Consider the following 122,220-nt stretch of genomic DNA (forward strand, 5'->3'; position numbering starts at 1 on the left):
ACTTGTATTGAGAGAACAAAACTTGTATAAGCTGTTTTACTATCTGGTTTCATACATGGTCTGTACATCACTTTCGATCACTCTTCTCCAATCACTTTTTTGTCCTTGAAACCTTCTTTGCTACAAACACACGTGTATCGAACAATTTCACCCTACATGTTTTTTTATCTTCTTTCCTTGTCTTGTTGCAAAATCCTTCACTGGCTATAGTCATTATAGAACAATTGTGCTTCCTCGGGACTCTTGAATTCCATCTGAAGCACTTTTTGGCATCAATTGTTTCGTACCTACTCCATGATTCTTCATACAAGTCAATACTGTCAGCGGAGCTACCATCAGATCCTTGGGCTCTATTCCCAGGTCCAAAACATTCTCCTGTGCAATGATAAAACAACAAATGACTTACATTTTTGCACACTCAACAATAAATATTCCAATATTAATTTACATGAGCATTTAAAACAACACTCTAAATTTGCTAGGAGATCATACATTCTCTTAATCTCATAATATGCAATGATTAAACAATAACAATTCCTTGCTCACACAATCCTACATTACATTACCCCAAAACCAACACAACCCACAACACATGCCTTGCCTTTGCAAAAAATATTGATACTACCAACCTACCAGTCACAAATTAAACAACCAAATAACAATTAATCCCTCAACAAAGATGCTTCACTAAACCTAACTATTAAAATTTCAATCAAACCCCAATGACCTCTTCTACCAATATTTTGGCATCTCATTCCATGGAGTAATCCTTCCCCAATTGATTTCCCTTTGCTTGGTCCATAACGAACTTGCTGCAAAATTCCATCCTTGTCTATCTGGATATTACCTGCGAGGAACTAAATCTGTAAGTTAGAGCAAAAACAATTAACTCGAAACCCTTCAACTGCTTCAACATTTACAACTCATCTTTTTTTTTTGTTGTCCCCGACCTTGCTATTACACCATTATTCTTAATAACCCACAAAACATCTCTTCTATGCACGCACTACCACCATCGTTCCTCTAAAGTGAATCCAAACAAAATAACTGCAGCTCAATGCTTCCTTATTTTTATTGCACTGCATCAATCGACCCATTGCAATTCCTAAATATTTTGTCTTATCCACCAAATCTTTGTCACTTTGAGAATACCCTAAACCCTAACATTACAATGTAGGAACCGTCCCTGCAAAACATTCACCACCCTCAAACACCATTCAATGCTTCTCTCAACCGCACACTTATCTGATGTCAGATGCAGACTGAAAACTCCACCATTAACACACTCCCATAACTTAAAATTTTTTTTTCGAAAATAACTTCAAAATAATTATGACCACAATTTCACCATACCTGGACTGCTGGACAGAAGCTTCAACATGTAATAGGCCCCCACTATTCCTGCTTCGCTATCCCGTTAAGCCACCCTAACGACTATGGCGATTATCACTTCCAGTCGTTCCACTAAAGCCAATATTAGGATAGTCACATAAGCTACCCTTTAATGTCTTTTAGCGGCTATTACCATAGGCTTTTTAATCCTTTACCCTGCGTTTAACGACAAGATCAAAACCAACGATTGAACCATATATGAAACTCTGCTATTCAAAAAAGTCATTACAAAAAAGCCGCTAAATTACGACAATTTTTTACTCAATCCAAAAAATGTTGCGTCGGTTTTCCAATTACGTGTCCTGCTATTTAATTGTGGCAATTTTTTAAAAACCCCTATTACTTGGAATATATTGCAGCGATTTTCGACCCCTGTAATTAGTGGCAATTTTTTCGACTTTATGGCAGTTTAAAACCCCCGCAATTTGGATAACCAAAATGAAAAAAAATTGCAAGAGTTAGAAACCCTAAAAAATTAGCAACCAAATATTAAAAATAAAAGTCACAACAACAAATTCAAACATAAATTATATCAAACAAGCTAATCAAATATATCCATTCAAAATAATCAATTCTGTTGCAGACTTAACACCCTATCAACAGATGGCTCTTGTGTTGCACAATTACAAAAGTAGTATGTCCAGTAGTAGCAACAGACAAGCATACTTTGAGGAACAATACTCATAATCTATACAAGAAAGTATGAGCTTTCCAACGCATTTTAGCTAACAAAAGGCTGAAACTTACATGCTGCTTGATCACTTTTGGGCCACCATGACACCCTTGGTTGTCTAGAATGATCTCATATGGTTCTTCTCTAACAAGATTCATATCTTTCATGCATGCTTTTACCCCTAAAATACAAAATAGATAGTATTAACATAAAACAAATATATGAATAAGCAGAAATAATAGAGTGCATAACCAGATCATAAAAGAAAAAGTGTTGTTTGCTCCCAATGATCATAATGAATAATCACAAATAAATTTACCTAGTTCATTGAGATGAATACTATAAAAATTCCTATAATAAAGTTTATTGTTAAAGTATGCCTAGAGAATGTCGTAGCAGAGGCTATAATAATAATAATACAAATAAATAAATTAGAAGCCATTGACAATAATACTTACAATAATTCCAGCATAGGCACACATGTAAAAGTCATTGTACTTGGATGAAAAATTTGGTTATCAATAACTTTTCCTACACAAAAATATTGGAATAGAAAGTCATCCATTTTCACAATTGATTTTGCATATATATGCTGGTGTACAAGTGACTGACCTTGTGGAACATTATCTAGAATTAAGCATACATGTGAATGAAAATACATGTAATGAAGATGTAGAATAACTTTTTTTCTGTTAGAATAGAACTGAAAATGGTGATATGTCAGTGCTTCCAAAGTACATATTCATTAAGATTTCCATTTTTTTGTTCAAAAACTGTTTTAATAAGATTTAGTTATAAGCTATTTTAAACTTGAAATAAGTTGATTAACACAAAAGCAGGCATGCTATATAAATTTCAAGTATGGTGATTTTCAAGCATGCCCAATCAAATGGAAGTTCCTATTCACATCCATTTCCATTTTTTAGTGACTCTAATTTCAATAAATTGCTATGAAGTTATAATGTCCCCTATATCAATAGAGTATCCAATCAGTTAAACACTTAAAATGCAATGATACTTAGGCCACTACCATTAGTAATAGACATTTATTCATCGAATGAGGTAAAATACAACACCAGCAAGTAATTACCAGAAGCAGAATGGAACAGAGCATAACGCAACAACGAGCTTCAATCGGCACAACGCAGGGGCGGAGCCACATATAACAAAAGGGGGGCAATGGCCCCTCCCAAATTTTAATTTTTCCTTATAAATTGTGTACAAATTTTATTTTAGCCCCCCCTTAAAAATTTTATTTTACTCTTTTTTTATTACAAGATTAATTTTTGGCCCCTCCCTCAACTTCAACCTAGCTTCGCCCCTGGCACAACGATCATCGATAAAGTTGAACTTCGATGGGCAAAGAGCCAAAAAGTGATAGTCCTAGGCAGCTAGGGTTTGGCTTATACAAATCCAGAATAAACCTTAAAATCCAAATAAGAACAAACTCAAAAATAGAACAAAATCAGAATAAACCAGGAACTGAAAGCCATAAACCAAAATCATAAACTAAGAACTCAAAATAAATGTTATTACCTGAGACATCTCCATTTGAAACTAAGACTTGTTGATCAGAGATGAAGACCAACAAGGAGAAGATGAGAATGCAACGAACCAACAATGAAGAGATTAGAGGATGCAGTATACCAGTAAGGAGGAGATGATGAGACTGGAGTTGGGGATGTTGAGGCTAGAGGTGGTTGGAGATTGAGGGTAGAGGTTAGAGAAATTAACTAAGAGTTGTGACAACGCAGTTAATGAGGGTGAGGTTTAGGATCAATGATGGTGTGTGGAGAAGAAGAAAGGGAGAGTAGGGCTGCGAAAAGTGATGAACTAAATGAGAAAGATTTTGCGGGAATGAGAATTCAATTTGGCAGGATGTGGATAAGAAAAGGTGTGAAATAGGAGAAGAGTTTTAGAGTAATAAGATTTTAATTTGGGAGAGTTTTGTAACTCCTGTTATTTGAGATTAAAATTGCCATAAAATAAGAAGTAAAAACACTAGAGAGAAAATCTGACTTTCTTAACTAATTTGCGAGAGTTTTTTAAAACATCTATTATAAAACTCCTACAAATTTGTATTTTTTGTAGTGAATATACTGGAGTTAATATTCAAAATGTCTCCTGAAATTTGATCCCCGACTCAATTTAGCCCTCAAGGTTTCAATTGACTTTAATTGTACTCTAAAATTTTGACTCGTGCCTCAATTTGGCCCTTCTGTCATTTTTCGTCACCAAAAAGCTGACCTGAAAATTTTAAATGACACTGGGCACTGTAACGGTTAGATGACGTGGACAAAATTTTCAAGGCATTAAATTAACCCCTCACAATGTATGAAAATAAAACCAAGCCCAGCCCCAATTCCCCCAAATCGTAGTAGTCATTCCAAGAGTTGGGAAGGATGTTAGGGAGCAACAGCCAAGGCTCAGGTAGTTCTAGCAGAGCTCATTCGCATGGTGGCTGGGTGAAGAATGCACACCGTGATAGAAGTGGGAACGTTCCATATTGGTGCGGTTGTGGGTCGCGTCCTATTCTTTGGTGGTCTAGGATGGATTCCAATCCAGAGAAACCGTTTTATGGATGCCCTAACTATAATGTGAGTTGGTTGAATTCTTACAAGTTGATTGTGTGTCTTATTTCTCAAATTCTTGTTGGTTTTGTAGTTTTTCTTCCTCTCAATTTTTTGTGTGGATTTTTGGTGTTGTAGACTGCTGGTAAGAGATGGTGTATCTTTTTTAAATAGGCAGATGTTGAAAAAGAAGAAGAAGCCATAGTTGGCAGAAATGAAATTTTAGTTAATGAAGACCATCATAAACTTTCTTTGGGATGGAAAATTAGTGCAGTTGAAGCTGAAATTAGAATCTTAAAAATGTGGAATATTATGTTGTTTGTGTTTGTTATTATTTGTGGATTTGTGATTGTAGCTTATAGATTAGGTGGGATGAAATATATGTAACTGTGATATCAGTTATGTGAATGAAACATTGTTATGTATGTAATGACAAAATAGAAATAGGGTTTTATGTTCTCTTAGGTAATGATGTATCCTGTGAAAGTTCTTTAAAACTAAGATTATATGAAAGAGGAGGTATAAAATTTGACCAAATAAGTTATTAAAAAACAAAAGATAGTCATTCATTTAGTAATGCATAGTCATTAATCATTGTCAATATCACAACATTAGCAATAGCAGTATCTGTAACATACTTTAAATATCCTAGATAACACAGTTTCAAAAAACCCTAAGCCAAAACAGATTACCCTAAGCAAAAGAGCATAGTTTGATAAAAAAAAGTTTTTACAAAATATGTCCTACACAATTGAGAGGTAACATTGCAAATCATTTTCTATTTTGTTGTTGGTGGTTTGAATCTAGGGGTCAGGATGAATTTCATGAACTCTGCCAAGCGTGAAGCTGTCCCAGAACTTGCTTCTTGCATTTGGTCCATCTTGGAAGTTGTTTTCTCTTTGTTTGCAGCTTGTCATGCCTTGTCACCTATTGTGGAGGTGGAGGTGGGTCTGATGGAGGGACCTAGTGAAATTATTAACAGAATTAGTGACGAATACAACTCAATAAAAATCAATTAATATATAATCAAATAGTATCAATCAATTGGATCTAACCAACATTTAATCATGTATGATTAACCAATACAAACCAGTCAATAGTTAATCAAATATTAGAAACCAATCACTACCTGTTCTTGATTTTCTGTCCGTGAGTAAGTGGGTTGGGTGAGTACAATCTCTAAAGCTTGTGCATCATTAACAGCTTGAAGTGGTGCTAATGGAGATCTAACCATATCCTCATCTTCTTCGGTTGTCCACTTGCAAATAGCTCTGACTCTGTAGCTCTGATTCCTTCTAAATTTAATCTCCCTATCCTCCTGAATGGTGAATTCCCTGACAGCATCCATAAAGTCATTCTTGTTATTGAACTTCATTCCAACTTGGAGCTTTAGTTCACCAAATCGGCCACCCTCAGAGAAGATTGGGTGCACATCATCAGCATCATCATCACTCCACTCCTCATCTGAGTTTGGGGGGTGTTTTTAATTCTTCAAACTTCCAAGAGTCATTTCCATCAGAGTCATCGTGAATTGGATCATATGCATCATAAGATTCTTGGTTGTTTCCTCTATTGCCCAACACTTGCAACCAATCCACTTCTGCATCTGAATTTTCCACAACAAGACCGTCATCTTCCTCCACTATTTTCTCCTTTCTCTTCTTCCAGGCAGCACCTGGAGAATGCTTCAGCTTAAATTCCCTCAACCTTGCTGTACAAAGACCACCTTCAATATCTGATTCAGTAGAATTGTCTTGTGGTCCAGGCTTATATAGGCTGTCTTCTGCAGATTCGTAGGAGTCATGTGAGTCACTGTCACTTAGGGGTGTTCATGGTTTGGTTAATCCAAAAACCAAATCAGTTTTTTGGTTAACCGAAAATATAGTCTTGGTTAATTAAGCAAATTGGTTTTTCATGATAAAACTGGTTATTAACCGGTTAGTAAAATTCAAAAGTGGTTTTTAACCAGTTATTAAAACAAAAATCGATTTAAAAAAAATAACCGATTTTTATATAGAAAAACCAGTTTTTACATCAAAAAATTGGTTTTTACACTAAAAAATCGATTTTTATGCTAAAAAACCAGTTTTTACACCAAAAAATAGATTTTTATACCAAAAAATTGGTTTTTACACCTAAAAACTGTTTTTTACACAAAAATTAATTATTTTACATACAAAAATCTAAATTTTTACCTTTTTTTAAATTGATTTTTTTAATCTAAAAAATAATTTTTTCTTTCTAAATAATACAAGTAAAATTTGTAAATAATGAAATCTCTGTCATTGTAAATAATAATTACTTTTCTAAACTTTTGGTGGCAACACTTATCAGATACACCAAAAGCAAAGAAGGTATAAGGCATGTTAGGATCAAAGCTTTCATTCCCAATGGCACTTCAAAAGACCTCTTCAATGATGGAAATTTTTTCCTAAGCCAAAGAAACGATGCAAATTCCAACAGCATCCCCAAACTATACAAGAAATTCACTATTGATATAATCTCATTGAAGCTAAAAAATGACATTGCAACTGCTATAATTATTGACACCAATATCCCCATCCAAAGAGTATTGAATTTCTTTGATCTATCACCAAATATTTTTTGTATGAATCCCAAATTAGTCCATACCAAGAGCACTACTAAGTTGTGCCTCAAACAAACTAACATAAATATAAGCATAAATATAAACATACACATAAACATAAACATAAACAAGTCTAATCATATATGAAAAAGCAAGTCTAATATCTTTACCACCTAAATGTTTAGAACATAACTAAAGAAAACGTAAACAATCAAGACTTTCTAGTCATGTTCAAGCGCAATTGAACCTAGACCCACTGAACAAGTAATGTCCTCTAATAAAATCAAATCTATAAAAAAAACTATAATTATAAATTAAAAAAATTATAAAGACTAACGCAATAATTTAATAAAACATATAGAAAAATCTTAACATGTATCTAAATATACTAATTCCTGTTGGTCACCCTCATTAGGCATGTTGTAAATTAAATTGACATGTTATATTTCCTCACGAGTCACTCCACTCCAGAAGCAAATGTCAAATTGAACAGCAGAGTTACAACAACAATGAAATAATTATAAAACATAGAAAGATGACTTTGGCTTGAAAACTATGAAAAGTAATTTAGTTTCATGACAAATCCAACACATTGAAGTAATGAAATGCAAAAGCTCGGGCTGAGACCCTTGCATAAATTGTTGGGAATAAGACACCATTCCCCCTTGAGAAAACACCTTTGACAGAGAAATAAAATAGACACAATCACAACACAAGAATTTAACGTGGAAACTCCAATTACCGGAGAAAAAACCACGGCCGTTGTCAAATGACAACCAGAGAATATCACTATGTGAAAATTGTTACAACACATAGACTTCTTTCTCTCACCGGCACCCCAGTACACCCACACTCTCTCAAAGCAAATATCTAACTACACCTCACAACACTCTCTAATCAAAGAGTACAGAGGAAAAGAAAAATCAGATACAAGCTTAAAGTGTTTCTGACTGGTGCAAAAACAAATGGAGAACTTAGCCTCATATTTATAGCCTAGGCCACCCACTCCATTTGCCATCCTAAGCAATGTGGGACTAATTCAACCAAATCCTAACAATCTCCACCTTGATTGAAATAGTCACACATCTTCAGCTTCCATTGTCAACACCGACAATTCTTTGCTGCCATTGTCTATACCGACAATCATAGTTCAGAGAACTATCATACTCCACCATGAAAGTATACTCACTTGGAATTAGACCACTCCAAGCATTTCGCCTTGGTACAGATCAAAACCTTGCTGAAAATTCATGGTGCAACTTCCAAATTGGCTTTTCCTGGAAGTTCTTCAGCCATCGACCTAACTCCGACACACACCTTGCATCTCAACGCCAACCAATGCCCGTGTGCAATTGTGGACCCGATTGCCACAACTCATCCTTATCCATGGTAGTGCGGTAATACCATGAGGATACTTCTTGTCTTCTAGAGAACATCATCTTCTCTCATAGAGAGAGCAACCAGAGATCTTCTCCTTCAACGCCTTGTGCAAACCTGATTGTATCAACACATCCTTGACTTGTATTTGCCACAAGTCAAAATTGATTCTTCCATCAAATTTCTCTATTTCAAGCTTCACAGCACTTGAATATCCTGACATTGTTGCAACCGTATACTGGAATAGTATAACTCAACTGTAGACCGTACACTATGAAGGGTCCCCAGGAAAGAGAGGTGGGTCACAATGGACACACTTAAATACCAGGTCTTTCCTTAGCCAGAACCTTTCCAAACTGCACTCTCACAGTGTCACACTGCCTTCCAGCAACAACAACAGCAACCAAAGATCAACCTCAAGCTACAGGACAAAATTCTTTTCTGATGTGGAAGGTCAGACTAGGCTGCAACCACAGAGCATACTAAGAATAAATCCCACCGAACCGAAGCTCTGATACCACTTGTTGGTAATAAGACACCATTCCCCCTTGAGAAAACACCTTTGACAGAGAAATAAAATAGACACAATCACAACACAAGAATTTAACGTGGAAACTCCAATTACCGGAGAAAAAACCACGGCCGTTGTCAAATGACAACCAGAGAATATCACTATGTGAAAATTGTTACAACACATAGACTTCTTTCTCTCACCGGCACCCCAGTACACCCACACTCTCTCAAAGCAAATATCTAACTACACCTCACAACACTCTCTAATCAAAGAGTACAGAGGAAAAGAAAAATCAGATACAAGCTTAAAGTGTTTCTGACTGGTGCAAAAACAAATGGAGAACTTAGCCTCATATTTATAGCCTAGGCCACCCACTCCATTTGCCATCCTAAGCAATGTGGGACTAATTCAACCAAATCCTAACATAAATCATATAATACACAAAATTGTATATATTCCTGAGAGATCATATTATATCGCAATAAAGAAGAGACAAATCAAATACAGTTTGTTGTTGTTTTTGTTGTTCTAGAAGACAATTAAGACTATATTCAGCATATAAAAGCACATAAGAACACTAATTACCAGTAAAGGGTAACTCAGGACTAAGAACAGAGAGCTGTTAGTGCATAAATCAGATGAGTATCTCTTTTGGATCATATCATGATTTCTGAGGCACAAAAGCAAGTTGAAAAAAATGCAAGTAACTAAATGAAAAATCACTTTGTGACATTGAATGTATTCCTCAAGCAATTGTCTAATTCAACAATTTTAATAAAAAATTTCATGTGCAGTAAGACAAAAACTTGCTTTAATCCATCATCATAACAAAATTCAGTTCAGGAATCAGGCACACAAGTAACACAAAAGGGCTAAAAAAAGTAAAAATCTCTGCATATTGAAAAATAGGTCATTTCTAATAAAATTATTTTTTTAAATCCATCACCGAAGATAAGCAAGGCAGTAACAAAGTTCTTGCACAAATCCCAATTTACTCTCACATAAATAGCATTCACGATTCAGTAATAACATCAAATTCAGTCACATCATAGAGAAAGCATCACACATACAAAGGCACAAAATACTGAAAATTGAAGAGTAAGCAGAAAATCTCAGCTCAAATCAAACTGTTGTTATGATCAAAGCACTAATTTTTAATTCAATTGGGTTTCCAAGTAATCAATACACTTCAATTCCACGGAACCAAATTACTGACTGATAAAGAAACTTACAGCAGGATTCATTGAAATGAAAAAAGTCAGAAGTATACTAATGAAGGAAAAAAAGAGCAAATCCTTCATCCTCTTTCCAGCAATTCTTGCAGCGGCAACAATGTTTTCCAAGTCAAATTCACTGTAAATGTTGATAAACACACCTTCCTGTGTAGCCAATGTAAAATCCTCCAAAATCTTCCCATTCCCATTAAAGATACACTTAAGTTATCAACAAATACAAAAAACAATCACATTCAACAAAAAAAAAAGCTCAAACCACAAAGAAACCAATGCAACAAGTTCGAATCAAATCCAAACCTTATGGGGTCAAATCCAACACGAAGAGCAAGCATAAGCTCGTTACCACTAACAAAAACAAAACCACAACCCAAATGCCTCAAATGCTCGAAAATCTTCAAGTTATTATTTACCTTAATGGCATAACCAATAACAAAGTTCAAACCTTGCAACGAATCCTTATAAGCCTCAACATTTCTTGTAATCTAGGGCTTACTATACAAGAATGGGAGGTCGAGGCAGAGAGACAGAGTCACAAATCAAAGTGAAGACTCAAAGAGGCAGAGGTCTCTCGAACCACCAGCGAGCTCTGGTGAGAAGCAGAAGAGAAAAATTGTTGACGGCGGCCGGCAGCGTACAGAGGAGAAGCAGCGAAGAGTGAGGTTCAAAGAGATGAAGAGTGATTTTTTAAATTAGGTTTTAAAATTAGGTTTTTCTTTTAATTTGGTTTTAGTTTTAGTTAACTGGTTAATAATTGTTTTTTTTATTTGGTTTTGTTTGACCAATTTTAAAATTTATGGATATAATTTTTAAAATTATTTTATTGAATTGGTTAACCAAAATGTGGTTATGATTTTTTAACCGATTAACTATATTTTGGTTAATTTTTGTACATCCCTACTGTCACTCTGTCACTGCCATTGTTTTCATCGAGGCTTACATAAGCTGTCTTATTGCCAGTATCCTATTTTTGTCCCACCACTTTTTCTTTTAGCCTAACAGAGAATCTGTTTGCAGTATGAATTGATTTGGATGAAATGGCTTTAGATTTGGGTACTGAGTTTGGTGTTGAATTGGGTTTGGGTCTGGACTTCGGTGTGGACTTGGTTGTATTCGATGTGGACTTGGGCTAAGTTGTTGGTTTGGATGTAAACTTGGGCTTAGGTGCTGGTTTGGGTGTGGGCTTATGTGTCTCTTTAGGTGCTGGTTTGGGCTTAGGTGTAGGCTTAGATTTTTCCTTAGGTGCTGGCCTGGGCTTAGGTGTGGATTTAGGTGCTGGTTTTGGTTGGGGTATCTCCTTCAATTGGGGGGGTTGGGGTGGGAAGCATATTCAGGTGGGGGCTTGGATGCTGCATTGGAAGGGCCTTCAGTTGTGTTGTTGATGGGTGATTTGATATGGGAAGGAATGGTTGGTGTATCATTCTTTGGGTTAGGTGTGGTCCTTTTGACATCATTCTCTACACCAGTGGCATTGGGTGTTAGCGCTATCAATTCAGGTGCTTCTTCCCCTACCATGGGTTGGGAAACTCCATGCTCATAGTATATGTGTACTCTTCCCTTGTTGTTCTTTGCATAGAAGCACATCTCTACAGCTCTTTGTCATGACTTAGTGCTCGTATTCCACTCTTCATAGGTCTACCAGGAACAAGCCACCAACACCTAACCATCTTATCATAACCTAGGACCTCGTAGTAGTCTCTCAGTGAAAATACATCTAATACATCCTCATCCAGCCCAGTCAACTCATCAGTGTGATCATTGTCATAAACCAAACTGCCATTTAGTTTAGTGACAAAACTACATCCATGATGATACACAATCGTTATACCTTCATCCATTTACAAATAAGATTCAAAAAGACATAATGATTAAAAATAACACTAACTTCAATAAATTGAAAATAGTAATTTAGATTACAGACAATTCAATTGGGACTTAATTCCAATATATTGAATAAGTTAATCAATTTTAAGTGTTTTGGCAACCATTAAAAAAAAAGAGGTGTTAAAACTTGAATTTTAGAACAGACTATTTTATTAAAGGTGTCTAATTTAAATTCAATATGTCTCATGCAATCCTTAATCATTCCAACACAAATTAATTCTACCAACACAATTTATAACTTGCTGCCAATAGAGCTTAAAATGCAGAGTTGAACATTAATACAAATTTATCTTATACAAATTCCAACTCATCAATTGGCAAGAACAGATCCATTTACCAAGGTAAGTATATTGAAATGAATAAAATAAGAGGGGTAAGTTATGAAAACAAACTCAATTTCAGCATAACAAAATAATACGATTCTCATCAAAGAAATATTAATGAAAAGTATATTGCAAAACATGAAATTTTTATTATTTTAACAAAAGAAAAAGAAACAAGTTGTAAGAAAGTAGCACCCTATAAAAGCATAAAGGAGAAATATATCAACACAAGCAGAAACTAAATCAACAAATCTAAATATCCAAAAGAAAAAAAAATCAATGAATCTGATATAATTATGTGCAATCAACACACAGAAAGAAAGCAGTGTAAAATTAACAGCAAAATCATTCTGATCCCACTACACCAAATTAGAATATTAAAATAGAAATTAAAATCATGCTTTGACATAAACACAAGCAAAATCAAGATCTTAGCTAAATCATGAGTTTCTTCTAAAATGAACCCATAACAACAAAAAAAAACCAAAATCAATCATAATCATCAAAAAAAAGAAAAAGAAGAACATCAATTACATAGAAAGAATACCAACCTTCAGAAAATTATTCTCCATTTTTTCCCATTCACCTTACCAATAATATTTTCATGACTACTAAATGCATCAATTAGAAATCTATAACGAACAATCCACATATTTTTCCACCTTGAATTATTAGAAAATTCAACAATGACACTGTATATCGAGTAGCATAAAAAAATAGCTTTAAAGAATAACAGGCTTTCTTGTTTTGTTATTACCAATTATTAGAAAACTCATAAGTACTAAACTAATCAGGGAGATAAAATTATCTCAACAAGCGCAACTATGATTACACCACAAGCAACCCAACAAAAGAGGGTTGATCCCAGAAGCACCTCCAAGTACTGCATAAAACATATTCAAAATCAAAGAAACCATTGAGCATTCATGACATTTCTTAATCCTAAATGCATAACGATACAATTTATAATCAGACCTTAAATTGTCCAGTTATACTATTAGAGAAATATGAAAGAATAAGATTGTCCTTTTAAATTGATCAAGGAGTAATATAATTGTTCTAACAATAGTTGCTCCAGTAAATAAATATATGTAATTTTAACCGAAAAATACTGGACAGATAATTAAATTAAAATAGGATATGAAGGAGTAAGATTATCATTTTAAAATGGAATATGAAGAATCAATGATTGCTCAAACGGACAAAGAATTGAAAGATTCAGTTGATCACAGCCACATACATGCAAAAAAAATTAAATCTTAGCATACAAGAACTCTACCATCATCAACAGCCATAATCAAACACAATCCCTCAAAGTTCCACTGATGAAGTAGAGTGAAAAAAAAAATGAAAAACAAACCACAACCAACATTTTGCAAAAAATAGAACATCGTATGTTGAGAGCAACAATTTTGTTACTAACCTGTTTTTGAAGAGATGGTGATTCCCACGTAATTAGTCTTCAAAATGTGGGGTCGAAACAAGTAAGAAAAGCTTCAAACCTCAGTTATAGCGACAACCATGGTTCTTCTCTGAAGGTACGTATACGAGGGGAGAAAGAGGAAGAAGAAGGGTCAATTAAGGTTTCACTTTTCAAGTGGTTAACATTTGGGTTTTGGTTTAATCCGTTTCTCATGTCATACAACGTCGTTTCTAAAATTTTGGCACCAAGAGTTAAACGACGTCGTTTTGACAGTGCCAAGTATCATTTAAAATTTTCAGGCCAGCTTTTTGGTGATGAAAAATGACGGAAGGGCCAAATTGAGGCACGGGTCAAAATTTCATGGTACAATTAGAGTCAATTGAAACGTTGAGGGCTAAATTGAATGGGGGTTAAATTTCAGAGGCTATTTTAAGTATTAATTCAGATATAATGTCATACCAGAAAGTCTTCCTACTTTATATAATGATAATAATTAAAATGGTAGTAGATAAGAAATAGTAATATTAATACTAGAAATTGACATAGATATACTTTAACAAAAGCTTGCAAAGAGTAATAAGAGCTAAAAGAGAAAAAACAAAGAAAAAATATAGCTTGCAAGGAGCGAGAAAAGAGAAAAAAGAGTGTAACCTGCATCCTGCGAGAAGTTTTACACCACCATATCTATGTATTTCATTTACACTCTGCATATGAGTGTAGTTTACTATTTTACTTTTCATAACTAAATTTTTTGGTCACATCTTACACCTACTTGATTTCTTTCCTTTTTTTTTGATAAGGCAAAATGTAAAAACCTTAATAGTGGTCTAGATAAAATTAATAAGCAACACTTTTTTTTCACTTCTGTTGTTTCAACACAAGCACGCAACACTTAATAAGCAACTCTCATAATTAGCAACTGAAGTATTTTATTGTTTTCGCTAATATATATCATGACATATTGTAATTTATAAACCTATTTTTATCATTTTTTATGTATTTATGATTTGCAATCTATTTATTTTATTTACATATTTTCTCCCAATTATTTTTTATATACCTTGATGATTTGCATTTTGAAACTTATAATGAATAGCATAGTTGCTAGTTATTTTTTGTTATAGTATTTTGTTGTTATTGTGTTTGTCATGAGCTGATAGCTTATTTATGTAATTCCTTTGTGGGTAAAAACCTAAAAATAGTTGTTTATTTTTTGAATGATGGAAATTTTGAATAAAATGTAGATTTTTTAATTTTGAGTTGTGCTTTGAGTCTTAGAGGTAACTTTAGATTATTTAACATTAAGCAAATACACAAAGAAATATTATCTTCATGATTTTTTTTAGGTATAGAAAAACTATTTTGAAATTTCAATTGTAACATTATGGGTTGATTTACCAAATCACTTTAAAGAGATTGAAAAACTTTTAAAGTTATGTCAGAGATTGACTAGTGAAACTGAAAAGTCAAAATTTTCTCATTTGATTGATAGATTAATATATATTATTTTAACTTTTCCTATATTTATGGAACAATTAAAAAAATAGCTATGAAAATTGTTAAAATAAGATTTTAAAATTGAAATGGATGATAACACCAGTTTTTTTTAAATAAATAAAAAATACTCATATATAATCCTTAAATGTTTTTGGAATTTTTACCATTTTAACACTCTCTCATAAAGAATGCAAAATAGACTAATAATGTTATTACGTATACACTGCCTGTGTGAACGTTAACAATTACGCAGCTGCTGACAGCGAAATCATGAGAGAAAACTATAGCGCACATGCTGCATATGAAATTGTCACGAATAATTTGATATATATCAAATCCTTTCAATAACTTTCACCTCCTAATAACTTTCACCTTTCATATATTCTTTCTTCTTTCCCACAAAGACAAATTCACCAAATAGCTAGTGAGAATATAATTGTTGTTATTTATCCGAATGCGATAATAGCACGTAAAGAAGATGGTGTATATTTTGAATGTAGTGATTCTATTGTTATACATACTTAGCATTTACATTCATTGACAGAGTTTAAAATTTTGATTTTGATCAACATGAACATTCTTGGAATTAAGCATGTTCAAAAAATTGGACATCAATGCATTTCATTGGACACCATATGGAATTTTTAGTATAAGGTACTCTGGCTAAAGGATGATGATCACGTGCGAGCTATGTTTGATTGCCATGGAAAGATTGTGATTGAACAAGTGATGGATCTTTGCATTGAATTGGTGGACATTGGCGTTAGTTCTTCTTTCTCACGTTCGGTCCTAATAGGTTGTGTGACAAGACCTAGTCTGGCGGGAAGAACTAAATCCCCCACAAGAATTCAGTTTTCTCTCTCAATGGCTGAACCCGTTGTTGATTTGTTTTCAAAGAGTCCGATTCAAACGAGGAGTAGGTCAACTTTGGTTTTGATAGTGATAGCGATGACGATACAGAATTTGTCCCATAAACTCAACTATCGTCTTTTACTTCCTCATAGCATATATTGCCACCACCGTTATCACTTCCTACTTGAGCCCAAGTTCCAAGTCATTATTCGACATTAGACCTAGATAGTATGCAAGTGGAGATGATGCCTCTTGGTCTGGGAGTACTAACGACTATAACACAAATGGGAGCATGGAGCTAAGAGTTTGCCATCGATTCTATAGTAGAGAGTTTGTTCACCTTGCCATAAAAAACTACAACATTCATCGGAGTATAGAGTATCAGATGGTCGAATCTGATAATCTAAAGTATCATTATCGGTGCAGATATTATGTTGTAGGCTATTAGTGGAGCATTAGGTTGGATATCGACAGAATCTTGGTTATTAGGAGGTTCATAAATATGGGTTATGCACAAATGCTTGACACCAACAATGTCCCAAGATCAGTTAAATCTTGATAGCAACTTGATCTACAAAATTATTTTTTCTATAATAGAAGGTAAATAAACTTTTGCATATGTTTTTAGAAAAATTAGTTACAAGTTTATCATGTTATTATTGTAAAATTCTAAAAATGGTTGACATATTAATCAATTTAAGTAATTCTTTCATTCCGATTAGAGTATTACAAGGGACAACGGAGCAGAGCTACAGGTTTAAGCCGTCGTACAGGAAGATTGGTAGTAAAGGAAAAAGCAATTACTCAAATTCATGTTGGGAAGAGCCGAACGACTAGCATCCGAGGTTTCTAAATGTGATTGAGCAATGTTTGTCTTCTACGGTTCATGATCAAGTTTGTGCCACGTTATGAAGCCATTCTTCGAGACTTTAGTCCTATACAGATTTGATAAGGTATTTTGGACATTTTCTCCCTATATTAAAGCCTTCAAGTATTGCAAATCTCTAGTATCTATTGATGACACATATTTGTATGAGCAATACGGAGTGGTTCTATTAATGGTCACTACACAAGATGAAAACTCAAAACATTATTCTCATTGCTTTTGTATTGGTCGAGTTGGAGTCAACAAAGTCTTGGTCATTCTTTATAAGGAATTTGCGACACCATGTGACTCCTCAACAAGGTATTCTTGTCATATCTGCTATAGTTGGATTTATACACGCCACAATGAAAGAGGAGGGTAGTGAATGATATCTTTTAGGGACGTACCATTCTTATCGTATCCGTCATATGGCAACTAATTTCATGAGTCGATTCAAGTGTGAAGAAGGAAAACGAGCCCTAATCAATGCATTATTTTCCTCAAACTAGGAGCAATACTTGGCTTACATGAGAGTAGGAGTGTTTGCGGTGCGGTTTGGATCGGTTTTGAGTCAAAAACTCATCCGATCCGAACACTAATTTTACTTGCAGTGCGGTTTAGATTGGATAATTTTTTTAAAAATATCTGATCCAATCCGATCCAATTTCAAGCGGTTTGGATTGGCTTAGATTTACAGTTTTGTAAATAAAAAAAATTAAATACATATAACAAGTCTCAACATCAACTTTTAAATAATCAATAATGACATAACAAGTCTCAACAATATCTTAAAAAACCAATGATAACATAACAATAGAAATAAAATTATGGGTTAGTTAAATAAATAACATTTTGAATATAAAATATTTATTAAATAATAATAATACATGAATAATATAAAAATGTATAACAAATTGAATATGTTATAAGTATAATTGTAAATATAATAAAAAATAATAATATTATAACATATTGTGCGGTTTGGATTAGATTTGATCGATTATGAAAAGTAGATCAAAAATTCGATTCGATCCAGCAGTTTGTAAAAGCAGAATCCAATTAAATTCAAATAAATATGATTTTAATTAATTTTTTATTTGAATTAGATTAAAAGAACAATTTAATTTGAATTGGTTTGGATTTGAACATCTTACATACACTATGTTTGTTTGAAGAGAAAATAGAAAAAAAAGGGAGGAAAGAAAAGAGGAAGGAAAATGATCATTTTTTATTGTTTGGTTATTAAGAGAAATTTTAGAGGAAAGAAAAGGGGTGGAAAAAAACTGGTGAGACCCACCAATTTTTTTTCTCCAATATTAGAAAGAAAATGGAGGAAAAACTTATTTTCTCTCACAACTTTCAATATTACCCTTCATTTTTTTCAATATATTTTATAATACAAGAATAAAATTGCCTTTTTATAACATTTATTTTTTACTTATTTTCCTTTCATCTAAATACATTTAAAAAAAATAAAAATTCACTCAATTTTTTTCTTTTTTATTTTTTTTTCTATTTCTTTTTTTCAACTAAGCATAGTCTAAGAGATCTCAAATCAGAATTTGCAATGTGGGTAATTACATTTCGCAAAGAAGTATGGCTATGACATTGTAGTTCTGCGTTAAATTTAAAAGTCTTCCTAATTTATATATTTAAAAAAAAAATCAAACTTCAACAGTGTGAAATACAACTATGTCTCCAATAGCCCACAGCCTTCTCCGAAACCAGCAGCTTTGTGCCTCGGGTTTCCCCGAATCTCCGGCTATTTCCATAACATATAAGGAACCATCCCATTACTCTAATTCTCACTACATCACACCGTTCTTGAACAATAACAATCTTCACCATACAAACCACAACAATTAATCTCAAAACATGAGTTCTTCGATCAGAGCAAGAGCATGGAGCGTCGCAGCTAGTGTTGGAGTTGTGGAGGCCATGAAGGATCAATTAGGTATATGCAGGTGGAACTACGCATTCAGATCTGCACAACAGCACGTCAAGAATCATGTTGGTTCTTTCTCTCAGACAATGAAACTCTCTTCTTCTTCTTCTTCCTCGGCTATGGTGGCCACCGCAAAGTTGAGAGAAGAAAAGGCGAAACGATCAGAGGAGTCTCTTAGGACAGTCATGTACTTAAGTTCTTGGGGTCCTAACTAAAGAACCTTCTAGATCTTCTTTCAATTTCATCGTTAGGGTTTACAATTTTGGAGCCATATAATATTCTATAGTATTGAACCGTTTTGGTTTGTCACAGATAGATATATTGATGTAAATTTTAATAAATGAAAAAAGGATTAAGCATTTTCCACAATATTGTGTGTTAATGTGATGTGAACTCTGAAGGGTCAGTATTAGTGTTGCACACAAGGTGTTCGACTAAATGGCTCTATCTATTATTAGCAATTAGAACATTTTATTTCTCTTTTATACCACATCTGGGTTCAATTCTGTTTGTTCATTCCATGACTTTTATTCCAAATAAAGCAGTCACATAAAATACACAACAAAAGATAAAGATTCTTAGATCTTGAATGTCTTGTTCAATCATTTAATCTCAAACCACCAAGTCATCATTAACACCCAGAATCCCAGATTAGCAACTAGCAAGCCTTCGGGCTCCAATTAGATGTGAAGGTAAAATCTTTACTCAACTTCTAGTTGACAGATTTGGAACTTTAAAGAAAAAGAAGACTCAAAATTTCCAATCCCATTTTGTTTGTAATTCTTAATTACGGATACAGGTAACAAGGTGATAGAGTGCCATAAAGGAGTGGGTCGTATAAAGGACAGTTCACTGCCGGGAGGATGCATAGCGTTGGAATTTTCACAGATGCCAATGACACTGACACCGCTTATTATTTTTCATGTGTGAGAGAGAGGTGTATAACAAGAAGCTATGAGGAGAGGTATGTTTTACAGGTATGGGATATATAAATTGGGGGCACCTATTTGTTTGTATTATTTTTTTTGAAAAAAAAAATTTAACGTGTTCGATTTTTATTTTAAAAATTAAAAAAATAAAAAATATAAATTAAACCTTTCGATTTGTAGTTTATTTTTTTTCAAATAAATCGGACTTTTCGATTTATAGTTTATTTTTTTCTTTAAACAAATCGGATCGTCCAATAAAACACCATATAAAAAAATACCTAATCTTCTAATAACAATATATTACATATATTTGATCAATATAAAAAAAATTAGCCACGATGACAACAGCTAAAAAGATTATGGAGAAATTTATAAAAGATTTAATGGAAAAGAGGATAGAAAAAAAGTAAACAAAAATATCTTACAAAATTATTTTATATTTTTAATTTTTTCTATAAAAACCATTAAGATCTAATATTTTAATTGGTCTATTGAAGTCATTTCCTTGGCCCAAAGTTGGATCTAGTTAACGGATTTGAATCTTTTAAAGTTTGAATTTTATTTTAGGGAGTAAAGTGTGATTTTTTACTTTTAAATAATTTTTCTTTTATATTTATTTTTGGTCTCACCTATAAAATCAATGATAATAAAAAATCACACTTTACTCTCTAAAATAAAATTCAAATTTTAGAGGATCTATCTGATCATTTGCTCGGGTGGGGATTGCCCTACCTTTGGTGTCTCATTAGAAAAAAGGAAAAAGAGCGCTAGAAATCAAATTTTACTTTAGCATTTTTTTATACATTTTTTAAATAGTTAAATAGTTAGAAAAAATCATTAGAAATTAATTTTTAATTAATTAATATTATTCAAATTTTAATTTTTAAGTTTTTTATTTAGAATTTAATATTAAAGATATATTTTTAGAGTTTAAAATTTAAAATAAGTAAAATAATTTAAAAAAGTTAGTTAATGATGGTTGAAAAAAATTAATCATCTATTTACCTATTGTTACTCAAATAATTATTCAACTCTTTTTTAAACAATTTATATCAAATGTATAAGGTTTTTCTCTCTCTATGTTTTTGCAAAATATAATATTTGATTATTTTTGTTATTTTTCAAAATTATCTAGAGATTTCTTTGTTATTTGTATTTTTTGAATTATTTTTGTGAACAGCACGAACTTTTTCATATTATTTTAGTCGTTTATGTTGTAGAATAAATAAAAGATATACTAAATATAAAATAAAGATATATAAATAGAAGATTCTAATAGTAATATAATTAGCTCAATAACAATTCATATATACAACAACAACAACAACAACAACAAAGTCTTGTCCCACTAATTGGGGTCGGCTACATGAATCAAACGACGTCATTGTGCTCTGTCATGTATCATGCTTACAGAGAGACCGTTTACATGTAGATCTCGTTTGACCACCTCATGGATGGTCTTCTTAAGTCTTCCTCTGCCTTTCGCCCTTTGTCCATCTTCCATCTCATCCACCCTCCTGACTGGATGTTCTATCGGTCTTCTTCTCACATGTCCAAACCACCTGAGACGCGATTCAACCATCTTTTTCACAATGGGTGCTACTCCAACTCTCTCTCTTATATCTTCATTCCTTATTTTATCCAATCGCGTATGACCACTCATCCATCTCAACATCTTCATCTCTGCCACACTCAACTTATGTTCGTGTTCCCCTTTAGCCGCCCAACACTCCGTACCATACAACATAGCCGGTCTTATAGCGGTGCGATAGAATTTACCTTTAAGTTTTAGAGGCACTTTTTTGTCGCATATAAAATCAGATGCACTCCGCCATTTTGACCAACCTGCTTGGATTCTATGATTTACATCCTGTTCAATCTCTCCATTATCCTGTATGATGCACCCAAGATACTTAAAACTTTTAACTTTTCGTAGGATATTTTCTCCAATCTTCACCTCTATATTGGGGTTTTCCCTTCTCAGACTGAACTTACATTCCATATATTCCGTCTTGCTACGGCTTATGCGCAGACCATACACTTCTAAAGCTTCTCTCCATAACTCCAACTTCTTATTTAGGTCTTCCCTTGACTCTCCCATAAGGACGATATCATCGGCAAAAAGTATACACCATGGCACAGGCTCTTGGATGTGCTCTGTGAGTACTTCTAAAACCAATGTGAAAAGGTATGGACTTAAGGATGATCCCTGGTGCAATCCTATACCAATAGGAAATTCCTCTGTCACACCACCTTGAGTCTTCACACTAGTTGTGGCCCCATCATACATGTCTTTAATTGCCCGAATATATGCAATCATTGCTCTCCTCTTTTCTAAAACCTTCCATAAAACCTCCATTGGTACCCTATCATACGCTTTTTCTAAATCAATAAACACCATATGTAGATTCCTTTTATTACTACGATACCTCTCCATCATTCTTCTTAATAGGTATATCGCTTCAGTGGTAGATTTGCCTGGTATAAATTCAAATTGGTTCTCTGTTACTTGTGTCTCTTTTCTCAACCTCCGTTCTATCACCCTTTTCCATAACTTCATAGTATGACTCATAAGCTTAATCCCTCTATAATTTTCGCAACTTTGTATATCCCTCTTATTCTTGTAGATAGGTACCAAGGTGCTCTTTCTCCACTCATCAGGCATCTTCTTTGACCTTAAAATCTCATTAAAAAGCTTGGTTAACCACTTAATGCCTTTTTCTCCAAGACCCTTCCAAACCTCAATCGGGATATTATCAGGTCCTACTGCCCTGCCATTTTTTATCAGTTTTAAACCCTGATTCATATATGTATTTACTAATATTATATGTTGTAATATATATATATATATATATATATATATATATATATATATATATATATATATATATATAAAGAGAGAAAGAAGTATTCAGTAAATTGGAAAGTAAAGAAAGAGAAAATTATTTTTTTTATTACTTGTGTCTCATGCCTCGTATATGAACCCCAATTTATACATGTATGAGATTCTTATTTTCAACTTTCATTTATTTGATTCTATCTTGAAAACTGATTCTTTCAATCTTGAGAAAGTTGGCTGCCCAGGTCATGGTCATCCACATTGTTATCACAACATTCTCCCTTGGATGACCATTTAGGATTATTGCTCGTTAAAATCTTACTAAAGAAAAATCTAGTGAAAAAAAACCTTAGTGAAGGAAAAAGAGTACAATATCCTTTAGTGATGGGGACTGCCTCATTAAAAACCTTGTCAAGAAAAACTCAATGGAAAAAAAACTGACCAAGGAAAAAAGAGTACAGTCTCCCCCTCTTGTCAACATCAGTTAATGTCTCGAATTAGCGCATCCCAATCTCATGTACCAATCTTTTAAAGGGGGATTTTGGGAGTGACTTTGTAAATAAATCTGCCAGATTATCATTTCATCGGATCTGTTGAACATCAATTGTCTCTTGATTTTGAAGATCATGAGTAAAGAAGAATTTGGGTGAAATATGCTTTGTTCTATCACCTTTGATGTATCCACCCTTAAGTTGAGCAATGCATATTGTATTATCTTCAAACAGGATAGTTCGAGCTATCTTCTAATCAATCAGTCCACATGATGACAAGATATATTGGATCAAACTCCTGAGCCAAAAACACTCGCGACTTGCTTCATGTATCGCTAGTATTTTAGCATGATTAGAGGAGGTTGCTGCTATCGTCTGTTTCGTGGACCTCCATGATATAGCTGTTCCACCATATGTGAACATGTATCCTATTTGAGATCTCCCTTTATATGGATCAGACAAGTATTCAACATCTGCATAGCCAACTAGTTGTGTCTTGGATCTGTAGGGATAAAACAATCCCATATCAACCGTTCCATGAAGATATCGAAAGATTTGCTTGATTCCACTCTAATATCTTCTGGTTGGAGAGGAACTATACATTGCTAGTAAATTCACCGCAAATGATATGTCAGGTAATGTATTATTAACAAGATACATTAGCGCTCCAATGGCACTAAGATATGGTACTTCAGGACCAAGGATATCTTCATTCTCTTCTTTAGGATGGAATTGATCCTTTTCCACATCCAAAGACCTTATGATCATTGGAGTATTTAATAGATGTGACTTATCCATATAAAATCTCTTCAAGATCTTCTCTGTGTATGTTGTTTGATGAATAAAGATCCCTTTTTTATATGCTAGATCTGTAGGCCGAGATAAAATTTAGTCTTTCCAAGATTTTTCATCTCAAACTCTTCTTTTAGAGTTTTTATAATTGTTGGAATATATTCAGGAGTCCCAATGATATTTAAATCATCAACGTTCACAGCAATTATAATGAATCCAGATGCAGATTTCTTTATGAAAACAGATGGACAGATATCATCATTCTTGAATCCATTTTTGGCCAGATACTCAGTAAGACGATTATACCACATTCGTCCAGATTGCTTCAGACCATATAAAGATCTTTGTAATTTGACTGAGTATAACCCTTGCGAATATTCATTGGATGGTTTAGATATCTTTAGTTCTTTAGGAACTTTCATATAAATATCACGATCTAATGAGCCGTATAAATAGGCTGTTACCACATCCATTAAATGCATATGCAGTTTATGATATGCAGATAAACTGACCAAATAACGCAATGTTATCGCATCCACTACAGGGGAATACGTTTCTTCATAATCTATACCGGGCCTTTGTGAAAAACCTTGTGCCACAAGTCCGACTTTGTAGCGCACAACTTCATTTTTCTCATTTCGTTTTCTCACAAATACCCATCGGTATCCAACATGTTTTACATCTTCTGGTGTACGGACTACAAGTCCAAAGACTTCACATTTTGCAATTGAGTCTAACTCAACCTTCATGGCTTCTTCCCATTTTGGCCGATCATTTCTTTGTCGACATTCTTCGACTGATCTTGGCTCAAGATCCTTACTTTCATGCATGATATTTAATACCACATTATATGCAAATATTTCATTGATAATTGTCTTATTTCAGTCCCATTTCTCTCCTGTAAAGACATAATTTATCGAGATCTCGTCATTTTCACAATTTTTAGGTATCTGAACGTCTTCTGGCGTTATATCAGAATTTTGGACAACTGCAGGTATCTTTACTATGTCTTTTTCAACCGGAATATTATTTACCTCTTTTCTCTTTCGAGAATTTTTGTCTTTAGAACCGACAGGCCTGCCACGCTTCTGGCATGAATTTGCTTTAGTGGCTACTTGTCCTACAGAGACATCAATTCAAATTGAGGTATTTTCCGCTGGTACATAAGATTTGGTTATCCTCTTTGTATCGGAAAATGCATCAAACAATTCATTTGCTATTCTTTACAAATGTATAATCTTTTGAACTTCTAGTTCACATTGCCCTAGTTGAGAATCTAAATGCATCAAGGATAATGCATTTCAATTAAATTCCTTTCCAGAAAGCTTATTCTTTCCCTCTAATGTTGGAAATTTTGATTCATCAAAATGACAATCCGCAAATCGGGCTTTAAATACATCTCCAGTTTGTATCTCAAGATACCTTACTATAGAGGGGGAATCATATCCAACATATATCCCCAATTTTCTTTGGGGTCCCATTTTGGTGTGATTAGGTGGTGCAATGGGAACATATATCGCACACCCAAATATTCTTAAATGGGAGACATTTGGCCGTTGGCCAAAAGCTAACTGCATAGGAGAGAAATGATGGTAACTCGTTAGCCTCAAACGAATAAGTGCTGCGGCATGTAAAATAGCATACCCCCAAACTGAGGTTGGGAGATTTGTTCTCATAAGTAAGGATCTAGCAATTAATTAGAGGCGTTTAATAAGTGATTCTGCTAACCCATTTTATGTGTGAACATGAGCTACTGGATGTTCAACACTTATTCCATTAGCCATACAATAAGCATCAGAGGATTGGGAAGTAAATTCACCAGCATTATCAAGACGAATTACTATGATTGGATTTTCTGGAAATTGTTCTTTTAATCGAATAATTTGAGCCAGTAATCTCGCAAACGCCAGGTTGCGAGAAGACAATAAGCACACATGTGACCATTTCGAAGATGCGTCTATCAGGACCATAAAATATCTAAAAGATCCACATGTTGGATAAATAGGTCCACATATATCACCTTGAATCCTTTCTAGGAATTCAGGGGACTCAAATCCAATATTTACTGGCGATGGCCTTAAAATTAACTTCACTTAAGAACATGCAGCACAACAAAATTCACTAGATTTAAGAATCTTCTGGTTCTTTAGTGAATTTCCATGGGAGTTTTCAATAATTCTTCGCATCATGGTTGTTCCCGGATGACCTAATCGGTTGTGCCAAGTTATGAATTCATTTGGGCTAGTAAATTTTTGGTTTACAGTGGCATGTGATTCAATTGCACTAATCTTGGTATAATATAACTCAGATGAAAGTGAGGACAAATTTTCTAATATAACCTTTTTATTTGAATAATGAGTTGTGATACATAAATACTCATGATTTCCCTCATTCATTGTTTCAATATGATATCCATTTCGGCGAATATCTTTAAAGCTTAACAAGTTTCTTAGTGACTTGGTAGATAATAGTGCATTATTTATTATAAATTTTGTTCCTCCAGGAAACAAAATTATAGCTCTTCCGAAATATTCTATCACATTGACTGAGCCAATAATAGTATTAACACATTCTTCTTTTGGCACTAAATGGGTAAAACATATATCACTTTTGAGAATAGTGTGCGAACTTGCACTATCCACAAGGCATGCATCTTCATCATATATCATTGCCATTTTCTTCAAAGACAAATAATAATAAAATGAGTAGTATGCACAGTTAAATTGAATACTTGATTGGAATTATTTTTCTAAGAAACACTGTACATAAAAATAATGTCATATACTAAAATTTTATTTTAAAACATGACACATTTAATGATTTCAAAATTCTTAAACATAAACATTAATATTTCATTATTTATACATATCATATTTGAAACTTTAAATACAAAGAAAATAAAACTTTATAATAAGTTTCTTACATTATTTATTTACATGAATACTTAATAATCTCACATATTAAACTATTCCATCATTGATCAAATGACCAATATTTCCTTCAGGATCCTCAAAGAAATCTGACACATCATAATGAGTGGTGGAATTTTCAGCATCATTTGAAACAAAATTTGTTTCCTTTCCTTTGCGTCTTTTTTCAAAGATGCTTGATAAAGATCGACTAGGTGCCTTGGGGTACGACAGGTACATGACCAATAGCCCTTTCCACCACAACGGAAACACTTATCTTTTGTTGATTTATTCTGCCCAATATTTCTTTCTTTATCCCACTTCTGGTGAGATTCTCTCTTTTGAACATAATTCATTTTCCTTCCATAATTTTTCTTGTTATTAAAACCTTGCCATTTACCTCTTCTGGGGTAATTTGACGCATTTACTTCAGGAAATAGGGTGGCGCCAGCTGGGCGTGCTTCATGATTTTTCAAGAGCAACTCATTGTTGCGTTCAGCAACAAGAAGGCAAGAAATTAACTCAAAATATTTTTTAAACCATTTTTCTCGATACTGCTGTTGCAAGAGCACATTCGAGGCATGGAAGGTTGAGAAAGTTTTCTTCAACATATCATGATTAGTTATCTTTTTCCCACATAATTTTATTTGTGAGCTGATTCGAAACATTGCAGAATTATATTCATTTATGAATTTAAAATCCTGTAGACGCAAGTGCATCCATTCATATCGAGCTTGAGGAAGTATCACTGTTTTTTATGATTGTACCTTTCTTCAAGGTCTTTCCAAAGATCTGCATGATCTTTTAATGTGAGATATTCATTTTTCAATCCTTCGTCAAGATGATGACGAAAAAAAATTATGACTTTGACTTTATCTTTCTGGGATGCATTATTTTCAGCCTTAATGGTATCTCCAAGATCCATTAAATCAAGATGGATTTCAGCATCTAATATTCATGATAAATAATTGTTTCTAGATATATCAAGAGCATTGAATTCAAGATGAGAGAGTTTCGACATAATGAAAATTTGTTACCTGAGTCTTCTTAAAAATTTGATCAGAGTCTCGTGCTGATAATGCATTATAAAATAAATAAAAGATATACTAAATATAAAATAAAGATGTATAAATAGAAGGCTCTAATATTAATATAATTAGCTCAATAATAATTCATATATGTATTTACTAATATTATATGTTGTAATGTATATATGTATAAAGAGAGCAAGAAGTATTCAATAAATTGGAAAGTAAAAAAAGAGAGAGAATTGATTTTTGTTTATTGCTTGTGTCTCGTGCCTCGTATATGAACCCCTATTTATATATGTATGAGATTTTTATTTTCAACTTTCATTTATTTAATTCTATCTTAAAAATTGATTCTTTCAATCTTGAGAAAGTTGGCCGCCCAAATCAAGGTCATCCACATTGTTATCACAATAGTTTAAAAGAAAACGTAATTATTAAGCACTTTAAAGTCTCAATTCTTCAATGTAACTTAAGTAGAAAAATAAAGCATAAAATATCAAAATATTCTTGAAAGTTTATGTAAAATATTCTTGAAAGTTTATGTTGCTCACAAAAATAATTTGAAAGCTACAATAATTAATAAATAAATTTTTAAAAAATTTAAAAACACAATAAAAATAATAAAATATATATTTTTTATAAGTGACAAACACTTTATATTTAGAAAATAATTTATAAATTTGATTTGATTTTTTAAAAAATATTTAGATAATTATTAAAAAGGTAAATACAAAAATTAAATTTGATATTTTACAAAAAAAATTAGAAAAAAATAATAATAGACATAAAATTACCAAATTTTAAATTCCTATTTAAATATATTCGTATGCGTATGCCACGTTTTTAAATATTTTGTAATTTATTTTTCATTCAATTTTTTAAATTATTTTTGTTAGCATTATGATCTTTTACATAGTATTTTTAATAGTTTACCCAAAAATATAATAAGTATATTTATTGCCGAAACAACTTTAAACTTTATTTTTTTATCTAGATAAGATTGAGTTATTAGAAAGGTTTCTAAAGTCGAATCAGTCGATAAACCACTCTAACTCCTTATTTACTGGTTTATAAGTTTATTTATGGTTTAATTAAATTATAATAAATTAATCTATAAAATTATAAATAAACACAAAAAGACATAATTATGTTATACTCTAATGTAAATCTTAAAAATACATAATTAAGAGTACAACATCAACCAAAATTTTATAAAATCATATAAGTACAACATAAGAGTCAAATAAAAAAAAAACAAATAAGATATTTAATTATACATATTAGATTATAACAAAGATAATTAATTATACATATATTAAATTATAACACAATAGTCAAATAATAAAAAAAATTAAAATAAGATATTTTATTATATAACAAAAGATATTGACCGATATTAATCAAATTCAATTGTATTAACTGACAGATTATAATAAAATAAAATATTTATATATTTAATTTTATAGATTAAATTATAAAAATAAAAAATCTAAGATAACAAGTTATAAAATAATTAAAATCCTTTATGTAATTCTAATAATGTAACACCCTACCATACAGAGTCTTATGCTTAAGTCATAATTCGGAGATGGCAAGGTATTACGACTTCTAAAATAAAAATCTAGTACGTATAGTAGTATGAATGATTGATTATAACTAGGAGCCTTTGTAGAAAAAGGGGTAAACAAAAAACCGCAACTCAAAAACGCAACACTCCGATCGATAACGTAACGAGTAAGGATAAACCAACGCGAGATTATATATATACAAAGGAGTGTCAAAAACAGGAATATCAAGACTCAAAATCAGGCTGCGAAGATAACCGGTCCGAGCATAGCAATATATACATATAAAAAAATAAGGAAAACCCCAAAGGAAACCCAAAGGGACACAAATACATAAAACCTATTCTCCAAAATCTCCCATAAGAGGAGACATCACAGTTTGTATTATTTAATGGAGATAAAAATATCTAAGCAAAACATATAAACCAAAACATAGCCCCGAGAACAAAGGATCTTCGCAATTATAGAAGTCTCCAACATGCCTCAGCGGAAAACCTCACGTCCTGTATCTGAAAACCACCGCATGGGTGAGAACCAGAGGTCCCCAGCATGGTAACAGCTTCCACATATATAATACATAATAATAGAGGAAAGCCGAAGGCAATCCTAAAACTTCCTCCAGATAATATCAAAGCTTATAAACAAGCTAAACCATAAAAGGGCATCTGGCTAAAGATACTTCAGTCTAACTAATACTTCCCTTTCCAATTCCTTCAAACCTCCCAACCACCAGCAGGAGTATAATATAGCAAACACAGTTATATCAGACAAGAAATATACAATTAGAAACAAGTAAGGCATTTAGACAATTAGCAAGTAATATGCAGTCAAATAGGCAATCTCAAACAATTCATATAGTATGCATATGATGAATGTCTGTCCCTAGTGGCTGATGATATCATCTTGTCGGTTATAAAGCCAACCCGACAAGTCCTGGTCGCTAACCATTGGACTGTCCCTCTGTCACGCATCCCCAACTCGAGTTATACTCGTTATAAACTTGATCATAATCATGATCTATATCCATCACCCTCACTGGTGAATATTTACGGGGGCGAGCTCATCCCGGTCTTTCACATTGCCCGGCCACACTTATGACATAGGGTCAACAGAGTATCAAGTCTCAACCTGGAGCACGTGGTGGCTAGCCACTGCTACAACCCAGGGAAACTCGTATCTCAGATAGTGGAAGTGCAAATCACAATTATCAATAATTCAACATAAACATGCATGAATTCTCATCCATGGATCAACATCCATATCAGCCATCCGGCTCACGGTTCAGTCCAGAACCAGCCAATATTCATATCATACACAGCCATTCCGGCTCATGGTTAAATCCATAACTAGCCAATTCATAAACAATTACGGCCCTTCGGCCAATGACATAACAAGCACTTCCACCACCATCCTCCACATCTCACATAATCATCAATGATCCTCATTGATTATTCATTTTCCCTTGCTTAACTCGCAAGTTACCACATCCACTAGCTCCTTCTCTCATAGCTAGGCATATCATAATGATTTAAGATATAAGTGGTGAGATCGGAGGCTTAGAAGTATGAAATTTGGCTTTTAAAACTCAAAAATCAACTTTGGGATGAAAACAGGTCCACGCGTACACGCACTCCACGCGCACGCGTGGATGGCCTCAAAAACTCATCGACGCGCAAGCGTCATGCACGCTAACGCGTGGATTAAAAATTTGCCAATCGACGCGTACGCGTCAACCACGCGTACGCGTGGGTGTTCTCGTGCCCCAGGCACAACACTAGCACAGTTCTGGCATAACTCTCTGGAAAATGGATGGGCATTGGGTGCAGCACCATCGGCGCGCCCGCGCACATCACGCGCACGCGTGGATGGCATTTTCGGGAAGAACGGCGCACACGCACCAAGTGCGCCCACGCGCAAGGGGTCATTCTGCTAAAAATTTTCTAAGTTAAAAGCTGCAGAATTTACCAATTTGAACCCCAATCTTCCAACGGACATAACTTTCTCATTTTAAATCGTTTTTCACCCGTTCTTCGAACTGCATGGACATCCCGGATCCAATTTCATTTCTAAATAGATTTGGCACAAAACAGAGATCCGTAGTCCAAGTTATGTCCCACCAAAGTATGCCCAAAAACCATGTTTTTCATAAAAACCACAAAGTGCCATTTGCAAACAAGCCATTTCCAACGCTTTTCAAAATCAATCAAAACATGCCATTTTCATCCCTTTTCTTTGAAATCAATCAAAATATATCAATTTCAACATCAAGCCTCCTCAACTCACACATTGACACTTTACCACAATTTACAAAATCACTATCTCATCATTTTAACCCACTTCACCCAAGTGGCTCAAACTCAAACATATTGACATATCATATACTCTTCCTCATGCCAATTCTCAACAACACCAAATCCAATAAATCATCATCGTACACAATCAATATCACACTCACCATCAACATGGTTCAACCCACAATTCAACCATAACCAATCATCAAGCATATATCACAACATGCATATTTCTCATACATCATACCATCAAGGCATCATTAATCATCATCACATATATGACCACATCATATATCTCAATCATTCAACAACATCAACATTTCAATGCCTATCTTAGGGCCTCTAGCCTAAGTATTTCCTACCACATTACATATTAGATACGGGAAACCGAAACCATACCTTAGCCGATTTTCCCAAGCTCCACCGGAGCACTTCCAAATCACTTATCCACAAGCTCTCAAGGCCTCAACACCTCCAAGAACAGATTTTTCACCACCAAACCCTCTCCAAACTTTTCAAAATCACCAATCAAGCTCCAATATTCACATATACACAACCTAAGCCACAATCATCATACCCATACACAACATCTCAAAACCCAAACATCATAAAACAACAAAATACACTAGGGTTGAGAATCTTACCACACCCAAGGTCCAAGGAGACAAGATTAACCTTCTCCTTCAAGAGAGTTGGGTCCTATAACATCAAAGAACCCAAAATCTCAACATTTCACCCATGAAACTCGAAAATAAGGGCTTGGATTTCGAACAGAAACACGTGGCTTACCTCAAGATTGATTGTATGGGTTTTGTAGAGCTCTCCGCGGTGAACGCGTGGCCGCAAACGGAGCGGCAATCGGAGCTCTAGATCAAAAGTTATGGTGGTTTGAAGATCAAGTGAGAGAAAGAAGTTGAGAGAGTGTTCTTCCCTTCCTCTCCACCATTTCAGCGTGTTTGAGTGTGTTGTGAGGAGAGAGAGTGCTGAAAACTAGGGTTTTGGTTTAGTTATGTTGGGCCAAGGGCCCACTTTGGATCCGGTTGGCCCGGTTTGGCCCGTTCGGTCCAATCTTGGTCCGATTTCTATAAAATTGGTACCGAAATTCTCGTCTCAATCTCCTCTATCACATTTAGCCATAAAAATCACATTTTAGGCTTTCTAGAATAAATTCTCATTTATGGGTTAATTAGCTGTTAATTAACCGAGTTTTACATTCTACCCACCTAATTGGGAATTTTGCCCACAAAATTCAAATGCAATTACCTGAGAATAAATGCGGATAATCCGTTCGCATCTCCGATTCGAGTTCCCAAGTGTGTTCCTCAACACCGCCTCGACTCCATGCCACTTTGACTAATGAAACCTCTTTTCCACGCAACCGTTTGATACTAGTATCATCAATTCTGACTGGAGCCACTGGAAGCGTCACATCTTCCCTTAACTGAACCGACTCAGGTTCTAACACATGGCTAGCATCAGGGGTGTACTTCCGAAGCTGCGACACGTGAAACACGTCGTGCAGGTTCGAAAGATGAGGTGGTAGAGCCATCCGATACGCCACCGGTCCAACCCTCTCCAGGATTTGAAATGGACCAATGTATCGAGGATTCAACTTCTTTGCTTTAATCGCCCTACCTACTCCCGTGGTCGGAGTAACCTTAAGGAAGACATGGTCTCCTTCCTCAAATTCTAAGGGCTTTCGCCTCTGATCGGTGTAACTCTTTTGACGACTTTGCGCCGTAAGCATCCTATCTCGGATTTTCTTGACTTGTTCAGTAGTCTCAGCTATCATTTCCGGCCCTAACAAGCTTTTCTCTCCAGCTTCATACCAACATAGCGGAGATTGACATTTCCTCCCATACAAGGCCTCATACGGAGCCATTCCGATGCTCGCATGATAACTATTATTGTATGCAAACTCCACCAATGGCATATACCGATCCCAACTCGCCGGTTGGTCCAAAACACAAGCTCTCAACATATCCTCTAGTGTTTGGATCGTCCTCTCAGATTGACCATCTGTTTGAGGATGGTAAGCCGTGCTCAAGCTTAATCAATATGTTTCTATCAGACTTTTTTTAATAAATACATAACTATTTGTATACATGTATCATTCTGTGTGCCTAAACATAAAGCGAGTTATTATAACTCAATGCACTCAACTATATATCCATTAATATTAAACTTGTTTTGATAATTCAAATTTATATTCCTAAACACAATTTAACACTTTCATGTCGTATATAATTTTTGTAGTATTGATCACAATTATATATTTAGTTGTTACTTCAAAGTATTGGATTAGTTTCAGTGAATTCTCATTCATTTTTACACATAAAATAGCTCAATTAATGTTTTGGCACTTATTTTATACTAATTTGTTTTAATGAATTTGTACTCCACTTGATAGTTTAACCTTTCTCTAAATCATACATTTGTGTTCTTTTTTTGCTATTCTATAGTTCTTTATCTACTTTACTATTGACATCATTATTTTGTTTTCATATTTAGTTACATGTGTCACTTATATTAGTACATTCTACTTGTTTTTTTTTTGTGTGTGTACAATATCATTGCTTATAATTTCAATCATCTATCATAATTTTTTTTCAACTAATATACCATGATTATCTTTATGTTCTTCCTAATTATTATTGATTTTTTTGTGAAAGTCATGATAGTTGTTCACATTATAAATATTGCCCTCCTTTAATTTATTTTACCACACTAAAACAACTTTGTCAGTACCATCACCAAATTAGTTTGATTATATATATATTTTATTATCTTTTTATTTTAAACAATAGCTTCCTCTTTCGACTTATTTAAAGATATTAAAACTGCCAACAAAAGTCAAAACTATAAGATAAAATCAGAATCTTAAAATTGTGGTCAATCTCACTAAACAATCTAATTTAATATAGAACATTCATACATATATTGTTAACATAAAAACACTTTCATAATGAATAATTTTCATTAAACTTACTATACCCGTACATCGCACGGAATAATTCACTAATATAGTTTAAATTACGTCTAATATATATTTTGGTACATATGTCTAAATAGAGACGTCATGTATATATATTGAAACAAATAGTTCCAAAAAAATTGAAACAAACCAAAAAATATAGTTTTCTATTGATTTTTCTTGGTAGTTCATAACATTAGGGTTATTTTTTTAGTCGGTTCGAATCCGTTTTTAGCATTATTATTACTATACAATACTTAGGGGTGATAATGGGTAGGGTAGAATTTGGATTCAACCATAACTCTATTCTCGCGTTGAAATTTTTATATAAACACCTTATTCTACTTGTGGGTTGAAAATATCTCAACCCTACTTCTATCTGTTCTTAACTCGCGGGTATCGAATTCTACTTGCAGGTTACAAAAAAGATGCAACATTATTATATAGTTTGATGATAAATTAATATAAAATTGATTTTTTATGTAAAAAAAATTAAATTATCAATTAATGATCTTCTCTTAGTGGCTAATGATCTTTTACATTTAGTAAGATGTCTTTGGTTCAACATCTACTTGAAACATATTTTTATATAATTATATAACATATACATATATAGAGTGCAAGTTGGTCGGGTAGGATTGAGGCTCAATCCTCACCCTACCATACTCTCTACAGATTGGGTTGACAACCCTACCAGATCCAACCGTATTTGCGGGTAGGGTACATGTTGCCACCCCTAATAACATTCACACATATATATTACGAGTTTAATTTTCATTGACGATGATTAATTCATATGTTTACATATTTTTTAAGTTGTGGATTCTAAAATTAATTATTCTTGTTGATATGGATAAATTGTAGCCTGTTACGGGATAATTTTATTCACATTGACGCGTTCATTGCAAGAGACATGCCGAATAACGTCATTTTTTTGGGAAAAACTGTCACAAAATGGCATACCAGTAGTTCGATAAATATTGTGGTTTAGGTACGGGTATTTGATTTTGCGGCAATATTTACCAACGGTCATGAACCCCGCTATTTGAGACTGTTATTTTTTTCAAATTTATTTGTAGCCGGTTAGTAACAGGCGCTATTTGATACCGCAGAATTTTAAATTTATTTTCTGACGTTATTACATTTTGCATCGCAAATCGCCACTGTTTTTAATTTTAATGTACTAGGTATATTTTTTATTTGTCAATTTTTGGAATTTTTCTTAATATTACAAATCTTATTATTTTGTATCTAAAAATCTAAATTGATGGCAAAATGGTATTAAAAAACTAAGAAAATTCATATATTTATATAGATATCAATAAAGTGTATCCTTACTAAGAGTTGCATAATCAACTTTAAAGTAGTGTATATTTTTTTTAAAAAAATAGTTAATCCTAAGATTTATTTTCTACTCTGTCCCTCAAAGAAATTCATCCATGCAGCGATACCTGGTGGTAGCTCCCCACCTTGCTTTTGAATTAGACATCTCAGAGTACTCTCCATTACCTGCATCTTTATCTTCTCGACTGCTACTTCATCCTCTACTGCCAGCTTTTTTGTCTTCTCGTCTGCTCCTTCATCCTCCACTGCCTTCTGGTGTGGATTTTATCCACAACTTACCGACAAGTGCATCAGATCGTACCAAGTAATAAACTCAGGTGAGCGAGTATCGATCTCACGAGGATTAATGGATTGAGCAACAATAGTTAAGTGATTAGACTAGTCAGATAAACTAAATTGATTTGTTTCAAATTTAAGTAGCATAAAACAGTAATTTAGAGAGTGCAAGAAAGCAAATAGTGAATGGTTGGTGAAGTTAATATGAGAAAACAATTAAAGCTTTGGAAATGTTTAAATTTTCGAATTAACAATTCTTATCAACTACTTTAGTCAAGCAAATATTTAATTCATGGTGAACCTTAAGTGATTAAATTCTAATCCCTTAGTAATTTAATCTCATCTAACTCAATCAACCACAAATTTCTTGGTCACTTAATTTAAATTAGAAGATTAAGTCAATTCTAGTTTATGAACCACACAAACCCTAAATACCCAAAAATAAGGGGATTATATATCACGTATCCCGTTAAATCCAAATAAATTAGAGAATTATGAGAAATTGATTTCAAGATGTTATTCAAGTGATTTAACTTTTTCAAGATTCAACAAGAATTCAATTAGAAAAAGAATTATCTTCTAATATACTCAAATTCCTAGGATAAAGAATGAAATTAATCCTTAAATTTAAATAAGTGCATTGATTAAGAGTAGAATGACAATAGTATTAATCCATTAAAATAAATAGAGCTCCTAACCATAACAGTAGAGGTTTAGTTGCTCATGACTCAGAGAAAAACCTCAAGTGAAAAGTGTAAAAGTACAGAATGAGAAAAAAGAGAAAAGAGAGAGCCCGTAGGACTGAATCTTGTCTCCTTTTATATTTAATTCTAATTTTTCTAATTTTTTAAATCTAAAACCCTAAAAACTATATAAGAAAATTAATTAAAAACTAAATTAAGCCTTTCGTGGAGAGTTGAGGACACGCTACTAGCGGTAAATGCCGAGTAGTGGCATTTAGCGCCGCTGGATAGAGACCTTTTCCAATGTTTCTGGGTACCTGGCGCTAAACGCCAGGTAGTGGCGTTTAGCGCCACTAGCGCATGATATTGGCACACTTTACGAAGCATCTGGCGCTAAACGTCGCGTCGTGCATTTAGCGCCACCAAACAGAGAGCTTGCATGAACTTCTAGGCTTATGACGCTAAATGTCGAGCATTGGCGTTTAGCACCAGATTGGCGGCATCAAATTTCTTCCTTTTTCTTCTGCTCAAATTCTATCATACTTGTCTGGATTTTTTCTGAAATCATCAAAATAACAGTGCAACTCAAAGTAGCATCCATGATAGTCTAAAATACCAAAATCTCATAAAAACTCCACAAATCCACATCTAAATTACTAAGAAAATATAGGAAAGATGCTGACACTTCACCTTTCTTTTTAATTTCTCGGTCGCCAACTCTGCTTGTAGTTCAAGCAGCACCCTTTGGGTCTCTTCTCTTTGAACTCCATCACCCGGCTGATGCGAAGTCGTACCAAAGAGTTGACTAGAAGTTGGTTCGAAATCCACACCACGTACGCTACTCGGGTGCTCTTTTATGAGAGCTTGAGCAAGCGAATCATTCTGAGATAATAGTCTAGAGGATTCATCATGTTACTCAATCTCCACCATTCTTTCCTACACACATAGATAAGCAAACATAAGCATTTACGAGCTAGAGCACAACCACATAGACCTTCACCATAATTTTATAATTAAAACCAACGAAAAATAACATAATGATTCTCAACGTATTACTTACACCAATAGTCCGAGCTTCTTCTTGGATATTGGAGCCACCACGTCATTCGTACACTAAGATCCATAACTCTTCTCTACCAACTTTTTTCCCTTGTAGTTCCGACTATAATAACATAGTTTAAAAAGTGAATATATAGATGAAGAGATTGTTCAAAAAATGAATTCAAACGTAAATTACCTCTTCTTCTCTACATCTTGCCAAACTTTTCGAACCGTCAGTGTGAGTGTATAATTGCTTCGATCGATTCACTGTATTTTTTCTACACTTCTCCTATCATGTCATCGAAAGTAAGAGTTATTAGACACTATTTTTGACCAACTCAATGCAACATAAATAGACTTATTCTATTACGAATTAAAAATACTATACCGATGTGTCATCACTATTGCGATAATCAAGGAACCATCTACAATGATCCGCACTAATTCTTAGCGAGCGCTTTTCAATATTTTATTCAATCATCTCTTTTAAATCGTAATAGTCATAGTACAATTTGTTCTTCGTTTTCTTTTAAGACCTCTCTATATTTTTTAATATTACACGTTTGATAATTTTTTTATTATCTTTATTAAAATAGAACATTTTCTGCAACGAAAAATTTAAATTGTTAGTAATTGTCAAATATATTTTCTCTACAGTATGTTACATTAGCATATTGTTAAAAGAAATATTAAAAGAATTAATATAAATTATAAATATCAAGTTTTGAATTAAATTAAAAAATTAAAATTTAGAGAAAATACAATTTTAGAGATCAAAATATTAACTCAAATATATCGATAGAATCATAAAAAAAGTGTGCAACAAATGAAGCAGGCAAGAAGAAATATTAAATTATAAAAAATAAAACAATGTATTTATTTATTTATTGATATTAATAAACATTATTTTCTCATTAACTAAGTTTTGATTTTTGAATAGAAGAATATTAGACAATTGGTAAAATTTATTATTTTTTATTATTAATTAGTTATTAATATTTAAAAATATAGATTAAAATATATTGCTAAATTAAAAAAATAAATTAATACTAAAAATAATGGTCAAAATTAATAAATTCTTTCAGTTACATATAATTCTAAGTAAATAGTTAAATTAATCTCTAAAAAATTATTCTTTTTTAAATTGGTCTCCGAAAATTTTTTTTAATCAAATTTATTTTTTAAAAATTTTAAATTAGTCATATTAGTCATTTCGTCACTTTTTTTGTTAATGATGTCAAAATTTACTAATGTGACACACATCTAAGAATTTTAATTGACTATTATGATAATAAATTTATAAAATTAGATCAAATTAAAACCTAATTGAGGAGAGAATTTGAGGTATTAGAATTTCTCAATTTGAAATTAATCTGATCTAATTTTATAAATTAATTATGTTAATAGTTAATTAGAAGTTAGGATTACTAGGTGTGTGTTGTAATGTTACTTAATGTATCACATGAATAAATTCAATGAAAGTGATAAAAGGTCTAACATGACTAATTTAAAATGGATCTCGCTAGGGAGACAATGGACTATTTGTACAATGTGTACAATGGGCTATTGAGTTACAAAATGAAAATAACCATCCGAGTACTAGGATAATAAATATCTTTCCAAAAATTTAAACATCTAGCGCTCTAATACCATGTCATAATACCACTCATCCCAAAAACTTCAACTAATAGGAGAAGGTAACACTAATAGTTATATCTCTAATACTCCATAAATCTCCATTGTACACATTGTATAAATATTTTATTGGCTCCTCATACTTTTTCATTTAAAATATTTAAAAAATAAATTTAATTAAAAAATTTTTGAGAACAAATTTAGAAAATGAGTAATCTTTCAAAGGCTAATTTAACTATTTACTCATCTAATTCTTTTTTAAATAACAGCTAGCCAGTTATAGATTTTAAATACCATGATCAATATAAATCACTATAGAGAACACCAAAAAAAATGTGAAAGAGAAAAACTAAATTTTTTGCATTGTAAATAAAAAATATTAGAAAATTATAAAAATTTATTTTTTATCTATTAATTAATTATTAATATTTAAAATATAAATTAAAATATATTATTAAATTATTAAACTAAAAATAATATTAAAATAATAAATTTGATATTTTTTCTTGTAAATCTTAACCTAGTCATCCATGATGCATGTGTTTTGGGATAAGCCCGCCACCTGTTTTAGTACTATGCTATCCTGTTATTCCTGTATTTTGATTTTTGACCTTTCACCCTCTCTCACACATTTCCGGAACTCACTCACCACTCACCAGACCCCAAGTTTATGTAACCTCCATTTTTCACTCAAATTTCCCAAATCCCAACAATCAGCTACCTACTATGATATAAAATTAATTGGTATAGTTATTAAATGTTAAATATTTTTCGTGACAAATGATTAGCTTGGATTTTTAATTATAGTTAAATGTTTTTAATAAATTCTTAGTAAAATTATTCAATACAACTTTAGATTTTTTTTTTTTTGGGTCAGATAATACAACTTTAGACTTAGAATAAGAACCTTGTTAATATTAGAGCATTTCCAAAGTCCAGATAAACAAATGGGACCCACCACAATGGCCCATCACCAAAACCATTTAGGTGTATTCAAACTATTCAATATCCTTTTAGCCTCTAGCCACATTTTTACTCTCACATAAGGAAAACCACTTGTTTTGTTGCTACAGCCTACAGCCTCTGGTTTTCTCTATAAAAAACACTCACTCCCCAAAAGGCCAAAACACACTTATCCTATTTCCAAATCCCTAGGGCCACAACACCAAGAGCAACGTTTTTCATAATCGGTGATACAAAAAGCAGTTAGTATGAGTAACTTGATCCGTTTTTGGATGGCCAGAACCGTGGCTGGAACGCAGAGCAACTCTCACTCTCTAAACAGCAAACACAACCAGATGAGGTTCTTGTTCGCCGGAGAATCGCCAGCACCGGAGCTCGTTCCTATCGGAAACGAGACTAACAGTCTTCGGGGTGGACAAGCTGACGATTCCCTCCGCAAAGTTATGTTCTTGAACATTTGGGGTCTGGGCTGAGCTGACTCACTGCTTCACTCGTTCGTAACTCGAATGTTTTTAGGTTTGGTCATGTAAATTGTAAATTATATACATAGACAATAACTTAGCAGTATCTTGTAATTTTGTAAAAATTGAATGCAAATATAACAGAGTTGTGAAGGATCAAGTGATTCAATAATTGACTTGACTTTATAATTCAGTTTATTATTAACAATGATTTAACCAATTTATTTTTTAGTACATATCCAACACAAAATTTCTAATCATTCATTATCTGAGATATATAATTTATTTTTCTAATGATGTAATTTTGGAGTATTGAAAAGTCGTAAATGTTTTAAAAGATAAGTTGTTTCAGATAATAAATCGGGCAAATCACTTAAACAAATGAATTGGAGAAAATTATTTGGATTTTTTAAAATGAAAAATATTATGTGCATATTCTATATTCTATTTTTATGTAAATCGAAATAAATTTACACTCACTTTGTATAAATTAAAATAATATAATTCGATTTATTAAAGTATTATGTTATTCAAATTAACATGATTTAATTTATGTTGTACATATAAGTCGAATCTATTTGATTTGATTTACATAAAAGAGTTACTAAGAAAGCAATGCATATGATTAATATAAGTCGAATTTATTTGATTTGATTTACATAAAAGAATTATTAAGAAAGCAATGCATATGATTAAATCGAACTGATTTAATTCGATTTACTTAAGGAACATGTGCTATATAAATAGAATTAGAGTGTTGAATTGAGATAAATTCACCATGGCTAGTAAAAAGAATTATCTAGTTCTTGTACACTACAAAGACATCATTAGAAAAAAAAAACTATTGGATATAAAATTTATGTTTTGTTGATTTTTAGAATACTGTTGTACACAAATTGGGTCTGCAAAGAATGAAACAGATAGCAAAGTTAAATTGGGTCTTCACTACCCATGTCGCCATGCAGTTGCTTGCTATACATATTCCCGCTTGAGCTGGGCAATTTATGTCCACGGCGTATATCGCCTCATCACGATGATTAATGTCTACATGATGGAATTCAATCCCCCGATTCCAAAAAGTTTCCGTCCACTATATGATGGGCCAACATCATCCCTAATCCTAGTAAGAGACGTGCATCTGAAAGTCGCCCGAGGAGCACTGGATTTCGCACTAGTATGGACGAGGTCGATCCAAATCGACTAAAGCGGTGTGGGCTATGCAGACAGCTTAGTCATACTAGGCGGAGTTGTCCATATGGAGGAGGAGCCAGGGGTTCTGCCGCACGCAGTGGAGTTTATTGTTTTCTGTATTATTGTGCCTTCATTTTTGTATCCTGTATCACTTTCTACCGTATTGCTTTATTAGTTGTCCACCGTATTATGCTTTATTGTTGCTTAGGGATGCTTGTGGCATTCTGTGTTTTCTTATCAAGATGTATGTAGTTGTTGCGTTTATTGTCTAGTAGGACGAATTGTCGTTATTAATATGATGGTATTTTCTTTCTCATAATGGTGTTGCTTTTACTTTTTATTTTTAACGGTGAAATTTCAACAGTTATCAATCAATAACATCCTGAAGTTATATTTTTCTGCGTGTTTCAAGTAAAACATAATGACATAGCATGATAGCATACAAGACATGATAACATAGGATGGTAACCTAATAACATGATAACATAGCGGACTAACATAATTTTGAATACAACAACACAATGACAATCTGGTAGCTAACCTAATAACATAAAACTAAACAGTCATCCGAACAATTAAGATAGATGTAACCCTATGAAGCAGCAGCGTGTGCGCCTGATCCTCTATGCTTTCTGCGCTAAAAGTACCTCATCGAGTCGGTCTGGGGGGTGGACCTACACGATCTAAGGCTGCAGCTGGAGTTGCTAAGGGAGGAGTGCCACCCAATGCAAATGTTTCGTCCACAACAGGGGCTCGTTTAGGTTCACATCAAGGGGTGTCTCGTGGCCGGGGGCATGTGAACCACGTCAGGCCGCCTCATCCTTTTGGATAATAACGCTAATCTCCTCCAGGAAGCTGGATCCTTCGAACTCACTATCAAGACCATCGCTAGCTAGAAAATTCGAAAAGAGCTCACCCGAGCTCATGAATGTCTGACTCTCATGCATAGACATATCACAGTCAGGAAACCCAACAAAATAATTGCCAAATCCCCATCACCCCTAACCCCTCCACCATCCCCTAACCCTAATGTACCACACTGAAGACCAATCCTACCCCCACCTCTACCACCTCCAAAAACCCCATCACCTTTACCGACATCAGATCTGAACTCTAAACCACCTCCACCGCCCCACTATCATCACCTCCGCCACCACTTCTACCACTACTTCCAGGTCCACTCTCATCATCACCTCTACTGCTGTCATCTCCACCATCATCCCCAACATCACCACCGTCGTACTCGGCTCTCCTAATATGTCAACATCTACCTCGACATCCATCCATCTCTCCCTCTCGATCGCGTCCTCTACCTTGTTGACGACCTCGACCCCTCCCCTTCATGGCGTCAATCGCATCATCAAGCCACCTCCACTCACGATTACTGGCTCGTGTACCAACACGACATCTCCTATCCACTCGAATCTGTCAGGAACATCTGGCACCTGATCCATCTCAGGTACTCAACCTAGATCTCTCTGCGTCGCCTAGGTCAAGATAGGATCTTCTTTGGGGTCTCCGAGAAAGAGCTCCGACAATAAGAATATCCTCCCATACTGATGCCACCACTTTAAGTAAGCCTGTGATGGTCATGGGTATGCAACCACATCAAATCGTAGCACATGGTCGGCCTGCCTGGTCCAATGTATGTACAAACTCTGTAGAATGTTCGAAAACCATCGGTTCCCGCCTCTGCCATCCTTCAACATCAAAAAATAAATGTCGAGTGCGGGTCATGAACGATGCTGTACTCCACCAAGTTGTGGTAAGGTGACTGAACGTCTCCTGCATTTAAGTGCACTTCACCGTGAACTTGTCGATGCAGTCTGCCGGAGGCAACACACCCAAGAATTCTTGGACCAATCCCATACAGGTTTCCCACCATCAATGAACCGCTGAAAATCCGTTAGGCATCTGCTAACATAATGTCCATCGATGGAAAGGCCTAAATGGTAAGCAATATCTTGAAGCGTAATCATACACTCCCCGATTGGCATATGAAAAGTATGAGTCTCAAGCCGCCACCACTGCACAAATGCACTGACCAGCAGCTCATCCAACCTAAACCAGTGGTCGTTGAGCCTCGCGAGGTGAGCTAAGTCGTCCATCTGCAGGTATAGTATGATCCTGTCATCCAGGGACATATCATACTGCTTCCTCATGCTGGTGATACATCGATGTGGCTGCACCACGATGAAAAAATTTCCTTTAGAACCATCACAAGTAACAAATCAATTCACCAAAAGACCATTAAATAATGTAGATCCTTTTCAACAAAATCATATCCGAGTTATATCAAAAATCACCTAAAGCGGACAACTCTACTAAAAATAAACTTTAATGTAAATTATGTTACAACCCTGGACATAGTCTACCTAATGTTCAATAATTTAATTAAATTGCATTCAACCAATTCAATTACACTAAAGTATAAAGTATAAAATTAAACTAAATTAAATCACATTAATTTAATCTTTAACATTTAGAGATTAAATTACATTAATTTTGAATAAATTAAACTAAATTAAATTAATAAAAATTTCAAATAACCCAAACTAAATTAATTTTCAATAAATTAAAAATAAACTAAATTACTGTTCGTTAACCTAACGTTTAGGAATTATATTCAATCTAAAAAATTAAACTAATTTACATTCTTGCTAAACTTCTACGGCCTATTTAATCTAACATTAGAAATCTAAATTAGATTTACCTAAACTCCTAAAAAACTTCTAATCTAATTAATCACTATTCTAACTAAGCATTGTTAATCACTATTTCAGTGTGCATTTTTACTTTTAAAAATCTAGCAAAACATTAAACCACTACTCCAACTATCATTTGTAGTTTAAAAATCTCAGTAGCATATATAACAAAATTCTAAACGACTTAACATCACAAACTATTACTTATTTTTTTTACAGATATTCAATTTCAAAAACTAACCTCTTCATGCATAGAACCAGCAATATGGGTAATGCCGTCTAACCGATAGATATGATTAAGGTCATCTTCTGTTTCCATAGTTTCAATCCTACGGCTTTTTTGGCACAATTTTTTCTGGAATTTGTTTTTGGGGGGTGTGATCTAGTAAAATACAATTCAAAGCAAGTAAATTCGAATTCTTTATATATGTATATAGATACTAAATCGAAACTAGTGGATTCGATTTATCACTAGTTTTCGTTCAATGTAAATCGAAGTAAGTCTATTCAATTTACTAGCGCTTAATTTGAATCCACTCAATTTGAATTACTAGGGGGCAAAAACTATGTGTGTAATTCGAAGTCAATGATTTTAATTTATTATGGATGGATTTTAAAATCAACTAAATCGAATCTAGTCTATTTAATCTATGCATAATTCTAGTAGTTCGAATTTGATTGATTCGGTTTATCATTATAATGGCTAAATCAACTTTAATCAATTTGATTTACATAAAAATATTTATGAGAGTATCCACGTAATATTTTTTTCTTTAGGAGTTTTGTGATTCAAAAAATTTATTAATGTGTTTTGACTTGATAAATAATTAAAATTTATTTTGTCTTTTTTATGTTAGTAATCACTTTATTATTTATTATATATTTTGTTAGGGATAAGTCATGATTTTGTACTGATCTTCTCTTGTAGAACTGTATATATAATTATATATTATGGATTTTAAATGTGAATATGTACGTGGAGCACCGATAATTTTAGCAATCACATTAGAATTTGAAAATTAGAGCATCTTTTCTGGTAAAAATTGTAGGTTTAGTTTATGGCTTTTAATTTCACATATGTATTTTCCAGGGGAAAAAGAAAAATAACTTGACTATGTTGTGATAAGGATTTGTTATTGCTTCTACCATCTACTTATTGAGTTATGCGGTGACAAATTAATATAATGTAAGCATCAATTGGATGATCTCTTGATCCTACTTGATCAGCTTTTGGTTTGAATTTATCACAAACATATGGTAATAGCTTGTAACTCCGCCTATGTTACACTTGCAGTACATAGCCGGTCTCAAGTCCGGATAAAGGAGGAGGGTTGTATTAGGTTTTCGGCAACCAACATAAAAATATAGCCGAACCCCCATGACATGAATCAAAGACATTATTGTGTTAAAGCTAGGTCGTTGCCCGGAAACAACGCGTCGTATGGCTCGAGTACGGTGTCAAAGCAAGAGCCGCTGCATCGGTGCCCGGATGTAGTGTTAAATGAGCAAGGGTTCTCGCGTTTTCGTGAACGGACGAGGGTAAATAAGCTAGTTCACAAAGTAAAAGGTAAAGGTCGAAGCGACAGAAGGTTGAGATTTGGGACATGGAACATAGGCACTCTAACAGGAAAGTCCATGGAGGTGGTGGACACCATGACAAGGAGGAAGATTAACATTATGTGCCTACAAGAAACGAAATGGGTTGGTGCAAAGGCTAAGGAGTTGGATACTTCTGGTTTCAAACTTTGGTATACAGGAAAGGTGAAGAATAGGAATGTGGTTGGAATAATTGTGGATAAGCAGTGGAAGAAAGACGTAGTGGATGTCAAGAGGGTGGGAGATCGAATCATCTCTATCAAACTTGTGGTGGAGGGAGGTGCTTTCCATGTGATTAGCGCCTATGCACCGCAAGTGGGTTCGGACGAACAACACAAGATAAGGTTTTGGGAGGATTTAGAGAGTTTGGTTCAAGGCATACCTTTGGGAGATAAGATTTTCTTAGGAGGAGATTTAAATGGCCATGTTAGGAGAGAAGTGACTGGATATGGGAGTATTCACGGAGGCCATGGTTTCGGGGTGATCAATGCCGAGGGTAAAACTATTTTGGACTTTTCTTCAACCTTTGATCTTCTCATCGCAAATACATGTTTTAAAAAGAGAGACGAACATCTCATAACCTATAAGAGTGGCATGACTAGCTCTCAAATCGACTTCTTCTTGTTGAGGAGAGTCGACCGGAAATTTTGCATTAACTGTAAAATTATTCCGGGAGAGAGTTTGACAACACAACATAGGGTACTCGTCATGGATTTTCGCGTTGAGTAAAAGTTGAGGAAAAGACATTATATGAAGAACCCAAGGACGAGGTGGTGGCGGATGAAAGGTGAAGAACAAAGAAACTTCCTAAGACGGGTAGGAGAAGAGGCAAAGTGGGATGGGAACGGAAGCGCGGAAGAGATGTGGAGGGAGATGGCAGAAGTTATTAGAAGAACAACAAAAGAAAGTTTTGGTGAATCTAAAGGAATAGGATCAAGAGACAAGGAGTCCTGGTGGTGGAATGCGAGTATACAAGAAAAGATAAAGATAAAAAGGGAATGCTTTAAAGAGTGGTCTTTATGCCGCAATGCAGATAATTGGGAAAAATATAAGGCGGCTAAGAAAGAGACAAAAGTGGCTGTAAGTGAAGCAAAAACAAGAGCATATGAGGGTCTTTACCAGTCTTTGGGCACAAAAGAAGGAGAAAAAGGTATATATAGAATTGCAAAGAGTCGGGAAAGAAGAACGAGAGATTTAGATCAGGTTAAGTGCATAAAGGATAAGGATGGAGAGGTGTTGGCTCAAGAGGAGAAGATTAATGAAAGGTGGAAGAGTTACTTCTACGAGTTATTTAATGAGGGACAGAAGACTCTTCCGAGTCTTGGTCGATTATGCACAAGGGAAGAAGATAAAAACTTTGACTACTATCGAAGGATTCGAGACTTCGAGGTAAAAGAGGCTTTAAAGCAGATGAAAAATGGCAGGACAGTAGGACCTGATAATATCCCGATTGAGGTTTGGAAAGGTCTTGGAGAAAAAGGCATCAACTGGTTAACCAAGCTTTTTAATGAGATTTTAAGGTCAAAGAATATGCCTGATGAGTGGAGAAAGAGCACATTGGTACCTATCTACAAGAATAAAGGGGATATACAAAGTTGCGAAAACTATAGAGTGATTAAACTTATGAGTCATACTATGAAGTTATGGGAAAGGGTGATAGAACGGAGGTTGAGAAAAGAGACACAAGTAACAGAGAATCAATTTGGATTTTTGCCAGGAAGATCTACCACTGAAGCGATATACCTATTAAGAAGGATGATGGAGAGGTATCGTAGTAGTAAAAGGGACCTACATATGGTGTTTATTGATTTGGAAAAAGCGTATGATAGGGTACCAAGAGAGGTCTTATGGAAGGTTTTAGAAAAGAGGAGAGTAAGGATCGCATATATTTGGGCAATTAAAGACATGTATGATGGGGCCACAACTAGTGTGAAGACTCAAGGTGGTGTGACGGAAGAATTCCCTATTGGTATAGGATTACACCAGGGATCATCCTTAAGCCCATACCTTTTCACATTAGTCTTGGAAGTACTCATAGAGCACATCCAAGAGCCTGTGCCATGGTGCATGCTTTTTGCCGATGATATCGTCCTTATGGGAGAGTCAAGGGAAGACCTAAATAAGAAGTTGGAGTTATGGAGAGAAGCTTTAGAAGTGTATGGTCTGCGCATAAGCCGTAGCAAGACGGAATATATGGAATGTAAGTTCAGTCTGAGAAGGGAAAACCCCAATATAGAGGTGAAGATTGGAGAAAACATCTTAGAAAAAGTTAAAAGTTTTAAGTATCTTGGGTGCATCATACAGGATAATGGAGAGATTGAACAGGATGTAAATCATAGGATCCAAGCAGGTTGGTCAAAATGGCGGAGTGCATCTGGTTTTATATGCGACAAAAAAGTGCCTTTAAAACTTAAAGGTAAATTCTATCGCACCGCTATAAGACCGGCTATGCTGTATGGTACGGAGTGTTGGGCGGCTAAAGGTAAGCTGAGTGTGGCAGAGATGAAGATGTTGAGATGGATGAGTGGTCATACGCGATTGGATAAAATAAGGAATGAAGATATAAGGGAGAGAGTTGGAGTAGCACCCATTGTGGAAAAGATGGTTGAATTGCGTCTCAGGTGGTTTGGACATGTGAGAAGAAGACCGATAGAACATCCAGTCAGGAGAGTGGATGAGATGGAAGATGGACAAAGGGCGAAAGGCAGAGGAAGACCTAAGAAGACTATCCATGAGGTGGTCAAACGAGATCTACATGTAAACGGTCTCTTTGTAGACATGATACATGACAGAGCACAATGACGTCGTTTGATTCATGTAGCCGACCCACTTAATGGGATAAGGCTTTGTTGTTGTTGTTGTTTGTATATGGTAATAGCTTGTATCGTATAAGAGTAAAACTGAGAAAAAATTAAATAAATCAAGACCGAAAAAGGAAAAAGGTTACCGATCAAAGTACTAGTACATACTATATAATAAGAAACTACTTCTGAATGAGAAAAATAATTAAACACCGTGTTGGTTTTTTTTTCGAGTTCCTTCTATTGCTCTGTTGTGCCAATAAATCTACATGCATGGTTTGGATTAGATGTGAATATGTGATGATCTCAGATTCGACTTGAGTCCCTCCCAAATACGAATCTTCTTCCCCAATCAGATACCACCAATGCTCTTGTTCTCCAACTCACTAGTTTGCTGCATATATATGTTTCGGGAACAGTTAGAGGATTAAACCATATACACTACTTCATTTCTTTTACTTGTCATTTGATATACACTACTTCATTTGAAAAAAATAAAATTTTATCATTTTTATTATCTTTTATCAAATTCTAAAAATAAAAAATAGTAAAAATAAAAATATGAAGAAAATGATTTAAAATGAATTACCTAGCATATATAGAATACCACAACCATTGAGTGCTATGGCCAATTGAAATCCAATCTCCCGGAAGTTGAGCTGCAGTTTGTTCTCCTCCTAGAGGAGCGAACTGTCCAAAATGCTTGTACCTTGAAGATTGATGAAGTTGTTGATGTCATTATGTGGTTTGATTAAGTAAATGAAAGGGCGAATTGAAGCATCTTGAATTGGTACCTGAAGGGATGAAAGCGATGGCGTCCGGTTCCCCTGAATCTAAGAGGACCTTCCGGATACCGCTCGCATATCTCCATACGGTTGAAACAATCTGCAAGATACGCTCCTTGTTGAGCAGCTACCTATAATTTCTTCAAATTTGTAAGTAACACCACCTTTAAATACTAGTATATATTTTCTGGGAACTATATCAATCATTAGCAAAAATGAAAGGGCATATAGTTACGAGAATAAGATTGAATTGCTTGGTTCGATTCAGTTAACTGAATATCAGATATTATTCTTTGATTTAATTTAGAATAATATTACACAGTTAAGTCTTTTTGTTAATTAAATCAAATTAAGTTGTTCTAATATAACAAAAATTAATTATGACTAATATTATTCTAAGTTTTATTATTTTATTTGGTTGTGATTAATTCATAAAAAAAACTTAAATGTGTAGCATTACTCTTTAATTTAAGACAAAGATTATTTAATAATGAATTAGTTAAAATTTTTTAAAAAAATTAATCGATTGAACTGATGCAATTTTTAGTAGTTAGTCAATTTAAAATAATAAATAAAAATTTATTTTTTAAAAAATATATATTTAGATAAAGTATATATTTTTGTTCCGAATGTTAATGATTTTTTAAAAATATCCTTAAAGTTTAATTTCATTTAATTTTTTTTCAAGTTTTTGATTCATCTACTTTTATCACTAATATTTTTTATTTATGTCAAAACATCTTTAAAAGTTTTTAATTTTTTCCTTAAAAGTTTACATCAAATTAACGTCCAAAAATAATTGTGATAAAAATTAAAATATTAGAAATAAAATTAAATGAAACTAAATATTAAAAATAAAAAATATACTTTATCTTATATATTTTATATATAAATATATTATTTTATTATAAACAAATCAGTTTCAATTAAAATTTGATTAAATTTTTAAATTTCTAATTCTGTTAGTTTGAAATTGAGGAGCATTGGGTTTTCAAAACCTTGTATCTTAATTCTTACATAGAACCTCTTTTGATTTATAAGGGAAGCGAGTAGAATTTACCTGAGCAGTTGGAGGGAGATTTTTCATTTGAGTATCAACATTGGAAAGTGCAGATTTGAAGGATTCAATGTCAACAGTAACTGAGCTCTCTTGAGAAAACTTGAGCAAGGTAGCAATATCTTTCATTTGGTTCTTCTTTAAATAAATCTCCACCTGAGGGTACCTCTCTATGATGTCGTCCACAACGCCTTGAAACTCTTTCAGATCCAACTTCCCGCTGTTCTTCTTGTCTGCCTTGCTGAATATCAATGATATATCTTCCTGTTCAATTCAACTATCTCAGCTTGGAATAATAATAATAAATTACAAATATATATATATATATATATTTTCATTTTGTGATCCTTCTCAGCTTAATGCATAGGATGCACATACCATAACTTTCCTCTGATTTATAGTAGCACAATCACCTAAAGCATAGATGTTGTCATATCCCTCCACCCTTAGCCATTCATCAGTGGCTAATGCACGTCTATTACTCTATAACACAAACAGTTCCAACCAACAAAAACAATTAAATAACCAACACTTTTTTCTTGGTTTAAAAATATTAACTCTATGAATAGGAAGCGACAAACCTGGCCAACTTGTTTCATAAATTCAATTATTTCTGGTCGAGGACCGACGCCGGTGGACCAAACTACCATTCCATGAGGTATGGAAGCAACTTGACCGCTTACTCTGTCTTTGGCCGAGATTTCTCTCTCACTTACTTTGATAACCATAGATCCTAACTTCACATCTATGCCATCCCTTTTGAACTTTGTTTCAGCAAATTCTGTGATTCTCTTGTCAAACCTGCATTAAGTAAAGAAACTAGATGTGATTGGAACAAAACAATGTAAGAAATAGGAAAAGAAAGAAAATGTTACATGTTTAAGATATGATCTCCGGCCTCCAGCAAAGTGATATTGACATAACGTTGTAGAGAAGGATAGAGTTTAGAAAGATCCTCATGAACAAAGTCATGAAGTTCTGCAGCAAACTCTACCCCAGTTGGGCCTCCTCCAACAATCACAAAACTCAGAAGCTTCTTCTTCTCTTCATCAGATATGGATGGAATGCTTGCTTTCTCAAAAAGATCAACCACCTTTTGCCGGATTCTTAGAGCATCATCCACTTCCTTCACATACATTCAAACACTACTACTTTAACACATTACTCTAACTATAAAACCTTATGTACATGATTACCATACCTTCAAGAAGTAAGCATGTTCCTGAACTCCAGGTGTGTTGAAGGTATTAGAACGTGCTCCCATGGCTATTACAAGGTAATCATAATCAAGGGAAAAATCTTCAATCCCACCCATCTTTTTCTCTGGATCAGCACGGCAGTAAACTTTCTTGTTCTTCGGGTCGATCTTATAGCATTCAGCTTCACTGAATTCAATATTTACACCACTCTGTTGCAAATTAAAGGTGTGTATTAATCACTATTTATCTCATGAGTCCATATTCGATCACTATTTTCACTTTAATCATGCTATTTTTACTTTACCATGAAGCAACAAAAGTCGAACATGCACGTTTGAAAATACAAAAATATTAAGTGTATCTATATATTTATATTTATATTTATATGTTGTTTAATATGTATTTATATTTCAAGAAGGATGCGATCGTTTATCAATTTTGACGCCCCAATAAAACGTACCCAAATAGAGTACCTTTCTTGAGATGTTGCGAATGGGTTCAACAATGCTGCGTGCTTCGACAGTGCCACAAGTGACACTTGGCAACAAAGGGGTGAATGCAAAATAGTTACGAGGTGAAACAACATGGATATCATAAGATGAACTTCTGATGCTCTTAAGAAAACTGGTTCCTGCCCAACCAGTTCCAAGAATCACCACTTTCTTTTTTGGGGCTTCTTTCACATTCTCACTTTGTACCGCTTCACCATATGCCACTAGGCCTCCACTACTGCAAACCCCCAAAACAAAATAATATAATCATCACAACAAATAAGAAATGATCATTAATTGCTAGAGTTGATCCATTGTGGTGTTTTGATCTTTTAAGGCATACAAAATTTGTGTTTTTTGAAGTTTTGTTACATTTGGATTTGTCATCACAAATAACTCGAGATGTTTAAAGAAAACAAATTTCTAATTATTTGAACCAAAAAAGCATTGAATTCTAAATCAAATAAGGAGTAGTCAAGTCACCAAAAAAACAATAAGGAGTAGTCTTCGTTTATTTATTTATCTGTTAACAATCACTTTTCGCTTCATGCATTTTTGTATTCGGCATATTTAATTTGTTCAGATACAAATATACAATACTATGGCTACTAAACATTCAAAAAAAGAGAGAGAAAAAGAAGAAGCATGAGATAGAAAAGGAAAAGAGTACAGAAAGAAACAAAAGTAGAGAATTAAGAAGGTGTGAGGACCTGATAACAGTGCATACAATAGCAGACTTGGACCAGCTGGGATACTCATTAAAAACCCTTGATGCTGTGTGATAGAAGGATGACCAACGCATTCTGAATCCCTTGATTAATTTCTCTTCTTTTGTGCCTTTGTGTTTGTTGTGCTTCTATATTTTCATTCCTTGCAAATGAGTGCAACCAAAAACTAGTAACAGATTTTTGAGGTACAGTTTTAAATACTGGGGAACCTGGTCAAATTGAAAGTGTTAATGCCACGTAGTGTATGATGCATTTTGTTCGGTTACATTGTCAAGTTGAAAGGATTAATTAAGACATACACTTGCCTATTTTAATGTAACATAATTAGGACATTTGCCTATTGTAAGAGATACAGATCTCCAATATATGAGGACTTGGATTGGATCACGTTTGAAATAATAATAATTAAGAAAAAAAAAACAGAAGTGGAACAGTAATCTATTGAATCGGGTTCTTCATGTTTCAAGAAAACACTACACTTTGTAGGCTTAATTCACGGATCATTCATTTAATAAATCATGCAACAAACGAAATTGTGATACTATAGACTATAGTCTATCTTTGACATAAATGTTAGTTTTGTATTCACTTTTTCCTATCATGGATAGGATGAGAATTTTAGTTAATTTAAATCAGATACCCACCTAATAATAAAGGAGAATAAATTGACTCAATGTTCATAAAAAGTGTGAATATCCAGTTCTATTGGAATATTGGACTCGAGAAAATATACACTTTTGGCCAATATTTTATTTTTCTCCATCCTAATTTTAGTCTACCTTAACTTTTTTTCAATTTAAAAAACTAGAGAGACTAAAATTATCATAATATGCTTGATATTAAAGTTAGATAATAATAATAATAATTTCAATATAGGCTACCATTTGAGTGAAGTTCCATATCGAACTCATATCGCAGGTGAGAGTGACATTTCCGAACATAGTCTACCAATTGTGACAAATTAAGTGGAAGCTGAAGAAGCAATTTTCATACAAAAGATTATGACAGTTCTCAAAATGTTACTAATAATTGTGCCTCCAAAATTACCATACTATACATGTATAAGAATGAACAGAGACACTGCCACAAATTTATTCAGCCTTGAATTTGTTAATCCCACTAAACACGACTTGAGTCTCTTCCAAAAATGAATCTTCTAGTCCAATCAGATATGACCAATACCCTTGTGCGCCAGCTTACTTGCTTGCTGTATGTTGTTCAAATAAAACTAGTTAATACATAGCATGATTGAGTTGGTAGCCGATATTTTGTGTACATGTAATGTAGCATGGTTGTACTTGAAGATTACCTTGCATATACAGAATACCAGAGCCATTGAGTGCTGTGACCCATGGAAACCCAGTCCCCGGGAAGCTCTGCGGCTGCTTGCTCGCCGCCCAGCGGTGCGAATTGCCCAAAATGCTTATACCTTTGTGACAACAATCCACCAACATCTCACTGATTAGTTGAGTTTAAAGCAAGGAAATGGCATAAATATCTTAAGTGAGCAAAATGCTAATCTATATATCTTTATTCACCCACTTGGTTATCAATTTTGAATCATGAGTTCATAACTATTTTGTGCGGTGCCTTACTTTTTTGGTTAGTGCAATCTTCGTATTCCATCACGAAATTACATATCTAACCAGGTTGCATGTTAGATTAGCACAAATAAAATAGACATTTATATATGAATTTTTGCAAACTTATGCATTTGTTTTGCACTGTTTCCAACAAAACCATAATACAACAGAATATAAGGTGTACCGGAAGGGAAGGAACTTATGACGTCCGGTTCCTCTAAATCGCCGAGGACCTTCAGGATTCTCTTCACATTGATCCATGCGATTAAAGCATCTAGCTAGATAGGTACCTTGTTGGGCAGCAACCTAAACAAACCAAACCAAACCAAACCTTTAAAAACTCCAGGAATCTTTGATAACAAGCAATTGGTTACTGGTGTGGTGACATAATGCAAACCTGTGCAGTAGCTGGAAGACTCTTCATCTGTGAATCCGCATGAGAAAGAGCCTGCTTAAACCCTTCTATGTCTATCTCTTTTCTTTCATTCCCTTGTGAATCTAACCACAGAGAGGTGAAATCAAGAAGATGCTTTTTCTTCATAAAAAGTTCAACTTGTGGATATCTTAATAAGATGTCATCCATCACATCTTGGAATTCTTCAATGGTTAAGGTACCGGAGTTATTTTTGTCTGCAGCCGCAAATATGGCCGAGATATCGTCCTAAAAACAAAGGCAATGAGTTAACTATGACATAGATAAACTCAACTGCGATTTATATTTGTCTAAAGAAGGTCTTGTATTTTCCTCCTTTCTCATCCAAAAGTTGAAAGGTAAAACTGTATGATAAGTTGGTCAAATGTGTATTAATTTGAAGGAAAATTACAATTGACAATATAAGCTTAATATTCAAAAAAACACTTGGGATCAAAACGATACCATGATCTTTCGTTGATCTATTGTACAACAATCACCAACAGCATACACATTTTCACATCCTTTTACTCGCAACCATTCGTCGATTGCTAGTACACGTCTTTTACCCTGCAATAGAGCAAGTCTAGTTTATACAGGTTACCCGAATAACAGTTGATTATGATTTGAAGAAGAAAAGAAGGGCTGTGTTTTAGAAAATCATGGAATGGAGAAGCACCTGACCAACTTGTTCCATAAAGTCCCTTATAACTGGAATAGTTGAAATGCCAGTGGACCAGACAATCAATCCGTGCGGCACAGAGCAAATCTCTCCTGTTGATTTCACCTTCATTGTAATTTCCTTGTCGCTAACACTGATGACACGACATCCTGTTTGAACCTCTATACCGTCTCTTGAAAACTTCTGCTCAGCAAATGTACTTATTCTTTTATCAAACCTACAGGATCAAAGATCACACTTTGATGAGTCTTGGAAAATACATGCTTTATGAGGTAAGTAATACCAGAAACTTAAGAAAATTATTAATGTTGGCAGAATGCATCAAATGATAGAAGGCTTATGTTGTTGCTTGAGTTATAAGTTTCAAACAAATAGTAAATACAATCTTCCATCAAAGCTAAAGAGGACCAACTACATGTTATAATTAGAAAACGGATGGGCTACGCGATTCATGTGTCAGTTACCGAGATGTAGAAAAGTTACAAGGAATATATCACCAATTCATCATACTCGTCCTTTTTGAATCAAAAGCACTTATTTAAAGGTTTAATTGGTTGATAACCCAAGTGATTTATGATGCCTGATAATGAAGCAGAGGCTAAATACCAATCATAATACCAAAACAAACACTCAAAAGTTATTCCACTATTTTTGTATGCCATGTTAGAAATAAACAAAAAAAAAGTGATTTTGGGATGTAATATATAACAGCACAACTAATAAGATAAAGAATACCTAAAAAAAATGTGATTTGAGGAAGATAAAGTGTTTCAATTTTATGATTTTCTTACGTATTCAGGATGTGATCTCCTGATTGAATCAATGTTATCTTCACTGAATCCTTAACGGCTGGATACAAGTTCGTCAAATCTTCTTGGACATAATCATGGAGCTCTGCAGCAAATTCTACTCCAGTTGGACCCCCACCAACAACTACAAAATGAAGATTCGACCTTCGATCTTCTTCAGATAGACTAGGAAGAACAGCCTTCTCAAAGCAATCTGTGATAGACAGCCTGATCCTCTTAGCATCCTCGATATCCTATATATATATATACACACTTTGGATTAGTCAGAGACAGATTAAGAAAAACAAAAGAACTCAGATAATAACATTTTGTCATCAACAAGTTCAAAGTTTTACTGAATATTTGAATCAACAATCAGAACTTTTTCGAACCATAAATGATCAGATGTTGCATAAGAAAATATATTTACCTTCAGAAAGTGGCAGTTCTCTTTCACTCCAGGGGTGTTAAAAGTATTTACTTGTGATCCTACTGCTAAAACCAAGAAGTCGTAGTCCAACGAAAATTCGCCCCTTCCCACTAAGTTGTTGATATTGTCTTTACAAAAGACCTTTCTGTTTGCAGCATCAATCTTGACACACTCTGCCTCCCAATATTTTATTTCACCTTTATTCTACAATATGAAAAAAGAAAGACAATTATAAAAGAAGAAAAAAGAAAAACCACACTAGTCATCGATTAACTACTCAACATACTCTTCATATCATTAGAAGACAATGTCAAGACACATGACAATCTAACATATCAGTAGTAACTCTTAGAGCTATGGTTTTGTTTCCTCCACCTTTTTTATTAAGGTCCGAACTGGCTCTACGATGCTTCGAGCTTCAACTGTTCCACAAGTGACACTGGGTAACAAGGGAGTGAACGCAAAGTAGTTCCGAGGCGAAACAACCTGAACATCGTATCGTGAGGCATCCAGATCCTTAAGGAAACTGGTACCAGCCCATCCTGTTCCAAGAACCACTACTTTCTTTTTGGGGGCTACATGAGCATCAATAATAGGATGTTCGGTTTCTGATCGTGATTCTGAGTATGCCACTACACCTCCACCACTGCAGTTTCCAAAAGCATATAGACTCAATCACACTCAATGAAACTATTGAACACATCACATATGCATAAAAAGAATAATGAAATACATTGATGGATTCATCCACAGAAATGACCCTCTAAATGCTACTACACATACATTCACAATATTGTAAAATAAGTACCATACCATGTCACACTCATAGTGGAAGATCCAATTCTGTGAAATAGATCCTCTTATTTGCAAATTTCACATAGTATTCATCCCACTCTCACCTACAATAATTATTTCTTACATGTGTAGGAGGACACCCATGGCACAAGAGTGAAGGTAAAAAAGTCAACACTTGGTCAACAGGGCCAGTAGCCTGAACACACATGGAGTAATTTTTTTTTCCTATGATTCTCAAGATCTCAGATTGGTTCTATCTTCCTAACTTGAAGTAATAAAAATTTGTTTATCTGCAGATTATGATGATTGATAAATAAGCACCCCTACTATGCCAATTATCATGTGTTCACTAGTCCAAGATTCCCCATTTCTTTGCAATACTCCAACATTAATTTCATCAAAAGCAGAAGAAAGAAAGAAAGAAACAGTATTGAAGGGTCAAAGAGAAAGGGACCTGATGCTGAGAGTGCAGAGAAGAAGCAGCTTGGAGGATGAAGAGTAGCCTTTGAGAGCATTGGAGGTCCTCATGAAGAAGGAACCCATCTTCATCTTAGTTTGTTGAGTAGTTGAAGATTTTCTCCAATGGAGTCACAGCAGGTAGGTGAATAGGAAAGAGTTCAGAATTTGATAGCTCACACCAAAAGCGACTTTCTGATCTCTCAAAGTTCATTTCTGTTTAGAAAGTTTCTTTCAGTTTTCAGATTTGGAAACTGACATAGATTATTCTATGACACGTGTAACAAGGACGTAACAGCTTGGCAATAAAGTTGACTTGCAGAATATTTTTTGTATTGGAGTTATTATTGTTCCCAGGTAGTCTGCGAACAGATTTTTAAAAAATAAATATTAAAATTATAGAGATGGACACGCATCACGTTTTTACACGTTATTATTATTCATCCTGTCCGTCGACAATTTTTTTACAAATGTATCTAGTCTTTGAAGAATAAGAAATAAGTAAAAAAGAATGAACAAGTATCTGATCTAAAGACAAGATAAGATACTATGATTATTTTTAAACATATTTAGTCTATAACAAAAATGAAATATATATATAATTATTTTGTCTTTTAATGAGGACAAGATACGTATAAAATTATTTTTATCTAACCTAAACTAACAAAATGTATACTTATCTTTACAATATATATAGAAAGACCTCGAATTATTATGTATTTTTATTGACCCCATTTAAGCTTCATTAATAACATCTCAATCGTCAAATAAACTTTAAAGTTTAAAACACATTCAAAAAGATCTATTAAATCTAGACATAATAACCAAGGTATATCAATTAAAATATTTACTCATATTTGTGTGTGGGAGAGAAAAAAAAAAAACAAGCATATTTGTATTAAAAATATCTTATAATAAAGATGTTAGGAATGCATACATAAAATATATACAACAATAACTAACATCTAGATCATTATTTACTAATGGAAAAATTCTACATTCATGAAAAAATTACATGGATTCAAGTACCTTCCATTATACGCGTTTTATATTCATTTGTTTTGCACGCACCTCATATAACGTATATAACCTAACTTTCCTTTTGCGTGATTAACCTTTCTCAACGTAAACCTTTCTCAACCTAAACCTTGTTCTATTCTTACGTTTTCTTTCTTCTTCTTCTTCTTCTTCTTCTTCTTCAACCTAATTAAATTCGTTCTTTTCCTCTGTTCGCGCTTTTCTTCTCTGCATTAAGGATCTGGATTGACTTCAACATAATTAGCTTCGTCGTTCTTCTTCTTCTTCGTTTTCTTTGTCGATCTGCACTTCTGAATTGAAACAATGAATGAATCAACTTTAAATCAGTTGAATGAGTGCGATTTGGATAATTCTTCCGAAACGCATCAATTTGATGAGGTTTGGATTATTGAATTTTGAATCGAATTCAATGGAATGTAATTGCTAATTTTATTTGAATTGAATTGAATGGACTGAGGTGATATGTATCTAAATTGAATTGAATTAAATTGATAATATGTATAATGGTTTCGTTCATTGTGAGTAACTTTTCGTTTCAGTAAGTACTATAGAGTTGTTTAACCATGTCCATGTGTTCGGTTCGATATGCGAAAATGAGTCTAAAAAAATTAGACGAATATATTCTATTTTGTTCCCTAAGCACTATATAATTGTTTAACTGTAATTAAGATTTCGGTTCATTGTATTTAAGATTCTGGTTCACCGTGCAGACCAGCTGTGTTGTGGATGAAAAATTTATCTCAAATGTGGGAATGATTTTAAGACACTAGAAGAAGCTGGAAAGTTCTACAAATATTATTCCAAACTTGCCGGTTTTTCTACGAAAATAAGGAACATGACTCGGGATGGAGACAAGATTAAGAATCAACTAATTGTATGCACTAGAGAGGGGAGGTGGAAATCCAAGATATCTCCAACTTTGAAGACAAACCCTTTAGCTGGGTTAAATTGTCCTGCCAGAATTTACGTACATATAATGAAGGACGTTGGTCTTTGGACAATTTCCAAAGTTATGGTGGAGTAACATAATTATTTTTAACTTACATTGGTGTAGTTTTAAAACTCTTTCTTGGATGGATTTTTAGGGTTTAGGGTTTTGGATTTAGGATTTTAGGGGTTTAGGGTTCAGTGTTCAGGGTTCAGGACTTCAGGGTTAAAGGTTCATGGTTCAGAGTTTCAGGGTTCAGAGTTTTAGGGGTTAGGGTTTAAAGTTTTAGGAGTTTAGGGGTTCAGGGTTCATGGTTTAGAGTTTAGGATTTAGGATTAGGGTTTTAGGGTTTTAGGGGTTTAAGATTTATGGGTTCAGGATTCAATATTCAGGGTTCTAGGTTTAGTGTTTAAGGTTTAGGATTTAGTGGTTCAGGGTTCAGGATTTAAAGTTTAGGGTTTAGGGTTCAGGGTTTAGTGGTTTAGTGTGTTTCCAACTTTTGGTTCACCCAATGTATTAATTTAGGTTCACTGTATTCAGGGTTCAGGGTTAGGGGTTTAGGGTTTAGGGGTTCAGGGTTCAGAGTTCAGGGTTTAGGGTTTTAGGAGTTAGGATTTTAGGGGTTTAGGAGTTCAGGGTTCAAGGTTTAGAGTTTAGAGTTTAGGGGTTTAGGGTTCAGGGTTTAGTGGTTAGGGTTTTAGGGTTTTATAGGGTTTAGGGTTTATGGGTTTAGGGTTCAGTGTTCAGGGTTCTGGGTTTAGTGTTTAGGGTTTAGGGTTTAGGGTTCAGGGTTTAAAGTTTAGGGTTTAGGGTTCAGGAGTTCAGTGTGTTTCCAACTTTCGGTTTGTCAAGTGTATTAATTTTGGTTCACTGTGTTCTTTTGGAGTTCGTAATGTATTGGTAAATACAGTGATTGCAATCACTGAGAACCTGGAATAAAACAGCATCCAAACAATTCCAACAGATATATAAATTAACATCTCAGATGAGTAATCCATCTTGAATCAAATATAAATATTAACATTAACATTTAGATTAATATTGACATATATACATTTGAAGTAAGCATTTTTTACTTTTTAAACAAGTTAAACAAAATATTGTTAATTACAACCAGCCAATTATAGTATATGCTATTTACTATCTAACATTTCTGGGACATTTGCCAGGGCACCAAATCTCATTTCTTCCACTATATCTTTCTTTTTTTTACTCATATCCCTATACACTGTTGTTATTGACTTTGTTTGGCATCTGTAATAATGAGTTTCTGCAAGTTTTGAAACAAAATGTTAGAATATATTTATAATATAAAATAGATATTATTCGAATGAAAACGGATAAATATATTTAATCTGCTTATGTTATAGTGTGGCTTCTCCTTCATTGTTATAATTGTCTTGTTCTGTTTTGCTGTAATGAAAAATTTTGGTCAATACTTCGCTCAATACATCAAGCACAAGCATGTATATCTTAATCAAGTCAATTAAAATGCCATAGGACACCGAACCGAACAACATTCACTTGGTGAACCAAAATCACAAAGGTCACCGAACCGAACAACGTTCATGTGGTTAATAAATGGTGATCAACTTTCAATCAACAAGAATAGTATTCCTCAATGCAAAAGAAGTACTGAAGATAGTAACAACCAATTTCAAAGATCTAGTTAAACTATCCACACCGATAAGAACAAGCACGTATATCTTAATCAAATCAACATCTTCCAAAAGAAAATTTTTTCAAATTTCATGAATTAGGTGTTCTTTCAAAATGACATTTGCAAATTGGCTTTTTTAAAAACTCTTACTGAAATTTATCCAATATAATAAGACAATTTTACAATAGTATGACTTATCAAAGTGAAAGAGTGGTCTCTAATATCAATTGTCCTAAACAAAATTTACATTTGGACAATACACTATTTGCTTCTCAAAGGGATTCGAACTGAAGATTCTTACTAGCATTATATAGTACAGCCTTAACGAAACTCATTCATGCACAGAATCAAACATTATAAATAATGAAACAACTAGGAAATGATTTGCTGCATGCTATCACAAAAGGAACCCATCGAACCGAACATCATTCACTTAGTGAACCAAAATTACAAAAGCCACCGAACCGAACAAATCTCAAAGCCCTAGTTATATTATCCACTGAATTGAATGAAAATGACAACAAATTTCATTCCAAGGCCTAGTTATACTGTAAAAATGCATTCACAATAGTTTCATCTACTAAACGAAGCAAATCAATCTAGTAAACCTAAAATGCAAGTAGGAGAAGCGCGACTTGCAAGATTTCAAATGAACAGTAGTTTTCTCATACCTTTAGTAGTGTCTGTTGCAGTTTTCATTCGTTTCCGGTTGTTGCTTGCGAAATCTTCTCCCGATTCCTTTTCAGTAATGGTTTTCGCAGAGAACGTGATTGAAGTTTGAGTGATGTTGAGAGAGATTCGAAGAGAATGAGTCATTTCGTGTTGAAGAAGATGTAACATTTTTTTTATAATGAAGCGCGAATGAAAAAGGAGGGGTTTCATTTGTCTCTAACGCGTATTTTCACTCGTTATTTAATGCGCCTGATTCTCTTTAGATTTGGGCCAACTTGATTACATGATTATATGGATGTGTACCAGTCCTGATTTATTAAGTAAGGTGAATTATAAAAAAATTTCAATAAAAATGTTGAATTATAGGTCATTTTATTACGTATCTCGTCCTTAATTTAAGATCGAATACATATTTATTACACGATAGTTTTAATATATATTGTCCTCATTATAAAAGAAATATGTTATAAAATGATTGTAGTGTTTTATTTTATTTATGGATTAAATACGTATTTATTCTTCTTTACTTATTTTAGTCTTACTAAAAATGAGATATGTTTTTAAAAAGTCGTTCTATTTAAAAACGAGATAAATAATAAAATATAAAAACGTAAAATTTTTAACGCAAGTCTGTGTCTTTAATTTTTATGTTTAATTTATTTATTTCAAAAAATCCCCGTTTGCAAACAGTGACATGAAAATGAAATAAACGAAAGAATAGTTTAAGACCATATTGAAAAAAAAAAAGAAGAAAGGTTTAAGACCAAAACCGTTGGAAAAAAATATTTAATTACTCAGCTTTCGGGTCGTATGATTTTGTGTTGAATAGATCTCATGAATGAGAGTGAGTATTATTATTTTTTTTTCGTAATGTTGATTTTGTCCAAAACAAAAGAGCTGGAGGAGGACCATTTATTCATCTTGTGCTCATTATTGTCTCTTAGCAAGTTTGATATTTCAACAAAATTTGAATTTTCCATTTTATTAGGAAACTAGATTGAGGATGCGGATCTATCTTTTGTTATTTCAAAGGTTCTTTTGATAAGTCATATAGAAATATTTTTCCATTGAACCTAAAGATACATGTTTTTTCTTTTTTAAAGTAACTTAAAAGATACATGTTAATCTTAGTAAAAAGACTAATATTTATACCAATAATATTACGAATATATAAAAAATTAATTATCAAATTGGCTTAGGATATAAAATATATATTAGAATATAAAATATTTATTAAAAATAAATTAAATAACATATATTTATATATAAATATATTATAATTGATTTAATAACTAATTTTTTATACGCACATAATATTTTTGTATTTTTATTAGTGTCAAATATTTATATATATATAATAAAAATAATATATAAATTCTATATTTACCTTCACTTTCAGTGACAAAGAAAAATTAATTATTTTTTATAATTTTTAGAATAAATCATATAAATAAAATAAACCAATCATAATATTACACAAATATTATATATCAAATTAGTTATTTATGTAATGTGTTCATATCAAATTAGGCTTTTAATCATGAGCTCGTTTAGGTTTTTTCACGTGAAGAGTACATACTCCTTCAACTTGTTCTGCTAGGATTTTTTCCAAAACAGAATTTTTGTGCCGTCTAGGTCAATGTTTGATTTTGTCAATTTCTTTCTTTAATTCTTTCTTTATTTCGTTCTTTATTCCTTTCCTTTAATTCGCCATGAGAGTTCTTTCATGGAATTATCGCAGTTTGCGAAAATCCCTAACAGTTCATAACCTTAAAGGGATGTGTCAATCCCACTCTCCTGAGATTGTGTTTCTATGTGAAACAAAAAATCAATCTCATTTGGTAGAAAGTAAGTTGAGATCTTGTCATTTTACGGATTGGAGGATTATTAGTCCGACAGGTACAGCTAGTGGAATGGCTTTACCATGGAAGGAGGGCACAACGGTTGAGATTCTTGCTGAAAAAGAGTTTTCATAGCTGTCAAGGTAACTGATCATGCTTTGGACTGTTCTTGGGGGCTGATTGGGGTGCATTTAAATAGTTTGGATGAGATTCGATCTACCCAATATATAGAACTTTTCTCTTTTGTACAAGGTTTCTTTGGAAAAGTTATAATTATGGGTGATTTTAATGTTATAGTGAGTCTCGATGAGAAGGAAGGAGGTGGTTAAAATCAGCTTCATCTATTTCTGAATTTGTAAATTTTATTGATGGTGGTGGACTGAAAGACTTGGGTATGATTGGGAGAAGGTTCACCTGGACTAATAGGCGACGAGGGCAGGACCAAATTATACTTGACCGTGCACTTACAAACGGTGCGTGGATGGATTGTTTTCCATCAGCCTCGCTGTCTCGACTCGCAGAAAACGGTTCAGATCATGCGCCTATCCTCCTTGATGCAAATCCGGTCATAGAAAAATCTAATCAGAGGTTTAAGTTTCAGGAGAGATGGTGTAGTTTAGAAGAAATTTGGGTAATTATCACCGAAGCTTGGAAGGAATGTGTGGATGGTCCAGCAATGTTTATTTTGGCTAAAAAATTGAAGCATTCTAGGCACCGTATTGTTCAATGGCAGCAGCAGAACAAATCTAATTCGAAGAAGGACGACATTGGTGAACTCACATCTCAGCTTGAAATTCTCAGAGAGGAGGGTATTACAGGGGGAGAACAGATTGAAGTCTTGAAAAATAAACTTGAGGATGCTTACTTTATGGAAAAAGCTATTGGAGGAAGAAATCTCGTGTAAAGTGGCTAAAAGAAGGGGACAGAAATACAAGTTTCTTTCACCAATCATTCCAATCCAGAATCCGGAGAAATAAAATTTGGAAATTAGAAAAGAATGATGGTACGTATGCTACCACCCGTGAGAAAATTGCACAAGTAGCTGAAACATACTTCAAGGATATCTTCACATCGATTAATCAAGCTGATCCGGCACATGCATTCGAAGATTTTGAAACCAAAATTTCAGCAACCATGAACAGAAAATTAACTAGAACTGTTAGTTTTGATGAGATAAAACATGCGGTCTTTAGTGTTCACCCTTAGAGCACCCCTGGTGATGATGGATTTACGGCTAAATTCTTTCAGTTCTACTGGAGTTTAGTAGGGGAGGATGTTTTTAAGGCTGTCTGCAGTTTCTTTGTCAGTGGTAGACTACTAAAGAGCTTCAACCATACACAAATCTGTCTCATTCTTAAGATTCCTGATGTAAAGGACATGACACAGGTTAGACCCATCAACCTTTCCTCAGTGTGTATAAGATTATTTCTAAAGTACTAGTCCATTGGCTACAGAAATTTATGACTTCACTGATCAGCCCTAATCAAAGTGCCTTCATTAAGGGTAGATTGATTTCAGACAATGTTCTAGTCGCTTATGAATGTATGCACTATCTAAAGACAAAGAAGAGGGGCCCATCGAGTAAAATGGCTTTTAAATTGGATATGAGCAAAGCCTATGATCGTGTTGAGTGGCATTTTCTTTGGTTTATTTTGGAGAAGCTGGGATTTGAATCTAGGTGGATTGGTTGGATACAGGAGGTAGTGACTACAGTTTCTTACTATGTCATTGTTGAAGGTCAACCTTTTGATTTTTTTAAAACCAAATAGAGGTATCCATCAAGGAGACCCTCTATCTCCATACTTTTTTTTTCTATGCAGAAGGATTATCCTTTTTGCTAAATATGACAGAGCAAAACGGTCTCATTGAAGGTATTCAGATCAACCGAAGATATCCTACTGTTAATCATTTATTATTTGCAGATGACTCAATCCTTTTTTGCAAAGCATCAGAAAACAGTTGTGAAAATATTCTCAATCTTCTTCAGTCATACGAGGGGTTCAGTGGCCAAAAAGTTAATTTGCATAAATCAGCTTTATTCTTTAGTAATAATACTCCTCCCGCTGCTCGATTACTTTTGGCTCAAAAATTGGAAATTGATCATATTGGTGCACAGGATAAATATTTGGGTCTTCCATGTGCAGTCCAAAAATAAAAAAAGGCCATCTTTGGAGAAATAAGGACAAGGTGAGAAAGCGAGTTCAATGGTGGAAAAGAAAACTTCTCTCCTTTGCAGGCAGGCATGTTCTAATAAAAGCTATTGGGGAGGCTATCCCAATTTATTCATTATCATGTTTCCATCTTTCTGACACTTTAATTAGGGATATTCACAACATACTCTCCCAATTTTGGTGGGGTAAAAAAGGTACAGAGCGAAAAATAGCATGGGTTAGTTGAGATAATATGACAAGACCGAAATTGTAAGGTGGACTAGGTTTTAAGGACCTAAGGGCTCAAAATTTGGTGCTATTGGCAAAACAATGTTGGAAAGTTGTCTCTCAACCACAACCACTCCTATCTAGACTAATTAAAGGTAAATATTTTTGATACAGTTCTATAATGAATGCAGAGATCAGAACAGTACCATCGTAGGGTGGCATAGCATATTGGAAGGGCGTAAGGTTGTTGAAAAGGGGCTGGTTTGGCGAGTTGGTGATGGATCCAGTATCTGAATCTTCAGTGATCCTTGGCTTGCTCCTCCACATCCTTATGTTGTTTCTTCATCTGAAACTTCCAATCTACAAAATCAACCACTATTGATGGTCAAAGACTTAATACTTTCTAATGGTCAGTGGAATCAAACTCTAATTAGAAGTATTTTTCCTGACGACACTAGTCAGCGTGTGCTAGCAACAACAATTGGGGTGGAGAAGATAAAATTTATTGGGCCCTTAATAAAAGTGGTTTGTATGAAGTGATGAGTACTGGGTACCATGTGGCTTATGGGTTCTCGCATCCTCCCATTGAATTTTGCCCAGAGATTATGAGACAACGAAATTTGTGGCGAGAACTGTGGAAGCTGAAAATCCTAGGGAAGATTAAGATTTTTCTCTGGAGGGGCTTCTATGAAAAGCTTCCAGTGTTGCAAAATCTTCATCATCGCATCCCATCAATTCAATCTATCAGCCGAAGATGCCTACAATTTCCAGAAACATTCAATCATTGCATCTTTCATTGTGTAAAATCAAAGAAAATTTGGTAAAAAATGGCTTACCAGCTACTAAAAGGAGCACCGAAGACTCTGATTTTTATGTTGAGTGAAACTTGAGAATGGGAGCCTTGCGTACCCAACCCAATAGCTCCTCTCAGAGAATGATGATGGTGATTTTGAGCTGGTCCTTGTGGAAGGCTAGGAACAGGTTCATCTTTGATAATGTATCAACTAGTGTGGAAGAGATAATGACGTCGGCTTTGAAGCTGCAGAAAGAGTTTCAACAAATTCCCAATTCCTAATTGATGAGCACTTTACTTTTTTATTTCTCTTATTAGATTATTATATGATGTTACCTCTATAGTAGAGCATTGGAAGTTTTCCATTTTTTTTATTTGTCCCATGTATAGACACATATATGTTTCTTTCATTTCATGAATGGAATTATCTGACTTTACAAAAAAAATAGTTATTTATGTAAAACGTTATAGCTAACAACGAATTAGGGTTGCCAATGAGTTATAGCTCAAATGGCATGGTCTTCATATACTCACCTACGAGGTCGCGGGTTCGAGTCTCCCTACTTTTGGTTAAACAAATAACGAATTAGAGTTTTCAAGTAAATTGTGAGAGATGGTCACGATTTAACTTGGAGTATAATAAATAAATCATTTGTTGCAACCATTTAGCTTTGATAAAATCATAGGAGGCTAAGATGATTTAACTTGGTTAAAGGAGACCCTGTAGAATTAAAATGAACACTTTTATTACACTGCAAATAAAATTAGAATTTTGTTAGGAAGATAATGAAGAATCTTGACAATGTGTACAATGAATTTTAAATTTGGTCCAATACAAGAAAAAAGAAGAAACCCAAATAGTTATTTCACAAAATTAACCATTAAAACCCTAATTTACCAATAGAATTTATCCAAACACCCTCTTCCCCAGCGTCTGCTATCCCATCCTCATCAATCATCCCACCTCTCCGGCGTTAGATGCTCCCTTACCGGCCATCAAACAACCATCCATATAGTTATTACAATAATCATCCGACTACCTAGTGAAATGACCATCCAATATTTGTTAATTGTATATACTTAAACTGAATCAAACAAAATAACCATCCAATTAAAAATTAAAATAACCATCTACATACCTAGTTAATTGAACATCTAGTATCTAAATTCGTCCATTAATGTATATACTTTGAAGACGTAAGGGAAGCGAAATCCAAGAAAGCCAAGATGGCCGCGCAAGACAGGATATTTTTGAAGTGGGCTACGTTTGCATGTACAAAAACGAAAGCATCATGGACTAAACTAATTGCTTGCACAATTATTGTTGTGCTATCCTACGTTGATCTTGGACCTATACCTATGTAGAGGGAGACGACATCGTTAGCGGTAACAGCCATGGACTGTGCGACAGACGCAATGTGTACAAAGGGAGTGTCTCCATTTAAGATCTTGCGAGGCGTGATGGACGTATGAAAATAACACACTTGTGTATGTCCCCTAAACAGCGCGAATGACGATGTTGAAAGGGAGAAACCGATGGCGCGGAGGAGGGGCTGCACGACTGGCGCGATGCGGGACTGCGGGAACGATGCAAACTGCGCAATGGTGTTGCTAGGCGTTCGTGGTGCACACGTCGGCATGAGCTATGTACGACGGTGGTTGGTGTCTGTGGCGGCACGGCATCGGTGAGAGAGGAAGAGACTGGACGAGAAATCAGTCACATCAGATAAGGGAGAAGGAGACCATTTTTGGGGTTTATGTAACTGTTGCAAATTCTTATTTATTTTGAATTTCAAATTGGTAATTATTAAAAATTAATTATTTATTTATCATTTGATGTTAATTTCAATTTTACCTCTATTGTACATATTGTACACTAAATTCATTGGCTCCCTATACTTTCTCATAGAATTAAAGTGAGAGCTCCATCGAATATTCCCAACTCTTTATAAAGTGCTTATTTGATTCACACACTTGCCTGTTTCTAATTCCTTTTGAGCAATCAAGTTTGCATTTTCAATTGCTTGAACTTCTTGTAATTAATCATGTCTTTTTGAAGAAGCACTAACAATAATGACAATAGAGTTTAATTGAATAAAAAATTCATGAATCTGAAGTATCTCTCTTGAAGCTATCACCAGTGCTAATTGTAACTTATGAACAAAACAATGTACATATATGCTTGTGGAGAATCTTTAAGAAACAAAACTTGCAAACCATTCCACTCACCCCGCATGTTACTAGTATCATCATACTCTTGACCCCTAATATTTTTAACTTGGAGATTATAATGAGAAATGACAAAAATTAACTATTTCTTTAAAATTATTTCAAAAGTATCAGTGTCATGCACAAGATCAAAAAATCTCTCTTTAACAAAACCATCTAGAATAACAAATCTCAAAACAATGGCCATTTGCTCCTTTTTTGATTTATCTCTATCTTCATCAACAGTAATACAAAATTTGGCATCTCTAATCTCTTCTCTAACCGAATTTGTCACCTTAATAGCAAGAATATGTAGAATTTCTTTTTGGAAATCATTTGAAGTATACTTAGCATTTTTTTGGAACATTTTTCAAAACATTCTTTTTCATTCTTTCATTGTAAGATCCCAAAAATTTCAACATTTCTAAAAAGTTATCTCTGTTACTTGAACTTTGGTTTTCATCATGTTCTCTGTAAGCGCAACCTTAAAATGTCAACCATCTAATGCAATCTACAGATGCTCCTAGTCGAATTCGATTATTTTCAATCTCTTCTTATGTTTGCTTATGAAGAAGTCTGTCGATATGTTGTGATTGTTTCATCAAATCATCACATAATTTTAGCGCCTTATGATGGAATGAGTTGGGAGCTTTGTCAATGTGATTCAAAAGAGCACATTCTTTTTTATTATTTATTTTATTCCAATTTCTGAAACCATTCTCAATAAAAGCATTTGAACGCATATTGATTGAAGATTTCATAGCAAAAAGAAAGCATGAAAAACAATATATGGCATCATCTTCTATAGAATATTCTAAGTAAGATGGTGGGAACAATTTAAATCACGAAGCTTGAAAGCGACGATGATTTTTATCACCAGAAAATAGATAGTTATCAAGAATTGGTTGATTTGGCCCAACTTTAATATAAGCTCGACGGATTTCATCTCTTTAATTTGGAGAAAACTTCCAAATCATTGGTCGTATTTTAGGATCTCTTTCCAAATGAAAAACATCCAATTGATTAGGAAGAAGTCGTGGACGCTTTGAGCTATTCAATGAAGAACTTGAAGTAATGAAATTTGATGACCCCTCAAGTATTGGGGTAGTAATAGTAGAAGCATCTTCATTCCCTTGTTCTTTTCTTTTAAAAAATGTATCAATTCAATTCAAAATAGGATATTAAAATTCAGAACAATAATTCTAGCGTTGTAGTATAAATAATATAAAATTGTAATTAAATAGTTAATTAATAAAAAACTAAATATACAAACTAACGTATAATAACATAAATTTAATTAATAAATAATAGTTAATTAAGTAAATAACCAAATATATTAAAAACATAAAAAAATCAGGCAAGATTGATGCAGATTTTTTAATACCCACAAACTAACCGGTAGTGCACCGCGTCGTATCAAGTAATACCTTAGGTGAGTGAGGGTCGAATCCCATAAGAATTGATGGACTGAGCAATAATGGTCGAATAATTCACTTAGTCAGGCAAGTAGAAAGTGATATTTTAGGGTTCAAAAGCATTAAACAATAAATTAAAGAGTAGAAAACGTAAGTAATGAGAATAGTGAGAAACGTATGAGAACATAATTAAGGTATCGGAGATATTTACTTTTTTGGATTAAGTTTTCTTACCAACTATTTTAATCATGCAAGATTCATTTCACAACAAATTGTAATTGATTAAACTCTAATATCTTAGTGATTTAGTCTCCTCTAACCAAATCAACTGCCAATGTCTTGGTTACTTAATTTAGATTAGATGGTTAAGAGAAAATCAAGTTTATGCCCACAGAAACTCTAATTACCCAAAGTTAAACGGATTATATGTCACGTATCCAGATTAGTTCAAGCAATTAGCAATTTAGGAGGAATTTGCTTTCAAGATATTGTTCAAGCAAAATAGCTCTGTCGAGAATCACAAGCACACATGTAGAATAAGGGTTATACTGTCGTTCTACCCAGATTCATAAGATGAAGAGTGAAAGCAATCCTTGAAACTGAATTAATACATTAATTAAAATAGAAAAGCAATATTCTTAATCTATAGAAATAAACAGAGCTCCTAACCTTAACCGAGGAGGTTGGCTCATGACTTACAGAGAAAACAAGAGTTCTGAAAGGTAAAATGTGTAGAACTAAGAAGATCCCCATAAAGAGTGAATCTTTTTCCTTTTATATCTAACCTAATTTGATTTGAAATTAAAATAAAATAATAAATTCTAAACCTAAAAGATTTTGTTTGTAATAAAAATTACAAAAATAAAAGATAAGATAATAACTAAGTTAAATCCAACTAAAGATGCTCCAAAAGTGTGATTGAGATCCGGATTGCTAGCGCTAAACGCCAGGATTGGAGTTTAGCACGAAAAGAGGCAAAAGCGCTTCTGATCTGTGCTGGTTGCTGGCGCTAAACGCCAGGGGGCAACTTCAATTCTTCTTCTTTTTACTCAAAATTCTGCCAAATTGATTTGAACTTCACCTAAAATAATAAAAACACCAGAAAAACTCAAAGTAGCATCCAATGAGAATTTTGACACTAAAATATAATTAAACTTACTAAATTTAACTAGAAAATAAATGAAAAATGGGTATAAAGTATTCACGTATCAAAGACTAACAAAAAATAATAAAAAAATACATTAAACAAAAAATTACAACACTAGATGTATATAATTTATTTTTCTTATCCTTTCATCCTACAATGTAATATTTACTAGTCCTTAAAAAATTGTAATATTAAATACAATTCACTTGCTCTATTTTCAATAATTCTCTTGAAATAAAAAAGAATAAAAATAGAACTTTTTTTAAAAAGAGGAAGTGAAGAAAAAGAATCACTTATTGAATTATTATTTTTTTAATCTGCAAAAAAATGAGTCAAAGAGTAAAAGATAAAAAAATAAAAAAAATAAAAAAATAATAAAATAAAAAGTTGTTACTATTAAAAAGTGAGAAATTTGAGTGAATAAAAACATTGAAAAAAATAGGAATTTATATTTTATTTTTTAAATAAACTGGACTACTAGACTAAGCCTAGAACTGTTATATTTTATTAATACTATATAAGAACTATATAAGAATGAACTTTTTTTTTGTTATGAATTAAAGAAAAAAAAACAGCATTAGTCCCACTAATTCACCAACTAATGAGTCAGGGAGGGATTGAGAAATAAAAAAAAAAGAGAGGGCATGTCCATCAATTTTTATAAAAAAAATTAAAATTTTGGGGCCATTGCCCCTTCACTCCTATGTGTCTTCGCCCCTGATGTAGTCATGGAGAGTTCAAACGATTAAGCTTGAGGAAAAGTGTTATGTTATTCATGGAGGCTCCCACGGTTTAGCAAGTGATATGGGTTATATAAAAAGCAGATTGTCTCCTATGATGCATGAGTACTGATATGGATATGGGATATGACACGATACGACACAGGATATATGGACACACAAATTTAAAATTTTTAAAAGATATGATAACACGACATATATATAAAATATAAAGTATTTTTTAGATAAATTATAATGATATTTTAGTATTTTATTGATATTAAAATATAAATTAATTTTTTTAATTATTTTTATTATCTTTTTTAATTATATAAAGTATTTAAATATTTTTATTATAAAATAATATATACTATTTCTAAACTCATTTCAAGAATACATATTAAAAATAAGGTTAGACATGCCGACCCGTGATAGTATTTAGATATATCTAAGTATATTTGAAAAATAAATTTTTATTTTTTATTAAGACGCGGTTGGACATAAAAAATATACGTATTAAATAAGTGTTGTATTTAAAATATATCTGACATATGAACATGATAAATAAAAAAAGTATTCATGTTTCATAAATTATCTCTATCAATTAAATGTGATTGTTTATGTTGCTCGACACATAAAATAAGGGGTGAATATATAAATTTCTTATGAATTTGGTTAATTTCATATTGGATTAAAAGTAGTTTGTTTTGATTAGTTTTAGAATGATAACCATGCTGTTAATAAGAGTTAGTTACTATAAATAAGGCTAGACTAGAATATACGGTATATACATTGTTTTCGGTAAATATGACTTTAAATTTAGAATATAATCTCCATGACATTGAGTTTGGATTTAAAAAAAAATACTCATTTTGGTCTTTTTTTTAATTGGAAAGAGAGAGAGAATTCATTCAACGAAATCAAAAGGTCTAACAATACTAAATTGAGTACATGAACAGGCGTATCTTCCATTCACACATAATTTAGATTGGTAGGTGTTAATTATGCTAATTCACGAACAATTTTATTTCCACCTCTCTTTACATGATTGAAATTAACTGATCTAAAATTACTTACTAAATCTAGGACATCAATAATAAAAGTTTCAAAATAAGAATCCAAATTACCTCCTTTTTGAGAGCATTTACTACTTTTATATTGTCACTCTCTAATATAATATTAGTAAAACAACACTCCATTGTTAATTTTATACCAACAAAGATTGCATAAGCCTCTGTCTCTTGTAGTTTAAGTAGGTATGGTACAACTCATGAATCTGTTGTCATTATTTGGCCTCAATTGTCTCTAATTACCATTCCTACACCACTAGTAAAATTTCTAAAGATTACAGAGTCAACATTAACTTTCAAGACAGAATCTAGTGGGCACTTCCTATAACAACTCAAATTTTTAAAAATTAAATAACTAATTATTTATGAACTAAAATATTATATTAAGATATAATTTTTAAAAAATTATTTTTAACAAAAATAATTAAATAAAATTTTATGATTATTGAAATTTAATTTAATTATTATTCTATTAAATTTAAAATATTTATCAAAGAATAATTTGATAAGATAAAAATTAAATTTTATTATTATTATTATTATTATTATTATTATTATTATATACCGTTGGCCAAAGCCTTAAGGAATTAAGGAAAGCCAAAACATGGCTCATATACCATATATACATGTACACACACATGTAACGCCAACGTATAAAGGAGGAAGATACGAACACTTTTACTGGATTAGATTTTTTATTGAAATTACGGATCGCAAGAAATCGAAACCGGAAGAGTTAAGGTTTCATGGTTTTTCATCACCCACACTCTCAGTTACTTGAATTCTTTTCTTTTCTTCAAAGATTCGGTTTCTAAGAGTAAAAGGAATGTTAGATGGTAACGACACCTAATCCAAGTTATACCATCTAACATTCTTTTTACTCTTAGAAACCGAATATTTGAAGAAAAGAAAAGAATGCAAGTAACTGAGAGTGTGGGTGATGGAAAATCATGAAATCTTAACTCTTCCGGTTTCGATTTCTTGCGATCCGTAACTCCAATAAAAAATCTAATCCGGTAAAAGTGTTCGTATCTTCCTCCTCTACACGTTGGCGTTACTTTTATTCGATGGAAGCTGATAGTGACATAGCTCCTCTTCTCCTTGAGTTCGGCTAATTGGAGTTCTAAGAGGTACAAGCGATTATTGACGTTTTTCTCTTCAGCAGCTCGGTCAAAAAGTTTCTCCAAAATTTTCGTTGATTTTGATTTCGTATAGAGCGAGGAGATTTATTTTAAAATTAATTATTTTAATTTATGAATGCCATTAAAGTTTAGTGAGTAACTGCCAATAATTTATAAATGTCTTGTTTGATTAATTGATGAAAATTGATGAAATTGAGATTGTTGGTGATTGTGGATATGGTTGAATGTAATGAAATTGTGATGAGATTGATTTGTGGCTGTGTTTGAAGATGATGATTTCTGTTGGTTATGTGATTTAATGGCGATGAGGGTATACTTGAAAACGTTGTTGGAAGTTGATGAACTATTATGAATATGTATGTGTAATTTTGTGAATTATTGATTCCGAGTTTTTGGGGCTATATTACTAATTCTAATAACTTTGTTTAATGAAATCGAAGTTGGAATTGTAATATTGGAAGAGTTCTAGGTTTAGATACAAATTTTGGAGTGTAAGGTTGCTTAATTGTTATTAAATTAGAATATGATGAGTTAATTATTGATTGAAATATATTTGAGAAAAGTTAGTTGTGGAGATTACTCTAAATTATTATTGAAGCTGGATGTGGTTGTGAGTTGTGATGAATGAATTAAAATTTTAATCTTTGATGAATTATATTGAATTGGTTGTTGATGAGCTAGTTATTCAATATATGATAACGGTTGTGGACTTGATTGGTGACTGATTAAGAATTGGTTTTGGGAAATTAGTTATGAATTCTTGAAGTTAGACGGGTTTACTTTTAAAAGAAGAATAGTCGTTAAACTGGTTTAGGATAAGTTGTTTATTGAGAATCTATTATTATGATAACTACTGATGAAAAGGGGTGGTAATTTGTTAAGAAAGAGGGAACCCGTAAGGGTGGCTAAGTCCAAGTTTTAGGCAAAGTGCTGTCGAAATTTTTATAAAATTTGGGATTTTATTTGAAATGCTATTTTAAAAGATTTGATTTTGAAAAGTTAAATTATTTGAGACTTATTTAGTTGGAAAAATATTTATTCTACATTGAATTCGATTTATTAAGAAAAGTATAATGTGTTAAATTCTATCTTTTGAGAAAGGATTTTGTTTTAAGTTATGTTTTGAGTTCGGTTGATAAGAAAGAAAAGAAAAAGAACGAAAAGTAAAGGAAAGAGAGATAATTAAAGGGATCTCTACCACAGTAGAGTAGAGAGCAAAGATTGAAAAGAAATTGAATGCTGTTTGGGCCTTAGTGCCAAGTGTCTAGTGGGGACGGCGATACGTAATGCTCACTTGATAATATAAGGACGGCTCAGTGAGGACGGCGATATGTAACGCTCGCTGGAGACCAAAAGAAAGGTTACGGCTCAATGAGAACGGCGATGCGTAACGCTCACTGGAGACCGAAAGGAAGTTTCTCTCATGAGGACGGCGATACGTAACGCTCATGAAGGGGACGTTGGCTGCGATTAGGACGGTGGTACGAGATGCTTATCTCAGGACCAATGTCAGAAATCAGACAACAAACCGACATATGAGCTCATGGCCTTTATCGGACTAGACATGCATCATCCTTATTTGTGCATTTGCATTTGATTGTGTTTGCTTATCTTGTTTCTCTGTGATTGTGCTGTTTGTCTTATCGCAATTTGTTTGTGTGTTGATCTGTTTCTTGTGCTATTGTTTCTCTGTAATTGAAAACTGAGGTTGTGATTGAGAATTGTTTGAAGTCTGGAAATCTAAAGAAGGTAATTAGTTATATAAAGTAAAAGTAAAAAGTATTTCAAAGGTTTAACAAAATAGTTTTACTGAGTAAATTAATTATTTGCATTAAATTCATTATTTTTACAGCATTCTCATTCCCTACTGAGAACGTGTGGTTTGTTCTCACCCCAAAATCTTCCACCCTTTCAGTAACAGATTCGAAGATTCAATATGAAGTTGCGGACGAATAGTAGATTTACTTGTGATACCTGTTATTTTTATAGAGTTCCCTCGTCCTTGTTGCTTTAGCTTTTATTTTGTCCAAAGGGATAGGTATTGTCTTCAAGTTTTATATTGAATTCATTTGTATAGCATTATTATTAATAATAATTATGTGATTATTATTATTATTTAAAGATTTTTTATATGTGATTTAAATTACTAAAAACAATTTTCTGGAATTTTCTATAAAACTGAAACGCGACATCGAACTAAAGGCACAATATTAAATAGTTAAAAAGGAAAACAAGTTAGTAACGCCTTACTTTTGGTACGATCATGACGTGCTAAAAGTTAAGGTGTTATACTCCCAATTTCGCATTGATGGACACTGCTGTTAATTCCCACTTGTCCTCGTTTCCTCTCTGATATGGGTTTGCCAAAATTTCTCAAAGAGGGATCTAGCTTTTTCCAGTTCTTTTTTGATCTGCAACACCCTTTCCTCAAACACCATGGAGTTTCTCTCCTTCCACAATTGATTCAGCATGGTACAGAACATTCCCTTTTCTTATTTCTGGAGAATCTCTATTGTACTCATTATCCATTTTTTCAGGTTTGTGTCCCTTCCAGCTTCAATTCTAAGGGTGAACGGGGAGGCAAACCAGAATCTTTTCGCAAATTTGCAATCTCTGAAGATGTGCTCCTCAGTCTCTTACTCATTCCATCATCTGGTGCAGATCGGTGAACAATTAATTTCTCTTCTATTCAGGCTCTTCTTCGTTGGCAAGGAGTAGTGTAAGAGTCTCCACATGAAGTTCAGTATTCTTGGGTGAGCTTTAATTTTCCATAGTTGATTCTAGGTACTCTCTTCCTCTTGGTCTATGCTTGAATTGTATGGTTGGTTCCTGTTTTGGATTTTTATTTCATGATAGGCCAGTTTGACTCTGAAATTTCCATCTCTAGTTTTCTTCCAAATAAACCTGTCTGGTTAATCTGACCTGGGAATAGGAATTTCAACTATCTGCTTTGCTTCAAAATTTAGGAATATCTGGTTTATTAGCCTTCTATTCTATTCTTTGTCATCTGTTGTCATCAGCTTTGCAATTATTGCATCTGCTTCGAGAATCTTTAGAGGGGACTAGACTTTTGATCCATTTTGTTTTGGCAACCAAAGGTCCTTCCAGATTTTGATGTTGTTTCCATTTCCAACTTTCCAACAACTTCTCTTTTTTTAACACTCTTTTTGCTTGCCAAATTCTCCTCCAAGTATAGCTTGGTATGAAACCAATCTTCGAGTTTAGAAAATTTTTTCTATTAAAGTGCTTGCATCCTATGGTTTTGGCTGCTAATGAATCTGGGTTCCTGATCAATCTCCATCCTTGTTTTGCAAGAAGCGCCATATTGAAAGCTTTGATATCTCTGAATCCCAATCCTCCACTCTGTTTTGGTAGGCACATCTTATCCCATTTTATCCAATGAATCTTCCTTTCTCCGTTCTTTGAGCCTCAATAGAATCTGTTGGTCATAAACATAATATGGTGGCATAGGCCACTCAGAAGTTTGAAGCATTCTATTATGTATGTTGGGATCGATTGCGCGACGGACTTGATAAGTACTTCTCCTTCCACCCCTTCAACTTCTTCCACACTTTGTCTTGGACATGCTCAAAAACCTGTTTCTTAGATCTCCCAACAAAAGTAGAAAGCCCTAGGTACTTAGAATGTCTTTGTACAACCTTTATCTCCAAACATTCTTGGATAAGCTTCTGTCTGTTAGTTGGTACGTTTCGGCTAAAAGACAATTTCGATTTTTTTAAGTTTATCCGCTGTCCCGAGGCCCTCTGGTATGCAATCAGGGCTTCCTTGGTGGCTTGAATGTCTCAGTCAGTGGCTCTTGTGAAGAGTATACTATCGTCGGCGAAGAATAGACGGTTTATTTCAGGTCCCTTCTTTAAGATTCTAATTTCGTGGATCAGCCTACTCTTTTGTGCCTTAATGAGGGTTCCCGATAGGGCTTTGGCACAGAAGATAAAGAGGTATGGGAATAGGAGTCTCCTTGCCTCAATCCTTTTGATGGTTTGAAACTTTTGGAAGGGGTACCATTTAGTAGTAATGAAAAAGACGTAGTGCTAATGCAATTCCAAACTGTTTGCACCCACTTGTTTGGAAACTCCATTGAGATCAAGATCTCTCTTAGGAAGCTCCATTCCACTCGATCATATGCTTTCTCCATATCAAGTTTCATTCCCACAAAACCTCTTCTTCCTTTTGACCTTTTCTTCATGTAATGGAAAGCTTCAAACGCAATCAGATTATTATTTGTTATAAGCCTACCCGGGACAAATGCACTTTGATTTTCTCCAACTATTTGTGGAAGGATTGACTTCATCCTGGTTGCCAAATTTTTAGTTGCTAATTTGAAGATGACGTTACACAAGGATATTGATCTATATTCCCTTGTATGCTTCGGTTTCTCAACTTTTGGTATCAAATAGATGTGGATTTGGTTAATAGGTGTCGGATCTGCTCCTTCATTCAAAATCTTAGCACTGCATTTGCCACTTGATCTCCCACAGTTTTCCACATTCTTTGATAGAAAATTGTCGGTAAGCCATCCGGACCTGGTGCTTTTGTGGGATGCATCTGTTGAAGGCCTTGGAAAATCTCCTCTTTTGTGAATGCCGCATTGAGAGTCTCAAATCTGTCCTTGTTTATCCTCCCCTTAACCACATCAGCCACTTCCTTCTCATACTGTGTTTCTTCTTATTTGAACAGATTTTCGAAGAAGCCCCTCATGACCTCTTCTATCTTATCTTCATCTTCAAACCTTATGCCCACATCGTCTGTGATCGCTTCAATTCTATTTCTTTTTCTTCTTTGTAATGCTTTTTGGTAGAAGAATTTTGAATTTCTGTTTCCGTGCTTCAACTAGGTTGCCCTTGATCTTTGGCTCTACCATATTTCTTCCATCTTCAATAACTCATCTAATTCTGCTTCTTTCTCCTTTGTTTCTTTTATCACATCTTTTATTTGGGAGATAAAATTTAGTTGGTTGATCCTCTCTTGGGCTCTCCTCACTCTTCTCGAAATTTTACCAAAATTTTGTTGTCCCCAATGGTCCAGTTTCTTGCTACAACTTTCAATCCTTTCTTGAATGCTTCCTTGGCAAGACTCCCAGGTCTCCTTCACTACTGTCTCACATTCTTCATTTGACAACCATACTCCTTGAACCTGAATCTTCTAGGACCCTTCTTCCTCTTTCCTACTTCACCGGCTAAGTCCATCAAGATTGAACAGTGGTCTGATTTATATCTGAAAGAGTGCTGGACCATTGTCTTTGAAAATGTTGCAGGCCACTCTCTATTAGTAAAGACTATGTCTATTCTCTCTTGTATGTTCTTCTCACTAACTTGTCCATTGGACCATGTAAAAGGGTAGCCTGCATATCCCAAATCAAGCAGTCCACACGTTTGTACCGCTTATTGGAAGTCTCTAATTTGAAAATAATTCACTTGATTTCTCCCTTGCTTCTCTTGTTGTCTCATCACTTGGTTGAAGGCACCGAATATTGTCCATGGCATATCAGATGCTTGCCCAAGTGTTCTCAAGAGTTCCCAGCTTTCTTATTTATTTTGGCTCTCCGGGAAGCCATAAAAGTTCGTTTCCCTCCAACAAGTACCGCTGCCCGCTACTCTCACTTCCATGTCAACATGGTTGTTTGACCTAAAAATCATCTCAACCTCCAGAGACCTATCTCATAAAACAGCCAATCCACCCCTTTTGTCTTCCATCACCTCTGCAATCCACACCGATAATATTGTTCATTCCACCCTTATATCTTAATCTCATCATCTCATTCGCCTTTTTTCTAGTCTCCATTAAGAAGACTAGGTTGGTGACTTGTTTTTTAATGAGCTTGTTTAGAGCTCTAATTGCCCATGGGTTCCCAAGTCCACGACAATTCCAGCTTAAGATCTTCATTGGTCTCGGCGGGGCTGCTCTTCAGCCTCTACCGTTTCTGTTTTGTTTTCAGAGAATTTTTTTGGACTTTGTTTCCCTATCCTCAATCTCCATCTCATCTTTGTCGATTGTCTTCGTTTTTTGTGCCTTGTTTTCTTTTTCTATTTTTCTCTCTGTATCATTTGGTATTTCTCTGACTTGTTTCTTCCATCTCCTTGCTGTGCTTGCATTCTCTTCCTTGCTTGAGTTTGTAATTTTCTGTAGCGGAATTCCATCTTCTTTCTTCTTTTCCCTATCTTTTTAGTTTGCTTCCTTTTCAGTCTCCTTATTCTCCTTCACACTCATTTCCAAGTCTGGCCTTGTTTCTTCTTTGGTTTGTCCTTTCTCTTGTTTGTTGATTTCTATGGTTTTTTTTCTGTGAACTCATGGAGTTCCTTACCCTTTTTGATCCCATCCTCCAAATTCCTCTTCGGTGAGGAACCTTATCGCAGGGGCCTGGCTATTATCTTATCCAATGTCAGCCTCAAAGGAGTCCACCATTGAAAAACATGCCAATTTTTTCATTAGTTTTTCTGTGATTCTTGTTTTACGCTTTTCTTCTCCCTTATTTTCTTTTTGTTGTTTTTCATTTGTTTTACTGCTTATTATATCAACTCTAACACTAGTAATATCTACTTTATCCAAAGACTAAGAGATTTGGATTTATACATACCTCTTTTCTCATCTTGTTTTCTTTTTTCATAGCTGTTTTCTTCATGTCCTATTTTTTCACAGTAATAACAAACTGTTGGTAATCTTTCGTACTTGAAATTTACTCATGTAAGGCCATCCTTCTTGCTCTCCACATTTGTTCCTTTTATGAAAGGTGTATTAATGCTCATTTTGACACTTGCTTTAATGAATCTCACTTGATCTTTTCCTGCTTCAAACAGCTTGTACCTCACTATATCTCCCATACAGGCAGCTATCTTTTCTTTTAAGTTTTGGTATTTTGTAGTGTTTCGGTAGATCCCACATCTATATTTTTGTCTCCACCTTATTTAGGCTTTTGTCTATCTGGTCTTCAGTTCTCTATCATTTCTTCACTAGCAGACAGACATTCCTAAAGAACCATGAATTTTCTTTTAGCACCCTGGTCTCTAATCATTTGGACGAAGGATTAAGCGTTTCTAACAATTAAAAATTATCCAAGCGATCCTTACCTATCCAAAAAAATGGTCTTCGCACTGCTTGTAACCGGCTGAAAAAATGTAAAAGTTGACGTGTCAGTGGATCTTCCAAAATTAAGACAAATCGACCCCTGCAGAAAGTTGAAAACGACAATGTGAAGAACAAAACTCATGTTCTTCAACAACAGAAAATGAGCAAAATCTCAAAACGACAAAATAACCCTTCCCACAAAGTTCATGGTCCACCCCTCCACCCTTTCCTCCCTTCTTCGCCACCTCCGATTACTACATCCACCTCTGGGAGGTTCGCAAATCTTCCATCAAGACCCTCTCCCTCTTCAACAACAACTAAGACCATTGAAAATGTGTAACTAGGGTGTTTGTAAAAATGTGTCAACTAAATTTGATGATCACGCACCTTCCATGCCAGGGAAGCAAAAACCAAAGAAATCGCCGTACATTAACCAGAGAAATTGACGGCAACTCTTTCAATTCCTCCGGCACCGCCTGTGGCAGATTCAATTGGGAGAAGCGCATGAGGAGGTCGCGGCGCCGTGCCTCTCCTTCCGGTCTCGCCGTCCTCGTTGCCGATGCTACGGGATTCGTCGAGTTCCGTGTACGGGCTCAACTCCACCCAAGGTCCCTTTCTCCGAGAAGGACTGTATGACGAAGAAAGCAGGGAAGGACACAGCCCATAACTATAATCACATCTACGGGTTTTCTATCACGCGCCTGAGGTTCTTCACGGTTTACAGACTTTTCATTACAGCCCGCGAACCTTCTTCAACAACAGCAAGACCAGCGAGTTCTGCGCCTCTCTCACCGTATCGCCTTCTATTAGAATGACATTGGTCCCAAACATATTAGAACCTCAAGTATCGAACAAGCAGGATTTGAGGTACATGGCCACGATCTTGAGGTTAGTAATGCAGTTGTAATATTGCTTGGGCTTTGCAGAGTTCTAGACACATTTGTTTTGCTAGGAATGATGCTCAAGCTCTGATTTGGGAATTGCCTACTATGGCTAGACCTAATGGGATTCATCCAATATATGTGTATTCTGTTGGGATTTTATTTGGTTTGGATCTTTTGCAGGAGTAAAGTTGTCCTAATTTTGCAGGAACAAAATCCCACGTACAAGATCCACTGATATGTTAACACTCTACCGTTTTTCAACTGGCTGCAAGGAACGCGAAGACCATTATCTTAAGTGGGTAAAGATTGCTTAGGTAATTTCTAATTGTTGGAATGCACTTAGTCCTTCGTCCAGATGATTGGGGTTCGAAATAAACATTTACTCAAAAAATTTATTGCTCCCATATGTAGACTTTTGTCTCAAATTATTTGTTGTATGTGTTTTTTTTTAGTTAAATAACAATGTCATTAAATATTTTTTTTATTTTTGTACTTACAATTATATAATAACTTTTAGGTTTAAAGTTTCTACCAAATATAATTATTTATTACATGTGTTTAGTATGAAATCTTTTCCTTGTAATGTAGCTCCACTGTTGTATTAGGAACATTAGAAGACACTTGAATATGAGTATATGATTCTTGAGCATCGTTTCTTTTCTAGAAGCTCAACAACCACTGGATTAAACTCGACAAGCCTCTCATTAGCGCATTTATTAAGCACCAAGAGTCCACGCCTTTCATATGTCTTGTATTCAGTGACAATCACATTACAAACTTCCAATTGATGTTGAGACGGTCAGCGTGTGTCTCAAGATTTCGAGAATATATTTGTATACATAAATTGGCTCAAAAAAATTCTGCATTATGTTTAATGTAAAGTGTAATGAACTAAATTAAGTAGAAGTCAGGACCTTTTGCAACATTGAACAAAAGTCATGGTAACTTACATTAGTTTGATTAGTAGCCTTATGAAATTCAACATCCAAGACATCAAATTTTATAATATATACTCTTCGTTAATTCATAATGAATTGTTTCAATATCATGTTATACACACTTTTGCACAAATAACCCTAACTCAAGTGTGTAGAATACCTACATAGTAACCCACACAAAGAGGAAGAGATATATATATATAAAAAAAAAAAAGATTTCAGAAACCATGCTAACAAAAGATAAGAATTGGAATGAACTTGTTACATATCTGTAGTGCTGTTATTTAACTCCAATCTCGTGGGTTAAACAAGAAATGAAGCTGATAAACAACACACATTGATCTTTGAGTTTTTCAGACCCTTGTCCGTTTGGAACCGAACAGGGTATAGTTAAACTCACGAAAAAAAATTTGTATTGAACATAACAGCATTTGCTTAAAAGCAATCTGAAAAACTAGAACAAATACAAATAGTTCATTTTTTCATTAAACCTCTGTCTCCACTCTCCAAGCTGTCTTCATCAGGGCAATATCCACAACATGACCTCTTCTGTAATCCTTGCAGATGGACAACCTTATTATCAACCAAGTCCTTCACTTTCATCCATTTAAACATCAAACAAACTAACTTAGTTTAACTTGATACATATTTTAAATTGTTACACTTGGAATCTACTTGGTCTTCAATATTATTTATGATCACATCTCGCAAGTCCACAATAACAATCTGAAGTTCTACACCACCAAAAATCTTTTAAGTCTGAACAACAATATAAAGCTCTGCACTCACCGAAAATCTTTTAAATCTGAACAACAATATAAAAGCAGCAACAGCTTAAAATCAGAAGTAGAAGCTAACAAAAATTAGAGCAACGAAAGGAAAATTTCTCATATTAACATCATAATCCATACTGCTTGAAACCTATATTAAAACTTCGCAAAAGATGTAGTGCTGGTATTTGTCTCCTATCTCGTGGGTTAAACAAGAAATGAAGGTGATGAACAACACAACAATCTATGAGTTTTTCAGACCCTAATCCATTTAGGAGGGAATAGAGTATAGTGAAACTCAATAAATAAATTTGGATGAAACAAAACATAAGCCTAGTAGCTTGCTATGAATTCAGCTAAACCACACTTGCAATTGAACAAGTCATAGTAACAATGTTAGAATAAACTTGAAACAAAAAGAAATCAGTAAGTTAATTCTTTACTTAAATAGTGCCTCAGTTAAATCCAGTAACGTCATATGAATGTAGCTTCACCAAGGAGGTTCTCCCTGAAAACAGGGTCTTGGCTCCAAAACACCTCAAACAATTGGATTATATCGTCACCGGCAACACAATGTATTTTAATTATTAGTTAATAGATAGTAGATTAGTATTTATGATGTAGTTGATAGTAGTAATTTTGCTAAGCTACTAATAACTACCAACTAAAATACACCATGCTAATTATTCTAATAACCAAACTACCGCATGTCATAAAACAAATGTTAAAATTATAAAAAACTTAGGGCTACTATATCATAATTGTCCACTAGAATCTCTAAACCCTAATTAGATGAGATCTGACACACAGACACACACAGAGGACTCCAACATTATTGAGAGGCTCAGATTGTGTAACAGCTCTATCAATCACAGTTAATCAGAAGCAGAACTGGCATTAAAAGCTGAATAAATATCCTCATAGCCAACTAAGTAACTAACTCGCTGAATCAATTTTCCTGTTTTAGAATAAGAAATATTAAGACTTGGCTCATATCAAGAAATTCAACCAATTTTTATCCTTTATGCTTCATAGAATATTCTCAGAAGCGCGGATAAATTGTAATCATTGCCAAGAGATTCAAAACATTAAGAAATAAAACGTCAAAACTAGTACTTTATGATTTGAATAACAATGTTTCGGACATTTTCAGAGGAAAAAACAGTGAGAATTTAAGAACCCGAAAATTGAAAACGACCGATAATTAATTTGCGCCTCAAGGACTAGCTCCCAATTTCATTGAACACTTTTGCGTTCGAAAACAAGCTGAAGGCATAGCGAGGCAAATTCAAGATTAGAATCAAACTAAATTCATCACAAGGAGGAATTTTGCCGTTTCTTTGACACAGCTTGAGCCATTGAAAATTAGGGCTAAACTGCAACACGAACGGCGTGGTTTTCGCACGTGCATTGGGACATTCACGTCACGGATCTATCAGAGAAGCCCGGGTAGCTCGTGCAGAGAAATTCGATAAAAATTGGAAGCAAATTTGACGCTGGAGACACTGATTTAGTGATGATGTATTGCAGAGTTTGAATCGCTGCACCTAAACCCCTAAATACGGCAAGAGAAGGAAGGGTGGCTTATGAGCAGAGAGGAGGGAATAGAGAATTATATAGGCGCAACAAAACCTCCTCTAAAGTCTAAAACCCTAGTTTTTTTTGGACCGCAAGCGTTTTTGCCTCAACAAGGGAACCCGCACTTTGTGCCTTTGTAAGTGTAGCGTTGACCCGACCCGTATTGTTTGATTTTTCCTTGGGCCATCCATGGTGTAATCTAGTAGTCTGACAAAATATAAAAGAAAAAAAAATAGAGGGCATTGTCTGACAATACAACCGAAAAAAAAAAACAGTGCATTGTCTGTCCGATAACACGGTTTAGTTTTTTTCATGGTTCTGAAAATCGAACCGGACTGGTCGATTCAACTAGGTTAATCAGGAACCGGTCATATAGTCGGTTCAGTTGATTATAAAATCGATAAGCAAAAAATCGACTAGAGAATCGACCGAACCGGAGGTTAATCGGTGAATTGTCAAAATCGGCTAGGTTTTTTAAAGGTTTTCGGTTCAGAGTTAGACTTAAAACGTCGCCGTTTTTGGTGTCATATATATATGAAAAAAAAACACCATGAAGATGGAAACTCTAGCCGCTATCCCATACCATCATCCCATCCGTCTCTTCCTCTCTGAAATTTGATCTCTGGAGAAGAATCCATCCCCAAAACCCCTTGGAAGCCGCAGCCACCATCCTCCCTCTGTTTCTCTTACTCAAAGGTGAACCCAACCCTAACCCTTTTTTCCACAGCAGCACCCAGCCACCATCCACTCTTCATCGCCGAACTCTTCTCCTCAGGGGGAGGGTGCTGTCGTCGCTCAACGTTCATCTTCTCCTCGCCCTATTCTCGTCGTCTGCTCGTGGTTGCTCGATCCTCGTCTCCAGCGAAGTTCCTCCCTCGCCAGATATGCTCAGAGCTACTGTTTGCATCGCCATCTTTGCCCTGGTCATCAATCCCTCCTCTGTCTTCGTCGTTGTCAGCAGCTCTGAATTTGTGTCTCTGTCATCGTGCCATCACCCCCAGAAGTGGTCTCTACAGATCGGCCCTCTTCTCGCCGTCGCCGCACTCGGAGCTCTTCTCACCGTCGCATCTCTCTCTTCAAGCTCTCTATATCTCTCCCACGGTTGCTTACTCACAGTAGCAACCCTTGCTTTTACCTTCATCCTCCGACAGTTGTTGAAGTCTACTGTCCTTCTAATCGAGTTAATTTTTCTAAAATAATTTTGTTGATTGTTGATGGTTTTTTGTTAATATTTTATTGATTTCTGATTTTATTGTCCAATTGTAATGGATTCTAACTTCTGAGTTTGTCTTCTGAATTTTTGGATGTAATTGTTAAATGTTAATTGTGTTCTGAAATTGCATGTAACTTTTAACTTCTGAGTTTCCTTCTGAATTTCTGGATGTAATTGTTAAATGTTGATTGTGTTCTGAAATTGCATGTACCTTGGTTTGTTGATGTGATTAGAAATTGTATAAATTTTTGTTAATAATTCATATTTAGTTGTTGATTGTATTTAATTTGTGCAAGTTTGTGTTTGTGTTTGTGTTTGTGATGGTTGCTGATTATAAAAATTTTATTTTATATTTAATTAAACTGGTTGAACTCTGGTTGAACCGTTGAACAGTTAAACCAGTCACCTTACTAGTTCATTGACCGGTTCGGTTTTCGAACCTTTGGTTTTTTTTATTCATTCAACCGCTAGTTTAAGGGTGGCAAAACAACCGAACCTGTGGGATTGACCTTAGAGATGAGCACAGGTTACGAATACCCGATTACCTGTCTAAACTCGAATCAAACTAATTAAATTGGTTTTGGAATTAACGGGTAATCGGGTCAAACCCGAATCAAACCAATTACTCTTTCTAATAATTGGTTCGAGTAACGGTTTTGGGGGTGTGGAACCCGAACCAACCCGTAGATCCGACCATATATTAATTAAATAAAAAATAAAAAGTTAAAATATATTTATGACTTTTAATATGTTTGGATTTTAATGTCTTTAATGTTTAATATGTTTAGATTTTAATGTGTTTAGTTTTTAATGTATTTGGTGTTTAACATGTTTGAATTATTTCTATTAATGTTATATGTTTATTGTACTTACAGACTTTTTAAGATAAAAATTTTGTTTTTTGATTTTTTTTATGATTTCTGTTTCATCGGATACCCAATTACTCGAACCGAATCAATCCATTTTTAATCGGTTTGGTTTGGTTCGGGTACATACATAAAAAAATACAAATCCAAATCAAACCAAACCAATTACAATTTAATTAGTTTTGTTCTAATTTCACCTTAAACCCGAACCAACCCGATCCGTACTCACCCCTAACTGACCTGCCAAACCCGAAAAAAAAAGATTTGACTAAGATTTAAAATTCGTCGAATAAAAAGACACCTGTTAGTTTTGGTGGGGAGAGATAGTCGGATAGGTTGTTTGGAAGGGCGAATGATTTTCTTTATAAAAAAAGTGATTAGTGATATAAAAATATATACAAAAATTAAGAATTATATAATTTTTAATTATATATCTTTTATTTTTATTTTTTTGTTATTAATTTTATTTTATACTCTCATATATGTGTTTAAGTTGTATGATTTATTTCTTAAAATAAAGATGATTTTATTAACAGATATTATTAAAAATAATTCTATTAAAGTTGAAAATTTAAAAGAAGATAACGAAAAAATTATGTTATAATTTAACTATTTTTATTTGTATTTTATTTTTTATATTATTTTTAATTAATTTTATTAATTTTTTATAAAAAAAAGTTACCGCCCACACCATAAAGCGAGACAAACTAGGAGATAATATTCAATTCGGTCTCTCAACTTGCAGGTGAATTTTAATTTAGTCTCTGACTCTATTTAGTGTCTAAACTTTATGAATATGACTAATGTTAGTCATTGAAATAATTTTTTATACACAAAAATGGGACGCTAATGTAGACCGTTAGATGTCACGTTGGACCGGTAAAACGACGTCGTTTTTATTTTGTTTTGGCACTCAAATAGTCTAAAAGAGACATCGTAAGTGGTATTATTGAAACTTTTCCTCTTAGAGCAAGTGATCCGGCATTGTTTTTGGGTTATTTGAGCGCAAAAATCAAAATGATCACATTTTACAAGTTCTAGCATGATATTTGGTTGTCCATGTCAGCGCTTTATTAATATTTTGTGTCGAAAATTGTCTCAAGGACTAATATGAGTTATATTTACAAAGTTTGGAGACTAAAAAAAGACAATTATAACTTTAGGAATTAAATTGAGGCTCACATATAAATTTAGAGACCAAATTAAATATTAACTCACAAACTAACATTTTAAGTATGTTTTATTTTGATAAGTGAGCTTATTACGCAAGCTAACGAACTACCTGTTTTGTCATTCTTCATCTCATTTTTCAAGAGATAATAATAATAATATTACAATATTTTTTAAAAATTTATTTTTCACAAAAATATTTTTAAAAATGGAAGCAATAAAAACATTCTCTAAAAATTTAAAACACTGCTAAAAATATTTTAACATAAAACAAATTATAGAAACAAATTTACATTATATTGTTCTATAGACTGATTTAGTAAAGAGTTTTTTTTTTTTGAAATAGCTTATAATAATTATATTTTAAAAGATAGTTTTCTAAGAATTGTAGGTAAATCAAACTAAAAATAATATTTAATAAATATATAGAATAATAATTATGTTTAGTAAAATAATTTTTAAAATTTAAATATAATTATAAATTTAAATATTTATTAATATATAAAATAATATTAAATTTTTTAATTTAATAAAATTAATAAGGATAAACTAAATTTAAAAAAAAAATTCTTTTACGTATTTTCAAAAGCAACAAGAAAGTCAATAGCTCAATCATCAAAGAATTTTATTTGTAAAATACGGACAACTAATGAGGTATTCTTTTCCTAGTTATGTGCTTTCATTTTTTCTGTAGTACAATTTACTCCAATAGTTGGTACCCCGTATGAGAGTGTTACTGGATTAATATGTGTTGCTGGCAGCACCTGCTCCGTGAGTGGTTATATTGTTGATATATGTTGTGGACCTGAGGTTGCAACTACTGGTTCCTGCACCTGTGCATGAGGTGGGTGTGCAGCAAGCTCTCTAGTTGCTTCACTCGTTGATAAAATAGCTAGTTTAGCTAGAAATTTTTCATGTCTTTTGGTTACCTCCTTTCTTTTCTGCAGGCTTACCTTACATGAATTCTCCTTATCTTGTGCGTTATCTTCCGTTTCAAGTTTCCTTCCTAGAATTTCAGCACGAATCCATGTGCCCCAGCCCCCATGCATGTGTGTTTGTAATTGGTCATGCCTCTATTGCTCCAGCGTTGTCACAGTTAGCATCATCATGTCCAATAAAGCCGCAACAAAAACAAAAACTAGGGAGTCTTTAACATTTAAAATCAATCCACATAACACCATTCTTTTGACTGTCCATGTGAATGTCTGTAAAGAGCGGTTTATCAATCCGCATCCTTATCGTGGCCTTAATAAATATTATGTTCCCGCTGCCTCCATCATAGAGATGGAAATCAAATACATCACCCAGCAACGTAGCCAATTTCTGCCCCAGTTTAATGGTCTTACACTGTTCTGGTAAGCTCCACATTTGGACATTAACCACAATCGTAGAAAAATTCATATAGGGTGGATTAAGGTTTCTCTCCTATTTTTCAAGAAACAACCATGAATTTCTGAAAATCCAAGGACCTCCTTTGAAAATGCGCATCATATCAGATTCTTGTTCAAAGAACACTAATAGAGTTTCGATTGAATTTCCTTCGTAATGAAGCCTTTGGGTTTCCTCTAGATGTTGGTCATGGCACTGTGTACCTAGCTAAGATTTGGTTCAATGTGCTGATATATTATTGGTTGAATTTTCAGGTATAGAAAGGGTGTAACACCCTACCGTACAGAACTTTACACCTAGAACGTAAATCAGAGGTGGCACTATGATCTCTAAAAGTAAAAATACATATATAGATATATTGAAAAAGGGAATTATCTAGGAGTCTTGAAGAAAAGTTAAACAAAATACCAACAGACAAGCGCATCAATCTCGATCAGGTCAACGCAGAAAGGTGGATAAGATTGACTAGAAAAGATAATATATATATCAGAGTTCCAAAGATATAAGTAACAAGTTCTAGACTCAGCTTGCGAAGTTAAGGTCGGCCGACATATAAATACATACATGTAGATTCCAAAAAGACAAGACCACACCTATTTTTTTCAAGTCAATCTCTAAGAGAGACAAAGTAAAATATATACAAGGCAGAGAATCTATTTATAATATGTACATAAATAGAATTCAAACTCTAAATCCAAAAGAGTTCTTCGCTTCCAAAGAATCTCTAAAATGCTCAATGAGGTGCCTCCTGATCTACATCTGAAAAAAATAGCAATATATGTATAAAATGAGAATCGAGGGTTCTCAGTATAGTAAAGGTACCCGCATATTTAATATAAAAGGTTCCGAAAAAGTCAAAGGCAATCTTAGAACTTCGACACTCACATTTAAACTTAAGATTCAACTAAACCATAAATTTGGTAAAACTATCTAAGGTATCCAAGTCTCAATCTAACTTTAACTCTACAATTCACTTTCTGTCTCCTCCAATTTAATGGTAATTTAATCCTTCACTTTTCGTTTTCTCCATTCCTCCGAAACCTCAATGGAACAACCCTCGTCATGCCTTCCCCACACGAGGGATCTCTCAGTTGCACACACAGATAAAACAAACAAGGAAAGCACAAGAATATATAGCAGTTACAACAAGTAGAACAAGTAGCAAATAAGTAGAGATAAAGCAGTTAAGCAAACCAATACAATGCACACTCAAGCAAAACATACAAATACACATGATGTATGCCTATCCTATTGGCCGTGAGCTCACGTGTCAATTACTTTGCTAGAACCCGACACACCCAGTAGCTAACCCGGATATCGTCTCTCTAACATGCCTCTACACTCTTGGGATATAGTATCGTCACACTCTTGGGATATAGTGCCCGCCACACTCTTGGAATATAGTGTCCGTCATATTTTCTGGGATAAAGTGTTTGATAAACCCCATTTTTAGGGTTTATCTTGTATTGAATTTAGAGTATTTTGATGACATTTTCTCGCACTTAGCCTATGAATTAGCATGGTTTTGTAATCTCTCCCGTATTTGTGCTCAAGTGTAAAAACATGCTTTTTAAACCTTATTTTGATGAATTCTAATTCCTCCTTGATTCCATAAAATGCCTTGATGTGTTTGTTAGTAATTCCAGGATTGAAATAGGCTAGGCATGGATCAAAGGGAGCAAGGAAGGAAGCATACAAGTGGAGAGAAGCATAAAAAGTCAAAGAAGTGAAATCAGCCAAGCACGCGCCAGCGCACAAGGCGCTCGCGCGCACATTGCAGAATCGGCCAGGGACGCACACGCGTACCGTGCGCGCACGCGTCGCAGTCCGCACATGACTTCATTAAAGTAGCACATGCCTGGCGATCTTTGAGAGTTTCTGAACCAACTTTGGCGCCAAAATGCATTAAAAGGAAGGCATCAATCTATCATTGAGCATCATTAGGATTAGGATTAGTTAGTTTTAGAGAGAGAAGCTCTCACTTCTATCTAGAATTAGGATTAGGTTTAGGTCAATCTCTCTTCTTAGATCTAGGTTTAATTCATGCTTTAATTCACTTCTCCTTTATCAATTCTTACTCTTCTCCTCTTCCTCTCTCTAGTTATGTACTTTAATTCTTGCAATTCTTCATTTTGTTGTGGATCTAATGTTGTTCTTTTGTTTTCTTTCAATAATGCAATTTAAGGTAATTCATGATAATTGTGAGTTCCTTGATTGTTGTTGTTAGTTCTTTGTATTCAATTGTTGTTATAATTCATTCTTGTTGTGATTTACTATACTTTCCTTTTGTGCCTTCCAAGTGTTTGATTAAATGCTTGGAAGGATGTTAGAGTAAAATTTTATGTTCTTGGCTTGAGAAGGTAACTTAGGATTTCTTAAATTACTAGCGTCCAATTGATTGATAGTTGATAGCCATTGACTCTAGCCTTCATTAAGCCAATTAGTGAGAAGCTAGGATTTATGGACTAGGATTGATATAGCTCACTTGACTTTCCTTTGTTAATTGATTTAAGGATAACTAAGTGGGATTAATCCTTGCAACTACCATACTTGTGGCTAGTGATAGTGATGAAAAACCTTGACAACCAAACCTTGCCAAGACCGTTTTGTTAATAAAATTCCATTGCCATTTATCTTTCATGTTTCTTATAAAAACCCCAAAATAACTCACAACCAATAACAAGACACTTCATTGCAAGTCCTAGGGAAAACGACCCGAGGTCCAATACTTTGGTTTATAAATTTTAGGGGTTTATACTAGTGACAAACAACTTTTTGTATGAAAGGATTATTGTTTGGTTTAGAAACTATACTTTACAACGAGACTTCATTAGTGGAATTCTAAACCGTCAAAAAACCAATCATCAAAATGGCGCCGTTGCCGGGGACTTGCAATGGTGTTATGTTATTGGTTATTGTACATATGTGAATATTGTGAATAGGTTTATCTTTTGTTTGTTTCTTAATTTTTGTTAGTTTTATTTTGTTCTCTCACTATGAATTCTCACTTTGGCTTTGAGTTTGGTTCTAATTGTGTTGTAGGAAATGTGCACTTCAATAATAACATGTACCAAGGATGGAACCAACAAAGATGGGAGGAGCCTCAAGGAATTGATCACTCCTATTGGCAACAACCTCCGGATACTTATAGGTATAATTCCCATCCTAATGCATGTCAATTTAACGGCTATGATGACTCTTTTTGTGACACTCAACAACCACCATCATATGCCTATGAATCTCATCCTCAACATGAACCTCAACCATTCTCACAAGCCTTTCATTACCAAACACTGCCCTATGATCCATATCCATCATATGACCAATCATCCATACCATATTCTCATGATCATTATGAGAAAGAACCCTTAGAACCACCACAACCCTATCAAGATTACTCCCAAGAACCACCTCAATACACACCATCTCCACAATTTTACCAAGAGAAACCACTTTCCTATTATGAACCCGCTCTCCAAAATAATGAACCTTCCTACTCACCCCAAGCCCAAACAGACGATCCTCTCACTTTGTTACTCCAAGGACAAGAAGCCATGAAGCGGGATACACTTGAGTTTGTGACCAATTTGACCAAGGTGGTGCACACTTTAGCCCACCAATGTTTGAATACCCAAGGTACTTCAGTGACCACATGTGAAAAGTCAAAAGAAGAGCAAAGTATGAAGGAGAAATTGGAAAAACCGGTGGAGAAGGAGGAGTCGAATTTTGTGTTGGAACAATTGGAGGAGCCTATGATCAGTGAAGAAAAGGAAGAAGTGGTTGAAGATTTAGGAGATGTTGAAAGTCCAAGGGAATGTAGCACCATGGAGCACTCTTCCAAAAAGCTAGATATTGATGTTGAAGAGGGTGCACAACCTCTAAGGCATATCGTCGTTGGAGACTTGGAAGATGTTTATCAAAAGATGGATTCAATCATGGATGAATTTCTATTTACAATCAAATCCTCTCCCATTGGACATGGAGTTGAAATTATAGAAGAGTGTGCACAACCTCCCATACCCTTGGTGAACAATGAAGAATAGAATGAACCGAAAGAGAGATACCAAGGAGAAAAAGTTGGCATGGTGTATATTGAAATTGAAGAATATGAAGGGGTTGATCAAGAGATGGATTTATTCATCAATAAATTCCTATCTAAAATTGAATCACCTCCCATTGGGCAAGAAACCGAAGCTCGTGAAGACAACACCAAGCCAAGTAAAAGGGAAAAGGTTGAAATTGAAGAAATTTGTCAAAAGGTGGAAATACACAAAGGAGAGCACAAGGTAGTAGACCTTGCATTGTCTAAGTGTAGGGAAGTCTCCCTTCCCAAGTCACCATCCAACACAACATTCGAGTGGGTAAAATCTATATCCCTAAGCCTTAATTTCTCACTTGAATATGGTTTGATTGAAACAGATGGTCAACTTAGAGCTCTTTGTGGAATTAAGAGTAAGAATGAGTTGTGTAGCGGTTGGAATTTCGGTGTTAAGCTCATCAAGGTCAAGGCTTTAAGGTAAAGGGATGATGTTGGGACAAGAATCACTTTGTATGGGTCTAGAAGGAAGCATTGGTGGAGTAAAGAGAATTCTATGTGTCAACCACACTTAAGTCGACCAACCGTACGAAAAAATCATGAAACTCAACTCACGGATGGGTGTGAAGATAAGATATGAGATCCCGGTTCGCCATATGACGACCAACTATGGGGACTCATATCTTGGGTGGAATTCTACCCAAGCTTGATGAAGATGGTTGGAAATTCTGTCAACCAATTGAGAAGCAAAGACCCTTGGAGATTCAAGGATGAGTACAAGCACAAGCCACCATGACAATGAGCTCCTCAAAGTGTCCAACTTAAGGACTTAAAATAAAAGTGCTAGGTGGGAGACACTCCACCATGGTAAACTCTTTCCACTCTCTTTTAATTCTACTTAATAAGTTATTTGAGTTGCCATTGTAGGTAGATGTTTCATATCGATTTGTTTGTACAACTTAACTGTTAGCATAGTCACATGTATGTTGTGTTTAGTAATAGATGAATAAAATCAAATTTTTGTGAATTGTATGATGGTTGATTGAATAAAGAGTTGTGAGAAGTATAGGGAGCACCTGAGCACAATTTTTATTCTTAAAGGGCAATAAAAATATAAAAAAAAAGAGAGGGGGTGGACGCGCACGCACGATGTCCGCGCACGCGTCCCTGAGTAGGTGCATCATTACCCGAATTCCAGAGAGTTGAGCCTCTCCTAGGCCAACGTTGTGCCTCGCGCCCAACTCATTACACGCTGACGCGCACTATGTGCGTGCGCGTCCATACAACTATAAGGAAATGCACGCAGACGCGCACCTGCCGCGTCCGCGTCGATTTGCTGCTGCAACTTCTGAGCCAATATCCAGAGAGTTGAGCTGGATCTGGGCCAACTTTAAGCCCCCAGCCCAACTCACCTCGCGCGGACGCGCACTTGCCACGTGCGCGTCCCCTAGCTGATGCCATTATTCCAGGCCTTTGTCCAGAGAGTTGGGCGCGCGCTGAGCCCACTTTAAGCCTCCAGCCCAACTCCTTGTACGCGTGCGTGCACTGTATGCGCGCGCGCCTCTGCCATCTTCGCCATCCACGCTTGAGCGCACTGTGCGCACCCGCGTCGATTCAAAAATGAGATAACCCTAATGCCCAAGGGATGCTGCGCAGTCGCCCACTTCTCCCTCTTCTTCGTCCTCTTACCATCTCCCCGCCCCCTTTCCTTTCAGCCACCACCAGCGGCCGCATTCGCTGCCACCACACCACTAACCCTATTCACCCTTTCTCACTCGCTCTCATTCTCTCACTTCCCTCCATCTCTCATCTCTCCTTCTCCACTCACTCTGCCCTCTACTCTCCCGATCACCACCACCGCTGTTCCGCCGTGACCGCCACCCTCTGTGGCGGCGTCCTACGCCCAGCTCATTTCTCTGCCGCCCCTACTTCCCATTTCCATTTCTTTTTACTCTGCTCCCAGGTTCCATGCTTCAACTCTGTGTTTATTAATCTTCATTACTGTTAGCTATACTTAATGTTAGTTAGTTAGAATTTGAATTTTGCATGTTAGGTTAGTTAGAAATAACTGATGTTAGGTAGCTAGGTTGTGGTTAGAGGATTCTAGGCCTGATAAGTGCTCCGTTTGTGGTCATTCTCTATTTGATTACCTGTCTGTTGTATGCTGATTTTGGACTGCTCTGTATTCAATTTGCGTTGCCTGAATGCTATACCATTCCTGCTATGATTAAATGAGACTGTAACCATGTTGTTTGTGCTATACTGCTATTCGGGAACGTCCAATTTCAAGCCGGAATGCTGCCCAATTTTCAAGAAACTATTTTCACTTCTAATATTTATTTCAAATTTGGGCTGCTTTCCATTTCTTCTTGAATTCCGGAATTTGCATTAACCTTTGTGAACATGATGTATATGCTTAGTTATAACCTTTACTTCATTAAGCTTTTCTTTCATCATATCCATCAATCTCTACTTCCGAGTCCCTAACTCGCTAATTTCTTTATCCACTTCACTTTTACTTACATTTACTCCTCTTTCACCATCCTTTCAAGGTATGATGACTTTATTGCTTACTGAGTAAGAGTTGTTGATTTTATTGAACATTGAATTTTTAGTTTATGGATATGTTTTTCTGCTCGTACTTGCCATCCAAGTTTTCCAGTTTCACTCTTATCATGTTTGCTTGCCATCTATCTTCCATCCTGAGCATGTTTTATTTGCTTTGTGCTATGTGCTTAATTGCTTATATTCTATCCTATCCTTCATTTCAGGATGTTAGACAAGGAAAAGGCCATAGCCACTACCTCCAGAAAAGGAAAATCTCTAAGACCTCCACTCCTTCCCCCTATGCGAACTATGCTAAGAATCCACTAAATGAAATTGATAAGGCAAATCAGTTGTTACCCTCCAGTGAGCCAGAAAAATTTTCCAACCTTTACTGTGAGCTTCGCCTCCCCAAGTATCGGACGAAGAAATTGAATATGGAGAAGAAGCTTGTCCCTCCCAATGATGTGAGGCATGTTATCACCTCTCGTATTCTTGAGTTGGGTATGGACTTTGTTGATAGGGATTTGGGAGACATCAACGTCTCATGGGTCAAGGAGTTTTATTGCAACTTCTTCCGTCCTACTCTAGATTCAGTACAGCTACGGGGAAGAAAGATTATGATTACCGAGACTGCTATTGAGGAGGCATTGTAGTGCCGCCATCTTTCTGAGGGCACCTGCGCTCATCAGCAGGCTGAGGTTGCCATCCACTGCATGACCTTTGACTATGAGGCGCTTAAGCGCGTGATTGCCTCCCCAGATGCTCCTTGGGTCATGGATGCGAACAACACTAAGCCTAAAGAGATGCTATTTGCTCATCTGACTAGAGAGGCCAAGACTTGACACATGATATTTGCCCACTATGTCTTACCTACCCCTCACTTTTCTGAGATCCCTATGGAGATGCTACTTTTGATTGGTTGTGTTATGGAGGGAAAGGAGGTTTATTTTCCTCGATTGATTCGGCAGTGTATGTGGCGAGCACATATTCGTGGCCTACTCCCGTTTCCCACCTTGGTTACCAATATGGCCGCCTTAGCTGAGGTCCCCTGGTTGGATGATGATGTGATACCACCACCCCCAGATGACGATGACAAGGAGGTTACTATTCCTTGGGGTGGTTGGGTGCACGAGAAGCCCCCGACTAGACGCCGATCCAGGGCTAGAGCAGTTGTAGGGGCGGCTGGACCTTCAGCCTCGACAGCAGCCCTGTCCTCTTCTACGGCAGCAGCTCCTTCTTCTTCGACAGCCCCTTCTTCAGCACTTGAGCCGACTTACCTACTGGTTCAGCGTCTGTTTCGGTTTTTGGAGCGCGAAAAACGCCAGATCATGCGCCAACTGGATCGGATGGATCAGGCACTCATCTCCCTGGGCGCTGAGTTACCTCCACTCCCAGACTCTCTAGCCTCCGATGAGCAGGATCATCAGGAGGAGGATGTTGATGAGCCGACTCAATAGGATGCACCTTTAGCTGCACCTGACGCCACAGAGATTCAGCAGTCCCATGAGGAGCCGGTACCACAGCCTCAGCCAGAGCCAGAGCCTACCGGTGCACCTATCCCTGATCCTCAGGATTAGCATCGAGGACGATGCTTGATCTTAAGTGTGGGGAGGTTGCCGGTGGCACCATTAGAGGACCGGTAAACATTTTAGATATTTTTAGTTATGCTATTTAGTTATCTTATTTTGCACACTTTTGTATATATTTGATACATTTGAGTTTATTTTGGATACTCTTACTATTTTGGTCCGTTCTAGATACTTTTACTGCTTATTTTGGATTTTAGGTATTTTGGATACTAGATGTTTTCCTCTTTAGCTTATGGTTGTGATTAGAAATTGTTTGTGAATTGTTAAAACTTAGTCATCTTTTTGCATGAGAAATTGGTCTTAAATTGAAAAGAAAGAAAGGGTAAACTAAGGAAATTTTTTGAAATTTTTTAAATTTCTCAATCACAACAATGCTTAGTCAAATATTGAGATTTTCCAAGAAACTTAATTATAGGGCACCAACCCAATTGATTGAAGAAAATTTTTGGTGAAACTTGCTTGAATTCATACTTTGTGAAGCATGTATTGAACTAAGAACACAAGCTTGTGAGACTTGAGCCTATTGATGTGGTTACATTTTATAACCACTTATCTTCCATTCTTGTGTGCAATTATTCCCTTTCTATGATTGTGATCCTTGATTTGCTTGATTCTATATGTCCATTCATTTCTTGTATTCATGCATTTGTATGATTGAGGCCATTATTTCATTAGCCCACGTACCCAAATAGCCTACCTTTTACTCTCCATTGTTAGCCAATTTTGAGCCTATGCTTAACTAACTTGTTCTCATTTTAGCACATTACTAGCCCCAGGCAAAAAACCAATGAAAGTCCCTTGTTTGGATCTTTGATTAGCCTAGGATAATGAGAGTGTTTATTATTCAAAGTTGGTGAGGCTTGGGAACATTGGATGGGATAAAAAAAAGGTAGTACACTTCCATATTTAGAAATTGGGAACATATTCATGTATTGATTGAATGTATAAGACCTTATGCAATTGATGTCCCTGTACAAAGTATAAAAAAAAGATAAAAATAAAATGAAATAAAAAAAAGAAATATAGAAAAAAAAGAGAAGAAAAAGAAAGAAGAAAATGAAAAGAAAGCAACCAAAGGGGACAAAACGCCCCGAAGTGAAGCACAATAAAAGAGAATCAATGCATAAGTGTTATGAATCAAGGAATAGAATGCATGAATATGTAAGAAAAAGTGAAGAATGGGTAGTTAGAATAGTTTGAACTTGTATAGTTCATTATATAGGTTAGGTGGGAATGTCTATGCTAATCAAAGGTCTAAACTTTAGTCCACTTAACCATAAATGATCCTACCTTGACCCTAACCCCATTACAACCTAAATGAAAGACCTCATGATGAATGTATGCATGCATTGAATAGATGTTGATTTTTAGAAGAAAATCAAATTTTGGAAAGCATGATTAGAAGGGAATTGAGTGAATTAACCTTTAAACACTTGAGTGAATATAGCGGATACACATCCGGTGAGGGTTCAAAAGTTCAATCACATGTGTCCACTCATATTATCTATATTCTTGCAAGCTTGAATTTCTTTTGATAGTTTCAATACAATTGTGGTTTGGACTTGATTCCTATTGCTCTAGTTCTTATGCTTACACATATTTCCTTGGGAATTGATTTGTTTGAACCAAGCATTTGCATTCACTTTAGGTAGTTGCATTTAGATAGGTTTATGTAGTTTAGTTGCATTTAATAAATGTCATAACCCTTAGTTCCTTCTTATTTTAGCATGAGGACATGCTAAGGTTTAAGTGTGGGGAGGTTGATAAACCCCATTTTTAGGGTTTACCTTGTATTGAATTTAGAGTATTTTGATGACTTTTTCACGCATGAATTAGCATGGTTTTGTAATCTCTCCCGTATTTGTGCTCAAGTGTAAAAACATGCTTTTTAAACCTTATTTTGATGAATTCTAATTCCTCCTTGATTCCATAAGATGCCTTGATGTGTTTGTTAGTAATTCCAAGATTGAAATAGGCTAGGCATGGATCAAAGGGAGTAAGGAAGGAAGCATCCAAGTGGAGAGAAGCATAAAATGTCAAAGAAGTGAAATCAGCCAAGCACGCGCAAGCGCACAAGGCGCTCGCGCGCACATTGCAGAATCGGCCAGGGACGCGCACGTGTACCGTGCGCGCACGCGTCGCAGTCCGCACATGACTTCATTAAAGCAGCACGTGCCTGGCGATCTTGGGGAGTTTCTGAACCAACTTTGGCGCCAAAATACATTAAAAGGAAGGCATCAATCTATCATTGAGCATCATTAGGATTAGGATTAGTTAGTTTTAGAGAGAGAAGCTCTCACTTCTCTCTAGAATTAGGATTAGGTTTAGGTCAATCTCTCTTCTTAGATCTAGGTTTAATTCATGCTTTAATTCACTTCTCCTTTATCAATTCTTACTCTTCTCCTCTTCCTCTCTCTAGTTATGTACTTTAATTCTTGCAATTCTTCATTTTGTTGTGGATCTAATGTTGTTCTTTTGTTTTCTTTCAATAATGCAATTTAAGGTAATTCATGATAATTGTGAGTTCCTTGATTGTTGTTGTTAGTTCTTTGTATTCAATTGTTGTTAGAATTCATTCTTGTTGTGATTTACTATACTTTCCTTTTGTGCCTTCCAAGTGTTTGATTAAATGCTTGAAAGGATGTTAGAGTAGAATTTTATGTTCTTGGCTTGAGAAGGTAACTTAGGATTTCTTAAATTACTAGTGTCCAATTGATTGATAGTTGATAGCCATTGACTCTAGCCTTCATTAAGCCAATTAGTGAGAAGCTAGGATTTATGGACTAGGATTAATATAGCTCACTTGACTTTCCTTTGTTAATTGATTTAAGGATAACTAAGTGGGATTAATCCTTGCAACTACCATACTTGTGGCTAGTGATAGTGATGAAAAACCTTGACAACCAAACCTTGCCAAGACCGTTTTGTTAATAAAATTCCATTGCCATTTATCTTTCATGTTTCTTATAAAAACCCCAAAATAACTCACAGCCAATAACAAGACACTTCATTGCAAGTCCTAGGGAGAACGATCCGAGGTCCAATACTTCGGTTTATAAATTTTAGGGGTTTGTACTAGTGACAAACAACTTTTTGTATGAAAGGATTATTGTTTGGTTTAGAAACTATACTTTACAATGAGACTTCATTAGTGAAATTCTAAACCGTCAAAAAATCAATCATCAATGTTCCCACACTCTTGGGATATAGTGCCGGCCACACTTATGGGATATAGTGCCCGGCACACTTTACAAATAGAGAGAAAATAATGCAACAAAAATAGAATAGAACATGCATTCACACTTCACATTCATAATCATTGTCCACATAATCAATTTCAATCATTCTTCTTCCTCAACTTATACCCGAAGCAGGTGGACAACACCACTGCCTCTTACCCGGTCACCTATATCTCAATCAGAGTCACTTTCACTCTCAACTTCATTAACAATATCATTCCAATTCATATCTCATCTAATTGTAAGTCATCACTACATTTATCATCTTAATCAATCTCCTCTCACTCAACGTCACCAACACTTCATCAATTCCGTTATCATTTCACGACTCCTTTCTAACATCCCCTCAACTCATTTAACAGACTCATCCTCATTGTAAGGCTTAAAGACTCACTAACGGACCTTAAACAAGTGTAAAAGATGTTTGGAAAGCTAGATGTTTGCTTCAACATTAAAAAATATCACATTTGGCTAAAACAGGGGTTTTGCGTAGGCGAGATTTGAAAACAATGGAGAATTCTCATGTTGCATATACTACTTGCGTACGCGAGCATCCAAATTTGTAGGTCCGTGTACGCGAGACCATGTCTGCGTACGTGGAATGCCTGGGCGGAGCCCAAGTCTGGCGTCGCGTGCACGTTCGCATACGCAACCACCCCTTTTTCCTCAAAAGCTGCCAAGTCCATGAAAATCAGTTTTTTACACCCAACTTTGAACTCACATAACGTTTTTGTAAAAATTCATTTTTAACCCATTCTTTGAACGTTATAAACTTCACGGACCCAGTTTTCATTCAAAATAAGTTTTACAGAATTTGGGGGTTCATAAGTCAAGTTATTCACCACCGAAGTTGGTCCAAAATAAGCTTTTACCCAAAAACCAAAACCTCTAGTTTTACCAAAATTCTCAACTTCAAAACTAATTATTTCACAAGCAATTTAATACCAAATATCTCTAATCAAGTTCACCTACTATCCAATCACTTCACAACTATACCAACCCTTAAGCTATTCATCCAAGTCAACAATTACGCCCATAATTTTTTCATCAATTCCATTCCAACCTTAACTCCAAATCAATTATCCACATTCCATCAATTTTCACAACACCAAAATAAACTAATTAATTAAATAGTACAGCATCTCAATTTTCACTCAACTTACCGAGAATTATCTCATTTCGGCCTCTGGCCCAATTTCACACTAATTATCATCATATGTTCATAATTTCACCAAAGTTACATACACATATCCAAAATCAAATCAATTGCACACATATACACATTTATTCACTAACCATATCAACAACCAAATTCAATCCAAACTTATCCTATGGTCCATTAGGCTAAGTTTTCACGTGACATTAAACATTAACTACGAGAAACCGAAATCATACCTTGCCCAATTCCTCCCTAAGCGTGGAATACTTTAAAAACCTCTCATTTCACAAGCTTCAAGCTTCCAAATGCCAATTTCATAAGTTCAACTACTAGAATTTCCTTTCAATCCACCAATTGAACTCCAATTCAATAAGATATACAATCTAATTCATACAATATCATAATAATCAACATTGAGCTTACTAATTCACCAATTCACAAAGGTTAGGATTTTTTTTACCGTTACCCACGAATCAAATGGACAAAATTCGGTGATTATCTATCGCTTGAGTTTACCTAAATCATCAAAACCCTCAACATCCAAAATCCAAAAATCACAAATTGAAGAAGGAATAACTGGGCACAAGGTTCAAAGATTCTTACCAAATTGTTTAATGGATTTCATAGAGAATTCCAAGATGAACGCGTGGCCACAAACGACTCGTCAATCGAAGTTACGGATTGAAAGTTAGAAGAATTTAAAATTCGGATAGTCGCTGCCGTAAGCGATAAAGTCGCAATTGGTGGTCAATCGAAGTGGACACTACTTAGTCGATAAAATCACTATTGAGGCGGTTACAAATAAAAAAAATCCCAAAAAAGAGAAAAATAAAAAAGTATTTACTATAGCTAACGATGTACTTAGATTATTATTATGATCACATTTTGTTGACCCATTTATATCGACCTATATATGTTACTTCACAAATATTGTGCTAAATAAACTAATAAACATGTGCCAAATATAATTGATGCATTTGGAAAGAGACAATCTTATCTTATATCTATTAAAATATAATCAAAATCAATTTTGATTAACATTAAAAGGTAAAATATTTTAATTTTGTTTTGTATATGTAATAATTCAATAAGTAATAATAAATTATTAAATAAAGTTTTAATCTTCAGCAGATAAATTTTTGATCAATTGAATTAGAAGATAATATAAAAGGATAGTGCTACGGTGATGAAAGGAATTTTTTTTTTTTATATGCTAAAGCAACGTAAAAAAAGCTGGTTAATGGATATTTGTCAAGTTATTTTCCAAAATACGGCAACTTTAAATAGAAACAGAAACAGTAGACTGTAATAGATAAAACATATTAATGAGATAAGTATTATGTTGTGTTAATTATTATGATTAAATATTTGGACTATTTTTATTTCAAGTCCAGTAAATTTTTTTTACAATTGGGTTATTTATTCTCCTTGACTTAGTTCCGTCTAATAATAATAATAACAATAACTACTAGAATTAGGGTCTCTCTCTCCGAAAGCAAAGTTAACCTTACCCTAAACTTGTAGCAAAACAATTTCGTAGGATTTAAAGGTTTAACTTATTTTATGTTTTTTATTGTATTTTATTTTTATTATTTTTTACTATATTCATACTTTTAATATTTAATAAATTTATTAATCAATTTTTAGTATTTAGAAATTGTACATTAATATTATCAAAAATAATTTATGATACATAAAAAAATAATTAAATTTAATTATAAAAATAATTTATTATTATATATATAAATATATGTGTTTGTGTCATTTAACTTCAATAACAATGAAAAATTAAATATAAATTATTCTTCCAATAGAGAATATAGTCACAATTAAAAATATTTTACCCCATCATTTTTAACAACATCAAGTGCACAATAGTGACTATAAATTCGTTTAATTTAATTAATGCAAACTTTTTCAATTATATATTAATGAAACTAATTAATGTAATAAATTATTTCGTTAGATACTTTATCATCATTCTTAGTTGGTTTAATAAACACCTACTTACATTTTAATTGGAACAATTTTTTTTTAGATTAAGGTCATAAATATTTAACTACTTAAAATTTTAAATCTTGTCAATTTTCAAATTTCGACCTTAAACAATAAACTCCCTCTCTCATTTTCAAACTTCAATTCTAAAGTATAAATTTTAAACTCTCTGAACACTAATTTTTTTAAATTTTCAATTTTAAATTCTAAACATTCAATCACATTCATTAATCTCTTAACTTTAAATCTAAAATCCTTAACTTTTTAAATTAAAACCTAAACCCTAACACTATAAAGACTAGATCATAATCTAATAAACTCTAAACCCCATAAATACCATAATTTATAAATTCTAAATCCTAAATTCTAATTTCCAAATCCTAAATCATATACAATAATCCTAATCCTAAACTTAAAATCCTAAGCTACAAAGTCTAAATTATATAAATTAATCCTAAATAAAAAATCTTAAATAATATCCTTAATTTTTACACCAAAATAATAAAAAAACAAATTAAGTTTTAAATAAAAAACTAACAATAATTACATATAAAATGACCTCTATTAAACCTTTCAAATTATCAAAATTGTAGTTATTGGATGTGAAAGAACATTCTAAATTTTATTTATAATTTTCCTTACTAAATTAACAATTACTACCACACACGCACGCACGCACGCACGATATCTCTATATGGGAAACAATGACACACATGTCAGCCAGATGGCTCCTCCACATCGCTTTAGCAGCTGAAGAAGAATAAATTCTTTATCACCGTAGCATTGGCCAATATAAAAACCAATATATATTTATGAAGCATCATTAGTTCCCTTCTTGTAAATCATTTTCTTTTTCTCTTTGCAATTCTTCCCCATCTTTTCTAAGCTTTTGAACGAAGGAAGAAAGAAATGGGAATTGGAGCGCAAGACCAACCAGAGAATTCAAAAAAGCTTCAAAGTTATGATCATCAACATAGACATAGTCACACCCTAAAAGGCTAAAACAAAAGTTTTCGTTATACTAGTAATAGTCACAAACCTTGTCAGCATATACATTGTCACCGGTCCATTTAGCACTTTGTATCTTCATAACACATCAAAGAATCCTCATCATCATAACAACTTTAACTCAATCTTGCAAGAACTCAACACCACAAAATCTTAACTTGTTGCTAGCCACTCACTTTTGTCTGAGCTTCACCATAGGCTCAACTCAACTAACCTTCTTGTCCAAGCATTACTCATTGATCTTATAACCCAACAAGAAAAGTAAAATTCTAGAAATAACAACGACAAAAGGTCTTCGAATAAAGAGCTTAATCTTGCACTTGTCTCTTACAAGCTCCTTTTCGGATACTCGGATGGATAGGGTAAGATGAGATTCATTCTCCAATTAGTGTCGCGTGTTTGAGGTTCCAAGATGAGTTGAACCAATACATGTCATATGACATAGGAGATGAATGCCTTGCAGATGAAGTGTTTGCACAAATGCTTATGTCAAATGTGAGCCACTCCCTAGAAGAAGGTGCCATCTCAAGTCTCCAAAATATTTTGTTGAGCCAAATCAAGATTTGCAAGATAACTTTTGAAAAATTTCACCAGATAGCAACATTATTTGGATTTCTTATACTTGTAAGAGCCACAAATACCTAATTAAGGGGAAGAACAATAAAAGGTATTGTAAAAGGTTGCTTTGATCTGCAAAGAAGAAAAAAGGGTAGGTGAATCTTTGATGATGGTAAACTTGATTTTGGGATAGACCGAGTTCTTGGGACGAAAAGATCTCGCAGCACGATTTGTATCATACTTGATATTGGTGATGGAACAAGGACATTGCTGCAAGAATGAGAGTAAGGAATGTGACAATCATCACAAGCACACTGAATTTGGATGGTCCATTCAGCCACTTCATTGCATCAAGGGGATTGATACCAATTCATCTCAGCATATCTCTGATATTGTGTTTCATGGAATTCATAGGAATTGGATGCCAGAGACTATGCCACAGGTTGATAGAACTTATTTGCCAATATTTGATAGAGTTGGATTCAACAGACTTAGATGGCATGCCAGTAGGAAGCTATCATGATGGAGTTCAGAGGAATGAATGGTACATTTCAGCATTATTAGAAAAATCAGTGATTTGATTTGAGGCAATAGGAGTGACAAACGGTGAAGACCGCTCCGCCAAAAGCCTGCCATCCGGCAGGTTGGCCCACTCTATCTAGTGAGACGGTCCTAAATTCTTCTTCTGTCCCGCCTAACGGCAAACTAGTGGGTTGGCAGACCCAGCTCGTCAAATTGTTTTTTAATAAACTATTAAATATTAAATAATATATATAATTTCACAATTATTTCAATAAATTTATAATTTCTAAAAATATAAAAAAATTATAATTTTTAAATTCACAAACATTAAACTTTTTATAATTATCAATATGCAATAAACATAATTATAAACAATTTTTTTAAAATAATAATAAAATTAACATTGTGCAAAGCAAAACAAACATTTCCAAAACATATAATTAAACATTTTCAAATTTATAATCAATCGAATATAAAACATAATCCAAAATATAACTTAGAACATTTTTAATTATCATCTTCATCTTTTTATAGATCAATAATATTATAGAAATTTGTAAAAAAAGGTCCCGACAAAAAAAAAACGTCTGGCTCGGTGGAGAAGTCTGTCTCGTCTCGCCCCGCCCCGCCGAAACCCACCAAAACCCACAGATTAGACGATACAAATTAGACAGATTTTTTTAGTTTGGTGGTTTCAGATTTTCAGTCCAATCCGTCTTTTTGACGGGTTATACGGATTAACCGATGGATTTTGGCCTATTTTCCATCCCTATAAAGTATGCACGAGAATATAATGCTTAAGATAAATTAATGAACAAAGATTTGTGTGACAATTATCTTAGAAGTTAGTAAAAGTTTATGTTAATATCTTTTTTGTAGGCCAAACTGCCAAAGACTCTTAATTTCTTCTCTTAATAGGTACAGCTCCTTGTTTTTGGTAAACACAAGTTTATGATTTTTTACAACAATCAAATTACTATAGCTATAGTAAATCTACAACTATTATATTAAAAATTTAAATTTTATGTTTTCTATAAACAAAAATTAATTTAGCAATTTTATTGTGTACTTAAATCTATTTTTAATTATATTTAATACTATTGTACACAGTGCGAAACACAAATTTTTAGGTTCAATAAGTGGAAAGCTCAACCATATATGTATGGAACTAGTATCTTTTTTCTTGAAAAGAGTAATTTTATATTAATTCAATGAGGAAATCAGCAAATTGCTATAGTATAAACAGTTAATTATTCGGTGGCTTGTAAATGAAGTAAACTTTTATTAAAATTTACATTCAAGCATGAAATTCTCATTTTTAGCTGATTGAGATTTTCTTTATTCAATTTTTTCTCTTTTTTTGTGTTTTTTTTGGCAAAAAAAAATATTTAATTATAATGAAAAAGTTAAAAATTTAAGATAGCTAAGGAAGATTGTTACTAATAACTTGGGTAATGTTATTAAGAATGAAACTTGCTGACAATTTACCACAAGTATATATTATAATACCAGATTTTTATTATAAAGCAATATTAAGAAATTATCTATGAGTATTTTAAATTTTATTTAATTATGACATTAAATTGTTATATATGAATAATAGTGTTAATTAATCAATTAGTTTTTAATTATGTAATATACGTATCTTGAAGTCATCAATAATAAAAAGATATAAGTATATAACAAATTATTGAAAATAAAAAATTAAAAGAAAAATTAATCGTAAACTATTCTCAGAAAAGTATATATATATATATATATATATAAGAAACATTAGAGAACCCTAATAATTTATTTTGTAGGAGGTGCACATGCAGGTGCATTGAAATTATTGATTTGCACAAAGACTATTGAATGAGGTGCAACTTTAATTGAAGAAGAAGAAGCATCAACAATCTTTGGTTTAAGCTTTGGAATTTTCTTTGACTTGGTGAGTTTCAATGGAGTTCCATTCAAAAGTACAACATCACTTTGAATGTTTTCATCTTTAGGTGTCAAGTGGTACTCTTTTCTTTTTAATGAATCCATCAAATTCAAATTTTTTTCTCCTTTTATGTCAACTCATCCGGATAAAGATTCATGTCATTCACAAGAAAGACATTGAAAGATGTCCACTTCTCCATGTTTATTAACAGTAATGTGATTCCATTCTGAAACAATAGTTAGATTCATATTATGTTATAACTTTTAAAAAGTTATCTTAAAATTAAAAAAAAATTTAAATATATAAATAAAATTATTAGTTTACCCCTTTCTTGGAACAATGAGCATATGTACGTAGATATGGTGAACTATCATGAGAAATAGAAAGCACCTTGGTTCCCATAAGTCGATGCCACAAAAGTGCTCTGTTTAAAGAAAATAAAATTGTTATCCATTCAAAAATGACATTTAATTTAACTACTTAAATAAATATGAATGAATATATGTGACATAGCCATAATAATCTGGATTAGGAATGAATGATGTGGTATTTAGTAAAGCATAGTTTCCTCCAATCAAAGATTGTCTACAATAAATTTTATGGTTGAAGGTTGATGCCATACCCAATTGATCCAAATACCTATAGTTATTATTAATTAAAAAATTTATTAGAAAAAATATGTAAAAGAAACTACAGAGCTGAAAATTGAAATTCAATTTAAAATAATAAAAAAAAAACTTACCAAAAGCCATTAACAAAAGTATGTGATACATCTTTGCCTCCACCATTATAAGCTCCACCAGATTCTCCAATCCATGTTCCAGTCTGTGGTGTAAATTCCTTCACCGCCGTTGAACCATCCTTAAAAGTTTGTGCAATTTTGCTCAAAAAATATAGGTCTTGAACCTTACTAATAAAATTCCTATCAACACCAACACCTATATAGTATAATTTTATAATATAATTATATTCTTAGAATTAAACAAATTAATCAAGCAACAAAAAACATATATGTTTATTGTTATCGTTATTATTATTATACGTACTAGCACCAAGGTTATAAATGTGATGTGTAACTCCATCAATGACACTAGGTCCAACATGTTGCAAGAAGTTATCAAACCATTCTTTATCATAAAATTCAGTTGGACCCAACACCTTTGGTCTTGTGGCATTTGGGTATAATGAGTTAACTATGTACCTTAGTTTTGTGATATCTTTTGCATATTGAACACTATCTATTCTTGTTGATACTCTTTCAGAGCATCGCTCGTTGCCTATATGATTAATTAACACAAAATGTTAAATTTATAAAAAATTATGGGTAAAAATTAAATTAGTTAATTAAAAAATTACAGGGTTTTAATTTAATTTGGTACCTAATTCATATGAGTCTATATTGTATTCTTTTGAGACAGTGTACTTCATGAGGTATATGGCATTGTTTGGATTCCAATTTAATTGGTCCTCATTGGAATTTTTCTTTTCAATAAGTGCGTTTAAGCTAAATGTAAATTTGACACTGCAAAATTTAAAGTAAATAAGACAAGATAAGATTGATTGTTTGTGAAGTAATTATAATAATATTGAGAAATTAAAATAATATATATTAATTACCCAGTTTTGTTGAAAAAGTGATTCACTTCATCTCATCTCTTTCTTGAAAGACATCTAACATTGAACCCAAACAAGCCATTATCTTCCTTTGTTATAGTTGGACATTGCTTTTGCTTCTCAAATTGACAAATAATTTGATCTTGTAGTGAACCCCCTGATTTAATCATGAGAGGATTGAATGCTGTAACAATTTTAAAAACAATTAAATTAAATAAATATTTGAATAATAGATAATAATGTGAAATACACCTTTTTTTTTAGTTTTTTGAATATCTACTATCAAAAATACAGTGATTAATCTTTTTGTCTGTAAGTCATTCACTTAAAAATAAATGATTGGATTATTTATTAATAATAAAGTGATCATTCAAAAAAACAAGCATTTAAGATTTAAGAATATAGATATAAATTAATAAATAAATAAGCATTATGATATTTGAAAATGGGATTTAAATTTTTTAAAATTTGAATTTTAGTATTTTATTTTAAAAAATAAAATATAATTTATTATTATTTATTTTATAGATAAAACTAAAAAAAATATAAAAAAAATATTAAATAGTAAAAAATCTCATTCTATTCTTTAAAGTAAAAATCTAAAATTTAAAAAATTCGAATTCTTAAAAATGGTTTTGAGTTTAGAGAAAATATAGCTTACCCTTGATTGTATTTGAGAGTATCTCGTTATTCAAGTCCTGTATAAAAAGTTGCAAAAACAATAATTAATTATCATTATGATATTTAAAAGGTGCTTGTTCCGGTACATAGAATATATTTACCTGATTAGCATTATTTTTTTTATTTTTTTAAATATTATATCATTTATCATTATATATACTAAAAAGAAAAGTATAGGTTACCAATATGTTATCTGTCAATTTATTGTCAATAATAATTAATTATTATATTTTTAAAATATGTACAAAGAAGCACATTTAAAAAATACATCTATAAAGACACTTTTATTAGACATAACTATAAAAAAATATTTTTATTAGACACATCTATAAAAACACTTCTATTGAACACAATCATAAATAAGAATTGACAGAAATTGACAAATATGCTATTAATAACGTAGCGGAATTGATACTAAAATATCCTTAAGAAATTATAAAAGAACAAAGACAATTTTTTATTATTCTTATTAACTAACTAAATTACTTTTTACTATTGTGTTCAAAATTAAAATTCTTTTACAATTAAAAAAAACAAATAATCTTAATCTAATAATTTAAAAAATGAAAAAAAAATAGAGAACCCTAATTATTTATCTGAAAAAATGGCTATCTGTTCATCTTCATTCCGTAAAAAACAAATCTGACTGACGTCGACTAGAATTGTCAGCAGACTCCGCCGGATATGCCGTGCATCAGGTGCGCGACAATGCTCTCCATCGCGATCGACATCAGCAGTGCTCTGCGGAATAACGACTTCAGCAGTTCCGGCGAACGATGCAAGCCAACCCCGTCCTGACCTGGTTCACCTCAGGCACTGGTCTTGTGAAGATAGCTTCTTTTAGCAGCGTGACTTGAAGAACTGGATAAAATTTTGGCTTGAATATGAACAGATAGGAATTTGTTTTATCTCTGTTTTGATTTTTCTTTTTTCCCATGATTAGATTATGATATTTGATTAGTAAGTAACCACCTATTTGAAAATGCATACAAAAAACTAAAAAAATGCACATAATATTCTGAATGGTAATATACGATAATAATATCAAACAAAATAAATAAATAAAATACCAAGTTGAGAATTCCAGCATTTTCTCATAAACATTGGTTATAATCACATTTATTAGATGGCCACCAATCTAATGTTGCACATATAAAATTCTCATCTGTTATAGCAATGTTTGTGACTCCTTTCACTTTAACCTTCACATCTTTCAATAAACAAGAAAAATAAGATAATACTAAGAAAACTAAAAGGATAGCTACTCCCATGCACGGATTCCCATCCGCATTCACATGTACACCCACACTCACAGTCATTGTGGGAGAAAAAGAGAAGATATTATGAAAAATTTATATTGATGTGGGTTGGATTAGGATTCCCTAAATTCTAAATTTTATTTTAGAAGATAAAATGTGATTATTTATTATTTATTTTATAAATAGAATAAAAAAATTATTTAAAATTTTATAAGTGATACTAAAAAAATATGAAAAAAAATTATTTAAAATGATAGATTATACTTTATCTTTTAAACTAAAAATTTAAAATTTAGATAATTCAAATTCATGTTTATTATATAATTTATTATTGATATTTATTTATAATGTTAATAGGATTTATTTGGGTGAATTTAAAAAAAATTAATAAATTTTTTAAAAAAGTTTTAAGAGAGTAAAAATAATTTTATATTTGATATCTCATATAAAAAAAAATTTATTAATTATATTTGGATACAATAATATAAAAATATTTATTTATTTATTTATTACGTAAAAAAAATTATAAATTATAACTTCTCAAAAAGATATATTTTATTTTTCTAAAACTTTTACTTTTACTATTAAAAATTTGCAAACATACTAAATAATAAAGAAATATCTTTTTTTAAAGGCTTTTTAGTTAAATAAAATAAAGAGGGATCAATTTTACTTGATCCTTCTAAATTAAATTCGAAAATGTGAATTCTATAGACTTACTAATATATAAATCGTGCTAGGATAGTGTGTATTAGATATTATATTAAACACCACAGTTTAAGATAATTTATGCATGAAATTTCTTCAAAAAAATGCGCTCATAAATCGTTCCAAGGCACTGAGCATCTCAAATTGTATATAATTCATTCTAGGATAGAGTAGTTTACCTTTTTTCACCTAAACCACTATAAAGTAACACGACTCAGGATTCGGTGGTTTCAGAACGTTTGGACCATTAAATGTTTCCATAACAAAATATGTTTTTTAAAATTTTTTAATAATTGCTAAATAGTCATTTTTTGAATTTAATTACAAATTAACCTCATATATTTTACTTAATTATAAAAATATTTTTTATTTTATAAATAATTATTTTATCATAAATCTATCATGTTTATTAACAATCAAGAACAAAAACAATAACGAATTAGATCTTTCATTGATCCTAATAAATTTTTTTGGCTATTCCAATCGATTAAAATATTAAATTTGATCCGGGACGTTCGTGAGGAATTACAAAATCGTGTTTCCTTGAAAACCAATCGATTGGACTATTAAACCAATCGATTGAATTCTAACTCAATCGATTGGATTTCAGTTTATCACTAAACAATCAATTGAAAATTGCAAGAAAGCATGATTTTCGCATAAATCAATCGATTGGTCATATTAACCAATCGATTGAACGATGAATTAAATGTGGATTTTATGTAATTCAATCGATTGTTTAGAATTTTCAATCGATTGAATTCCTCAAAACAATCGATTGGATAGTAAAATTCAATCATATAGTGGAGTTAATTGCTATTGCCACTGTGAATTTGATGCAATGATGTCTGGGAAAGCAAGGTGCTATAGCAGCGAGTTAGCATCACTAATTTTCTTTCATTCTACAACCTCATACTGGGCATCTAAGATGTTTTATGTCAAAACAAGAATTCTAAAATCCATAATTTCGCATTGGTCATATGCCTTGTTCTTTAGTCAAAATTTTTGTACTTGTAAACCTAGGGGAGGATAAATAAAATGTTACAAGTTATCTATTGCACTTGCATTAACATTGTAACTATCATTTCTTGTTCTTCTTTAATTCCTTATATGTTCTCATTTATGTCAGAACCAAGTTATGTTGCTTTTCATGACGAAGAGTGGGGAGTTTCTGTTCATGATGACAAGTATGCCAGTTTGTTTTCGTGTTTGCAGAATCTTTTCTTTTATTTTCAGTTTCTGTGTTGAATCTGTATGAATGCTGGAATTCGATTTTTTGTGTAGGAAACTGTTTGAGTTGCTCAGCTTCTCTGGAGCCTTGACTGAACTTATATGGCCTGCCATTCTTAGCAAAAGGCAGTTATTTTGGTACTGACATAATTTACTTGGGATTTTATATATTCTAAATTCAATCATATTTGTATACGAGCTCCACTATGTAGTAAAAAATAATTTGGTACAATGTTCAGAAATCCGACATGGTGGTAGACTGCACCATGACAAAAATCAGTGTGAAATGACCGTATATGATTGAATTGTACTAGCCAATTGATTATTTTGAAGAATTCAATGGATTGAAAATTCTAAACAATCGATTGAATTACATAAAATCAACATTTAATTCATCGTTCAATCGATTGGTTAATATGACTAATTGATTGATTTATGTGAAAATCATGCTTCCTTGCAATTTTCAATCGATTGTTTAGTGATAAACTGAAATCCAATCGATTGAGTTAGAATTCAATCGATTGGTTTGATAGTCCAATCGATTGGTTTTCAAGAAAACACGATTTTGTAATTTCTCACGAACGATCAAATTTAATCTTTTAATCGATTGTAATAGCCAAAAAATTTATTAGGATCAATGGAAGATCTAATTCGTTATTGTTTTTGTTTTTGACTGTTAATAAACATGATAGATTTATTATAAAATAATTATTTATAAAATAAAAAATTGTATTTATAATTAAATAAAATATATGGAATTAATTTGTAATTAAATTCAAAAAAATGACTATTTAGCAATTATTAAAAAACTTTAAAAAACATATTTTGTTATGAAACCATTTAATGGTCCAAACATTTTGGGATCATCGAATCCGAGGCGAAGTAACACCATTTACGTGTAACTAGCTATCCCACATCTCCTAACACAACTAACATGCAATAACCTACCTCACACTACCTAGCACGAATAACGCGCAGAATCCTAAGCTCAATTTATTACATATATAATATATATAGTTTATTTTGTCAAATAAAATATATTTTTAAGAATTCATTTTGTTATTTGAGTTTTCTAAAATATATTTTGTTAAAATTGTAATTTTTAAAAGTACAAAATATATTTTTTAAAAAAAGGTATATTATATTAGGTTAAATGTGATGAGTAATATTTTGAAATTAGAGGAGAGAAAGTACTTGGAATCTATGTATAGGGCATAATTGATTAATTTAAATTGAAAAATTATAGTTATGTTTTAATAAAATATTCTTCGCATCCAAACAATTGTAGCATTAAGTTCATCTAAGTGATTTTAGGTTATGCGTTTTTTTTGCTTTCTTCTTCCCTCACGCTTCTTTTATTCTTCTTCTCTCATGCGCTTCTTCTTCTTCTCCGAGTTTTTTCTTCTTCTTTTCCTTCTCACGCTCGTTTACGGACGGAGCGTCTTCTTCTTCGCCTTTTTCTTTGTGTTCCTCCTCCTCCTCATTTTCCTTATTCTTTTTCGTGTTCCTTCTTCTTCACTTGTTTTCTCCTTATCGTCATTCTTTTGTTGTTGACAACAACAAAAGAATGACGACAAAGAGAAAACAAGTGAAGAAAAAGGAACGCAAAAAAGAAGAAGGGGGAGGAGAAGGAGAAGGAGGAAGAACGCGAAGAAGAAGGAGAGGAGGAGGAGAAACAAGCGTGAGAAGAAGCGAGCGTGAGAATTACGCTCTTTTAATAAGAATTATTTTTGTTGGTATTGGACCTATTTAAATGAATATGAATAAAAAATACTTAAATATGTAGCAACTCTATTTTTTAATATATATAAACTTGACTAACGAGCTTCTAGATTAATTACAAAACTTAATTGGCGTCGTGGTTTAAGTCTATAGAACATATGATATAGCTATGATGTTAGATATTTTACCATTATATGTATTTTATTATAAAAAATTGATTAATTTAAATTGCGAAATTGTAGTTAATTGTTTACTATTTTTTTAAATTTTTCTTAAACCAAAATTATAATTAAAAAGTATTAAAAAGAAATAAAATTATCTAATATATCGAACCAACTTAATGTTAATCAGATTTTTTTTCTATTATAAAATATAAAAAAATTTAATTCCCAAAAAAATTAAAATCGCATTATTTTTTAGTATTTAATTAAAATCACATTACCCAGTATTTTTAGGATTTTAATTAATCACATTATCTACTTTTAAGTGAATATATATTTTTAGATTTAAATATATGTTTATTTTAAATAATTTAAAGTTTAAATTCTATCATTCTGTTTTTTATGGAAGTTAAATTTAAAAATTTTTTATCAATTTTTTATTATTTTAACAAATATTTTTCACGTACAATCATTTATACATATAAATCTATATAAGTCTTCTTAATCTAATTCACCTCACGCGCTACTATCTAACTAACTTTTCAATCAACGCGCAAATATAACTTTTGAACAGTTATATCGTTGTTGAAGATAATAAATGATTCAAGTTCAGATTATCAATTGAACCAAAACAAAGTGTATTATCATTTTGATTTCACTTTCGGCCAGTTTGACCGAAAAACCGATAAATCAGATCCTATACTAATCTAGTCCGATGTTTGAATTGAACAAGGCAGAGAACTGGTGCGAACGAACCGGTGAAAATCGGGATTCAAACTCCGTCACTGTAGAATACAACAAAGATGATTGTACCACCAAACTACAATGCTTCTTATAATATATATACAAATTATAATACATATAGCAATTTTTTATTTTATTTATATTTAATTTATTTTAATTTTAAAGTCATTTATTTTTAAATTAATTATATTTTATTTAACTATAAATTTTATTAAATGCATACAAATTAAAAAAATAAACAAAAAATTATTAATCACAATTTTTTTCATGATTATATGATATCTATTAATATTATTTTTCAATAAATACTTATAGTATATAATAATAGGTAAAGACTCACATGCAGTTGTCTTCATATGAAGTCAATAGTTTTCTTCTTGTTTTACTCTCTTAACAAGAATAAAAAAAAAACTCAAACAAAAAAGAAAAAGAAACACATAATGCTACAAAACTATTTGGAAGAGGATGAACTTACATTCATTCAACTATTCAACTAAAAGAAAAAAATAAGAAAAAAATACAGCATTAAAGAAAATATTTTTGTATATTTACAGCAAATTTCGATATAAAACTAAGACATTTATATGTATTGTTAAGATTTTTCGGTGTATTTGTACTGATAAGTTCTGCATAATTCAAAACACTTCCTCTTCCTCCTCGTTATCTTCTACTACTGCTTCTTCTTTTTTTTTTATCATCATCACCATATTCTTTTTTTCTTGTTTTACCTTCTCAAGTTTCTTCTTATTTTACTCTCTTAACAAGAATAAAAACAAAAAAAACAAACAAAAAAGAAAAAATACATAATGTTGCAAAATTACTTAGAAGAGGATGAACTTACATTCATCCAACTAAAAAAGAAAGAAATAAAGAAAAAAAAGAAGAAAAATGCAACATTAAAAAAAATATTTTTGTGTATTTGTAACAAATTTCGATGTAAAACTAAGACATTTATGTGTATTGTTAAGAATTTTCAGTGTATTTATACTGATAAGTTCGGTATAATTTAAAACTTTCTCTTCCTCCTCTTCATCTTCTGCTATTTCTGTTTTTTTTTTATCATCATCACCATCTTCTTCTTTTTTTTCTTATAATCTTTTTCTTCTTGTTTTATATTTTCAAGTTTCTTCTTGTTTTACTCTCTTAACAAGAATAAAACTAAAAAAATCAAATAAAAAAGAAGAAGAAACATAATATTGCGAAATTACTTGGAAGAGGAACTTACATTCATTCAACTAAAAAAAATGAAAAAAATACAGCATTAAAGAAAATATCTTTGTATATTTGTAGCAAATTTCGGTGTAAAACTAAGACATTTATGTGTATTGTTAAGATTTTTCGATCTATTTATATTTATAAATTCTGCATAATTCAAAAATCTTCCTCTTCCTCCTTCTCCTCCTCTTCTTCTTATTTCATTTTTTCATAATTTTTTTTCAAATTCAGCTTTGAAACTTTTTTCATCCTTGTGATGATTTTGAGAGATTTTTTAGAGATTTTGATTCTTATTTGAATTTTGAGCATTGCAATTTTGATTTGAGAGAGAAAAATCGTTTAATTTGTCATAATGATTTTTGCGCTATTCAAGAGAAATTGAAAAAATGCGTATTTACACATAATCTAAACTGAAGGTTGTTTTTGTTGAATTTAGGCCAACTTATATAAACTTATATGACAAAAGATTTGATGGTCCAAGAACGTTTGGACCATTAAATGGTCCCATAACTAAACATATTTTTTAAGTTTTTTAATAAGTGCTAAATAGTTCTTATTTAATTTTAATTATAAATTAACTCTTTATATATTATTTAATTATAAAATTTATTTTTTATTTTATAAATAATTTTTTTTATCATTCATCTATCATGTTATTAATAATTAAAAACTATAACAATAACAAATTAGAACTTCTATTAATCGTAATAAATATTTTGCAATCTTAATCGATCATATAATTTATAAAAATCGGATTTTTATATAATAGAATAAATAATAAATAAATAATGATTAAATTTCTAACAAACACGATTTTCTCAATCCAATATGTATATAAACGGAAAATTATGATCGATTAAGATTACAAAATATTTATTACGATCAATAGAAGATTTAATTTGTTATTGTTTTAGTTTTATTATTAATAAACATGATAGATGAATGATAAAATAATAATTTATAAAATAAAAAATAGATTTTATAATTAAATAATATATAAAAGATTAATTTGTAATTAAAATTAAATAAGGACTATTTAGCCATTATTAAAAAATTTAAAAAATATATTTTATTATGGGATCATTTAATGGTCTAAACCGATGCCAACTTTATGTCAAAAAAGCTTATATATATAACAAACCTCCAATATGTACAATGGGCTAATAAATATCTCAAATCATCAAACAGTCAAAAAAGCTTATATATATAACAAACCTCTAATATGTACAATGGGCTAGCTGATGAAAAAAGATAACACTAATAATTATATCTTTAGGAAAAGTATAGGAAGCCAATGGTCTAAGCGTACAATGTGTACAATGGAGGTTTAGAAAGTATTAGAGATATGACCATTAGTGTTACATTGTCCTATCAAGTTATGCTTTTGGGATGAGTGTGTTCATGACATGGTATTAGAGTTCTAGATCCGAAAGGTCAATGGTTCGATCCTTGGTGAACTCCAAAATTAACTTACGTTTTTAGGATGAGATGTTTATTATCCCTGGTATTCGGATGGTTATTCTGAATAGTGTGGGTGATGTTCATTTTATTCATGGACCAAAAGTTTAGCCCATTGTACATATTGTACACTTAGGCCATTGGCTCCCTAACACTACCCATATCTTTAATACTCTTTAAACCTCTATTGTACATATTGTACAAATATTCTATTGACTTCCTATACTTTCTCTTTACATTTTTCTATTATAATATTTGGTGTCAAACTTAACTTTTTTCAACATCACTTTAGGAAGAGCTTTTCCAATATAAAGGTATGTTTTAATTTTTTTATTTATTTATCGTTTATACCCTTGACCAATGATCATGAACTATATATGTGTACTGATATCTTAAATAAGAAATAAGAAAACTCTTAAGATTAAATTAATCTAAATATTTTAAATATTTTTAAATTAATGATATCTTAATGTGTGTTCTTCTATAATAGGTAATTTGTATATTTGCAAAAGTTTAAATTGGATTGATCTTATTCTTATCATATTTTAATAAATGGCATGAATAATGAATTAGATTAGATTAGTTTTCATATTTAATTTTAAACTGATTCATTCATATGATATTATATAAGATAATATTATTATTTATTATTAATTTATACTCTTATTTACAATAATTTTCTGAAAACAATTCCTTAACATAGCCTCTTCAATAACATTCTTTAACCTATATACCTATACTTTTAAATATTAATAATAAAAAATTATAAAATCTAATATCCCTCTAACGTACTTCTTTAAAAATAATACAAATTCATTTTTTATTTAACAAATACAAAACAAAGTCTTTGTAAAAATTACAAGTATCTCTTCGAAAAACTTAACCGAAAAAA

At 33.3% G+C, this 122,220-nt stretch overlaps 3 protein-coding genes, 1 long non-coding RNA gene, 6 other non-coding genes and 1 pseudogene across 15 annotated transcripts; 2 read left to right on the forward strand and 9 right to left on the reverse strand.

Annotated features, from left to right (window-relative positions):
- The first annotated feature begins 18,683 nt into the window (after window positions 1-18,683).
- On the forward strand, window positions 18,684-19,503 carry LOC112789738 (uncharacterized). The gene has a single exon (XM_025831775.2). It carries the CDS (start codon window positions 19,065-19,067, stop codon window positions 19,347-19,349), a length of 285 nt encoding a protein of 94 aa, XP_025687560.1. The 5' UTR covers window positions 18,684-19,064; the 3' UTR covers window positions 19,350-19,503.
- A 30,258-nt stretch (window positions 19,504-49,761) lies between these two features.
- LOC112789739 (external alternative NAD(P)H-ubiquinone oxidoreductase B3, mitochondrial-like) lies at window positions 49,762-54,056 on the reverse strand. The gene is made up of 10 exons (XM_029297379.2): window positions 53,894-54,056; window positions 53,166-53,436; window positions 52,695-52,901; window positions 52,369-52,619; window positions 52,075-52,294; window positions 51,872-51,976; window positions 51,497-51,757; window positions 50,446-50,567; window positions 50,241-50,360; window positions 49,762-50,045 (listed from the first exon to the last, which is right to left on the reverse strand). Exons 1-10 carry the CDS (start codon window positions 53,983-53,985, stop codon window positions 49,958-49,960), a joined length of 1,737 nt encoding a protein of 578 aa, XP_029153212.1. The 5' UTR covers window positions 53,986-54,056; the 3' UTR covers window positions 49,762-49,957.
- A 678-nt stretch (window positions 54,057-54,734) lies between these two features.
- Window positions 54,735-59,291, reverse strand: LOC112789740 (external alternative NAD(P)H-ubiquinone oxidoreductase B1, mitochondrial). Its single transcript, XM_025831777.3, has 10 exons — window positions 59,056-59,291; window positions 58,182-58,452; window positions 57,807-58,010; window positions 57,380-57,630; window positions 56,586-56,805; window positions 56,372-56,476; window positions 55,892-56,155; window positions 55,679-55,800; window positions 55,221-55,340; window positions 54,735-55,118 (listed from the first exon to the last, which is right to left on the reverse strand). Exons 1-10 carry the CDS (start codon window positions 59,148-59,150, stop codon window positions 55,031-55,033), a joined length of 1,740 nt encoding a protein of 579 aa, XP_025687562.1. The 5' UTR covers window positions 59,151-59,291; the 3' UTR covers window positions 54,735-55,030.
- A 19,082-nt stretch (window positions 59,292-78,373) lies between these two features.
- On the forward strand, window positions 78,374-87,429 carry LOC112789741 (uncharacterized). Of its 6 annotated transcripts, none has more exons than XR_003816420.2 (4): window positions 78,374-78,540; window positions 78,606-78,852; window positions 83,551-84,349; window positions 84,641-87,429. It is a non-coding gene; the product is annotated as an uncharacterized lncRNA (long non-coding RNA). The 6 variants fall into 6 exon arrangements; XR_003816419.2 differs by having other exon boundaries at window positions 84,700-87,429; XR_003196388.3 differs by lacking the exon at window positions 84,641-87,429 and having other exon boundaries at window positions 78,376-78,540; window positions 83,551-84,039; window positions 84,241-84,604.
- LOC112793578 (small nucleolar RNA snoR97) lies at window positions 85,241-85,351 on the reverse strand. The gene has a single exon (XR_003198274.1). It is a non-coding gene; the product is annotated as a small nucleolar RNA snoR97 (small nucleolar RNA).
- LOC112793577 (small nucleolar RNA snoR97) lies at window positions 85,915-86,023 on the reverse strand. Its single transcript, XR_003198273.1, has one exon. It is a non-coding gene; the product is annotated as a small nucleolar RNA snoR97 (small nucleolar RNA).
- LOC112793561 (small nucleolar RNA Z278) lies at window positions 86,196-86,310 on the reverse strand. The gene has a single exon (XR_003198253.1). It is a non-coding gene; the product is annotated as a small nucleolar RNA Z278 (small nucleolar RNA).
- LOC112793551 (small nucleolar RNA Z223) lies at window positions 86,581-86,673 on the reverse strand. Its single transcript, XR_003198243.1, has one exon. It is a non-coding gene; the product is annotated as a small nucleolar RNA Z223 (small nucleolar RNA).
- On the reverse strand, window positions 86,730-86,817 carry LOC112793596 (small nucleolar RNA U36a). Its single transcript, XR_003198294.1, has one exon. It is a non-coding gene; the product is annotated as a small nucleolar RNA U36a (small nucleolar RNA).
- On the reverse strand, window positions 87,068-87,205 carry LOC112793599 (small nucleolar RNA snoR134). Its single transcript, XR_003198298.1, has one exon. It is a non-coding gene; the product is annotated as a small nucleolar RNA snoR134 (small nucleolar RNA).
- Window positions 87,430-110,403: 22,974 nt separating the features above from the next.
- LOC112773793 (heparanase-like protein 2) lies at window positions 110,404-114,150 on the reverse strand (annotated as a pseudogene).
- Between the last annotated feature and the right edge of the window lie 8,070 nt (window positions 114,151-122,220).

This window comes from Arachis hypogaea, chromosome 3 (assembly GCF_003086295.3).
Source record: "Arachis hypogaea cultivar Tifrunner chromosome 3, arahy.Tifrunner.gnm2.J5K5, whole genome shotgun sequence".
In the NCBI taxonomy this organism is placed as follows: domain Eukaryota; kingdom Viridiplantae; phylum Streptophyta; class Magnoliopsida; order Fabales; family Fabaceae; genus Arachis; species Arachis hypogaea.

Excerpts from the sequence above, each read along its gene's own strand:
- LOC112789738 (XM_025831775.2), top strand. The coding sequence starts at position 19,065 with ATGAGTTCTTCGATCAGAGCAAGAGCATGGAGCGTCGCAGCTAGTGTT.
- LOC112789739 (XM_029297379.2), bottom strand. The coding sequence starts at position 53,985 with ATGCGTTGGTCATCCTTCTATCACACAGCATCAAGGGTTTTTAATGAG. Across the intron at positions 53,437-53,893 it reads ATTGTATGCACTGTTATCAG|TTTGGGGGTTTGCAGTAGTG; the intron begins GTCCTCACACCT and ends ATATTATTTTGT. Across the intron at positions 51,758-51,871 it reads TAAATCAGAGGAAAGTTATG|GAAGATATATCATTGATATT; the intron begins GTATGTGCATCC and ends TGAATTGAACAG.
- LOC112789740 (XM_025831777.3), bottom strand. The coding sequence starts at position 59,150 with ATGAAGATGGGTTCCTTCTTCATGAGGACCTCCAATGCTCTCAAAGGC. Across the intron at positions 57,631-57,806 it reads AGAACTGCCACTTTCTGAAG|GATATCGAGGATGCTAAGAG; the intron begins GTAAATATATTT and ends ATATATATATAG. Across the intron at positions 55,119-55,220 it reads TGGTATTCTGTATATGCAAG|CAAGCAAGTAAGCTGGCGCA; the intron begins GTAATCTTCAAG and ends AACAACATACAG.